The sequence below is a fragment of the Magnolia sinica genome, chromosome 2, assembly GCF_029962835.1.
Source record: "Magnolia sinica isolate HGM2019 chromosome 2, MsV1, whole genome shotgun sequence".
In the NCBI taxonomy this organism is placed as follows: Eukaryota; Viridiplantae; Streptophyta; class Magnoliopsida; order Magnoliales; family Magnoliaceae; genus Magnolia; species Magnolia sinica.
The window spans coordinates 111,019,422-111,163,600 of record NC_080574.1 but is presented as its reverse complement, the minus strand read 5'-3'; the positions used below and the strand labels follow the sequence as shown (position 1 = coordinate 111,163,600).

Sequence of the window (144,179 nt, the reverse complement as noted above, 5' to 3'; positions counted from 1 at the left end):
AAACACGCTCCAATGTTTCTATACACCGAAATATGCTCAATATTGGGCTTGTTTTGCTTGTCTTTAGCCATGGGGGACCATTGGATGGGTTGGATTCACCTAACGTGGGCCTTATATGTGATATACTGTGGAAATCAAAAAAATAAAAAAATAAAAAATAAAGGATGCAGCAGCAGGCGCTGCCTGCGCACTGGCGGACGAGCGAATGGGCAGCAGCCTACAGGCCCAGTCGTGAGCCCCACCATGATGTGTATTGAATATCCACACCGTTCATTGGGTGGGCCACTCCCTAAAGTGGACCCACTCCAAAAATCAGCTAGATTTAGAGCTCATGTGGCCCACACCGTAAGAAACAGTGGGATTGAGTGGCTGCCATTGAAACCCATTTTTGGGTCCACAAAAGTTTTAAATCAATATGAAATTTTTTTTCCTATTCACTAGGGTTCATGGGAACCACCCACGTCCCTGTGGGGCCCTCTTTGGTGCATGTGCGCACCTAGCTCCATAGCTCAACTGGCAGACCGAGTGAAGGATACCTCATTTCATCACGTGAGGTCTTGGCACCATTTTTCTAATGGGGGTGGCTGACAGTGAAGTGTGACCTGACGGTGGGGTCCATGGGACCCATCCTCATCATCCATCCACTAGGGTGGACCACACCATAATTGTCCAAGCCGTCCAAAGGCCTGAACATCACCTGGAGATATAATATAGATATATATTATATATTATACTATATATATTGTATATATTATATATGTGCTTTTGAGAGGGTGGGCCCTATGTGTATAACTACCCATCTCTGCCATTTGATGTGCAGCTAGCTGCCTACACAACAGCTATGTAGCTACTCCTCTTGTCAGTAGCTAGGCCACAGGCCCCACATGATGTACGTGTCTTCTCTACACCATCCACGGTTTGGATGGTGGGGCCCACCATGATGCATGTGTTGCATCCATACCGTCCAACCATTTATGAGATCGTTGTATGGCGTGGGAGAATGGGTGAATCAGATCTAAAGTTCAAGTGGACCCCACCATGTAAATAGTGGACCGTGGCCTCCACCGCTCAACTTCTAAGGGCAACATTAGTTTCCAATTATGTTGATATTTGTTTTCATTTCATATATCTCTATGTTAGCTTGAGAATAGGTCGGATTTCAAAATATATGAGGGTGAGCCCGATTTGATATACCTGAGGCCCATTTGATTCGGCCCATCCGACTCGGCCCATATGATTAAGCCCATCTTGATGTAGTTATGGCCCATTCGTTAAGGCCCACCTTGATATATATGAAGCCCATGTTATGAGGCCCATTTGATGTAATTAAGGCCCATGGGTCAAGGCCCAATTGGATGTGCACAAGTCCATTACAATGTGTGACTCTACCATGGTTTGTGTAAAAATGTTTATGGCGGCCGTGCCTTGGGAGCAATGTTGGTTTGACGTCCACATTACAAGTATAGTGTTGGTTAAATGTCCGAATTATGACTCTCCCTATGGCCCATTGATAGGCCTGTACATGTAATGTGTAGGCCGTCTAGGCCCCTCTTCATTGCGAACAAGATTTATCGCCATATAACATGCTTAGTATAGTCCCATGATTCATGCTCATGCGCATCATATGTATGCTTGATATGAGGAGTGATTGATCATAGCATATGCCTTCGAGCAGATTGTTTATGGACTTCCGGATAAGAGGTACTGGCCTACATGAGCACATGATACGTGCAGGATGTCGCATGATTGGATAGTGTGATTCATGCATTTCGCATTGGGTGATATGGTTACTGTACGCCCTAGTGACATCAGGGTCGTAGCCTTCGTAGGAATATCGTGGTTGGCAGGATTGGATATCGAAAATCTTGTTCTACATGGGGTGCTATAGATATCCCTGGGTGAAAGTCCTTAAACCCTTATGGTACCAGGAGGTTACTCCAACGTCTAGACCGAGTGGGTGTATGAGCGTCGAGTGCCGATTATCAGACGGTCGGGCTTTCCACTATGTCGTGGTCGGTTGGAAGGGGGTATGACCTTACACGCCCGAGAGGGAGAGACAAAGCTAGGCTGAGTTTGACCAGCTCGAGGAATGGGTCCGCTATCAACAAGTCGAGCCCGATATTGGCAGGCAGATAGTGAGGTCTTTTCCACTCACCTTATTGCGTGCGATGGGGCGGCAATCTGGCCTAGAGTGTACTAGACCCCGTTGATATTCCAGAGTTGAACTGTATTAATATGTGGACTTAGGTGAGGATTCGCATGCTTGAGTTGCATTTCGCACCGCATGGCCTTGGTATGGCTGACATCATCCATGCCTCGCATCGCATAGCCTTATTACGGCTCATGGCATTCATGGATTCATCAGCATATTCTACATTACTCTGATACTGCATAACTACTACCTTGCACACACACTTTCACCGCCCTCTAAGCTTTCCATAAGCTTATGCATGAATGTTGGGTGCAGGTGATGTTGGAGCGCAACAGCGCTGAGGCAGGAGCGCTTTGCAGATCATCTTGGAGCTTCTTGTTTATTATCATTGTATTTCCCTTTATGCTCATTATACTTTTAAAGTTTTTGATCATAATGGAAATGTGATGGAGTTTTTGGTTGTTGGTTGTGGGTTATGCCTTTAGTTATGCTTATTACGAATCAAACTGGTGTTGAAAATCCTCCTCATAGCATCTCAGGATCGGGACCTGTCGAATGGGCGCTAGAAGCTGAGAATGGGGTTCTGCGGAGGCTGTCGGCGCCGGATTCGACGATCAAAAATTTTGTGAGCACTGTTTCTAAGTTTGGGGCGTGACAGAAGTTGGTATCAGAGCATAACTCGGGAATAACTAAGAAGAACATTACATGTCTGCTATGAGTTTAGAATGACTAAGTCCCAAAGTTCAGATAGCTTAGCGATCTTCCGTTATAAGCCCCTAACAAGCGTGCCTTCGTGAGTTTTTAAAGTTGATAGGTGCATTTGCTCTTTCCTGTAGGACATGCCGCGTAGAAGAGTGACCTGATGGACTCCCGCACCACCGCCTGATACTCCAGCTCAACCACCTACGACTCCCGCCTTACCACCTACGATCCCCACTCCACCACCAGAGGTTTCTACGGCCCATCCTGAGGATGCTGCTCCTCCACCAGAGACCGGTGTGGATCCAACCGTATCTATGAGTGCCTTCCAGTTATAGCAGATGTTGCAGGCTGTGATGGCCGCACTTCAGGGGTAGAGCAGACACCCTGTTGTTTCACCGGCCCAGGCAGAGCAGGAGCGCACGAGTGCCCTCCTTCGAGAGTTTTGACAGCTCGAACCCCCGTATTTCCAGAGTGAGCTAGACCCGACGGTAGCTGAGAGATGGCACGCCGATGTGGAGAAGATATTCGATACGATGGGATATACGACCGAGCAGCGAGTCCGATTACCCATATTTCTTCTCCATGGTGAGGCTGAGCACTGGTGGACAGCAGTCTCCCAAGCAGCAGGCGCCAATTTTGTATGGACTTGGGAGGATTTTGTAGATCGGTTTGACCGACAGTACTTTCCTGATCACATCCGACGACAGCGGGTGTTGGAGTTTGAGGCCTTGGTGTAGGGTAATATGACGGTGGCTCAGTACGCCGCTCATTATGAGGAGCAGAGAGCCTGCCGTTTCGAGGATGGTTTGCGTTACGGTCTTCGAGGCCGTATCATTGGGCATGAGCTCCCAACTTTTGAGGGAGTGGTATGGAAGGCCTAGATTTTTGAGGCTGAGTGGGCCGGTTCTCAATTTGACTGCAGTCAGAGGAGAGACCGGAAGAGGCAGGCTCCTTCTAGTGATTCTTAGTGGGGTCGACCACAATAGAGGTGCATAGGTCGCCCAGCCTTCTGAATGCCAGCAGCACCTCCAGCAACACCTCCGAGGCAGTTCACCGGCTCTTATTTTAGGTGTGGTGCGATGGGGTACCGTATGTGGGAGTGTCCTCACCCCCAGCAGCAACAGTAGCAGAGAGGTCCACAATAGCCTCCACCACAGCAGCAGCAGAGACCCCTACAGCAGAAGCGACAACAGCCCCCACTACTTCATAATTTTTCTTCCCTTCTTTTGAGTGATTTTTAGGCCTCGACAGCGTCAAGGCTAAAGCCGTATCCCTTGCTTCGCGCTATGTTTGTTGCGGATCAGATGATAATCATCAAGAGGAGTCATTGAACCACCTCTTTGTAAGAGGTATGCTAGCAACTAATTTGTGGACCCACTGCATCGTATTCTTTTATGAACGAGAGTTTTTGCCGATCGACTAGTTTACTGTTGGAGTCTTCTCGTGAGAGCTTGTTAGCATCGACTCCCTTGGAAAAGACTGCAGTGGTGGGCCGACTTTGCTAGTCTTGCTCCGTTCTGGTTGGGGATATCTTTTTGCCTACCGATCTGTTTGCATTGCCGATGTCCGAGTTCGACGTCATCCTGAGCATGGATTAGCTTGCCGAGTACCACGCCATATTGGATTGCTCCGCGAGGACAGTCACGTTTTATATACCCTACTTGCCGCAGTTCCAATTCATTACTGAGCCTAAACAAGAGCTATTGTCTTGCATGATGTCATGTGCCATAGAGGAGCCCATAGTGACAAGCATCGACCAGTTGTCTATGGTTTGCGATTTTCTTGACATGTTACAGGAGATTCTAGGATTACTGCCTCGCCGACTCACCGAGTTTCAGACTGATTTTGTGCCCGGTACTACACCTATTTCGAAGGCCCGGTATCGTATGACACCGTTGGAGTTGCGGGAACTGCAGAAGTAGTTGGATGAGTTGCGTGAGTTGGGCTTTATTCATCCAAGCAGTTCACGGTGGGGAGTGCCGGTACTCTTCGTGAAGAAGAAGGATGGCTCGTTGAGGCTCTGCGTAGACTACCGCGAGCTCAACAAAGTCATGATCTAGAACAAGTATCCGCTCCCAAGGATTGATAATTTGTTCAATCAACTACAGGGTGCACAGTTCTTTTTGAAGATTGACTTGCGTTCCGATTATCATCAGATTCGAGTCAAAGAGGAGGACATTCCGAAGACAGCATTTAGGACGCATTATGGTCATTTCGAGTTTCAGGTCATGTCCCTCGGACTAACCAATTCGCCCGCAGTGTTCATGCAGTTGATGAACGAGGTCTTCCGCCCTTATCTCGATCAGTTTGTTGTAGTCTTCATCGATGACATTCTGATCTATTCGAGGACCCGTGAGGAGAACGAGCAGCATCTGAAGGTTACATTATAGACCCTCCGCACAAACCAGCTATATGCGAAGCTGGAGAAGTGAGAGTTTTGGCGGGAGGAGGTGAAGTTCTTCAGTCACGTGGTGACGAGGGAGGGCGTCGCAGTGGACCCCTTGAAAGTTGAGGCAGTGCGTCAGTGGGGCCAGCCCACGACTGCGTCCGAGATCCACAGTTTCCTTAGTTTAGCAGGCTATTACCAACGTTTCATTGAGGGCTTCTCTCGTATTGCAGCCCCGCTGACCAGGTTGACTCGGAAGGGCGTAGAGTTTATTTGGAGCGATGCTTGTGAGCGAGCATTTATGGAGTTGAAGGACCACCTCAAGTCCGCTCCTATCCTCACTCTTTCCTCTGGGAGTGATGGTTTTATTATATTTACCAATGCCTCGCATATTGGTTTCGGTGCTATCCTGATGTAGCACGGGAGACCAGTGGCCTTCGTGTCTTGTCAGCTCAAGGTCCATGAGTTGAACTACCCCACGCATGATTTAGAGATGGCTGCAGTTGTCTTCGCACTGAAGGTGTGGAGACACTATCTCTATGGGGTTAGGTTCGAGCTCTTTTCTGACCATAAGAGCTTGAAGTACCTCTTCTTGCAGTCCGAGTTGAACATGAGGCAGAGGCACTAGATGGAGCTCCTGAAGGACTATGATTTCGATCTCCAGTACCACCCGGGTAAGGCGAACGTGGTGGCGGATGCCCTCAGTCGTCAGCCACAAGGCCTGGTGGTGTATATGATGATTTAGGAGTGGAGGATGCTCAGGGATATAGTAGAGTACGACTTTGAGTTTGGCTTACAGTATTCTATTGTGCAGTTATCGAGCCTGTCGATTCAACCCTCTCTTGTCACAGGGGTGATCGAGGCTTAGTAGGAAGACGAGTTGTTACATGATTACCGAGTAGAAGCAGCATCTGAGAGTCAGACAGATTGACAGATTGGTTCAGACGGTGGACTTCGCTTTAGAGGCCGATTATGTGTCCCGGATATTCCTGAGTTGCACAGAGATCTTATGACCGAGACACATTAATTGCTATTTTCTATCCATCCTGGCTCGACGAAGAAGTACCGTGACATGAGGTGACAATATTTTTTGGCAGGGATGAAGCGCCAGATCGCCAGTTTTGTGGCCGAGTGTGACACGTGCCAGCGTGTTAAGGCCGTTCATCAGAGACCCCCTGGTCTGTTGCAGCCGTTGAGTGTCCCGATGTGAAAGTGGGAGCACGTGTCGACAGATTTCATTATGGGCTTGCCGAGGACTCAGCGCGGTCATGACGCCATCTAGGTTGTTGTGGATCATCTAACGAAGTCGGCACATTTTATTGCAATTCGTGCCACTTGGCCTTTGAACCGGCTTACGAGATTATTCATCGAGGATATTCTGAGACTGCGTGGTGTTCCACTCTTGATTATTTCTGACCGATACCCGAGGTTCACGACCCAGTTTTAGGGGAGCTTCCAGAGAGCGATGGGGACTGATTTACAGCTCAGCATCGCGTACCATCCGCAGACCGATGGCCAGACCGAGAGGGTCAACCAGATCCTTGAGGATATGCTTCGGGCCTGCGCGATTAATTTCAGGGTAGCTGGGATGAGCATCTATGATTGGCTAAGTTCGCATACAATAATAGCTATCAGGCAACCATTGACATGGCTCCATTTGAGGCACTATACGGCAGACCATGCAGATCACCGAGTTGTTGAACCGAGGTTGGAGAGCACCATCTCCTAGGTCCTGAGCTTGTGTAGAAGACGTCAGAGACTATTGATATCATCAGGCAAAGGATGCGCACAGCTCAGAGCCGGCAGAAGAGTTTTGCTGATCATCGGCGTCGTCCCTTGGAGTTTCATGTGGGGGACCATGTGTATCTTAAGGTCTCACCCATGAAGGGCGTAGTTCGATTTGGAGTGAAGGGTAAGTTTGCCCCGAGATTCATAGGACCTTTTGAGATCACTGGGCGTGTTGGCGCCGTGGCCTATCGACTTGCCTTGCCATCTCAGTTGTTTGGCATCCACAACGTTTTTCATGTCTCTATGTTGAGGAAGTGTGGGTCAGACATCGTTCCTGTTATTGATTGGTAGCCGTTAGAGGTTCGAGAGGATTCTTCCTATATTGAGCAGCCAGTTCGTATCCTTGATCGGAAGGAGCAGGTCCTCCGGACCAAGATCATTCCGTTGGTGAAGGTTCAGTGGGGTCACCATTCTATCGAGGAGGCTTCTTGGGAGCGCGAGGCTGAGATTTGAGAGCGTTATCCCCATCTTTTATGATGATTGATTGTGTTGTATTTTGTATGTTGTCTCTGATTTTATATAATGATGCTACGTTTCTCCTTCCTCATGAGTTATGACTAGTTGCGATGATTATGTAAATTTTGAGGATGAAATTTTTATTTGGGGGGAGAGCTGTAAGACCCGTATTCTAGACCGTACCATTCCGTAGACTTTCGCGGTCTTCCCGATTGAATTTTGGCAACCTTCGACCCTAAACCGGCATTTGCGCACAACCCTGATTCGCACGCCGTCAACTTGAGTCGACTCAACCCAGGACTTGTACCCTAGCGACCGTGCCGTCGCCACAGTTCCGAAGCTGCAACTCACGCACCGATCTGATACTCTGGCCAGGAGATGCGGGCCAGCGCTCGATGCAAGGAAAACGCCGCGCGTGCAAATTCTGAGAGAATCTCTATGACTTGTCACATCAATCAATCAATCAATTAATCCCATCATGTTAAGTACACATCACCTTTCACCCATTCCCAAGAAACCCCAAAGTCAAAAGTTTCTTACACAAGCCCATACTTTCCTTAGACCAAAAACCATAAAAGTCAAAAAGTTCTTACACCCATCACTCACTACATCCATCACTCCATCACCCATCTCCCTTTATAACTCTCTCTAACTTTTTCAAACTCATTTCCAAGCAACCAAAATACCATACGTCCAAGCCTCCCAAGCCACTCCAAGAGAGCCACAAGTGTGACCCACCTTTCCTACCCTTTCATCTCCCATCTCAACCATCCAAACCTCATCTCCTTCATTAAGATCGAAGCTAAGGAGCAAAGGAATCCAAGGGAGTAAGAAGATCGAACGGTGGGTGCTTCTATTAGGCCTAGATTTCCTTTTTTTATGAAGGCCTAAGTGAGACCTACCGATTGATGGTATGGATCTCACTTTGAACCCTAGGTGTGGCCGATGGCCCACCTTGATCCAAAAGATTAGTCCATGATGGGGCCATTCTCCATGGACCCCATCATGATGTTTATTTTCTTTGCATTGATAGAGGTCATCTAGACCTTCCATTATGGTAGAAAAGGGATCTCCACCGTTGATCTTTGATTTGTTGGGCCCACGTGTTATGAGACCCACTTGATGTATGATTGATTGCAACCGAGGGCCCATAGTGTCAAGGTCCCTCCATCACACGCGTGTGCCACTCTCTTTTTCTCTCTCTCTCTCTCTCTCCCTCTCTTTTTCAATTTTCTTTTCTTGTGCTAATATGGCCATGTGGCCCATCAGGAAGGACCCCACCATGAGGCAGGTATTCTATCCAAGCCGTTTATAAGTGGGGCCCATTTTAAATGTGTTGTACCCACACCATCCATCATTTAGTGGCCCACCTACGCAGGGCCCACCTCAATGCATGTGCACGCCAAACCGTCCAGCATCCAGGGACACTAGAAAAAAAAGGGAAAACACAAATATTAGCCTGTTTCCAAGCTTATGGGGTGGCTCACTTATATAGGCCCCACCTTGATATATGTATTCAATATAAACCATCCATTCCATTCTCCAGATTATTTTAGGCGTTGAGCTGAAAAATGGGGCCGATCTGACTTTCATGAGGGCCATAGCATAGCAAACAGCGTATTTATCATTGAAACACCCTCCAATGTTTCTATACACTGAAATATGTTAAATATTGGGCTTGTTTTGCATGTCTTGAGCCAGGGACGGCCATTAGACATGGTGGATTCACCTAACGTGGGCCCCACATGTGAAATACTGCGGAAATAAAAAAATAAAATAAAATAAAAAATAAAGGATGCAACAGCAGGCGCTGCCTGCGCACTGGCAGGCGGGCAGCAGCCCACGGGCCAAGCCGTGGGACCCATCATGATGTGTATTGAATATCCACACCGTTCATTGGGTGGTCCACTCCCTGAAGTGGACCCACTCCAAAAATCAGCCTGATCTAGAGCTCAGGTGGCCCACAACGTAGGAAACAGTGGGATTGAGTGACTGCCATTGAAACCCATTTTTGGGTCCACAGAAGTGTTAAATCAATATGAAATTTGTTTTTCCTATTCACCAAGGTCCATGGGACCCACCCACGTCCCTGTGGGGCCCTCTTTGGTGCATGTGTGTACCCAGTTCCATAGCTCAACTGGCAGACCAAATGAAGGATACCTCATTTCATCACGTGAGATCTTGGCACCATTTTTCTAGTGGGGGTGGCTGACAGCGAAGTGTGACCTGACGGTGGGGTCCATGGGACCCATCCTCACCATCCATCCACTAGGGTGGACCACACCGTAATTGTCCAGGGCGTCCAAAGGCCTGGACGTCACCTGGAGATATAATATAGATATATATATTATATATATTATACTATATATATTGTATATATTATATATGTGCTTTTGAGAGGGTGGGCCCTACATGTATAACTACCCACCTCTACCATTTGGAGTGCAGCTAGCTGCTTACACAGCAGCTATGTAGCTGCTCCTCTTATCAGTAGCCAGCCCACAGGCCCCACATGATGTACGTGTTTATCTACACCATCCACGGTTTGGATGGTGGGGCCCACCATGATGCATGTGTTGCATCCATACCGTCCAACCATTTATGAGATCGTTGTATGGCGTGGGAGAATGGGTGAATCAGATCTAAAGTTCAAGTGGACCCCACCATGTAAATAGTGGACCGTGGCCTCCACCGCTCAAACTTCTAAGGGCAACATTAGTTTCCAATTAACTTGATATTTGTTTTCATTTCATCTATCTCTATGTTAGCTTGTGAATAGGTCGGATTTCAAAATATATGAGGGTGGGCCCGATTTGATATGCCCGAGGCCCATTTGATTCGGCCCATCCGACTCAACCCATATGATTAGGCCCATCTTGATGTAGTTATGGCCCATCCGTTGAGGCCCACCTTGATATATATGAAGCCCATGTTATGAGGCCCATTTGATGTAACTAAGGCCCATGGGTCGAGGCCCAATTGGATGTACACAAGTCCATTACAGTGTGACTCTACCATGGTTTGTGTAATAATGTCTATGACGGCCGTGCCTTGGGAGCAATGTTAGTTTGACGTCCACATTGCAAGTATAGTGTTGGTTAAATGTCCACATTACGACTCTCCTTAGGGCCCATTGATAGGCCTGTACATGTAATATGTAGGCCGTCTAGGCCTATCTTTGTTGCGAACAGTATTTATCGACATATAACATGCTTAGTATAATCCCATGATTCATGCTCATACACATCATATGTATGCTTGATATGAGGAGTGATTGATCATAGCATATGCCTTCAAGCAGATTGTCTATGGACTTCGGGATAGGCGGTACTGGCCTACATGAGCACATGATACGTGCAGGATTGTCGCATGATTGGATAGTGTGATTCATGCATTTCGCATTGGGTGATATGGTTACTGTACACCCTAGTGACATCAGGGTCGTAGTCTCCGCAGAAATATCATGGTTGGCAGGATTGGATACCGAAAATCTTATTCTACATAAGGTGTTATAGATATCCCTGGGTGAAAGTCTCTAAACCCTTATGGTACCAGGAGGTTGCTCCAACGTCTAGACCGAGCGGGTGCAAGAGTGTCGAGTGCCGATTATCAGACGGTCGCGCTTTCCAATGTGTTGTAGTCAGTTGGAAGGGGGTACGGCCTTACCCGCTCGAGAGGAGGGGGCAAACCTAAGCTGAGTTTGACCAGCTCGAGGAATGGGTACGATATCGACGAACCAAGCCCGATATTGGCAGGTGGATAGTGAGGTCTTTTTCACTCACTTTATTACGCACGATAGGGTGGCAATCTGGCTCGGAGTGTACTAGACCCCGGTGATATTTCAGAGTTGAGCTGTATTGATATGTGGACTTAGATAAGGATTCGCATGCTTAAGTTGCATTTTGCACCGTATGGCCTTTGTATGGCCAACATCATCCATGCCTCGCATCGCATAGCCTTGGTACAGCTCATGGCATTCATGGATTCATCAGCATATTCTGCATTACTCTGATACTGCATAACTACTACCTTGGGCACACACTTTCACTACCCTCTAAGCTTTCCATAAGCTTATGCATGACTGTTGCGTGCAGGTGACGTTGGAGCACAGCAGCACTGAGGCAGGAGTGCTTTGCAGATCATCTTGGAGCTTCTTGTTTATTATCATTGTATTTCCCTTTATACTTATTGTACTTTTAAAGTTTTTTTATCACAGTGGAAATGTGATGGAGTTTTTGGTTGTTGTTTGTGGGTTATGCCTTTGGTTATGCTTATTATGATCAAAATGTTGTTGAAAATCCTCCTCGTAGCATCCCAGGATCGGAACCTGGCGAATGGGCGCTGGGAGCCGAGAATGGGGTTCTACGGAGGCTGTTGGTGCCAGATTCGGCGAGCGAGAATTTTGTGAGGCTGGTTTCCGAGTTTGGGGCATTACAATAGGTACCAGGTCTTTGGTCCAAGGGTGATCCACAATAAAAGGTACCATTTACCATGAACTAAAAGGTACCAAGCTTCACGAGAAATACCATTATCCCAAGAAGATACATGTGAACCATGTAGCAAAAATTGTAAGCAAAGATTAAAGAAAACAGTTGCTTACTTGTGCTTCAACCTGCAAGTGCCTACATACAGTTCTCCAATAAAGAGTGACCTCTGCTTCCATTAGTTGAATGCTAGGGACACATCCTGACAGGGATATTCAACAAATGAGTTAAGTAAACAGGATCACAAAATACTGACATTGAAATGGCATCAATCCATTTTTGATAAACCATGTAAATGGGAGGTCTCAGCTCATAGTATGCACACAAAATACATCAAGGGGGCTAGGTCCACTATATCGGATAATATCTAATATCCAAATGGTGCAAACTGGAGTAAGTCCAGTCTATATAGGTATAGAAAGGATGAATAGCAAAGATGTTTTCAAAAGACCATAGGAGAACAGTTCTAACCCTTCGCACATTTTTCCTAACCACCCAAATGTTTATGTTTTCAGTAATTGTCCACTAGAATTATAGAATTTTGCTAATCTACAAGACACTCATCAGACTGTCCCCACCAAGTAGATGCACTGATCCAGAAAAAAAAAAAAAAAAAAGGTTGATCCACCCATTAAGCAGACCGAGGACAACATATGTATGTTATTTACAGACTTTTTCCCTTTTTTTCTTTTAACCATCCCTTTTCTCCAATGATTATATATATATATATATCCCGTACTTCCATACACATGAAGCCACCTGACGAATGGACCCACATATTCTTGGGGCAAGATATTCACTTGGCGGACCCACCCATCTGATGAATAGCTGGGATCTCATGCACATGGAACATGTTACCACCTGTACTTGCATGTGAAGAGGAATGTAGAGAGCCATATGCAGGATTAGCAACCTTTGTATACATGGCTACCAATCTTGTTTCCCTTGGCACAATCCAACTTAGAATTGGCCAAGAGTAAACTGTAAAAGTCAACTTGGCTGTGATTACTTGGTAAGTGGTACAATGGCCAATGAGGATACAACTACCAATGAAAAATGAGTGTGAGGTCTTATGCATGCTTTATACTAAACATAATCTATAACATCTTCTATATTGGCTTAATTATGTGATACTTTAACTGTATAAACAAAGTAGGAAACTGTGAAACCTACTTATTATAGAGAACTACCCTCATGGTTACATTACTAACTAAAGAACTCAAGCTCTTCTAGAACCACATGGTAACACAAATGTCACTAGTGATTAATTGGGCTTAATTTTTTCAATTAATAGAAAGGAAAGACTCAAAAAAAAAAAAAAACAAAAAAAAACCTCACATTCCTAATCAAAGCAGCCTAAATTACAATTAGAATTCACTTAAATCGGCCTGATCATTTGTTTACAACGAGCTGTTTATGTGAATTATTAACAGTCATGGATGATAGCTCATTATATTATTAGCAACCATGGATGATAGCCCATTTGCAATACAATAAATATGGGCCTTTCATATCCATAACCATTATATGGCTAGTCAAGATCTAAAAAAACATGATTATTATTTTATTTTTTTTGTAGTGATTGGCAATGAAGGGTGGGACCATATCACGGATTGTTTAGATCAATGATCAGAATATTTATAGTGTGATAAATATGGGTGTTAATTTCACTAACCATTGAATGGGTGGTGAGGATTCTCCAAATAGAATTTTTTATTAGATGTGCAATCAAGAATGAGAACTAGATGATGGACAGTCTAGACCAATGATCAGAAGTTGATCAATATGGGCCATTCATTTCTCTAGCAATTATGGATAACACATGCAAATTTTGCACACATGAGCAACATCAAATCCTCCACACCAAGATGATTGCATCATATGCAGTTGACATTGAGAGTTGTAGTTGATTAGGTGATGGCATGGGCCTCCAATTTGATATGTTCCTTAAGGCCCTGTTTGGTAGACACCTGAAAACAATCTCTCTTATTTAAGTAGTAATTATGTATTGGAGATCTTGATCTCGAATACATAACTACTAACAATTAAAATGAGATTAACTCAATTTTAGGCGTCTACCAAACAGGGTCTAGGACTCTCCGATTTTTTCAGAGAATCAAAAAGATTGGGTTGTCAGTTCTGGTTGACCAGCATCCACATGGTTTTATTAGGATTGTACTCAAATAATCAACCTTCTTTTTCTGGAAAATATTACTCAGATAATCATCTTTAGCTTTCATTTGAGAATCGAAATTAATCAATCTTTATAAATAAAAATAAAAATAAACAAGTATAACCTAAGATCAAACAGATCATAAGCAAACAATCCACCAGCATATATATATATATATATATATATATATATATATGTATGTATATATAAAATCAAACAGACATGAAATCAACCAACCAAAAAAAAAAAAAACAGATCTAGATCTATCACAAGCAGTATCAAACAGTTTTAATGGAAAAAAAACCACAACCCTAGCAAATTGAAATCTTAACCAACAAATCCAACAGCGGATGTATTAAAATCCAATTGGCGGGAATATCCAAAACTGAATGCTGCTTTACCAAAGCTACTCAAACTCTTCACTGGTTTCAATTATTTTCTGTATTCTAATTTTTTTCATTATCCTCTCATCCTAAATCAACATTGAACATTTCTTCTGAAATTTCACATTAGCATACTATGAAGGAACACCACCTGGTGGTATGTTGGGAATCAGTTTTGGAGATGGGAAATAGTCATGCCAAACCGATTGGATGATAAGCTACCATCCAACAAGTTGATATATTCCCTAATTAGGGATTAATATGTTCCCTAATTAGGGATTCAACATAGTAAATCCCTAATTAGGGTTTCAACATTGTAAATCCCTAATTTGGAATTCACCATTGTAAAATCTTAATTAGGGTTTCAACATTGAATATACTCAATCTCAAGAGAGATTGAGCACGAGATTGACACAGAGAGAGAGAGAGAGAGACCTGAGAGAGGGAGATCGAGAGTGATTGTGCCACGTACAGAGGTTGCTTCGCCGCTCGATTGAGAGAGAGCTCTCGTTCTCCCAAGCAGAACAGAGAGAGAGAGAGGCCCGCGGTGGGTAACTACTGGAGTTGCATAGAGAGAGAGAGAGAGGAGAGAGAGAGTCACGGTTGATAGTTGCTGGAATTGCAGCAGAAGGTGGAGCTGCAGAGACAGAGAGAGAGAGAGTGAGTGAGTGAAATACCCTCTTTGGACGCGCGCTCTGCGTGCCCAAATTTGGGTCGGACGGACGCAAACGGTCGGGGCAGGGGCTTCGTGGGGCCCACCATGATGTATTTGGTTAATCCATTTCAATAAATAATCTTAATAAATAATTTTAATTTATGACACCAAATTTCAGCTATATTGAAGGGCCAAGTGGACCACATCATAAGAAGCAACCGTAATTTAATATCCATGTTTCCTACCGTGTGGTCCACTTGAGCCTTCAATCTAGCTGACTTTTTTTCATCCTCTAATGTAATATTTACAAATATATAGATGGATTAGATATAACATAAATTTTTTTAGGCCTCATAGAGCCCCTTACAACACCATTAATTATTAATGGTGTATCACTTTTTAGCTACGGATTAAAACCGTAGCAATTATAGCTAAGGTTTATATCCATAGTAGAAAACTAACATGGTCTATATACTTTGCCCCTTTTCTGGTAGTGCCTGGGTACCGCATTGATGCGTGAGATGCGGCGTTGGAACCTCGGCGACGGTGCGGTCAGGATGGTACAAGTCTCAGGTCGAGTCGACTCAAATATACGGGATGCGACTTAAGGTCACGTGCAAATGCCGGTTACAAGTCACGGTTTGCAGAAATTCAACAGGGAGGATCGCAGAAGTCTACAGAATGGTAAGATCTAGGATTGGGTCTTATAGATTCCTTAAGGAAAATATTTTTTCTAGATTTGGAACTCCAAAGGTCATCATTAGTGATGGTGGGTCTCACTTTTGCAATAGGACATTTGAAGCTTTGATGAAGAAATATGACACTAAGAATAAAATGAGCACCCCATACCAACCACAAATGAGTGGGCAAGCTGAGATTTCTAATCGAAAAATCAAATACATTTTAGAGAAAACTATAAGGCCAGATAGGAAGGATTGGTCCCTCAGACTATTCGACGCTTTATGGGCTTATAGGACTGCTTATAAGACCCCGATTGGAATGTCCCCATACAAATTGGTGTATAGAAAGGCTTGCCACTTGCCTGTGGAATTAAAACATAGAACCTACTGAGCAAAAAAGAAATTAAACTTTGATATGGACAAAGCAAGTGGACAAAGAAAATTAGAGTTGAATGAATTAGAGGAGTTGAGGAGAGACTCCTATGAAATTTCTAAAATCTATAAAGAGAGTACCCAAGATTTTCATGACAAAAAAATCCTGAGGAAAAGTTTTGAACCTCACTAAAAGGTCTTATTGTACAATTCTCGTATTCAGTTCTTTCCAGGAAAGTTAAGATTAAGATGGACAGGCCCCTTCATTGTGAAGAATGTTTATATTCATGGGGTTGTTGAAATTGAGAATCCATGTAATAGCAATGTGTATAAGGTTAATGGTCAGAGATTGAAGCCTTATGTGGAAAATTTTCATTTGGGAGAGGAGTCCATCCCTCTTCATAAGATAGAATATTCGAATTGATGCTCTTAGTGAAGGAGCATTTGTGCAGGATTTATATAATATTCAATTTATTTTTTTTAGTGTCACCTAGCAGGTGAGTTCTTCATGGCTAGTACTATTCACCCTTTCTTTTATTTTATTGTTCTCTGCATTACATATATCATTACATTAGGGACAATATAGATTTTAGGTTGGGGGTGTGGATAGTCATCCATGTGAGTTGCGTTTTTTTTTTTTTTTTTAGGTTTATGATAAATTTATGGGAAATTTTTTCAAAATTTTTATACAAAAATATGAACATGATATTATGCAAATTTCAAAGGCAAATTTAATATTTATTCTAAGTCCATAGTAGTCAGAATTCTGATAACTAAAAATTATAGACTTGAGTTCGATTATCTAATCACTAGTTTAAAGTGAGTTGTAATTTATTGTCCTGAATTCATAATACACCCTAGCTAACTAAGTGATGAATATGATATGTGAACTAGAATAACAAATTTTGATTCAAACAAAGTTGAATGAACTAGTACCATTGATATATGTTAAAAGAGAGAATATTGAAGAAAAAAAGTGATGGAAAAAGAAAAATATTATAGAGCATGAATGCAATGACTATAACAATCGTGTTAATAATCCGGAGTAAGGATACCTAAGTATCTATTACTGTTACCATTACAAGTATGATACCTTAGGTTATGAAGCAAACTCGGTGGAAATCTTCATCTAAGGGTGGTCTATAATAATAAAGATATGATGATAAAAGAAGAAACAGTATGAAGGAAATGAGATAACTAGAGATTTCATATTCTTAGAATGATTGAAAGGAGTTAGGATAAGGAACATACATATTTCTCAAAGTTAGACTAGTGTCACCGAGCACCTAAGTATATTGGATCATAAGTATTCTAAATTTTGATTAGGTCTCTAAACTCAAGGATGTAATGGATTAGGAAATTGAGATTCTCACTAACTTCAGACTTAGGATAAGTATTGTTTTGTTTTGGAATTCATATGATGAATGGAGGCATAATTGTATAAATTTCTGATTGTTGAACTATTTTTTATATTTTTAATGTTTGTGGGTAACATTTCTAGAAACCCTCACGAGACTATAACTCGTCCACAAGGGGAAACTTAGGGGCTTAAAGGCTTGTTGCATATGTTAAATGTAATTAAGATTACCTACGAAAGTGGTATAGTTATAATTTTTGTTTTCGTTTTAATTTTGTTTATAAAATTAGTTTTTATTCTTATTTTTATTTTTCTTCGCTTATTTTGCTCGGGATTAGCTAAATGCTAGTTGGGGGGTGTGTTGAGACTCAAATATTGCATAATTTCCCTCATTTATATCTTAGTTTTATGAACATGAATCAGCTTAATGTTCTATTTTACTCATGTTTATGTTATAAGGTGAATTTAAGAGCTTAAATTGAAAAGGGTGCTAAAAGTATGTATTTGATGCTCAAGAATCATCAAGGCAAGGGATGGATATTAGGAGACCAAGATTGAAGAATTCACGTGCCAAAGATCCAAGAAAACTAAGTGAGGAATGAAGAGAATCAAATATTTGAAGTGAAGAAAAGGAATCTTGATGTCATCCTGAAAAAGCATATTATAAAACTCTGAAATCTATTTTTAAAAACTGCGTAGAGTGAAGTCTATTTTAGCAAACTACGTAAATTTAAGACTGTTTTAGGAGTTTTCCAACTAGGTACGAAAGTTGGAGTTCCCCACTTATAAATAGGGCTTCCCAGGGTATTCCTAAGCATCATTCAAAGCATTCAAGAGCAAGATTTAAGGTTTTTAAAGAGTTCAATTTTATTTAAGTTTTATAAATTATTTTTTTCTTTTAAATCTTTTCTATTTGCATTTATTTCTTTCTTTTTTCTTTTCTATTTCACAATTTAATTATGTTCTTCTAAGTTCTCTCTAGCCCAAGCTAGAAGGAAAGTGCATTGGTTTAATATTTTCATAGTTATGATGATTGATTGTTTTAATGATGAGAAGAATGGTGAATGCATGTTATTAGTTGTTTAGGTTTAGTTTTTGATCCTCATGTGAGATCCACATGTTTCCATCATATGAGATGCACATTGATGGATAGGCTTACCCTGAATCAATTAGATTTTCGAGATAGGAGAGGTTCTCAACCTATTACATTTATTTGATATTCATTATCTTATAGATATGAATTCTTAAAATCACTAGCACTTGAGAATATATATCAATGGTGCAAATCCATAATTTTTTAATCTGTTATATCATTTATTTAAAATGTTTAAATTATTTTATTTTCTGATTAGGCCGACCATAGTGCTCAGATCCTAGTTGTGTTATCCAAATCATCATAATTTTGGAACATTAACCCATGTGTGGAACTTTGAAGCTTGGATGTTGTTTTAATTCAGTTGAATTACATGCATTCAAAACTCCCAAAATTAAATCATCAATTTAGTTTTTATTACTTAGTTTGCTCTGCATTTGATTTTCTCCTTCTCACAATTCATCTCCCTATGGGATCGACCCTGTATTCTCGGGATATTACTTACGAACCTCTACACTTGGAGACAAGCAATTACCACACAACATGAAATGGTGAGGAGAATGGCAACCATCATTGAAATCACCAAGGGCCCACCATAATTTTTATTTATCATGCAGCCTATTGATGAGGTCACCAAACCTGGTTTAAGAGAGAGAGAGGCGTGACCCTGTTGTCTCAATGTGTTAACGCATGCTATCTGTCCCCATGTTGTTAGGGGCCACCTTGATCTGTGTTATATCTACACCGTCTAACTAGTGGCCCCCACCTATTTGGCATGAGGGCCCCACCCTGATGTATATATTATATATCCATGATGATTCATCCACGCGCCACCCTGATGTATGTGATTTATCCACACTATCCGGCCACCTTATTGGCCCAAACAGTCTAGCAACCCGGATTGTCCAGGGGTCTATTGGACCTTAGGGCCATAAACCCCCGTGATGTATGTAATCTATATCCACGTCATCTAGCCGCTGGAACAACTCATGGCCGAGCATGATCCCAAAAATGAAACAAATCCAAACTCAGATCGACCGCACCACATGAAACATTGGTGTTGTATGCTCACTATTGAAACTTTCTTGGAGCAACCACCATCCACTTTGTGGGGCCCACTGTTGTGTTTTAAATTATTTAAAAATAATTTAGTGTTTCAAAATATCTGTTGGGACGGGCCATGGCTGTTGCCATAGGTGCTCATGTGCCCTACGGATGTGTCTTTTCCCTTAAGTCTGAAAGGTTGTATCTTTTCAATTTTTGTTTTGAAAAGATGTGTCTTTTGAAACCTAAGGGTCACACCAATTGGGTTTAAACCTAATAGTCACAACTTTTTTGAAAGGGTGTCTTCACAAAGTCTATAAATAGAATTCTGCTTTTAAATTTTGGAATGGATTTACAAAGTCAGGTTTTGTTTTAAAAATTGTGTTTAAGTATTTCTAGTTTGGGTTAAGAATACAAATGGTTCGAGCCCATGTACAGTGAGTGCACCACTGGGACCGGGTCATAGTCGTTGTATCCTGGAGGTCGATTGCTCTGGAAACCTGTTGCACTTGGGACGTTGTCCAAGGGGAGCACATTCGATTTCAAGCCGAGTGACTCACGTCACGCCTCGACTGCTACAAATTGATAAGTTTTCTAACTTTCTTATTTTATTTTTATATATTTAAATAATTTTCCAAAAGTTCAAATATCCAACAATCTTGAAATTGAAATTATTTTGGAAAACTATTTAAATATACTTACATTTTGAGTTATATAAAATCAAACCGGCTTAGCTAAATTCAAACCACCCACCAACCTAATTTGTGAAGCCATAGCCCATATAACATGTAGTTCGAATAATGGTCAGGATCGTACGTGTCTCTAGTATACTTGTTCTTTGGACAACTTATGCCAAAAAGTGCATAGTTGCTATAGCCCATAAATGATCTTCATGTCATAGACACGTGCAAACCTGCCATGCATGCAATATGGTACCTGGTGCTTGGATGCATTGACATATAATTTAGAACAAATAAATCAACATGGGCTACAGTGAAAATAAATAAATAAAATGGGCAAATGAAAAGGCTTTATGACAACTTTATCGATCACCCTATTATATCAAAATTTTGAAATCAAATTGGAAAACTATTTGTGGCAAAGTTATTAAATGCTTATTTAGTGGTAATTCAAAAGGAATACTTCTTATATTTCATTAATCATCTTATAAATATGAAACTTGACCAATGTGAAGAAGGTAGATGATAATATGAAAACCCATCATTGATTGCTTCTTCTAGAATGATTATATAACATATTTTTAGTGGATAGGATGTTGGGATGAGAAATGGACATCCACATGACAGAGAGAGCAATGTCCATTTCCATGGATATTAAAATAATAATAATACTAATAATAATAAATAATAATAATAAAATCAAAGGGAGAGAGAAATGATGGTTAGATAGAGGGAATTTCATTCACATTTTCTCTAATTATTTTCATGCAAAAGATTTGTGTTTTTTTATTTTTTTACGGTCAATCATTTTCTCTTACTCTAGTGTTCATTTGGCCTTGGATTTTGATCAAAATGGCTCATGATTCAGTGATTTGAACTATTGTTCAGATGGCTACACAGTGGATGGATAGTACCATGAAAATCTTCCATTTAAAATGATCTTATCCGTAGAATCTTTGGACTTTTCCAAGTTAATTATGGAACGTTGTTGCATTCCTGATGATAATTGCCTAAAAACCAAAACCTTTGTATTCCAGCCCTGACATATAAATTCTCATCTCTTGCAAAACCTAAACGATTACAAATCGTGATTGAAAGAGGAAAACTTTTTCTCTGTCAACCATTCGAAGCCTTGATAATAGGAAATGACTGGTTATGTGATGGTTCCAATGGCAATGACAAGGGGCTTGATATTGTTGTTGTTGTTGTTGTTGTTGTTGTTGTTTGTATGTGTAAATCCCGACCCAGATTCCGAATTTAAAATGTTGTGAGAATGGATGACGGTTGTGGATGTGGGGGGATCTAATGGCTACAAGGCCGTTAGATTAAAGGATTTCCTCATTTCTATTTTCAACTCTAAAGTTCTGTACGGTTAGGATTATTCTAATGTCTATCCTCTGGTTGTGTCTATTGTTGAACTTTCGCATGCACCAAAACTCTCGATGCTTGATATTCATTACATACATAAGGTGTGTCCTTTGATGTTATGGCATGAGGCCAAAATATCGTGTTTGGATCTCTAGTTACTATATAATAAGAAACAGCTCACATTAATCACTAAAAAAAGGTTGAGATTATTCTCTACTGTCCACCCATAAGAGTCCACTAGATGAACCATTTGGATCACTGGGGTGATGCTCCATCTTTACAATGAAATACCATCCCGATCAGGTGTCAATTCTTGTCAGAATCGTATATTAGGCACAAAGTTTATTAATTAGATGGCTAGGATTGTTGGCGCAATTTTGCAAAACTGGCCATTAGATAGTCCAAATCCACTCAATGAATTTTAAAACTTTATCCTATGAATTTCCAAATAAGCAGTCACAATCATCTCTTGGTAGGCAGAAGGAGCGAATCCCTTTAAAAGCAATATCTCCACAATTATTGTTATAAACCGCTACATGGGTAGTGCACATCGTGTTTAATTTAGTATAATTTAAGTTATGTTTATGTTAACATGCATTAGTTGGGTGATGTTACTCATGACTCATCAATTTTCTTTGTGGATTAATTGAGAAATGCAACACTCTCAAATAGGGAGAGATTCTAAAAGTTTTCATGTTAGTATGGTGCATGTGTGAGAGATCCTGACCATTTACCAAGTAGGGTTATAGATAAACAGGCTCTGTCTAAAAGCCAAACATGGATGCTGATAAGAAAGTCTTTCTCTTACAAGTATATATGATAAGTGGATTGGTCAAATGGGATAAGGCATTATCTATAATCCAATGCATGTATTGCTTAGATCAGATCCCTCACACATGTGTTGCAAATCATGTGAAGTGGGCATAACACTTCTCATTGCTGGAATAGTTTTCTGTCACATGATTTCATGCTTTCTGTCACATGATTTCATGCCTACTGCATGCATAGAATCCATGATCCAAAGTATCAATCTTAATCATGTCATTTTTCATATGACACATGTGAGAGTGAAAATATTATTTAGTGTGCTTTGCCTTTAATAGCCTAGATAGAGGGGTATTCATCTCGGACACATAACACATATAGATGATGTATCAAGGCTAGCCATTGATGCAAGTAGCATCATGTGAAGGTAAAAGGTCAAAAGGTGAATAATACAAAAAAAGAAAAAAAAATAAGGGAATTGATTCGAAAGACCCACTAAATGCATAGTCTGGATTCACCGTTAGATGATAATTGGATTGTAGTTATAATTTATTTTAGATGTGGTTCATTATTGGTTTTCCTATAGACTGATGGTTCTCACATGCCTAGATTGGAATGACTTCAATGGATTTGATCAGATCGATAATTGAGTCAATTAAACCATGGGCCAGTTATAACTATTCTTATATAAATGCTCACATTTTCTTCTTGTACGAATAAATCTGCTTGTAATCACATCCATCATCAACATCGTTCTATGGTAGGATCCAATATTTTTTAAGGAAATATTATTTTCATCTGATCATATGCCAATCTAGGACACATGTGTTAGATTTAGTTAATCCATATGATAGTTCCTATGAATTCCTCAACTCAATATTTGGTTAATAGGTTTATCAGGTAGGCCATAGATATATTTATGTAAGCTAAATCTGAAATTGTGGGGGTGCATTTGAATGCATTTAGATAAACCACTTAACCCATGGATTATAAGTTTAGTCAATAAATATTTGATAAATGAGTTAATATGAAAGTTTTGTACCAATAAAGGTATATGATGAATGTTATGGATTAATATGCACATGTGTTACATTGGTGTCATGTAGGTCTTGGAGACAAGATATCTGGAATCAAACTAATTATATGTTTTAATGATCTAATTGGTAGTCATCGAATAAAAGGTTAGAAAGAAAATTGTTGGTGATTTGAATTCAATAGATGATTGTTGGGTCAATGGGATTTTTAGGTTATATTTTATTTTCATTGAAGGCTAGATTTGGACATTTGAGATTAGTATTCATATGAGACTATAAGTTCATATGTTGTTTAACCATCAACAAATGTATTAATGTCCAAATTTATGCACCTATGGAGGCCATTGTTCAATCCGTCAATCAAGATACTTAATAATGAACTTAGACATTTCTTCTCTATATTCAGTTGCCAAATATCCATTGATTGTATTAAATTCTAATCACTAATTGATAATTTGGTCAACCTTTAACATGTGATAACATGATAATGTTGCAATATGATTACATGAAGGTTATACTTTATTTTATTTGTCATATGTCTATGCATGACAGATTACTCTAGCCTCTTAGTATTGCAGATACAATAAGTTCAATTAACATTACTACTAGTTGGTTGAATGGTGGGCTAATGAAGTTGCTTGAATGGTAAGAGTACATTCAAGTTTAAGAAAGTTGGTTGTATTTAAAGCTGGTGATACAACAACTATCATAATAAAAGTGATACTCAGTATCTATTTCATGAAGTTGTAATTATTGACTCTGTGAGGTTAGAAATGAGTTTGATATGCTTTGGTTCGAGATATGAATAGTAAATAGGTTGCAGCTGACTGCCAAAGACTTAACTGAGGAACAAAAGGAGGAATCCGCTTAAACAAAGACTCGTTTCAGAGTAGCTAGTTGATGAGGTAATAGCTTGCCAATATGATGATCCTTAGCTAGTCTAAAAGGATGATTAGCTACATTGGGACTAAGACATGACCAAACTCTTATGGGAGGTAACAATGCTTAATTTTTCATAATAGGCGAAAACCTAATGGATGAATGACGGGTGGGGGTAAAAGGCCTACGGGTCATAAATCCTCTGCCCAAATAACTATCTAAAAGATTAGTCAATGATACATTGAAGGGAATGAGGCTGAGCCTAATATCTAAGTTACCGGTGTTGGCAACCCAACCTATACGAGTAGAGATCATATTAGATAGGTTCAATGGGTAAATAATAAGACACGAGGTAGACAATTGCACTGATATAAAAGAGCCCCTTCTATGGTGTACAGTGCGAGCAGCAATGAAGAAAGATGATTTTTTGAACTCTTAATGAATCCATAGCCATATATTTATTGGTGTACCCAATTACTGCGTACACTTGATGGAATTCACGTATATGGGTTAGAGGTGGAGGCCGCTTCCTATAAGAATCTAGGCAAATTCTCTAGAGCACTCATGAAATCCAGGTAATGGTGCATGGACGAAATGCACCAAACCGTAGAATCACTTGTAGAGGAAAAGTTGTGTGAGTGGCATGTACTTGCGATCTACATAAAAAGGAATTAGGTTCAAGACTATGGTGTCACTTGATTCTTATAGTCATGTCATGCTTATTCTAATGTCGGTTCAAGTCTATGATGACATCGGCACCATTGTACATCTCTTCCATCTTAACCCGAAATGTCAAAAATTTTGAAACATGTGGGGGATTGTTGTATTTTAAATTATTTTAAAATAATTTAGTGTTTTAAAATATCTATTGGGATGGGCATGGCTGTGGCCATAGGTGCTCATGTGCCTTACGGATGTGTCTTTTCACTTAAGTCTGAAAGGTTACATCCTTTTAATTTTTGTTTTAAAAAGTTGTGTCTTTTAAAACCTAAGGGTCGCGCCAATTGGGTTTAAACCCAATAGTCACAACCTTTTTGAAAGGGTTTCTCTACACCCTTAAGGGTGTATTCACAAAGTCTATAAATAGACTTCTGGTTTTAAGTTTTAGAATGGATTTACAAAGTCAGGTTTTGTTTTAAAAATTGTGTTTAAGTATTTCTAGTTCGATTTAAGACTACAAATGGTTCGATCCTGTGTACGGTGAGTACAACACTGGGATCGGGTCATAGTCGTTGTATCTTGGAGGTCGATTGCTCTGGCAACCTGTTGCACTTGGTACGTTGTCCAAGGGGAGCAAATTCGATTTCAAGCCGAGTGACTCACGTCACGGCTCGACTTATACAAATTGATAAGTTTTCTAACTTTCTTATTTTAATTTTATAAATTTAAATAGTTTTTCAAAAGTCCAAATATCTAACACCCACTTCAGGCCCCCTTGATGTTTGTCTTATATATCCACGCTACCCATCCACTTCACCAACTCATTGTAGGGTCGGATCTAATCAGGAAGCAATTAGACTCGGATGGATCACGACAACTGTAACAATGAAAATTGGACGTCTCCCATTGAAACCGTTTCGGAATTGACCAGCAAATGGGACCCTCCTTGTGTATCATGTTGTGCACCTCATGTGGTAATCCATAGGCTAGATTGTATGGGACTAATTTTTGGACTCCACTGATGTGTTCACAGTGACATTAGAGTAGTAGGAGTGCTAATCTTGAAGTGGACTATAGGATTGATGAAGTGGACCACTTAACCCTTATATGCTATTGAATATGTTGGTTGTATGGCCTAGCTTCCAAATAGTTAAAGCTCATTATATGTAGGATTTGATAAATATTATGAGTATATGTATTCTTCCTTGCACGTTTAAATATACGGCTTGTTATGAGTAGAATATATATGATTTTGGCTACATGTTTAGTGTTAAGTGATCACTTAATGTTAGTTATACTATTGTGTGGATTGTATGCACTTGTGATGCGGAGGGTGTAATCACTTGCATAACCTCATTACCATGTGTAGAGAGTGCACATCGAACCACTGTTTTACTTAGTTGGCGTCATGGTTATTTTCGGCTAGTCTCATGATATTATGCATGTTGTATTGGCACGCATGCATACATGCATAGCATCATGGGTGTGAAATGCATGGTGTGCATAGTTTGACCATATGGAGATCATCTGCATGTTATGGATCATGGAAGCATGTTGGTGTGTGATGCATGATGTGGAGTATGTGTGGATGTTATATATATCCAATTTAAAAGATTGCGGGATGAGATTGGAAATGGTTGAAAGAAAAAACCTATAAATATTATGATTGGGTGTGACTATGCCACATATGGTGTGCTTGTGGATCATCACAACATTGCTCATATCATCATTATGTGTAAAATTGAGTTTCACAACAACACGGTGGATTATTTATATGACTATTACAATAGTATCACACATTGTATTATAAACATCAAAAGTATGGATATTTATATTGAGTCTTAGACCCTTGGGTGAAATTTTCTAAACCTTAATTAGTACTGTCGAGCCTCATCGTCAAGACTAGATGGACACCATGGATCACATGGTGCTAAATACCATAGTAGGCCTAACTCGCTCCAGTGCAATCATGTGAGAAGTAATTCAACACGCCTAGATTGAGGATTGTAGGGGTTGAGCGTAACACCCCAAAACCCAGTAGCCAAGTACCGGTGACACAGGTCTCGAATTTGAGGGTGTTAACTTAATAATGAGCGTATGCAGCTATTTACTCACCATTTTTTCCAATATAGGTTTTGTAAATCGCATTTGCATGGCATGCATTAAACCAAAAGAGAGATAAATTGAACTTTCCACTTAGAGTTCCAAGCATTACATAATCAACTCAAATGACCACTTGATTTATCACAAAATTGAAATAATTTATACAAGTGCTACTAAAATGTAAAGATAAACTAATTATAATTTAAGCTCCAAAATTTCTACTATGCCATAGCATCATTTTAGATCCTGGATCACATGTTTGTGTGTTCGAACACTAAATTATGAGTGGCCAACTCACTGAAAAATTCTCCCAAGATTATAGACATAACATATTAGTCAAGTATAGTTTCAAATGGAAACAATAAATACAACATTCAACACATTAACATTAATCTTGTTTAAAAGCATGAATGCATGAAATGCTCTTAGACTTGATGCACATCGAGTTTGCAATATGAGGTATAACCTGCCCCGCTTTGGGCCATGGGTCTAAGGATGAGATTGATCTAAAAATTAGGTGGGCCATACTTCAATAAACACTCGAAAAGAAATCCTACAATTGAAACCTTCTTAGATCCACTATTTGATGGGTGATCTGGATTAGCTAACGGAAGATATAGACCAATCTGGGATGGATCAAAGTTGATTATAGATTCATTAAAGATCTAAGGTCCAATGACTCACCAATTGGATGATTTAGATCATCACCAGATGGTTTTAATTGATTTACATAAAAAAAATTATTTAAGATTAACTATCAGATGGTCCTAAAACTATAAATTGAGTCGTTAGTGAGGCTTCTCGGTGTGTTAAATGCTTAAGTGGGCCACCTGTCATGAATTTTGACTTTAAACTGATGATTTATGACAATCTAAATCGGATTATCTCCAAATTAATTACGAATGGACCTAAGAGTCCATAAAGGTATTTAAGTGAATTTCAGTGGTTGATTCTTAACATTAAATGTTAATTGCTTGGAATTGTATAATCTAGAAATGGATCATCTAGCGGGGTGTTACCCTGAGGGAGACTCACTTTGTCCACTAAGTGGACCATGCATGATCACGTGTGTGGAGGAGAGAAGGGAACAAAGGATGGTTAATGAAGATGGGGCACTTCTCTCTCTCTCTCTCTCTCTCTCTCTCTCTCTCTCTCTCTTCAAGTGATGCCTAAGGGGAGAATGTTTCTAAGCTTTATTGTTATCTGAGATTGGATCTAATATATAAGGAATGTTAGGGTTTCAGGGGTGTATATAGTTATAGTACATCACCACCTATAAAACTTTTTGGTACCCTATTATGAGGGAAGTTCATTAAATTACCTCATCCATGCATATACTTATATGTAGTCCCACTATTTAGGCCAATGAACATAGATCTAGATCTCATACTAATTAAGTAGTGGACCATCAAAGATGGTCTATCAGGCTACTATCAAGTGCAATAAAAATAGATTTAACAGTTAAACCAAAACTTTAATAGTTGAAGAACTTTATAAAAGTAATTAAAACCTCTTGAGTACTAGGCTTGCTAGAAAATCACTTAATTAGTCTGGAACATAATCAACTTAATCATAAACAAGTCCCTAAGTAAACCCAGTTGATCCCAAATTTGTTCAAGCAAGAATCAATGACATTCTGTAAGAACTCTTTAAAGTCGTCCTTGTTGATCAAGGTTCTAGATTATCTTAAGGGTTGGATAATGTGATCAGGTGTACCAGTGGGCTCCACTTATTTGTGATACATCTAGAAATTTGTGTAAGGGTGGGATGCTAGAACTATAACATAAATATAATATTCGAGTGGAACTGGGATTGTAATTCGTGCGAAGCCCTTAGGGAGAGGAGTTTTGATGGGATTCAAACTCCTCTACCCTTAACATGTATAAAACAGTGTTGGGTCCCCAATCCAACACCATCGACAGAAGCTTCAGCCCCATCATAGCTTCTCTAAGGGTGTAAGGAGAGGAAGACTTCAACATCCTATCTGCAACAATGAAGTCCCAAAAGGTAAGCCATCTGGATCTTTAGATCTCCATATCCAATGCACAACAAGGTCTTTTGGAAATTCCGCATACAGTATTCAGTTGGTATCAGAGCCACCTATGTATCAAGTATGAAGATCAATCCAGTAATTAGGGATTCCAAATTCTTAATTTATGAAATCAGGAATTTGAATCCCTAAATACAACAGTTAAGTTTTTTGAATTCCCATATCAAGAGAAATTGGGGATTTCAGATTCAATTTCTAAATACAGAAATTAGGGATTTCGACTCCCAAATCAGAAATTAGGTATTTTGATTACCAAATCGACAATTAGGGATTTTAATTCCCAAATCAACAATTAAGGATTTCAATTCCCAAATTAGCAATAAAGGTTTCAATACCCAAATTCGAGAATTAAGGTTTCGATTCCTAAATCTGGCACCACCACCACCAAATTCAAGAAGATGATACCTGCAACCCAAGCCTCTATTCCTTCTGTTCTTGTCCAGCATGGCTGTAGTGGCGTGGGCTACCATTGACACCACAATTAGGTTCTGACAAATGAAGATGTAGACAATTGGGATCGCACCTCTACTTTCAGCTTTATCAATAGCCGGATTCTATGGCTGTCAGCATGTGGGTGTCTTCCAGTCGCTAATGTTGTGAACGTAGTTACTTCGAAGGAGAGAGAGTCGACATTACCACCTTGTGATCCCATCGAAAACCAGCTTCCAGATATTGGCCAGTGGAGGTGGCGGCGAAAGGGTTAGGGCTTTGTTTACCCTCCCTATTTTCTTATGTGTTTTTCTTTCAGAAAGGGTAAGGTTTTTACCACCTATACCCTCACGACACCCTTTGTCCAACAGGCCCTAGTGTGGGCCTTGTGTTGCTAATGGGCCCATCATGCGGGTTCATCTGGCCAACCTATTGGGTCATTAAAGTCTTAGATATGACCATCCCTCAAGTGGGCCACATTAGTGGGCCATGTGTAGGGGGTCTATGTTGGGGCCTATCCTTTGAGACTAATTAAGTTCACATTCATTTGATATTTCATGGGCATACTCCAACTAATTTTGGACCCAATTAAGGCATGATGATTGATCAGATGTAGTGCCCTATTCAAGGCCCATATCATTTTAACCCAACTTAAGGCATATTGAATACACATTTAGTGTTTAGGCCCTCCCTTTGGGGCCAATTTTGGGACCAGATTCCTAGATCTGAGCCGTCTGTCTAGTTTAAAATGAACATATAATCTAGCTTATTCACTAGATGGACAACAAAGAATATGGACCTTTCATCATGTGGATATTAAGAATTTGATCTGATTTGTCCATCTCATGGACACTAATGTAAGGATCCAACCATCCATTTGAATGGTTCTATGCCAACTGTCTATCATGTGAATGTCAGGGACCAGACTTGTAATGCTCATTGATGATGACCTGATCATACAGAGTCTTAATTCGGCCCAATCGTGAGCCCATTACCCATCCTTTAGGAGTTGCTATAGACTATTAGAATGAGGAAGATGAAACCTACCCATCTGTTTCTCTTTAAGATTCCTCATTTTTTTTCTCAACGATCAATACCAATCGCCATGTGGGCCAAATTAGACTGATTTATATATTTAATCCGTTGAGGATAGGATTAAAATTGCAATCCTAAGTCCGTGTTCATGAGATTGGATATGGTTGTGTTAGCCATCATAGTGACCTCAATCGATGAAAATTTTATGAGTACGGACTTGTGATATTGGGATTAAGATGATTGCATATGCAGTTGCATTCACGTTTCATGCAAACAGTGATGAAAACACAGACGATCACCGTTTGGCAGAGCATGAATAGGGTGGAGTAAATGGTGTTTATGATGTAAAGCTGAAAGATTCATCCTATCTACAAGTGTTGAGTGTATCATATTTACATATTTGGCATCGCTTAGCTTCATGTTCAGGATGGTTACTTGCAAACTATCACTACCTCCCACAGGAGGAGCAATGATGATGTAATCGACTCTTACCAGGATCGGATGTTTGGGCCCATCTTCATCCTGGATAGTTCAGTTGAAGGCCCTAATCAATTGAATTGATAAGTTTTGCCTGATATTATTTATAAGTTGTTTTATGTAAACAATATGCTAATGTGACTACTGAGTCGGAGTTTGACCGTTATGAGGCATGGTCTAGATCTAATAGTATGTGTCTCAAAATCATAAAGTATTCGATTTTTAAGGCAATGAAGGGTGTTATACCTAATGTAGATAAGGTCAAAATTTTCTTAACCGAAATGGAAAACTGATTTAAGAAATCGAATAAAGCTGAAGTAGGTTTTCTGCTGAATAAACTAACACTCATCCTATGACGAAAAAGGAAACATTCGTGAATACATTGTAGAGTATATCAAAGTTATATTTAAGATCCTCTCTTTATGCCTAGAAATTACAGATGACCAACTGGTTCACTTGGTCATGAACAACCTACCTTCTCAATTCTGTACGTTCCTAGTGAATTACAATACTCTAAAGGATAAATGGATGTTAGACGAACTGATTTCTCAGTGTGTCCAAGAGGAGGATATGATCAAGTTGATAGGCAAGGTACAAAATGTTAATTTGGTGACCTCAGGGCATGGGCATGGGCATGGACATGGACATAAAGGGAAAAGAAAAAGGAGACAAGCTTATAATAATGGATTCTCAAGTCCTTCGGGTGGAAACCAAGAAAATTGACTTGGGAATGGATCGAGCCACATGCGGGCTAAAGGTAACAATTGCTTCTTCTACAAGAGGGCCTGGCCATCAAAAGAAAGACTGTGTGAAATATAAGCAATGGCTCGTAAGGAAGGGTAATGATTCTGTTATGATCTATTTTGAGTAAAATCTAACTAATGTGTTAGTGGATTCTTAGTGGATAGATTCAGAACTACTATTCACATATGTACTTACGTGCATGATTTGCTACAGACCAGGCCACCAACTGATGCAGAGCGCTCAATATACATAGGTAATGGTGTAAACGCTGACATAGCCTTAGGTTAGAGTCAGGTGTTGGAAGGACCCCACAAGCACAAGCACATTCAGCATCTCAGTCCAGAGAAAGAAGTCCTACGGGTAGGCCAGTTCATCCATTCCCTCGATTCCATGGAGGAAGACTCCCAAACGCTATTAGCAGTGGACTTGTCTCCATATTTTGTACACGCGCGAAACCCAAGAGGTTGAAGGAGACGAGAACCCTCTAGGGCAGGGGGAAATAGTCATATTGTTAGCTACTGACAATCCAGGCATAAATCAGTGGATGCATAGTTCTCAAATCAGGGCCAACTCCCAGGAGGATATAGAGCATGAGTCCCCATTAGTCCAGGACTATGACACAACAACTCGAAAAGGGGCCAAAGGGAGAAGGCAGAAGATCTAACAAAAAATATCCCCATATCCATTCGATGAAGGAGAATGGTACTGCAGACTAAGAAAGCTTAAGAGGAGGGCCATGAACTCAGGTTGTGTGACTGATGGATAACGCCCTCATTTGGAACGCTCGAGTGGTGGGAAACTCACCTACTATCAAAACCATTAAGAAACTGATAAGACGATATAATCCAAGCATTATGGCAATTCTTGAACCAATGTTAAGTGAAGAAAGGCGTGTCGTTGTAGGGCTCAAGTTGGATTTTCATGCATCCTTTTCAAATGCGGAGGTATGAGGGAAAATCTGGGTATTCTTTCGCAATTACCTTAATGTTTCCTTGTTGCATTCCTCTAACCAGATGTTATCCATTTAGTTGTGTTTATAGCTTATTAATGTCCCAATTGTCCTCTCATTTGTATACGCGTGCTGTAATAAGATGCTCAGACGAACTCTCTGGAGAGAAATGGAAGCCCTTGGCAGTAGCACTCAGGGCCCATGGGCTATCGATGGGGATTTCAATGACGTCTTAATTTCAAATGATAGAAGAGGAGGCCGTGACCTTGATCTTTCCAGTCTGAAAGATTTTTTAGAAGCGGTGCATAATTCTTGCATTTTGGATGTGGATTTTATGGGCAACCAATACACTTGGAGCAACAATAGACAAGGGCAAGCGTGGGTCAGGGCAAGATTGGACAGAGTCTTCATTAATTCTGAATGGGCCACTCTTTTTCCAGCATTTAAGGTGGAGACCTTGCCTAGAGTCAACTCGGATCACGCCCCTCTCATGCTGTCCTGCCCGAATCTTCCTTCTCCCAAAACCAAAGCCTTTTTGTTTCCTCAATATGTGGATTCTTCATGACTCCTTCCAGCAAACCATCAATAAGGCGTGGAATGGACAATGTTCTGATCAGCCTATGCAGAACGTACTCCTCAAGATGAAAAAAATGAATTAATTGCTAAAAATGTGGAATAAGGAAGTCTTCAGCAATGTGTTTCAGAATCTTCGGAAAGCCGAAATTGATCTGGAGGAGATAGAAAGGAAGATGCAGGATCAGCTAGATGGAAACTAGTTACAGGAAAGCTCGTCAGCCAGGAAACGTCTCGCTCAGCTGGAACTCATGAAAGAATCTATCTAGAAACAGAAAGCTAGAATATCCTGGCTTGAAGCAGGTGACTATAACATAAAATTTTTCCACAACTCAGCTAATGAGAAAGTTCATCGCACCTACATCTCGTAGATCAAAGATGATGAGGGGAACATTCTCTCAAACCGGGAAGACATAAAACGCGCAGCAGTGAAGTACTTTGAGGGTCTGTTTGGAACTGAACCTTGTAGTCCCACTAACGATCTGCTCCTGGGCATCCCTCCCTTGTTGTCTCGGGATAATAACAACGTCCTTTCTGCCCTCCTAACAATGGATGAAGTGAGGGCCATAGCTTGGGCCATCCCCAAAGATGGTGTGCTGGGGCCAGATGGGTTCTCGGCCGGTTTCTTCACAGAATGCTCGCAGATTGTGGGGAAAGATGTTCATGCTGCTGCCGTCAATTTATTTGAAGGGGGAGGTCTCCTGAGAGCCTTCTCTTCTTCCCCCATCTATTTGATTCCAAAGTCCCAGTCAGCCTCGTCTTTCAAAGATTTTCGTCTGATCAGCCTATGTAATGTAATCTACAAAATCTTCTCTAAGATTTTGGCCAACAAGCTCAGCCTTTTGCTCCCAAAACTAGTCTCCACAGAGTAAGGTGCATTTGTGAAAGGCAGGTCAATTTCAGAGAATATTACGCTAGCTCATGAGGCGATGAGGGATCTTAATAGAAAATTTTGAGGAGGCAATATGATTCTAAAGCTAGACCTTGAAAAAGCATATGATCAGGTCAGCTGGGATTTCCTCAAGAAAATTCTAAGGAAATTTGGCTTCAACCCCAAAGCGATTAATCTCATGGAGTCCTGCTAGAACAACACTTGGTCCTCGATCCTCATTAATGGGGAAGTGGTAGGCTTCTTTAGGTCTTCTCGTGAGCTCGTCAACCTTACAAGCTCACCCAGGGAAGCCCTATGATATCTCATCTCTTGTTCACAGATGACACGTTATTATTTGTGAATGGTAGCCAAAAATCTCCTCTCAGTCAAGCAGTTCCTTTCAAGCTTCCAATGAGTGTCGGGCTAAAAGATCAATTTGTGAAAGAGCTGCTTCTTATGTGGTTAAAATATGGTTGTAGGCCGAATCAAAGCTGTTGAACGCCTCTTGGGCTTCCTAAAGGTGTGCGCCCCTGTACAGTACCTCGGGGTTCCGCTTGTCAATGGGAGAGTGAAGAAGGCCGATTTCCAGTTCATAATAGATAAGGTGGAGCGTTGAATTAGTGGTTGGAACGCCAGATTTATCTCGCAGGTGGGTATGGCGACCCTCATCAGACATGTTCTTAGGAGCATGCCCATCCACATTTTAGTGGCGGTGCATGTCCCGGGCCTACTCATTTCAAAGCTAGATCAGATGTTTGCTCGATTCTTCTAGGGTGCGTCTGTAGTAAAAGACAAGCTTCACTAGATCTTCTGGAGAAGGATCACGACCCCAATAATGGAGGGTGGGCTGGGTATTCGCAGCATGAAAGAAGTGTCTGTGGGCCTTTCATATGAAGCTGGCCTGGGCGGTGAACTATGGGGACTCAAATGGCCCTTGGGTGTCACTCATGAGGGCTAAACACCAAGTGAAAATTGCTAGCGAAGATGGCCACATACTTTCGGAAAACACATCACCTTTGTGGAAAAAAATCAGGGTGGTCCTGCCAATATTGTCTGAAACTGCCCAATGGGATGTAGGGAATGGAGACATCAATTTGTGGGAATGTAACTGGACTGGACTGGGTCATCTACGCCAGCAAGCGATTTGCTCTATCCCAAAAAATCTGAGATCCTTGAAGGTAAACGAATTCATTGGCCCGGTAGGCCCATACCCGTCCTCGGTAATGCTGAATATGCTCCCTGTAGAGTTCTCAGAGTGAATCTTTACAAGAGGTTTTACCACGTCCGTTGAAAATCCCTCCTGTTTCTGGCCGCTATATCCGTCAGGAAAATTTTCTATCAACTCAGTGTGGACTCTCAGCCATTATAGACTATCATCCAAGAGGTGGTCCAAATGCATTTGGGCGAAAGATCTGTAGCCCAAAATCTCCCTTTTTACATGGAAATTGATACAAAGTGCAGTTCCCGTGGATGTCAGAGTGCAAGACAGAGGAGTTTCGCTGGCGTCTACCTGCAATTGCTGTGAGGAAACATCTCCGGTCAGTCCTAGCTACGAGTCCACCCCACATATTTTTCTTGAGGGGCAACATGCCTCCTTAATATGGCAGTTCTTCGGCGCAATGTTCAGTATCCCCTATATTTGTCAGTAGTCTTTTGAGAAGAGATTACTTCAATGGAGAAGCGTTGAAGCCCCTGGCATGGCCTCTCCCCAATTGCGTTCCATTCCCCCAATGCTAATTGTGTGGGAGATTTAGAAAGCTAGAAAATTTGCAAGGTTTAACTGTATCCCCATGCAATCAGACAAAATCATTCTTCATAGTAACGGTCACTTCCCAAATCATGCCATCAACTAGCCGTTGAGAGACCCTCCTCGCTTGCAGTCCTGGGATGGCTTGGGGCCCATCAGGGCTGATACCCACAGATATGACATTATTGTTTGGAAGAAGCCGGCTTTGGGTTGCGTCAAGCTGAATGTGGATGGCTCGGTGAGAGGGAACCCAGGCATGTCTAGGGGAGGAGGGGTGTGTAGGAATGACAGTGGAAACCTTCTCTTTGCCTTCTCGACGGGGTATGGAGTGAGATCCAATAATCTAGCTGAACTCCACGCGATTTATGATGGACTGGCTCTGTGTCAGGAGAACGGGCTTCTTAAGATTGAAGTGAAATCGAATTCCCAAGTCATAGTCGACCTTCTTCAAAAGAAGTTGAAGATATCCTGGCGCTGGAAACCGTGGGTCTCGAGGATCTGGAAAATGTCTCGCATGGCCTCTGTCTCCTTTAATCTAATCCCCCGAGAAGGAAACGGCCCTGCCGATGGAATGGCCCGCCAAGGAAGTATTGATCAGTCTTTCTCCCTCCTTTCCCAAGTAAAAGATCTACCAATGGAGGTGAGAGGCAAGATATTTCTGGACAAAATCAACTCAGGGAATATTAGATCTGGTTAACCAGCCAGTTTTGGATTCTGGTTGTGGTCCCCATGTGTAGAGTGGGTTGTAGCTTCTTTTTGTGGATAGTTAGCTAGCTGTAGCTTTTGAAGGCATATGTGGGTTCTCCTCCCATTTGTCTAGGATTGGATGAAGGAGTGACACGATAAGAGCAGCCCAAGGTTTTTTTCTAGGGACCCTCCCGAAAAACCATGTACATAAATTTTGGGGATCAATGAAATGCAAGTGGCATGAGTCCACCTTATTAAAGAAAAGGTTAGAGTCTGGTTATTTATTACATTTGGTATATACATTTTGTGTGCCTTCTATAAGGCGTAATTTGATCTCCATTTCTCATTTAGATAGATTGAGATATTCTTTTCAGTTTAATTGAGAATAAAAGATTACATATTTACTTTAATTCGATTATAGTTGGCACCGACTCTATGGTGAACAACCTATACCAGCTAGACTTGAATGCTTCACACACCAATAATGTAAATGACCTGCATGTAAATAAAATAGAATCTAAACAAAAACTAGACTATGAGAATTCCTCAACGTTGTGGCATAAGCGATTGTGCCATATCTCTTATGAGAGATTGGATAGGCTTGTGCGAGAAGAGATTCTTCATTCTCTAGATTTCTTTGACTATAAAGTGTGTATTGACTGCATTAAAGGAAAAAAAAGATCAGAACTAGAAAGAAAGGTGCAACAAGGAGTGTAGGATTCTTAGAGGTGATACATACGAACATTTGTCGACCATTCCCTACAGCATCCTGGAGTGGACAGAAATATTTATAGATGACTACTCTCATTTCGGGTACCTTAATCTTATGAGTGAAATATCAAATACCCTGGATGCTTTAAAAATCTATAAGGCTGAGGTTGAAAATTAATTTAATAAGAATATTAAAGTCGTCAGGTCTGACCGTGGTGGTGAATACTATAGTAGATATGATGAATCAGGTCACAATCCAGGGCTATTCGTTGGATACCTACAAGATTGTGGCATTGTCGCCTACTACACCATGCCTAGGACTCCAGAGAAGAATGGTGTGACTGAAAGGCGTAATCGTACCCTTATGGATATGCTGCGTAACATGATAAGCAATTTGACATTGCTAGAATCGTTGTGGGGTGATGTGATCAAAACTTCAATTCATATCCTTAACAAGGTCCCTAGCAAGGTTGTAAACAAAATCCCTTTTGAGTTGTGGAATGAGTCTCCGATATGTACATGTTTGGAGATAGCCTGCTTGATGCGTACATTAGTGGTGCACTCTTTAAAGTGTACCAGAGGAGGAGGCGTCGCCAACAGAGTAACGGAGTGAAGGAGTTGATGTGGATGGACATTGGGTCCACCCAACCTATTTTCTTACGCGCTATGAGTGCAGAAGCGGCTTGACCGCACCCTGACCATAGATCCATGGGTCGGATTTCATACCCTACCACACACGTGTTTTAGTTTTAAGCATTTTTATTCTTTTTTCTTATTTTAGAGACTTTATTGTACTTTCTTTATTTTTATTTTTATCTTTTTTGTTATTTTTCTTATTTTTAGGAGCTTCAGTGCACTTTTACTTTTTCTATAGCTTATATATACGTTGTGAGAAATCCTATTTCCATTATTATTGAATGAATAGAAATTCATCTCTTTTCTTCCTCTTTATTCAAGAGATTAGGGTTTCAGGATTGGCCTTTGGGTCTTGAGGATTCGACCCCGATTTCAGGTTTCATTCTTTCTAGATCTTCAAGGTGTAGAAAAAGGTAAGAATCATCTTCCTTCTTTTCTTCTGATAATAAAAGGAACTGTACTTTTTCATTTTGAACCCTTTATTCTTCACCCATTTAGTTCCTCTCTAGATATTCCCTTACTAGTTTGAACAAAAAAGAGGGATTGTTAGTCAGTAGAATCATATCCAAACTTGACTGTGGACTGACTTATATATGCTAGATATATAATATCCTTATATCCCTAGTTCCTCCCTTTTTACTGTTGTTAAGGGTCAAATATTGCATATTATCCCCCATTTATATCTTAGTTTTTATGGACATGATAATGGTTAATGTTTTATTTTACCATGTTTGTGTTGCAAGGTGAATTTAAGAGCTTGGATTGAAAAGGGTTCTAAAAGCATGAATTTGATGCTCAAGAATCACCAAGGTAAGGGATGGATCTTAGGAGACCAAGATTGAAAAATTCTCATGCTAAAGATCCAAGAAAATCAAGTGAGGAATGAAGAGAATCAAATATTTAAAGTGAAGAAAAGGAATCCTGAAATTGTCCTGAAAACAAATATATTCATGAAATTGTCCTGAGGAAGTATATTCTGAAACACTGGATCATTCTGTGAAATTGCATAGGTGAAGTCTATTTTGGAAAACTATGTAAATTTGAGGCGGTTTCTAGAGTTTTCTAACTAGGTGCAAAAGTTGGAGTTCCACAACTATAAATAAGACTCTGTAAGATGTTTCTAGGCATCTTATAGGGTTTAAGGAGTGGAGCAAAAGGGTGGAGAAGCCGTCGCCAAGAGTTTTTCTTTTTCTTTCTTAGTTGCTTTCATATTTTTCTTAAGAGACTTTGGTCCAATCATGTCTATAGTTGGTTAAACCTCTTAAATAGGGCTAAGAGGTGAAGCTTGTAGCATGATGGGATGTTTCTATTGCTTTGATTCATGTTTATGTTGAACTCCGTGGATTCTAATTTGATATTTAAGGAATACTTTTAGTTTTTAATGGTTTATTGTGACTCAAATTACAGTAGATCTGCAATAGCTTTGAGTATCTTCTTTTCCTGATTTGAGATTGTGAAATCAGTAAGTCCTGTTGTTCACCATCATCTCTTAGGCAAGGTAAGGTGATAGAATCCTTCCAAATATTCACAATTCTCCTGCTTTGAGATTATGTGATTGGTAAATCCTATTGTTTGCTATTATCTCCTGGGCATGGTTCGAAGATGGAATCCCTGCCAATTATCATAGTTCTCCTTCATTGAGAATTAGGTCAATAGAAGTTCAGATTTGGTTTTATTAATATATTTTTCAATTGGATATGATAGGACTCCAATTTTAATTATGTTACTTAAATTAAGCAAGAGGGCTCCCTGATCACTACAAGTGGATACTTGGAACCCTAGTTCCTATCTTTAAATTCTAAGTTTACTTTATTCACAATTACTCTCTCAAATACTTCAGAATTAGTTTTACATCTTCTTCTAGTTCTACTTCTAGTTAATTTCAGAAACATACAAGTTTCAATCCCTGTGGATTCTACCTCGGTTTTACCAAGATTATTACTACATCGCGACCCTACACTTGGGGTTGTGAACAACTGTTTACGCGATTTTATGCTAAAGGGTATGATCCTAACAAAATGACATTATCTTTGTGTTAAAATTTACCTAATCCCTTTGATTGAAAATGGTTAGTTGATTCATGTATTTATTTGAATATTCTTTAACGTAATTATACATGCAACTAGGACTAAGTCATCACATGTCCCTGCATCACTGCTAAGGCTAAAGTTTATAATCCACATGAAAGCAAGCTTGACCCTAAAATCATAAGTTGTTTCTTTATAGGATATCCAGAAAGGTAAAAAGGGTATTGATTCTACTGTCTTTCCCACTCTATCAAGATTGTTGAGACTGGGAATGCCAGATTCATTGAAGAAACTAAAAATAGGAGCACGAACATTAGGAACTTTGTATTCGAGGAAAAAAGGACTATAACTCTGGTCACAATCATCTTAGATCACATGGATATAAATACTGTAGTCAAGCCTATAATCACTGCAGAACACCATGATGAACCTCATGTACAACCCACTGATGAGGGAAATCAAAATTACACCCAAGAGGGTGAGCCATTGAGAAGATCTGAAAGAGAGAGGAGGACTATAAATCGAGACAATTACATCATATATCTATAGGAGTACGAGTTTGACATAGAGGTGGAAAAGGATTCTGAATCCTTTGCACAAGTCAAATAGAGTAGTGATCCTTCTCGTTGGATTGATGTTATGAAGGATGAGTTAAAATCCATGAGGCATAATAAAGTGTAGGATCTTGTTGAGTTATCCTCAGGAATAAAACTGATTGGTTGTAAATAGATATTTAAAACCAAGCGAGACTCCAAAGGTAATGTCGAAAGATATAAAGTCACACTTGTTGCCAAGTGTTTTAACCAGTGTGAAGCATTGACTTTAAAGAGACTTTCTCACCAGTATCTAAGAAAGACTTGTTCATGATCATAATGGCTCTTGTAGATCATATAAATTTAGAGCTACATCAGATGGATGTAAAGACTACATTTCTCAATGAGGATCTAAATGAGAACGTATATATTTTACAACCTCAAGGTTTTGTAGCCGATGACTCAAAACATCTAGTTTTTAAATTGAAGAAATCGATTTATGGGTTGGAACAGGCATCGCACAATGGTACCTAAAGTTTCATGAAGTGATTTCCTCATATGGTTTTATAGAAAGCATTGCGGATAAATGTATCTACATTAAAATCAGTGAGAGTAAGTTCGTTGTATTGATTTTATATGTTGAAGACATCTTGTTAGCTAGTAGTGACATCAAGATGTTTAGCAACACTAAGAAATTTTTATCTCAAATATTTGAAATGGAGGACCTTAGTGATGCCTTTTATGTTATTGGCATTGAGATTTGCCGTCATATCATGTTGATTGCTTGGCATGTCATAGAGGGCCTATATTAATAGGGTACTCGAAAAGTATGGCATGCAAAATTGTGCTCTTAGACAGTCGCCCATTATAAAGGGTGACAAATTTGGCTAATATCATTATCCTAAGAATGATTTGGAAAAGAATTGAATGAAAGCTTTTCCATACGGGTCAGCAGTAGGGAGCATCATGTATGCTCAAGTCTGCATGCGACTGGATATCGCTTTTGCAGTTAGAATGTTGGGTAGGTATCTATCTAATCCAGTAATGCAGCATTGGATAGCAGCAAAGAAGGTGTTATGGTACCTATAGAGAACAAAGGACTTCGAACTCACAAAAGATCTGATCATCTGGAGTTGGTTAGATACTCAGACGAAGATTATGCTGGCTATGTTGATACAAAGAAGTCCACCTCAGGCTACATCTTCATGATGGTTGGAGGGGATGTGTTTTGGAAAAGCGTAAAATAGTCAACCACATCCTCATCCACCATGGAAGATGAATTCATTGCTTGTCATGAGGCATCTAATCAGGCATTATAGTTATAAAGTTTCTTCTCAGGTTTACGGGTATTGGAGCATATCCTGAAACCATTGAGAATCTTTTACGATAATTTAGCTACGATTTCTTTCTCTAGTAACAACAAGCATTCATCAAAGTCGATGCATATCAACATCAAGTATCTTAAGGTCTATTTGATTTTTCATGTAACAGGTAATTACCTGGTAAATGAGTAATAATTACTTACCTAGGTAATTACCACTTTGGAAATGATGCAGATGTGACTGCTTAACTTTTGGGCACTAGAACCGAGGATGGTTGCCAAATGAATGTAGGGCCCACTTTGATCTACGTGGCTTATCCACACTGTTCATCCTATATGTTAGCCTCATTTAGGGCATGAACCCAAAAATGAGGCAGATACAAAGCTCAAGTGGACTACACTATAGGAAACTGTGATAAGTCATTCACCCACCGTTAAATACTTCTTGAGGCTCCTAGATACTTTAGATGAAGCTGATATTTTTGTTTTCCTCTTATCCATGCCTGTGTGACCTTATGAAGGGTTTAGATGACAAATAAATTCTGATGTGGGCTTGGTGAAAGAAATAACTTTCAATGGTAGACGTTTCATCGACAGTATTTCCTTTGGTGTGGGCGAATTAAGCATTGGATCTGCCCCTATTTTCAGATAATGCCCCCAAAATGTTCATCTAAAATAGATGGATGGCATGGATATGTCAAATATATCACAGTGAAACTCATGAATTTAAGTCAATTTTTTTGTACGATTTTACAAAGCTGAAATACAGCCTGGTTATCAAACACGTTCAATAATAATAATTACTCATTTACTATGCATTTACCATTACAATGGAAAATCAAACAGTCCCTTATTGTAAAGGAAAGAGTTCAGAATCATCAAGTGTATGTGGAGTTCATCGACATTAAGCAGATGATTGTAGATCCGCTCACTAAAGGGCTCCTTATCACGCTATTTCAGGAGCATGTAACATCCATGAGAGTCATTGATCCCATAAATATTTTCAGTTAGTGGGAGTTAAGTGTGTTTTATTTTCATGGAGATTGAAGAGATCTCATTTGATAAAGTTTTAATGATTTTGGTATAAAGTTTATTTCTGCTTCTTTTTAAGTATTTATAATATATTCTTAAGTAAGTAGAATTACAATCGTGTCTCGTTATAGATATCTTTAAAGCTTCAGGACCTCTTATGAATAGACACACATCATCATATTACGTGTGTAATCCTTATACCACACTTCCTAATTCCTAATCTATGTCATTAAAACTAACAGCATTTGTGTTTAGTATCACTTCGTTTAGATTAAATATTGTGATGACTATCACGGTCCGATACTAGCAATCTTGATGGACTAGATTGTCATTGTATTACCCATATTATCCAACAATTGCATTGGTTAACCTTTTGGATGTTTTCTCAAAATTAAAACATATTTTTAAAAGATTAATCACAATGTGGCCCAAGTGGGAGAATGTAAGAACTCTATAAAGTGGGCCTTATTAATCATGGGTCTAGATTATCCTAAGGGTTAGATAATGTGATTGGGTGTACTAGTGGGCCCCACTTAGTTGTGATACGTCCAGAAATTCATGTAGGGCTGGGATGCTAGAACTATAACAAAAATATAACATTCGAGTGGAAGTGGGATTGCAATTCGTGTGGAGCCTTTAAGGAGAGGAGTTTTGATGGGTTTCAAACTCCTCTACCCTCAACATATATAAAACAGTGTTGGGTCCCCAATCCAACACCGATGACAGAAGCTTCATCCCCATCACAACTTCTCTAAAGGTGTAAGGAGAGGAAGACTTCAACATCCTATCTACAGCAATGGCATCCCAACAAGGTAAGCCATCTGTCTCTTTAGATCTCTATATCCAATGCAAACAAGGTCCTTTAGAAATTTTGCATATAGTATTACACATACCTGACATCACCCAATTTTAGTGGCCTCTAGGTAGCCTCATAAAGTGAGATAAAGTCATCTAGTTAAAATCATGATCCGTACATGTCCTCTGGGTCTAAGGATTGATATCTTTCACACAATATCGAGCCCTTAGTTTTATAAATATATATATATATATATATATATATATATATCATAGTCTTGTGATAATAGGTCCCAAATTATTGACCTAAGTTCAATCCTTTAATGTAACATTTAAAGAACCAATATTAAGATCATATATCAATGCCATACACTCCCCTATCGGGTAAGGGCGAAGGCATAACCACCAAGTCGCCTCATAATAGTAGAGATTGTCCATCTAGACCCAAGTCAGTCCCCTCACATAGACGATCATACATCTCATGGAATGATGTTTATAGATGTATTTTTAAGTATCCATGAAGATCATAACACACATGGTATTGAGATACATGGATCACAACTCTTCATTTAATAGCCACTACGTCCAATCTCATATTCCCAAGGATAAAAGAGGATTCATTCCTCAAATAAACTTTGTGAATAAAATAAGTTAAAGGTGACACTATATTTTAGTTAGAGCATATTATACTTGTCTGAAGGAAGTATGATATTTAAGATCAATGGTTAAGATCTTCCCTACCACATCCACATGACCTACAAATTAATGCGTAGATTGTTTTTTTAGTGTAAAACTTCAATAGGTCCATCATGTAAATAATTTGTATTATTATTAAACCATGGGTTGTGCTTTATATAAATTGAGAGAAAAGAAAAACAAAAAAATAAAAAATAAAAAATCTTAAGTAAGCTTAAGCATATTACAAGGTCATGCATTGTACAATACTGCAGAGTACACAACCCTTGTATATTTCATTTTTCTCAGGTTAGTTGGAACTTTATTAAGAAAAGTAATGAAAATATATGTTGGGAGAATGGCGAAATCACACATAAATGAATCTAGGATAGAAATACAAAATCATCAAGCAAAAGGAAGAAGAACATAGCGATTTAACATGGAAAGCCCTTTCGGGAAAAAACCACGGCACAAATATGTCCATCAACTAACAGAGGAAATTTAGAAAATACTCGATGGCATCTAGTTGACTTTGATGACATCAAAGCCTACTCGATGACATTGAACCCGTTATTGACAGATTGATGCTTTAACAGATTTAAGACATCTATCAACAACAATCTTCATCATGTCTTCAATCTTTAAGCGTGTAGCTTCTTGACCTTTTGTCTTATCTCTGCCTCGCATCATAGCTTCATTAATGCTTCTCATGCATACTCCATCTTCTTTTTATGCCATTGCCAAGCCTAGAGAAGTTGCACATAACTTGAACTTCCCTGTAGAAACAACCTTGGTGAGCATGTCTATTAGATTCACACTAGTGTGAATCTTCTCCAGAGTCATGCCTCCTTCTTCAAGAACCTGTCAGATAAAGTGGTGATGAACATCAATGTGTTTAGTATGAGAGTGATAAACAGAATTTTTAGCCAAATTTATAGCATTTTCGCCATCACAATTAAACGACACAACTTCCTGCTGAAACCCTAATTAATTTATCATGCCTCTCAACTAAACACCTTCCTTAAAGGCTTCTGTCACTACCATATACTTTGCTTCGGTCGTAGAAAGGGTCACTACGGACTAAAGCTTTGACTTCCAACTAATTGCTCCACCCACTATTATAAACGATTATCATGAAGTAGACTTTCCAAAATCCACACTGCCAGCGTAGTCTAAATCCACATACCTTATCAACTTTGCCCCTATTTTCCCGAAAGTTAAGACGTAATTTTTTATACCTTGAATGTATCAAAGTAGTCATTTCACTACTTTTCAATGTTACTTGTCGAGGTTTAACATGTATCTGCTCACAACACCGATTGCCTGTGAAATATTTGGTCTCGTACAAACCATGGCATACATTAAACTTCCAAGCTTGAAGTGAGCTGCGTGGGGAACGCTCATCAGCTTTGCCTAGTCTATCCCATACTTGATTTGTAACATCCTGAATTTTCACGGCCAGAGTATATACTTGTGCCCGAGGAAACTGGGTGTTAATAATGTAAAACTGGATTGCTCTGAAATCGCACCCTTTTTTTCATTTGAATCACATCCAGATACATTCATGAAGGCAACATTCACAAGAATAAAATTAACTGTATTGATTATATATCATTAGAGTAAAAGGAATTTTTAAGGCCTTCCCAAAGAAAGCTCATTACATTCGTCGAGTTCGCAGCGGAGGTATAAATCTAATTAAATAATCTAGCTTCAAATTCTTTCAGCGTAGTCTTCTATAGGAAGTAGGCCCTCTAAGTATTTAAACTTGTACGTCACCTGTATAATCTGTACGGTTGGGAGAGGGTCAATGCCCTACTTACAGTGAAGCTTATCCTTTAAGATTAACAATAATTCAAGAGATTCATAATAGAGAAAGTAAGGGTCTGATATGTCCCGTACTCCACTAACACGAGGGTATCAGCATGTGCAAACAACTTACATGAGATGCACGCCTAACAAAGTGTGTGGGGCTGATCATACGTAATGATCATCACAATGTGGAATACAATTTATAGATAACCGGCTCGACCCACACTCTCACTATACGGATATTCGCTGGCATGGCCAAGATTACTGTGGATTTACGAGAAATCCCCAAGGCGCACAACACATGGGCTGGGTGAATTATGAACATGATTTGTTCATGGAGCGACTATTTGTGACATCTAATCCTAGAGTTATGTGACATTGCATTTGTGAATTACACACATCGATTTGTGCACCACTACTGGGAGGCTCAAGGACTTACGTGCCTTAAGAGGGTCTTTACCCAGAGCATATTACACTACGCCAAAATTGCGGATTTGCGACGGACCAAATCCGTCGTATAACCAAATAAACAACGGATTTCATCCGTCGATTGGTCCGTCACTGTTTATTAGGTCATTTTTTTCTGACAGATAATATCCATCGTTTAATCTGGGACGATAAGGTCCATCGCAGATTACCGACGAATAAGATCCGTCGCTAAAATTTGAAAAAACCCACCCGAAATATTCGTCATTAAAAATATTGGCAACGGATAAGGTCTATCACTAATATGAGGAGAGCGACGGACTCAAATCCGTCGTTGATTTTCAATGTTTTCAAAAATTAGCGACGGATTTGGTTCATCGCTAAAATATCTGTGAATAAAAAAATATATCATCAAATTTTTTTATTTTTTTTTTTTGAATCTTACACCTGATGGTCATTCAAAAAATAATTCATACAATTGTTTAATAAGAATTCTATTCACAAAATAAATCCTATCCACATGATAGTTTAATAAGAATTATATTCATCAAACTAAAAAGTTAAAGCATACTAAAAATAAAGACTCCCTGCCAAAGCATTATATGATACCTCATATGAAAAATACATGCACATAAATGGGATCCACTAAATATGATACCTCATATGACAAATACCTCATATAACAACATATAACCATTGACTTGTAAAAGCCTGCAACTCCCTAATGAAATCTAATATATACTTGCATACTTCTAGGAGACGAGAGCTTTTGCTGGGACACTTGTTCCAGCTTGAATCCACAGCTATCTACCATGGGAACATATTCATCAAACTCTGAGAACCCTGCCCTTCTAACTATTTTAGCCTATATAGTGAGGAAAACAAATCATAACAGGTATGAGTATCTCGAATCCTTGATATCTTTCTTCTGATGTTTCCTACTTTATACTTCAAACACTGACAATGTAGATATAAATTTCTATAGATACTTTAAATTTACAATTTTCATGTGATAATAATGGTTTTCACTAAATAATGAATCTGTATGTCAGTGTATCCATCTTTTCTACACTGATGCATTGGAGACCTTATATCTGGTCATTTCTTGATGCAAATAGCTCAGGATGATTAAGAGTCTTGTACCAGGTTGGGAAAGAAGAGTCTAAGATAAACTAAAAAATATTTCACATGATTGTTTAATAAGAATCACATTCACAAAATTTAAAAGATTGTGCTAAATATAAAACTACACTAAATATCAATTTATGTGTTTGGATGCTCAGGAGGCCTTAATAAGAAACTAAACTAAATATATAGTAAATAGCCAAAATTAGGTCAGCTATTGATGAAATAAGTTAACAAAATAGGCAAAAAAAAAATGACCATTACAGCCCATAAAACGGTTCAACGGCGTGGAAAAGAGAACAAGTCACATGCCAATTCTACAACGAACGGTAAGCAAGCCTTAGAGAAATTTACCACTGTATGACCCATTTATGGCCCATTTACACGTTGGATCCCACCTCATTTTACCTTAACAAAATAAGCCCCAACTGTACGGATGCCTTCCCAAAGGTCAAAAATGCCCCTGCTTTTTCCTTCAAGTGGATCGGCTGGTGCTTGAAGACGAACGTTGACACTCCTCAAACTCCAAGTTGTACGAACGGTTTAAAAGAGATCAATGTTACATGGGCCCCACAGTTATGTATTTATTATATCCACAACGTTCATCCATATTTCGAGATCATTTTGAAGCATTATAAAAAAAATAATTCATATCCAAAGATCAACTGGACCACACCACAAAGAGCAGCAAAAAATTAATTTTCACCATTGAAACTTTTGTAGGGCCCACCATAACATTTATTTTCCATCTAATTAATTAATAACGTCACAAAGACTTGGATGAAAAGGATAAACAAATTTCATAATGATCCAAAACTTCTGTGACCCCTAAAAGGGTTTCAATGGTAGATGCTCAAAGCAGAATGGTAATGTCATATGATACGGACAGACCTAAAGCTACGGATTATAACCGTAGCCAAAGATACCATAATCCGTAGCCATAGAGGTATTTCTGGGGTGGGCTCGCCGAACTAGCGCCCCCACGCCCACCTGGCGGCCCCTATGGCTGCGGATTATAACCGTAGCCATGACGAACTACTTTTACAATTTTATTTTATTTTATTGTTTTATTTTATTTTAGTTTTTTTTTTTACATGGAGAACTTTATTCTACCTACAAATTTCTCTAAAACATATTTATATAAATATGTATATATAAGCATATAAAACATTTTTTCTCTCTTTTTTTTTTTCATTTCTTTCTATATTCATTTAACAAGAATGTCTTCTATACCAAAATTAGTTATTTGACGTACCCTATATGATTTTGGGGTAGGAGAAGCTACTCTAGCCAACCAACTTGGTTATTTTCGAAGATTCCATCAGGTCGATGGACGAAAATTCATTTCATTCACTTCGCGGTCAATTTCATTTACTTTGCAATCAATTCCATGCATTTCACAGTCAATCCTGGCGATTCCCCTTCACTTCACGGTCAATTCTATGCATTTCACAATCAATTCCCTTCACTTCATGGTCATTTTCACGCATTTCATGGTCAATTCACTTCACTTCACGGTCATTTCCATGCATTTCACAGTCAATTTTGGCAATTTTGTTTAGACTCACGGTCATTTCCATGCATTTCATGGTCAATTCCCTTAACTTCACGGTCATTTCCATGCATTTCATGGTCAATTCGCTTCACTTCACGATCATTTCCACGCATTTCATGGTCATTTTCGGCGATTCCGTTTTGATTCACGGTCATTTCCATGCATTTCACGGTCAATTTTGGTGATTCTGTTTAGATTCACAGTCATTTATATGCACTTCACGGTCAATTCCCTTCACTTCACAGTCATTTCCATGCATTTCATGGTCAATTTTCTTCACTTCACAGTCATTTCCATGCATTTCATGGTCATTTTTGGCAATTCCGTTTGGATTCACGATCATTTCCATGCACTTCACAGTCATTTCCATGCATTTCACGGTCATTTCGCTTCACTTCACGGTCATTTCCATGCATGGGAATGACTGTGAAGCGTTACCCGAACTCCCAATGGAATGACCGTGAAGTGCATGGAAATGACCATGAAATTAAACGGAATCGCTGGAAATGACCGTGAAATGCATGGAAATGACCGTCAAATGAAGCACATTGAATGTGAAATGCATGGAAATGGTCGTGAAGTGAAGGGAATCGACCGTGAAGTCCATGGAAATTACCGTGAATCTAAACGGAATCGCCGAAATTGATCGTGAAATGCATGGAAATGATAGTGAAGTGACACGAATTGACCGTGAAAAGCATGCAAATGGTCGTGAAGTGAAGGGAATTGACCGTGAAGTGCATCGAAATGACCGTGAATCTAAACGAAATCACCAGAATTGATTGTGAAATGCATGGAAATACCGTGAAGTGAAGCGAATTGACTGTGAAATGCATGGAAATGACCATGAAGTGAATGGAATTGACCGTGAAGTGCATGGAAATGACCATGAATCCAAACAAAATTGCCGGAAATGACCGTAAAATGCATGGACCGTGAAGTGAAGCAAATTGACCGTGAAATGCATGGAAGTGACCGTGAAGTGAAGGGAATTGACCGTGAAGTGCATGGAAATGACCGTGAATCTAAACGAAATCGGCGGAACTGACCGTGAAATGCATGGAAATGACTGTGAATATAAACAGAATCGCCGAAAATGACTATGAAATGCATGAAAATGACCATGATGTGAAGCGAATTGACCACGAAATGCGTAGAAATGACCGGGAAGTGAAGGGAATTGACTGTGAAGTGCATCAAAATGACCATGAATCTAAACAGAATCGCTGGACATGATCGTGAAATGCATGAAAATGACCGTGATGTGAAGCTAATTGACCATGAAATGCATAGAAATGGCCGTGAAGTGAAGGGAATTAACCGTGAAGTGCATGGAAATGACCGTGAATCTAAATGGAATGCGTGGAAATGACCATGAAATGCATGGAAATGACCATGAAATGCATGGAAATGACCTTGAAGTCAAGTGAATTAAGCGTGAAATGCATGGAAATGACCATGAAGTGAAGGGATTTGACTGTGAAGTCAATCATTTTCACGCTTTCACGGTCAATTTGCTTCACTTCACAGTCATTTTCATTCATTTCTGGCGATTCCGTTTAGATTCACGGTCATTTCCATGCACTTCACGGTCATTTCCCTTCACTTCATGGCCATTTCCATGCATTTTATGGTCATTTTGCTTCACATCATGGTCATTTCCAGCATTCCGTTTAGATTCACGGTCATTTCAATTCCCTTCACTTCACGGTCATTTCCATGCATTTTGCGCTCAATTCGCTTCACTTCATGGTCATTTCCATGCATTTCACGGTCATTTCCAGCAATTCCGTTTAGATTCACGGTCATTTCGATGCACTTCATGGTCAATTCCTTGCACTTCACAGTCATTTCCATGCATTTCATGGTCAATTCGCTTCACTTCACGGTCATTTCCATGCAGTTCATGGTCATTTCCACGCATTTCACATTCAATTCACTTCAGTTCACGGCCATTTCCATGCATTTCACGGTCATTTTCGGCGATTCCGTTTTGATTCACAGTCATTTCGATGCACTTCACAGTTAATTCCCTTCACTTCACAGTCATTTCCATGCATTTCACGGTCAATTCACTTCATTTCATGGTCATTTCCATGCATTTCACGGTCAATTCTGGAGATTCTATTTAGATTCATGGTCATTTCCATGCATTTCACGTTCAATTCGCTTCACTTCACAGTCATTTCCATGCATTTCATGGCCAATCCTGAGAATTCCATGTTGATACACTGTCATTTCCATGCATTTCCCGGTCAATTCCCTTCACTTCACGGTCATTTCCACGCATTTCAAGGTCAATTCGCTTCACTTCATGGTCATTTCCATGCATTTCACGGTCATTCCCAGTGATTCCGTGTTGATTCACTATCATTTCTACGCATTTCATGGTCAATTCCCTTAACTTCATGGTCATTTCCTCGCATTTCACGGTCAATTCGCTTCACTTCACTGTCATTTCCATGCATTTCACGATCATTCCCGGCGATTCCGTGTTGATTCATGGTCATTTCCATGCATTTCACGGTCAATTCCCTTCACTTCATGGTCATTTCCATGCATTTCATGGTCAATTCGCTTCACTTCACTGTCATTTCCATGAATTTCACGATCATTCTCGGCGATTCCGTGTTGATTCATGGTCATTTCCATGCATTTCACGGTTAATTCTCTTCACTTCACGGTCATTTCCATGCATTTCATGGTCAATTCGCTTCACTACACGGTCATTTCCATGCTTTTCACGGTCATTCTCGGCGATTCCATGTCGATTCATGGTCATTTCCCTTCACTTCACGGTCATTTCCACGCATTTCACGATCAATTCGCTTCACTCCACGGTCATTTCCATGCATTTCATAGTCATTTCCACGCATTTCACGGTCAATTCCCTTCACTTCATGGTCATTTCTACACATTTCACAGTTATTCCCGGCGATTCCGTGTTGATTCACGATCATTACCATGCTAGGAATGACCGTGAAATATGTGGAAATGACCCTAAAGTGAAGGGAATTGACCGTGAAATGCATGGAAATGACTGTGAATCAACATGGAATCGCCAGGAATGTCCGTGAAATGCATGGAAATGACCGTGAAGTGAAGCAAATTGACTGTGAAATGCATGGAAATGACCGTGAAGAGAAGGGAATTGGCCGTGAAATGCATGGAAATGACCATGAATCAACACGGAATCACTGGGAATGACCATGAAATGCATGGAAATGACTGTGAAGTGAAGCGAATTGACCGTGAATTTTGTGGAAATGACCGTGAAGTGACAGGAATTGACAGTTAAATGCATAGAAATGACTGTGAATCAAAACGGAATCGCCAGGATTGACTGTGAAATGCATGGAAATGACCATGAAGGGAAGGGAAATGACTGTGAAGTGAAGGGAATTGACCGTGAAATGTCTGGAAATGACCATGAATCAACATGGAATCATTGGGAATGACCGTGAAATGCATGGAAATGACCGTGAAGTGTAGCAAAATGACCGTGAAATGCGTGGAAATGACTGTGAAGTGAAGGGAATTGACCATGAAATGCGTGGAAATCACTGTGAATCAACACGGAATTGCCAGGAATGACCATGAAATGCATGGAAATGAACATGAAGTGAAGCAAATTAACCTTGAAATGCGTGGAAATGACCGTAAAGTGAATGGAATTGACCATGAAATGCCTGGAAATGACCGTGAATTAACATGGAATCACTGGGAATGACCATGAAATGCATGGAAATGACCGTGAGGTGAAGCGAATTGACCGTGAAATGCATGGAAATGACCATGAAGTGATGGGAATTGACTAATAAATTCATGGAAATGACCATGAATCAATCAGAATCGCCGGGATTGACCGTGAAATGCATGGAAATGACCGTGGAGTGTAGGGAAATGACCATGAAATGCATGGGAATGACCGTGACATGCAGGGAAATGACCGTGAAATGCATAAAAATGACCATGAAGTGAAGGGAATTGACTGTGAAATGCATGGAATTGATCACCAAGTAAATAAAATGAATGAAATTGACCACTAAGTGAATGAAATGGATTTTCGACCATCGACCTAATGGAATCTTGGAAAATAACTAGGTTGGTTGGTTAAAGTAGCTTCTCCTACCCCAAAATCATATAGGGTATATCAAGTAACTAATTTTAGTTTAGAAGATATTCTTCTTAAATGAATAAAGAAAGAAATGAAAAAAGAAAGAAAAAAATTTAATATGTTTATATATACATATTTATATAAATATGTGTTAGAGAAAATTATAGGTAGAATAAAGTTCTCCATGTAATAAAATAAATAAATAAATTGCAGAGTTTGTTGTCACGGTAGTCCGTTTATGGCTACGGTTAATATCCGTAGGCATAGGAGCCACTGATGGGTGTGGCTCTGCCGGACAGGCAAGCAACTGGCGTGGGGGCCACTAGTTCAGCGAGCCCACCCCGGATAGGCTTCTATGGCTTTGAATTAGGGTATCTATGGCTATGGTTATAATTCTTAGCCATAGGTCTAACCGTAGCAAATGACTTTACCATTCTGCTTTGAACGTCTACCGTTGAAACCCTTTTAGGGGTTACAAAAGTTTTAGATCATTATGAAATTTGTTTTTCCTCTTCATCTAGGTCTTTATGACCTTATGAATAGATTGGATGGAAAATAAATGTTATGGTGGGCCCTACAAAAGTTTCAACGGTGAAAATTAATTTTCTACTGCTCTTTGTGGTGTGGTCCCATTAATCTTTGGATATGAAATTATTTTTTTGATAATGCTTCGAAATGATCCCACGACCCAAACCCAAAAATCGGATTCACAGGAATCCCGATCGTCAGATCCGGTGTCGACAGCCTCCATAGTACACCCATGCTCGGCTCCCAGCGCCCATATGCCAGGTTCCGATCCTGGGATCTTACAAGGAGGATTTTCCAACGTACATTTATCTCGTAAGAAGCATAACCACAAGTTTACCCAAATCACAAAGGCAACATTATCATCACATATCCACTAATATAAACATTTGAATATAATGTTGAAAGGAAAATACATATGCCAAAATCAAAGCTCCAGAAGTCAGCTACATGCTCCAAGCTCCACGCTGTTGCAACCTAACATCACCTGCACGCATCTATCGTGCATAAGCTTATAGAAAGCTTACAGGGTGTGTAAGTGTGTACACAAGGTAAGTGTCAAGTATTCAATATAATACCAAATCATACAATATTGAAAATACTGGTAAGATCATGAATCATACGATATCAGAGTATGTAATACAGATCAACTATACAAGAGAGGAGTCATAAAGAGCCAAATATCAGATATCGAGGATGCAATGGAATATACAATTCCTGATGAGTTCACGAATACCATCAGCCATATCTAAACCATATATATGCAGAAACATAGTAATTCAAAATGTCATATACCGCAAATGTAATGCAATATGCGGTGTGAATGGAATGACCATGCTAGATTGTGAAGTTGGGATGATGGTATGTAGTATCAAAAGCCATGGGGTCCATCACAAGGGACTTCTATTTAAACTAGTCTCATACCTAATTTGGATATTCAGACTCAATGTGGTAAACTCCTGATCTCAGGTTAGTCGCGCGCCCCAACCAAAATCCTGGCCATTACGAAGGTATACGTAATAAATAGTTGTGCACCACTAGCTCGAGTGGCTAGTGAATGAATGAATGAGTATGCAACTCCTACTTGACAAATCAGTACTGAACATCTCTAGGGTCGTCACTGGGGTCTAGTACACTCTACATGTAAATCGCCACCCACTGACCCGCGACCATGTAATTGGAAGAGACCTCACTATCCGCCTAGCCAGTAGTAAGCCAATATCTACCTGACACGTCGATAGAGGACCCATTCACGAGCTGGTCAAACTCAGCCTACCTATGCCCCCTACTCTTGGGCGGGTAAGGCCACACCCCCTCCCAACCGACCATGACACAATGGGAGACGCGGCCTCGTGGTTTTCGGCACTCGAGCGTTCATGTATCCACTCAGTCTCGACATTGGGGCATCTCCTGGCCTCGAAGGTTTAGGGACTTTCACCTACAGACATCCAAAGTGCCCAGATGCTCGAACTAAACATTTTCGGCGTCCCATCTAATCATCCACGACATACCTGTGAAGGTCACAGCCCTAATGTCGCTAGCGTGCGCTCATGTGGGATAACTCCACCTATTAGGTAGTCCCATAAATCATTTATACTATGACGTATGTAATGATCAATCACATCTTACAATAAATATGCAGATGATGTATATGGGCATGTATCATGATGCTATGCTGTCATATACTCATAATCGGTATCAATAATCGGCATTGACAATCGGCTTCGACAATGTGGACATTTAATCAACATTGCCACGAAGGAATGACCCACATAGAGCCTAACATATAGTGGATCCATGGCCTCACACAAGGGCCTAATATACGACACCATGGGCCTCACTTAAGAGTTTAATATACATCATGATGGGCCTCTCACATGGGCCTGATATACAACACAACGGGCTTCATCGCCTGACCCTCAAATGCACCACAATGGGCCTCATCACATATGCCTCACATACATTACATAGGCCTTAAATGCATCAAGCCAAGCTGATCCTCAAATACGGGCCGCATATACATCACAATGGGCCTCGGCAATCGGCCTCGATATCCATCCTTGACAATTGACCTTGACAATCGAAATTGGCCTCGATAATCAGAATCAACCTTCGTAATCAGAATCGGCCTCGATAGTCAGAATCGACCTCGACAATTGAAATCGGCCTCAATAATTGGAATCGGCTTCTATAATCAGATCGGCCTCGATAATCGGCACCAATAATCAACATCGATAATTGGCACCGATGATCGGCCTATAAGCAAGGCAGGGTCCATATATGAACTACCGATCGAACCATAATATAAAGATCGGCCCTCGGTCGTGGTTATATCAAACCCGATAGCGCAAAACCATCCATCTATGGTGAATGGAGGCGCACTGATTAAGTTTAACCCAAGAGAAAATGATGAGGAAGGGCTTTACAAGGCCTAAGGGAAGGTCACAATGTGGACATCCAACCATCAATGCCCATCAATGTGGACCTTTAACTAACATTACTCCCAAGGAATGACACTAATAGGGTCAATCGTATAATGAGTCCATGGTCTCATACAATGGTCTAATACACATCATCATGGGCCTCGCTTATGGGGCATATACGCATCACATTGGGCCTCACTCATGGGCCAATGTATATAACATCGGGTCGTATCAATGGGTCGAATCAAATGGGCCGGTACAAATGAGCTAAATTAATTGGGCTGAGTCAATGGGTTGAATCAAATGGGCCAAAATCAATTGGGTCGATCAAGTGGGCCGATACAAATAGGTCAAGCCAATGGGCTGAATCAAATGGGCCAAGTCAATTAAGTTGATCAAATGGGCCGATACAAATGGGTCGAGTCAATGGGCCGAATCAAGCAGGCCAATTCAAATGGGCTAAGTCAATTGGGTCGATTAAATGGGCCGAGTCGATGGGCCGAAACAAATGGGCCAAATCAATTGGGTTGATCAAACGGGCCGATACAAATGGGCCGATTCAATGGGCCGAATCAAATATGTTGAATCGAATAGGCCGAGTTGAATGGTTGAATCAAATGGGCTGATACCAATGGGCTGAATCAATTGGGCCGATCAAATGGGCCGAGTTAAATGGGCCGGTACAAATGGGTTGAATCAATTGGGCCGAGTCAATGGGCCAAGTATATCACAGTGAATCTCTACCCATGGGCTCCAAATACATCACAAAGGGCCTCTAACCATGGGCCCCAAATACATCATATTGGGCCTCCCAAATACAACGAGTGAGCCAAACTTCATGGGCCACACCATTCATCCATCTATAGAGATCATTTTAGAGCATTATCCACATGATAAATCAGATCAAAAGATCATCCTGACCATACCACGAATAACAGTGGTGATAATGATTTCCACTGTTAAAATTTAGAGGGCCCACCATAGCATTTATTTCCCATCTAGACTGTTCATAAGTTCACCAAAAACCTGAACGGTGAGGGAAAATAAATATCATATTAGTTTAAAACTTCTGTAACCTAAAAGGGAGTTTTAATGGTGGGTGTTCAATCCACTATTTCCTGTGGTGTAGTCCACTTGATAACTAGATCTATCTTATTTTTAATCTCAAGCCCTGAGACGAGGTGGTCTAAAATAGATGGACGGTTTGGATGTAATACAAACATCAGGGGTGGGTCCATGTACGTGGCCCACCAGAGGACTAAATCTGCCTCATTTTCATCTTGAGCCAAAGACGAGCTCGCCAGATGAATGGACGGCGTAGATATAAACATACATCATAGTGGACTCCACCTATCCAGCTTACTGGATGACGTGGATAAAAACATACATCACAGTGGACTCCACCTGTCCAACTAATGAATGGACGGCGTGAATATAAACATACATCACGGTGGACTCCACCCGTCCAGATCGCTGGACGGCATGGATACAAACATACATCAGTGGTGGGTCTCACGCATGTGTCCTACCTTACATATATTATAATACAATATAATATAATATAATATATCATATTATATTATAATATAATATATATAAATTATAAAGAGCCACCATCTAGACCCCTGGATGTTCTGGACGGTGGAGATCTCATACATATTTACATGGTGGGTCCACATGTGTGGCCCACCTCATATCATGATAATATATATTATAATAATTTATATAAATATATAACATATATCATGTATATATAATACATGTCCAGCGTCCAAGAGGTCTGGACGCTCTGGACGGTGTGGATTAATCCACATCAATATGAGGGTGGACCCCGCCATCCTGACCCCTAGATGGTGTGGAGCTAATGCATATGCCATGGTGGTTCCACACGTGTGGCCCACATCAGCCTCAGATCAAACAATACTTGTGTTTTCCTTTAATCAGGCCCGTCCAAATGGATTGCCATGTGGGCCACTCAGTGTATGGCATGGATGAAATACTTACTTCATGATTAGCCACACACACCATTCATACAAGAGAGAGAGAGAGAGAGAAATGGTGAGATAGAGGGACCCCGCCACTATGGGCCCCTCTTTACATTGCATACATCAATGTGGATCCCACAACAAGTTGGCCTAAAACTTGAAATCAACAGTGGATCACCCACCTATATCACACCTTCTTTAGCTCCTTGGACTTGTATACTCATTGCCTTCACTTTTGATGGAGGTTGATGGTGATTGAAAGGTTGAAATGGGAGATGAGAAGGTGGGCCACACTTAGCATTTGGGAGAGAGGAGCTTGGACGTTGGAGCTCTCATGGGATTTGGAAAATTGCTAGAGAATGAGAGAGAGAGAGAGAGGAGTGATGGGATGATATGGGATGGGTGTTGTAAGGAAAGGAGATGGAGAGGTAAGGTTTAGTTTGAAAGTTAGAAAAAGAGGGATGGGTAGGGGAAGAGATAGTTGACTTAGGAAAAAGGAGGGATGGATTGCTTGTACTTGAGGTATGGAGTATACTTGACTTGATTGATTGATTGATTAATGGGACGTGTTGTAGAGATTCCCTCAAAATTCATAACGCGTGGCGTTTTCCTTGAAATGAACGCAGGCCCACAACTCCTATCCTAGGTATTGGATCGGTGTGCGAGTCACGGCATTGGAACCGCGGTGACGACACGGTCGCCAAGATACAAGTTTCAGGTTGAGCCGACTTCGGTATGCAGGTCTCGACTTAGGATCATGCACAAACATTGGATAAAGGTCGAGGGTTACTGGAATTTGACCGGGAGGACCGCGGAAGCCTACGGAACGGTACAATCTAGGATACAAGTGTTACAACTCTCCCCTCCAAATAAAAATTTCATCCTCAAAATTTACAGAATAAGCAAGGGAAGAAAAAACATCATATATAAGTCAAGGCACAACTTGTTTACATAAGGATGGGGATAACGCTCTCTAATCTCTACCTTGTGCTCCCAAGACGCCTTACCAACATTGTGGTGACCCCTATTAAACCTCAGATCCTGGATTAGAAAAATTGAAACTAGGATACCTTGCAACCTCACCATCCCACCAATGACTAATCTACAAGATGGTCCTAATGTGTAGTTACATGAATTGTTGGTGACTCCTGATGACTGAGGGTCCTGCAGAGCAGCATAAAACCTGCCCTAGGTCTGCTAGGGAGGTGTATGTCCCCCTCAAAGAGGTTGTTGCTACTGAAAATGGGGGCACTCATGCTTACGATGCCCCATCTCACCACATCTGAAGCAAACGCCCTTAAACGGTCTCTTTGGCAGTGCTGAAGATGCTCCTGACGCTTGAAAGGATGGACGGTTCCTGTGCCTCTTCGGCCGTCGACGCTGCTGCTACTGGAAACTACCAGAGAAGATCTTCCTCTTCCAATCTCCTCTGTGGTCACAAACCCTTTGTGAATCGTTCTATTCTACCTCATAAATTTGGGCCCTCTGAACTACCTGCTCAAAAGTCGGGAGCATGTGTCCGACGACAAGGCTCCTAAGGCCAAAATGTAAGTCATTCTCAAAATGGCCGGCCTTCTGCCCCCATCACTAACCAAATATGGTGTGAACCTCGATAGTGCCACAAAACGGGCTGCGTACTGTGCCACGGACATGTCCCCCTGCACCAAAGTCTCGAACCCTAATGCTCTCTGACGACGAATGTGGTTGGGGAAGTACTGCTGCTCAAATCGATCAATAAAATCCTCCCATGTCCAGATGAAATCAGGCCCTGCAACACGAGTAATGGAGGTCCACCAGTGCTCGGCCTCACCCTGTAGAAGAAATACGGCCAACCAGACTCGCTGTTGGGTCATATATGTCATCGTATCAAAAATCTTCTCTACCTCAGAGTGCCATCTCTCAACTGTTGTCGAGTCTGGTTCGCCCTGGAAACGGGGCGGATCAAATTGTCAGAACTCTTGAAGAAGGCCACTCGCGCGCTCCTTCTCTTCTTGGGCTGACCAAAAAATAGGGTGTCTGCCTTGCTCATGGAGGGCGGTCTTCACAGCTTGCAATATCTACTGTAAGTAAGAGGTACTCACGGGTACGGTTAGATCCGCACCGATCTCAGGTGGAGGAACAACATCTTCGGTCTGGGGTGTAGGGATCTTTGGAGGTGGAGCGGGGGCCGTAGGTGGTAAAGCTGGAGCCTCATGTGGTGGAGCGGGATTCTCTCGAATCACTCTTCTAGGCAGTATATCCTATAAAGAAGAACAAAGGCGCCTATCAACCTTGAGAACTCTCAAAGGCAAGAACGTTAAGAGTAGATAACAGAAGATCACTAAGTTATTCGAACTCGGGACCTAATTAATCTAAGTTCTTGAAAATATAGAGTGTAGGGTAGCTATCAGCAGATATGTGATGTTATCCTTAGGTATTCCCAAGTTATACTCTGACACCAACTTCTGTCATGCCCCAAACCTGGAAATCGGATTCACAGGAATCCCGATCACTAGATCTGGCATCAATAGCCTCTGTAGTACCCCATTCTCAGCTCCCATTGCCCATATGTCAGGTTTCGATCCTGGGATCTTACAAAGAGGATTTTTCAACGTACATTTATCTCATAAGAAGCATAACCAGAAGTTTCCCCAAATCACATAGGCAACATCATCATCACATATCCACTAATATAAACATTTGAATACAATGCTGAAAGGAAAATACATATATCAAAAGCAAAGCTCTAGAAGTCAGCTACATGCTCCAAGCTCCACGCTGTTGTAACCTAACATCACTTGCATTCATCTATCGTGCATAAGCTTATAGAAAGCTTAGAGGGTAGTGTAAGCATGTGCACAAGGTAAGTGTTAAGTATTTAATACAATGCCATAATCATACAATATCAAAAATACTGATAAGATCATGAATCATACAATATCAGAGTATGTAATACAGTCAGCTATACAAGAGAGGAGTCATAAAGAGCCAAATATCAGATGCCAAGGATGCAATGCACTATACAATTCCTGATGAGTTCACGAATACCGTCAACCATATCTAGACCATATATATGCAGAAACACAGTAACTCAAAATGTCATATACCATGGATGTAATGCAATATGCGGTGAAAAAGGAATGACCATGCTGGAGTGTGAAGTCGGGATGATGGTACGTATATCACAAGTTGTGGGGTCCATCACAAGGGACTTCTATCCAAACCAGTCTCATACCTAATTTGGATAGTCAGACTCAATATAGTAAACTCATGATCTCAGGTTAGTCATGTGCCCCAACCGAAATCCTGGCCATTGTGAAGGTACACGTAATAAATAGTTGCGCACCACTAGCCCGAGTGGATAGTGAATGAATGAATGAGTATGCAACTCCTACTCCACAAATCAGTACTATATATCTTTGGGATCATGACCGGGGTCTAGTACACTCTATATGCAAATCGCCGCCCACTGACTCGTGACCATGCAAGTGGAAGAGATCTCACTATCTGTCTGGCCAGTAGTCAGCCAATATCTACCCGGCACATTGATAGCGGACCCATTCATGAGCTAGTCAAACTCAGCCTAGCTATGCCTCCTACTCTTGGGTGAGTAAGGCCACACCCCCTCCCAACAGACCATGACACAGTGGGAGACGCGGCCTCTTGGTATTTAGCACTCAAGCACTCATGTATCCACTCGGTCTCGACATTGGGGCATCTCCTTGCCTCAGAGGTTTAGGGACTTTCACCCACGGACATCCAAAGTGCCCAGATGCTCGAACCAAACTTTTTCAGTGTCCCATCTAATCATCCACGACATGCCTATGGAGGTCACAGCCCTAATGCGCGTATAGTAATCACTATCACACAATACAAGATGCATGAGTCATGTAGTCCAATCATGTATCAATCCTACGCATATCGTGCGCTCATGTGGGATAGCTCCACCTATCAGGGAGTCCCATAAATCATCTGTACTATGACGTATGTAATGATTAATCACATCTCACAATAAACATGCAGATGATGCATATGGGCATGTGTCATGATGATATGCTGTCACATACTTATAATCGGAATCCATAAATGACATCGAACTCGACCTCGACAATGTGGACATTTAACCAACATTACCTCCAAGGAATGGCCCGCATAGAGCCTAACATATAGTGGACCTATCACCTCACACAAGGGCCTAATATACAATACTATGGGCCTCACTTAAGAGTTTAATATACATCACGATGGGCCTCTCACACAGGCCTGGTATACAACACAACGGGCTTCATCGTCTGGCCCTCAAATGCACCACAATGGGCCTCATCACATAGGCCTCACATACATTACATACGCCTCAAATGCATCAAGCCGAGGCCGAATGCTCATTAGAATGAGCCTCAAATACAGGCCGCATATACATCACAATGGGGCTCGACATTCGGCTTTAATATCCATCCTTAACAAACGACCTCGACAATCAGAGTCGGTCTCGATAATCAGAATTGACCTTAATAATTGGAATCGGGCTCGATAGTCGGAATTGACCTCGACAATCAAAATCGGCCTCAATAATCGGAATTGGCCTCAACAATCGGATCGGCCTCGATAATTAGCATTAATAATCAACATCGATAATCAGCACCAATAATCGGCCTATAAGCAAGGTGGGGTCCATATATGAATAGCTGATCGAACCATAAAATAAAGATTGGCCCTTAGCCGTGGTTATATCAAACCCGATAATGCGAAACCATCCGTCTATGGTGAATAGGGGCCCATTGATTAAGGTTAACCCACGAGAAACTGATGAGGAAGGGCCTAACAAGGCCTAAGGGAAGGTCACAATGTGGGCGTCCAACCATCATTGCCCATCAATGTGGAACTTTAGCCAACATTGCTCCCAAGGAATGACACTCATAGGGTCAATCGTTTAATGAGTCCACAGTCTCATACAATAGTCTAATACACAACATCATGGGCCTTACTTATGAGGCATATATGCATCACATTAGGCCTCACTCATGGGCCAATGTAGATAACATCGGGTCAAATCAAATGGGCCGAATCAAATGGGCCAAAGTCAATTGGGTGGATCAAGTGGGCCGATACAAATGGGCCAAGTCGATGGGCTGAATCAAATGGGCCAAGTCAATTGGGTCGATCAAATGGGCCGATACAAATGGACTGAGTCAATGGGCCAAATCAAATAAGCCGATTCAAATGGGCCGATACAATTGGGTCAATCAAATGGGTCGATACAAATGGGCCGAGTCAATGGGCCTAATCAAATGGGCTAAGTCAATTGGGTCGATTAAATGGGCTAATACAAATGGGCCAAATCAAATGGGCCGAATCGAATAGGCAGAGTTGAATGGCTGAATCAAATGGGACGGTACCAATGGGCTGAATCAATTGGGCCAATCAAATGGGTCGAGTCAATTGGGCTGGTACAAATGGGTCGAATCAATTGGGTCGAGTCGATGGGCCAAGTATATCATAGTGGGCCTCTACCCATGGGCTCCAAATACATCATAGTGGGCCTCTAACCATGGGCCCCAAATACATCATATTGGGCCTCTCAAATACAACATGTGAGCCACACTACTTGGGCCGCATCATTCATCCATCTATAGAGATCATTTTAGAGCATTATCCAAACGATAAATCAGATCAAAAGATCATCTGGACCATACCACGAATAACAGTGGTGATAATGATTTCCACTATTAAAATTTAGAGGGCCCACCATAGCATTTATTTCCCATCCAGACTATTCATAAGTTCACCAAAAACCTGAACAGTGAGGGAAAATAAATATCATATTGGTTCAAAACTTCTGTAACCCAAAAGGGGGTTTAAATGGTGGGTGTTCAATCCATTGTTTCTTGTGGTGTAGTCCACCTGATAACTAGATCTGTCTTATTTTTAGTCTCAAGCTGTGAGACGAGGTGGTCTAAAATGGATGGACGATTTGGATGTAATACAAACATCAGGGGTGGGGTCCACATATGTGGCCTACTAGAGGACTAAATCTGCCTCATTTTCATCTTGAGCCAAAGACGAGCTCGCTAGATGAATGGATGGCATAGATACAAACATACATCACAGTGGACTCCACCTGTCCAGTTTGCTAGACGATGTGGATATAAACATACATCACAATGGACTCCACCTGTCCAACTGATGAATGGACGGTGTGAATATAAATACACATCACGGTGGACTCCACCTGTCCAGATTGTTGGACGGCTGGATATAAACATACATCAGTCACTATAAGAAAATAGGCCTTCACCCACAATTTTTTAGCCTCAGTTGAAAAAATGGAGGCTAAATGTGGTTTTTAGCCTCGGTTGCTAAGGAACTGAGGCTAAAAGTTCATTTTTAGCCTCATTTGCATAGGAACCGAGGTGAAAAATGAACTTTTAGCCTCAACTCTTTAGCAACCGAGGTGAAAAGTCTACTTTTTAGCCTCAGTTGCATAGGAACTAAGGCGAAAAGTCTACTTTTTAGCCTCAGTTGTATAGGAACCGAGGCTAAAAGTCTACCTTTTAGCCTTAGTTGTATAGGAACCGAGGTGAAAAGTCTACCTTTTAGCCTCAGTTGCATAGGAACCGAAGCGAAAAGTCTACCTTTTAGTCTCAGTTGCATAGGAACCAAGGCCTAAAGTCTACTTTTTAGCCTCAGTTGCATAGGAACCGAGGCCAAAAGTCCATCTTTTAGCCTCAGTTGCATAGGAACTGAGGCCAAAAGTCTACCATTTAGCCTTAGTTGCATAAGAACCGAGGTAAAAAGTCTACCTTTTAGTCTCAGTTACATAGGAACCGAGGCCAAAAGTCTATCTTTTAGCCTCAGTTGCATAGGAACCGAGGCCAAAAGTCTATCTTTTAGCCTCAGTTGCATAGGAACCGAGGCAAAAAGTCTACCTTTTAGCCTCAGTTGCATGGGAATCGAGGCCAAAAGTCTACCTTTTAGCCTCAGTTGCATAGGAACTGAAGCGAAAAGTCTACCATTTACCCTCAGTTGCATAGGAATCGAGGAAGTCTACTATTTTACCTCATTTGCGTAGAACTGATGCCAAAAGTCTACTTATCAGGATAGGCAAAGGCCCCACGGGCCACCGAGCGGCCACCATGATGTATGACTTTTACCCACACCATTCATCCATTTTTTTCATATCATTTTAGAATATTGGAAAAAAAATAAGATAGATTCAAGTCTTAAATGGACCACAAAATAGGGATTAAATTCCTACCATTAAAAAATTCTCAGGGCCACAGAAGCTATAAATCAGTATGATATTTATTTTTTCACTTCATCCAGCTATATATAACCATATCAACAGGTTGGATGGAAAATAAATGGCACGGTGGACCCTACGAAGGTTTCAATGGTGGGCGTCCTTAGCACTACTTCTTATGGTGTGGTCAACTTAAGCCTTTCATCTACCTTATTTTTAATCCAGTATTTTAAAATGATATAGAAAAATGGATGGACAGTGTGGATAAAAGTAATACATCACGGTGTCCCCTTAGTGGCCCGTGGGGCCTCCGCCTGTACCGAGCTCAGAACAAGAGGGGGTAGTACCTGATCCGCTCCCTACTTTTTAGCCTCAGTTTCCTAGAACCGAGGCTAAAAGTCTACTCACCATGCCTTGCTAAGAGAGAGTGAGAGACTCGCCATCGGTAGGTTTTTACTCGAACGAAACTAGAAAAATGAAAAGAAGAAAAGAAAAAGGGGAGAGAGAGGGAGGGAGAGATCGTAGCAAGAAAAAGAAAGGAAGATGAAAAAAATGTAAAAACTGAAGATCTGATCTTCAATCGATCTCGACATTGCCAAGTACATACGAATCTCCCTTCGATCTGTGTTATTCACCGTGCAATTTGGCATTTCTTCCCATTTCTTTGATCATTCATCGTTGATTGAAGAAGGGAGTTGCTAGGGTTTCGTGGCTCTTACAGTGTCGGTTCCTCTCAAAATTATGGTGGGAATCGCTAGGGTTTTTTTTAGTAGGAATGGTTGGGTTTTGATGCGTTTGGTGAGAAAAAATTTTAGAAAATTCAATCTTGTGCCTCTTTTTCCCTCCATTTTGGGTGTTTTTGCTGGAATTGCTGAGTTTCTAGAAATCGCTTTTGATTTCGTCGGGGAGAGTTAGGTTTTGGATGCAGTAGATGTGGGAGAAATCCCAAAGGTTTTATTTTTTGTGTATTGTGTATGAGTTGTGGTTTGATTTGTAGGAATTTGCTTTGGAGTTTTTAAGATTGACCCCTTTCGGAGATCTCTCTTTGACTCTTTTATTTGGAAATTAGGGTTTTGGCCTTTTTTTAAGCAATGCTGTATCTGGTGAATTTTTAGAGAAGTGGAAATTGAACAAGCATTTTGTCTAATAAATTAGTTGCTCTAATGTTCTTTTCTGAGATTTTGTCTAATACACCTGATTTAGAAGCATATATGTGTATAGGGGAGATTGGTGATGTTGCCTCACCTCTTCATCAACACATAGAAGGCTGCTCGTCATATGGTTATTAACTGTTGCTAGTTACCAAAAAATCTCAATTTTTGTGAAGAAGTTTCATGTACTCTTATGGCTGATACTCAACTTCTCTGTTAATGTTTCTTGGTTTGGTATGTTCTCGGCATGCCCAGGTGCTCATCGAATGCATGTGATCCTTCAACCAACTACAATCCACGTGAAGCAGGTTCACATGTTGCAATGGAAGGGAGTTGCCAATCTGCAAATAATAGTGGTGATGTTGCTAACCTTTGCAAGGTTAATGATGAGACTGTTTTAATTTTCTCAAATCACATGAGTTTCATTAAGTCATGTCATTGTTATTTACAATCACCTTTCTCTTTCCTAGGCATTCTTTTTGATTGATAAGCTTGGTTATTTAGGGTAGAGGTTTCGAATACCTACCAAAGGGTAGTGCTAATGTGTATTATGGTTGGATTATAGTATGTCCCATGTTTGAGGGGGATCGGAATTGTACAGTGGCATAAGAATCTTGTGTTGCAGTTGTTTCTATCTGTAGTTGTAATTCTTCATTAGGTAGTTGATGGTTTCTGTCTAGGCTTTTGATGCTTATTTTGACCTTAGTTGAATGATCCTTCTACATAGATGCACTTCCGCCTGTGTTAACTTAGTTGCATGTTTGAGGGGGTTCAGAATTGTGCAGTGACATAAGAATCTTGTGTTGCAATTGTTTCTATCTATAGCTTTAATTCTTCATTGGGTTGTTGATGGTTTCTGTCTAGTCTTTTGATGCTTGTTTTGACCTTAGTTGCATGATCCTTCTAACTAGATGCACTTCTGCTTCAAGCTCACACTCCACTCTCACGCTCCACTCTATCTTGTTTTTACTTACTAACAATTAAACATACCCTTTGGTCTTCTCCCATTCCTGCACCTAAATTTGTTGTGTTGATGCTTCTTGCGATTATTGTTGTGCAGAGAGGATTTGAGGACAGTTACTATCCCATTATTCCCACTTTAGCAAGAGCAATGGCTAGATGATTTTGATCCTGTGGGCTTTAGAATGGGTTATTTTAAAACAATTCCAACTTTTAAAATTTATAAAGCATGAAGAAGAGTATTCAAGGAATGCCAACTTATGATATAGTTTGCCTTTAATTTCGTTAATGCTCGTCTGACATTTATCATGTGTAGTTTAAGTTTTTTATTTTTTATTTTAAAATTTTTATTTTCAAATGAGGTCTCGGGTCCAACCAGTTAGACCACATGTTATGGTCCACCCAATGGATAACTTTTGAACTTATTTAAGTGCACAGGACTTCCAACCATATTCAACCCGTTCGATAGATTGGCCCCACAGTTGACCTTCTGATTGCATCATGTATCTCTATGTAAACTTGTGAAATTCCAAAATTAGATTTGGGCTAAAGTTAACTATAAGTGACACATTGTGCAAATGGACTAGAGCAAGATTCCCGCCCCTTAACCAGGAATCCTTGGTTTCCTTGGCTTTGAAGAAGAAGAAATAAATGTTCAAGACAACCACAATAATCTAGTTTCTTTGACAATAAATGGGAATTGTCATGGTTCCAGTAAGGTATCAGTTACTGACAATATTTCAAAAGCTTAGTTGCAGAATCCTTCCTTTCTCCCCTACAAAGCTACCATTGAAGATTCAAAAGTAATTGGATGATGCAATCAATCTAGTTCGTTTTTGGTAGGTTTGATAAAACTAATTCTTTAGAATTGCAAGTGATCCATTACACTCCCCTATAAATTGATGAATCAAATTGTTGATGGGATCTGTTTTCAATAAATGATACCAACCATCCATTTTGTGGGCAATTGATCTGATAGTTAGAATCATCTGATTGGTGTGAATTTTGTGTTCTTATAACACTTCTTGCATTAAGCCTGTAACAATTTTGGTAGATTTTGTGGAGTAATTGAATTCAGCACTTTGGAATTTCTTGTGGAACCAATATGAGGAAAAGTGGAATATTTCCAATGCAGCACTTGGTTTTCCATCAAGAAAAGCTGATATTGGAACTCCAAAAAAGAAAATCTTGATATAACTTCTGACATGTCATTGCCATTTATGTTCTGTACTCGTTGTGGATTGATTGATGAACATGAAGCTAGGATCTTTTGAAATCTATGCCTACAACATATCTCTAGTTGATAATTATCCAATCAGATGTAGAATCAACTATTAAAACCAGTAGAGCAGAAGTATCTTTCAATTTAACTTCTTTGAGGGTACTTGTAACTCTGTTTTAGTGGATAGCCCCGCTGGTTTACTGTTGGATACAAATTTATTCATGCATACATGAATGATGTATGGCTAGCTAGCTTACTTGGTTGGGTAATGAGTAATAACATACATGTAAAGTGGTATTAAAGAGAGATGCTATAGTCTCGCACTATAAGTTATAGTGCTACTAGTGACCTAGACCAATTCTTAAGTTAAGTTAGTGGCACTGAATATTTTCCCTATCTCATTTCTTTCCTAGACCTATAGTTGTAAAACAATCTGCTTGTGCTGTGTAGTTTGTTGAATATGGGAATGAGGGAAGCATTGTACTGCTCCAAGCCTGCTTAGATCAAGTGAAATTTAAGAGCGAAGACTTTCAGTCAAAGCCAGATCTTCTATCATCTATCTTTAGATACTTTTTGGGTAGACCAAATTTCACCACAGTTTTCTGTGAAGCACTGAGAAGTAAAGTGATGAGTGAAGGATTTATAGAAGGTCTCTCCAAGCAATTGCATTTGTCTACACCCAAGAAAATTGTTGTTGGTCTTGCTCTGTCAGATTCAGGAAATACGGATTTCAGAATCAAAGGTAAGTTAAGTTGCTTGGAGGAATGTATCACACACTCCATGAATGACATGGTGTATTTGTATGACATGAGTTGTGTTTTTAGCATTCCTTGAGTTGCTTGATTTGGAGATAAGTTTTGAAACATTTGTTCTAAGATACCTTTGTACAAAGATTCCCATTACATTTGTTTTTTCTCCTATGGTGTTTTGCATTTAAATCTTAGTCATTTTCCAGGGCAAAATTTCTGCATGGCACTGTAACGCCCGGTGCCTTAGAGTACTCGGGTGTTACCGTGTAATGTAACTTAGTATAAATACAAATCTAGCCTAAGCAAAAATCCACCTACATTCCATTATAAATCCAACCATTGAGATTGGTTGAATGAGCAAGGTGTTGAATATTAGTAATTTGACAATCCATGTAGTGTATCACAATCAACGTTTAAAGTTAGTTAGGGACTAGATACATGAGTCATGACAATTGATCCACCGTGAGGACAACTCTACCTAGAAGTAGGCCCGACAAATAATAATCATAAATAACAACAGTTCAATGTCTAATGATATAAAAACATGAAATGGATGGTCCTAAGAATAATGTTAGCATTAGTATATGGCTAGTAAAATATTATAAGAGTCATACGAACGATCCATCAAGACCTTTTAACCATTGGTGCTCAGATTGAAGTTGATCCGACCGTTAAATCAACGTAGTCAACACTTAAAGGACGTAGATGAACCTATATGGCCCACTTAAAGCTTAGATCTTCCTGATTTTCGTGAGAGGCCCTGATTGAGACCTTTGAAGTGAATGGATGGACTGGATTTATCACAAACATCATGGTGGACCCCACCTGCTGGAGTGCGTGTGCACAATTGGTGCACACCTGTAGTGCACCAGATTCCCAAACACGGTCAAACGGGTCTGACCCGCAATTTCCATAAAAAGAGTGATTTCTCTCTCTCTCTCTGCATTTTCGACAGCAGCAGACAAGCGTCCGTTTGCAACGCACTGTGGCCCACCTATAGTCTCCATCTGGGCGATCCAAACTGTCCATCGTGTTGGCAAATGGGGCTGACTAAAACGCAACTGTCACGGTAGATTTTCCTGCACGTGTGGATGCACTATCTTCACTGCAAATTGGCCCTACAAACACAAATTGCTAAAAACAGAAACCTGTCGTTTCTCCATCCTATGCCATGAGGGCGATCCGTGTGAAGAGAAAACCTCTCCTGTTAGCCCTCCGTTCGGACCTACCTTAGCCATCCATTCTAACAACAGTTTAGGGCTCTCGAGCAAAACCAACAACTGGTCTCAGCCCTACCCACGGTATTGAAAAACAGTTTCTACCAGATCGGATCTGGATCGTTAGTTTCAATCCGATGGTCTCTGATAGCTTAAGGTAATGTTATAAAGAAGGAAAGAATCGAATGCAATGGGAGCTCCCTGCCTTCTTGTGGAAAATCTTGAAAAAAAATTGCCAAAACCTTCCAGCCGTGAACCCACTAGCCAGACCTCTCCCAAGCTTCAAAACTTCATGTGTGTAAGCTCTTAGGGGTCCATACAGATCGTCTGAAGGAAGCCGATCGGAGTGGGAAGTCTTCGTTTGAGATCCGCCATTAATGATGAGTCATCTCCTTCGCCGATCAGCGGCACCAGTATGACTCAGATCAACCAAGTCCAAACATCCATTTCTGGACATTCTCAACCGGAAGGGAAAGGAAGAATAGAGAGGAAGAAAGAGAGATAAGAAGAAGATGGGGCGTGCGGCTGCCTCGTTGCTCTACACCGAAACTAGAACCGGGTCGTATCGCACCGAGCTGCCAAGTCTGTTGGTTCGGATTGCACCTAAGGTAAGTCCAATAACCTCTAGACCCTTAAGAAATAAAAAGAAAGAGAGAAGAAGGGAGGGAGAGAGAGTCGAGTAGGGTGCAACCGAGCTGCACACTTAGTGGACCACACCATAGATTTCAGCGGGCCATGCCAAGTAATGTTGTGGGCCACATTTGGACCGCAGTTGGGATAACAACTACTGGGCCGGATTAGTCTAGCCCAGCCCATTTTTGGCTCTCAATGACACTGTTGCTGGGTTCCAGCCATCGAACTACGCTGGAAGATGGGTCGAGTGTAGCCCATAACTTGGGCTGTGGTCTGGACCAAGCACAGCCAGGTTTTGGGCCTGACTTCAACCTTGCCACACCCAGAAAATCAGGTGGGCCACACCGAAAAAGAGAAGTCTCGTAGGCCACACCACACTAAAGGGGTGGGCCGCACTTAAGTACGTATCTCGGTGGGCTGCACGACACAAAAAAGTGGGCCCCACCATGAATTCAGTGGGCCACACCAAATAGTTCGAGCATTGTTGTGGGCCCAGTCTTACTAGTCTCTGGCCCACCATTAGACAGCAATAGCTGGGCCAGGAATGGCCTAGCCCAGGCCCAGTTTTTGGGCCTTGATTTCACAACACAGGCCTGGCCAAACCAGGCCCAGTTCGGGCCTTGTCTATGGGTGGGTTCCATACTCAGATTGGATCATTTGTTGGGATGAAACCAAGTGGGCCTAGTCGTTCTAATGTGGGCCTAGTTGACCTTGTTCATGGGCCTCACAAATCCCCCTCTCAACTTCGATAGTTTAGATAGATTAAGGCCCTGGGAATTTATTGAGATGGATTGGTTAGCCATGAATAGATGGTTTTTACCCAATCTAGTTATTGCAAACAAAATTTTAATAGTAGTATTTCATCCTTAATGTTAGACCATAACTAGGTTCATCAAATGATAACTATTACTTTTATCATTAGGAAATACCATCATTAATAAAGATTTTATTATTACAATTTGTATTATTTGAGAGGCTATTAATCGTTATAAGGATATTAGATGATGTTAGTATATTTAAATATGAACTTGCGAGTCATCATTATTAGTATTGACTGATTTATACTTCTACTATGAATATTGGATAAGAATATCCATTAGTAAATGATCTATACTAATATTAGTTATGGTAGACAAGAATAAAATAAAATAAAATAATATCATTACTAAATACTGGTGTCTTGTTTTGTCACTCTTAAATATTATTATAAATAGTGGAATTATAATGTTAATTATCATCATAATGATTTTTAGTGGTATGTTAGCTAATATTAATACTATCGTTAATGTTGATAATTAGCTTATGGTGCTAGGTTAGCATGGTAAATAAATTTTACATTAATTAGCATTCAAATCCCAAAAATATAAGCCTAGAACTAAACTCTAGGATGAAAATCTTAATTTTTCATCAAAACCCTAAGATAAGTAAATTCAAAACCCTAGGCCATAATCTTAAACCTAGGTACTACATAGAACTTGGATCTAATGGTACAAGTTCATGAATTGTGTTAGGATTCAATTCTAAAAGCGCAAGCACTTCGTGACACTAGTAGGCGATTCCAAGTATAAGGTGATGATTCTTCCCCTTGAGCTTTTTATCTTCTCATTAGCTTAAGTTATAGTTTTTATTTAAATTTATAATTGATATCTCTCTCTTATATTCACATGTGTTAGTTAGTGGAAATTGAATTGCTATATTGCCTGCTTAATGTTCATCGTATATATTTTTCATGAATTATTTGTGGATTGCTTATGGAACTTAAACTGGTACATCGGTGGGAAATCCCCACTTATAAATGTACAACCATACTTGGGATGTAACTCGATTGACGGTGATTGCAATGGACCTTCGACTTGGTGGTTATTGAATGGTGGTTTAAATTGACCATTGATGTGGGCCTCCCATCTAGGGTTGTTGTGTCTAATAGTTTTCAAGGATGGTATTTTATCGCATGGTTTTAATACTCGCCCTATGTGTCCTTGTTCTAGTATTTTCCTTATATGGGTTCGATGTTTTATATTGTGCAACCATATGATGGTAAGCTTCATATATTGTAATATGATTGACCACTTGTAACGCCCTGAAATTCGGGGGTCGAGCATAACTCAGCTCCCGAGTTCCAAAACATCACTTATGCAACATAATTAATGATGGATATATGTTGACTGTATTAGTGCATAAAACATGGAATAGATTAAGCCAAAACACAGATATGATTCAGGGATAAGTGAATAAAGCAAGCGGAAGACTTATAGAAAAGTATGTGTATAAGTGTAAATCCCTGAAGTACATATACAAGCCAGGTCGTATGAAAGTGTTATTTAACAAAATTATAAGTATCAAGTTACATCATTTAAATTTCAAAAGAATAATCCCAGAGATCCCGCGCATCAGACCGAGGCTCGCTAGAACCCGTCTGAAAACTGCATATAAGAGAACGCAGCCTCATCATCATCTAGCTCCCGCTCTGCCTCAGAAGTTGCATCCACATCTACAACATCAGAGCCTAAGACAGAGTCTGGTGGGTGTTTAACACTGCCCTAGAAACGTAGGAGTGAGTGATCAACTCAGTGGAACAATAAGGCACTGGTTAACATGTTATCAGTTCAATCAAACAGTAATGATAAAGCAGAACAATTAAATAAATCCTAAGTACTCTTGTTAATGTAAGGATGTATGCAATATGATGTGTGCCCTCACGCGTACACCCTCAGCGTCTTCATCTTACGTTACGCATGACATCGCCTCAAAGTGCACCACATCTACAGAGCACATGCAAATGCTATGCATGGATATGATTACCAAGTTGTTATTAGTCCATTTCATACAGCAGGATTGGGAAGCTAAGATACCTTCCTCATATCACCATCCAAACAGTAATCCATACTAGGGTCGTCAATCCTAGACATCTCATACGATCATATGTTTGAGGTCGTAGCAAAGGGCTCGTCACCAATCAATGCTCGCCTTTCATACCTTTACTACCACAATTCGGCTCGTCACCTTCTTGCGGTATCCAGGTATGCTCGAGGTCACTACAAAGGGCTCGTCACCAATCAATATAGGCTGACAGCACGAATATAGTGTCCCATACCACCATAATCGGCTCACGAGTTTAGTTACTCACTGGTCACTACGGAGAGGCTTGTCACCCCAACGTAGGCCGACAGCTCGACCACGGTGTCCCATACCACCATGTCCGGCTCATGAGTCTTAGTGGATCGTGGTACCATGGTTATTAGGATTTCACTAGTAAGTTCGGTACCCTAGATTCAAGCAGTAGCGTCCATACATGATGAACATACATCGGACAATCGGGTTACTTGACGAACTCGACTAGCACGAGCGCACGTTGAGTTGAGCAACATAGAGTGCGCAAACACTCCGCGTGGCCAAACCACTGCCGACAACTCTAATACGGCTCGGGTTCATCTAATACGTCCTACGTGGCGAAAGCAACCTCAACCACGAACATAGAGTCAATTACCAATTTCCTGGACTAATGCATAGTCCCACACACCTTACACTACAACAAATATTCATATGGAATGAAAAACAGTAATGGAACAACAACTTAAATCATGGTACATATGCATCTGAAGAATCTCAACTTAACATAAATGTAAGCATAGGTAATGCTTGAATTTAAATAACATGGAATGTAACTTGCATAAAGGAAATCATGCACATCAATAGGAGTGTTGAGAATCACTTCTCAACGCCCGCAATTAGTGTAATAAATTACACTTTAGATCATTCATGCATTTCTACAAACACTTAGCATACATGGAACAACATGCATGACGTATGTTGAAGAACATGCATTTAGACAATTCCTTTTACAAGGAGTTGTCATACATGCATCTAGCATACATACATGACAAATAATCATGGCAAACATAAGTGCATATTTTATACGTATACGGTACTTTATAAATACACATAGAATACACAAATCTCAATATAACGCATGCATATCAGGAAAGCAACGTAAACACAACATTTGGCATGTGAAATCTCATCCATAACAAGAATAAATCACTAACTGGCATTGAAAGCCTTGAAAACCATAACCTATACACTTAAAGTCCGCACCTTAAGCAAGGAAAGAACATCGAACTGATTTAGACGAGTTGTCTTCGTCAACAGCAATAGAATACCCTAAAGTAAGAATAAAAATGAGATACAACAACACCAAGACTATTCTAAGCTCTAACACAGATTAGGGTTAGGTTAACTTACCCCAAAATGAACTCAGAATCGCCAGAAGAACGATTCAAAGTGAAGGTTCAAAGATGAAGAAGAACAAGAAGAATCCAAGATGATTCACCAACTTATCTCTCTCACTTTCTCTCTCTTTCCACTCTCTTTCCAAGCTAGCGTTAGAGAAAATTCATATGGAAAAGAGAGCTAGGGTTTAAGGACTATAAATAGGCCTATATTTTGATGAAAATAACCCCAGGGACAAGGTATACTTAGGTTATAACCAAAGCATGCCTTTCTCGATCCAACGAAGGACTTCTGGTGGGCCTATAACCACGAAAGGTCGGACTTAAGCTCCTTGACCATGGATCTAAGTCAAAATGAGTTTTCATACCGACTGGATCTTCAGATCAGCCGTGGCGGACCACACTCAATTCAACGGTCACGGAATCTCGATCAGGTCCACAAGCACTAGGATATGCCTGGGCCAACTATCCTGATCAGAGGGTGAAATTGGGTCAGAATCCAATGGTCAGATAGCTTAAAATCGTCACGCAAGCGACACGACTCAAATTTCATAAAAACTTATTAAATTCCAACCGTTCTCACACTCTTCACTCTGAGCTCAAACAAATCGACCCAGAACATCACATGGACTTGACTTTCGAGGAGATGGTCAAGCCCAACTCGGTGACCGCAACAGCCTAAGATCATCGCCATCGGACTTCCGACGCGCGGTCCAGGTCCAATCCAGATCTTCCAAAAATTCCCCAGAACAACTGGATTTAGCGATGGATCTCAGATTTCAGAGTAACGTAGCGCTAACTAATCTACAGGTTTAGAGCCATGCAGATATAATTTAAAGTGATTGATGCGAATTTCACAAGCAATCGAGTATAGCGCTAATTACCCCAAAAACAACTACTTAAGGAAAGATTAGCACAAAAATTCCAAGGTCGTTACAATCTACCCCCCTTAAAGAAAATTTCGTTCTCGAAATTCATACCTTCATATAAGCCTCAAGGATCAGAGGGTAGGTCTTCCTGACCTTAGCTTCAGATTCCCAAGTAGCCTCTTGCACACCATGATGCGTCCATAGCACCTTCACAAGAGGGATAACCTTGCTACGCAATACCTGCTCCTTCCTGTCGAGAATACGCGTCGGTCGCAGTACATAAGTGGCATCCTCACTCAACTGCACTTGCTCCCAACTGATAATATGCAAAGGATCAGGAACGTACTTCTTCAGCATAGAAACATGAAATACGTTATGCACGCCCGCAAGAGGTGTGGGTAAAGCAAGGCGGTATGCTACCGCTCCCACTTGATCCAGAACTTGAAATGGACCAATAAATCTCAGCGTCAGCTTTCCCTTCTTACCGAACCGCAGAACTCCCTTCATAGGAGAGACCTTCAAAAACACATGGTCTCCAACCTCAAACTCAAGCGGTCGACGCCTCGTATCAGCATAACTCTTCTATCTGCTCTGCGCTGTCAGAAGTCGACGTCGAATGATGTCAACTTTCTCTGAAGTCACCTGCACCAACTCTGGGCCAAGCAAACTACGCTCACCAATTTCTGCCCAGCAATGTGGTGCTCTGCACGGGCGACCATACAACGCCTCACAGGGAGCCATGCCGATACTCGCCTGAAAACTATTATTATACGCGAACTCTACATACTGAAGACAATCATCCCAACTGTCTTTGAAATCCAAAACACAAGCTCGCAACATATCCTCTAGGACTTGATTCACGCGCTCCGTCTGCCCATCTGTTTGCGGATGAAACGCGGTGCTGAACTTCAGTTTCACACTGATTGCTTCCTAGATACGAGTCCAGAAGATAGATGTAAAACGTGTGTCTCTATCAGACACAATCTCCAGGGGAACTCCATGCAGACGCACTATCTCCTTGATATACAACCTAGCCAACTCGTCTGTAGAGTGAGTGACTCTGATCGGTAAGAAATGCGCCGACTTCGTTAATCGATCGACGATCACCCAAATAGAGTTAAATCCCTTCCTCGTCCTCGGCAACCCCGAAATAAATTCCATAGAGATGAAATCACACTTTCATTCAGCTATGTGCATGGGCTGCAACAACCCAGGAGGTCGGCGATGCTCTGCCTTGACTTGCTGGCACGTGAGACAACGAGAAATAAATTCAGCAATCTAGACCTTCATATTGTCCCACCAATAAGACCTCTTCATATCCTGATATATCTTCGTGCTACCTGGATGCATCGCAAGTTTAGAACTATGGGCTAACTCGAGAACCTCACGTCTCAAGTCAGGGATGTCAGGAACACATAACCAGCCACGAAAACGTAGGCCCCCATCAGAACTAACACTCCAGTCGGAGTTCTCATCTGTACCAACCCGCTGCCTCATCTTCACCAAAAGCTCATCATCTGCCTGAGCTGCAACGATCCTCTCGTCGATAAGGGGCTGTACACAAATGTGTGTGATAACCTCATACGGCTCAACCACCGTAAGCTTCTGCTTAAAATTATGCATAAACTCCAACATATCCCACTCTGCTATCATCAGCGGAGCCGCAAACTCAATAGCCTTCTTACGACTCAACGCATCTGCCGCAAGGTTCGCCTTACCCGGATGGTAAGAAACATCGAACTTGAAGTCCTTCAATGTTTCCATCCATCTGCGCTACCTCATATTCAAATCACGCTGCTTGAAAATATACTTAAGGCTCTTGTGGTGGCAAAAGAGCTCAAACTCCTCACCATAGAGGTAATGTCTCCAAAGCTTTAATGCGAAGATGACAGCTGCTAATTCCAGGTCGTGCATAGGGTAATTCTCTTTGTATTTCCTCAACTGACGCGAACCATAAGCAATCACCCCGTCCTTCTGCATAAGGACACAACCCAGGCCAACGCGAGAGGCGTCAGTATATAGAATATACTTAACCCCTTGCTCTGGCAATACTAGCACAGGGGCGGACGTCAACTTGTCCTTCAGCTCTTGAAAAGCTAACTCCGCCTGCTCATTCTAAGCAAACTTCAAATCTTTCCGTGTCAGCTGCGACAACGGTCTGGCAATCTTCGAGAAGTCCTGAATAAAGTGTCGATAATAGCCTGCAAGACCCAGAAAACTCCTTACTTCAGTAACTGAACCAGGCTGCTTCCAGTCCTGCACTGCAGCTACCTTGGCAAGGTCGATGACTATTCCTTCCTTGGACACCACATGTCCTAGGAATTTGACTTCCTCTTTCCAAAAATCACACTTCTTGAACTGTGCGAAAAGCTGATGCTCCCTAAGAGTATCCAAAACTGCTCTTAAGTGCTCCTCGTGCTCTGCCTGGCTCACCGAATAAACCAAGATGTCATCGATAAAGACAATGACGAATCGGAACAGGAATGGCCGAAACACCCTGTTCATCAGATCCATGAACACGGCCGGTGCGTTCGTCAGACCGAACGACATCACAAGGAACTCATAATGACCGAAGCTAGTCCTAAAAGCGGTCTTCTGCACGTCCCTATCCTTGACGCGCAACTGATGATACCCTGACTGTAGATCAACCTTCGAAAAGTACCGTGCCCCCTTCAACTGATCAAACAGATCATCAATCCTGGGCAAAGGGTACTTATTCTTCACAGTTACCAAATTCAACCTGCGATAATCAATACACAATCGCAAGGAACCATCCTTCTTCTTCACAAACAAAACAGGTGCTCCCCAAGGAGACACACTAGGCCGAATAAAACCCAATTCCAGCAAACCATCTATCTGCTTCCTCAACTCCTCTATTTCACTCGGAGGCATACGATAGGTGGGTAAAGAAATGGGCGCCGCATCAGGCATAAGATCGATAGCAAAATCAATCTCACGCTAAGGAGGTAATCCAGGAATCGACTCAAACACATCTTCAAATTCTCGAACTACCGACGTACTAACCAACGCCAATTTGGCCGAACTCTCCAACAGAGAAGAATAAAAATCAATACGAAGAGGGTAACTGACCTGAACTGGGAAAGTAACAGTCTCGCCCTCAGGTCCATGGATTGTCACTGATCTAGCTTCACAATCAATCTCAGCTCGCATCCTCGTGAGCCAATCCATACCCATAATAACATCGTAGTGATAAAGCAGTGCGACTAACAAATCAACACGGATCGATCCACTTCCCAGATCGACCAAACAATCCATACAACGCTTGCCCAAAGCAGAGGAAATCCCCGTAGCGGTAGTAAGCGTCACTCCTTGCATAGGAACAGATCTCAAACCCAAACGCCTAACTGCCGCATAAGATATAAGAGAAGTAGTGGACCCTGTATCCACTAACATAGAAACGGGAATACCTTCAATGTGCGCTGTCACCTCAAAGGACCTCGGCACTAAGTCAGACATAGGCGCTTCAGCTGAAAGCGCATGAACTCGAGCCTACTGCTGACGATTCGGCGGAGGAACCATGGGCCACTAAGGTGGCCTGAAACCAGGAACTGCAGGTCTGAAGGATAGATGAGCTGGCGCTGATCGAAGAGCAGGAGGAGAAATAACCTGAGGCATCGGACGACTAACCCTCTGCGGTGGAGTAAAATCACCGGCTCGCATACGGGAGAAGCAGAAACGGTCCAAGTGCCCCACCTTTCCACAATAGGAACATCGAAGATCAGCTCTCATCTGCTGAGCGGGCGGCGCTGAACGCTTAGGAGGAGAATCTGCTCGCAGCCTCTTGCCAAGGAAAGGTGCACCCTGAAAGTCCGGTCGCGGCCTAGGAACCATCTGTGCTCACATGCGGGACGCTCTATCTCCGTCCTGCTCTGCTCGCAAGGACATGCTCACCAGCTCCACATAAGAAGAAATGCTAGCACAGCAAATCTTCGATCGGATCTCAGGTCTTAATCCCTCAGAGAAACGCCGCATCCTCATCGGCTGATCACCCAGGATCAAAGGAACATACCGCCCCAACTCAGTAAACCGGTTCTCATACTCCGTAACCGACAACCCTCCCTGGCAGAGGCGAAGGAACTCACTCTCCTTCTCATGTCGGTACGTGACCGGGAAATACTTCTCGTGGAAGCGCGCCTCAAATGCCTGCCACGACCACTCAAAGCCTTCCTCGATAGTGCAAAGAACACTGTCCCACCACAGACTGGCCTCCTTCTCAAACATGAAGGTGGCAAGCTCAACCTGCTCGACCTCAGAGCAGTGCAGCGGTCTCAGCATCTTAGAGATGCGGTCGATCCAATACTCGGCCTCCTCGGGTCTATGAGAACCCGCAAAAGTAGGAGGTCGCAAGCGCTGGAATCGCTCGAAAGTGCCGCTGGCACTGGCGCTCCCAGATGGAGGCATAGGTGAAACAGGTGGAGTCACCCCCACTGACTAAGCAAAGATGCCAGCCATGGAAGAGAGGAACTCCTGCTGCTACTGCTGCTGCTGCTGCTGTTGCTGAATCTGCTGCTGCTGCATCAATAGCATCATCTGCTCAAACCTATCAACAGGCGAAGCAGACGAAGGCGCACGGCTCGGCTCAGGAACCGAGGGTGTGACTGGAGGAGCCATAGGTGTCGACCCAACACCGGCTCGAGATGGACCCGCCTACGGATCTGACTGGCTATCGCTCAAGGGAGGAACCCTAACAAGCGACTCAATCAGAGAGAGACGGGCCGAAGTCTTCGAACCCTTAGGAGGCATCCCTACATTCAACAGAGGATGCAACCTGTCAGATTCTAAGTCACATAATCCATCCACACAACAACACAACACAACTCCAAAGGTAAACAACATGCATTCCATTAATCAAAATCGTCGTAATACAAGTAGTGCAGCAATACATGAATCACGACTAGGAAAGTATGAAAACAACAACATCTAACACTTCAAACAACCACAGCAACTACAACAACCACAAACAACTACCACAACTACAACACTACAACACTCCAACTACAAGCCAACAACGGCTACACACAGAAAGAAAACACCAAACAAAGTAAAGACGACCACGATGACAGCTACTCATCGGAATCAGTAGATGGAGGCGGAGCACCCTTATCCTGCAAGCAACATAGGATAGACTTCAGAGTCCGAGTCACCTTCTTAAACTTATGTTTAATAAGGCCTCGAAGATCAACCATATCTTGATGTAAAACAGCCTGCCCTTCTTCAAGCCGTGTAAGACGGGCATCTCTGGCAGTCTGCTCTGTGCTCCGCTCTGGCGCCACAGGAGGAGAGCTATCACTCGAATCCTGTGCCTCAATCTCTTCCTCGTCTTGCTCTGCTTCTTCCTCAGACTCCACACCACCTTCAGCATAACTCTCTTCATCACTGCTCTCAGACTCAGCCTCACCCTCTGAGGCAAGCCGACCAGAACCAACCTCCATCAGCTTAAGAGTCCTCAGAATGATATGACGAACAGGAACCGGCTTCTCAGCTCCAAGCCTATAGCCAAACTCATGTGCAATCTTGCAAATGAGGCGGCCAAATGGAAGTGACTCGGTCCTTCTACTCGAACGAGTGATGAGAATAATCTGGCGCAGGACGTACGTCGGCACACACAACTTTACTTCCTGCCCTACCTAATATAGGAAATCCACCATCAGGCGCGTACACTCGCTGCGATTGCTCCACCTTGGATATACATTGAACGTAAAGATGTGGTGAAGCAAACGGAAGTCATCCGTCATGAAGGAAGCCAGAAGACTCCTATTCGGCTGCCATTCGACCAGACGACCACACAAAGATCGGGTGCGACGATCCCTCTCGCGCACACTGTCCACATTCTTCTCGCTGGCATGCACTTCACCAGTGGCACCTTCAGGAGTCGGGATATCAAAGCAACATTGACAATACCCACTCAACCGCTACCACAAGGAATCTTGAACTATAGAGGCTCCAGCGAAGGCTCCAGAATATTGGCATAAAAGGCCCGAACAGTGCTAACATTCACGCGATACTCGCCTTCGAACAAGGGACCCCAACCAGCCCCTTCTAGGCGCTCCAACAAGAAAAACTCACCAAAGAGCCGCGGATCAACATGAGCCTCAAAAAGGACTCTACGGCCTTCATAGACTCCATGCGACAACTCCGCCAACAAAGTCCTACTAACGGGAGCTCGAGGATCGAGGACCCGCTTCGTCTGGAATTCACGCGTGGCGGACATGCTCGCGACGGCTCCTCTCGGCCTCCGTGTACGGGTTGGGCGGCTCGGCCCGGCTTCATCCACGGGGGCTCTCTTCTTCCCTATCAAGGAAAGAAGGGAAGAAATGGAAAAGATGGTCGTCACAATCTCAAAGAGGGCCATGAGAAATGAGAGAAAGAGAGAAATAGGAAGATGGTGAAGCTTCCACACAACCAATATCTAAAAAGGAGAATGCAAGGGCTCAAATGAGAAGGAAAGAAAGAGAAATCAGTAATGGAAGGGAAGATTTGAAGATGGGGTGATGAGTTTGCATGAAAAATGGAAGAAGAAGAAGATTTAGGAGAGATTTGAGAGGATTTGGAGAGGGTTTTGAAGAAAGGAAGAGCTTGGGAGAGGGATTTGTGAAGGAAATAGGTAAAAGAAAGAGGTTTAAAGGAAAAACCATGGAGAGGTGGGCCACATTAGGCCTAAGAGTGATCGGCCCGCGTCGGCCCGGCCCGCTGACCGGCGATCCCTCGCCGAACTGGCAATGGCATCGCCGGTCTCTGGACATCCCGGCGATGCCTCACCATTTTGGCGAGGCCCTCTTGGTCCCCCATACTCATAAAAGTGTGGGTCCCCCCTGGGCCCCACTGGAAATGCCCCGATCGGCCCCTTATATGATTTGACGCCTATTGGGCCATTCTGGCAGAAATCTAATTCAAATAGAGATTTCTTGAAGGCTTAAAGGTGAAAAAGGGAGGATAGACCATCTAAACTCATTAATAGAGGGTCTAGGAAAGGTTTTGTGTCGCTGTGTGTGATCAGGTAAGAGTACAGACTCGATCTCGGCGAAGGTTTTCAGGAAACTTTCGCCGATAGAAGCTACGGAGCACAAACACAAAATCTATGATAGACCCACACCCAAATACACTAAAGTGGCAACAACGTGCGGTGTGTGACCATAACCCAGGTCTGGTTTAATCCAGATCATGCTCTGATACCAACTTGTAACGCCGTGAAATTCGAGGGTCGAGCATAACTCAGCTCCCGAGTTCCAAAACATCACTTATGTAACATAATTAATGATGGATGTATGTTGACTGTATTAGTGCATGAAACATGGAATAGATTAAGCCAAAACATAGATATGATTCAGGGATAAGTGAATAAAGCAAGCGGAAGACTTATAGAAAAGTATGTGTACAAGTGTAAATCCCTGAAGTACATATACAAGCCAGGTCGTATGAAAGTGTTATTTAACAAAATTATAAGTATCAAGTTACATCATTTAAATTTCAAAAGAATAATCCCAGAGATCCCGCGCATCAGACCGAGGCTCGCTATAACCCATCTGAAAACTGCATATAAGAGAACGCAGCCTCATCATCATCCAGCTCCCGCTCTGTCTCAGAAGTCGCATCCACATCTGCAACATCAGAACCTAAGACAGAGTCTGGTGGGTGTTTAACACCGCCCCAAAAACGTGGGAGTGAGTGATCAACTCAGTGGAACAATAAGGCACTGGTTAACATGTTATCAGTTCAATCAAACAGTAATGATAAAGCAGAACAATTAAATAAATCCTAAGTACTCTTGTTAATGCAAGGATGTATACAATATGATGCCTGCCCTCACGCGTACACCCTCAGTGTCTTCATCTTACGTTACGCATGACATCGCCTCAAAGTGCACCACATCTACAAAGCACATGCAAATGCGGTGCATGGATATGATTACCAAGTTGTTATTAGTCCATTTCATATAGCAGGATTGGGAAGCTAAGATACCTTCCTCATATCACCATCCAAACAGTAATCCATACTAGGGTCGTCAATCCTAAACATCTCATACGATCATATGTTTGAGGTCGTAGCAAAGGGCTCGTCACCAATCAATACTCGCCTTTCATACCTTTACTACCACAATTCGGCTCGTCACCTTCTTGCGGTATCCAGGTATGCTCGAGGTCACTACAAAGGGCTCGTCACCAATCAATGTAGGCCGACAACACGAATATAGTGTCCCATACCACCATAATCCGCTCACGAGTTTAGTTGCTCACTGGTCACTACGGGGAGGCTCGTCACCCCAGCGTAGGCCGACAGCTCGACCACGGTGTCCCATACCACCATGTCCGGCTCATGAGTCTTAGCGGATCGTGGTACCATGGTTATTAGAATCTCACTGGTAAGTTCGGTACCCTAGATTCAAGCAGTAGAGTACATACATGGTGAATATACATCGAACAATCGGGTTACTTGACGAACTCGACTAGCACGAGCGCACGTTGAGTTGAGCGACATAGAGTGCGCAAACACTCCGCGTGGCCAAACCACTGCCGACAACTCTAATACGGCTCGGGTTCATCTAATACGTCCTACGTGGCGAAAGCAACCTCAACCACGAACATAGAGTCAATTACCAATTTCCTGGACTAATGCATAGTCCCACACACCTTACACTACAACAAATATTCATATGGAATGAAAAACAGTAATGGAACAACAACTTAAATCATGGTACATATGCATCTGAAGAATCTCAACTTAACATAAATGTAAGCATAGGTAATGCTTGAATTTAAATAACATGGAATGTAACTTGCATAAAGGAAATCATGCACATCAATAGGAGTGTTGAGAATCACTTCTCAACGCCCGCAATTAGTGTAATAAATTACACTTTAGATCATTCATGCATTTCTACAAACACTTAGCATACATGGAACAACATGCATGACGTATGTTGAAGAACATGCATTTAGACAATTCCTTTTACAAGGAGTTGTCATACATGCATCTAGCATACATACATGACAAATAATCATGGCAAACATAAGTGCATATTTTATACGTATACGGTACTTTATAAATACACATAGAATACACAAATCTCAATATAACACATGCATATCAGGAAAGTAACGTAAACACAACATTTGGCATGTGAAATCTCATCCATAACAAGAATAAATCACTAACTGGCATTGAAAGCCTTGAAAACCATAACCTATACACTTAAAGTCCGCACCTTAAGCAAGGAAAGAACATCGAACTGATTTAGACGAGTTGTCTTCGTCAACGGCGATAGAATACCCTAAAGCAAGAATAAAAATGAGATACAACAACACCAAGACTATTCTAAGGTCTAACACAGATTAGGGTTAGGTTAACTTACCCCAAAATGAACTCAGAATCGCCAGAAGAACGATTCAAAGTGAAGGTTCAAAGATGAAGAAGAACAAGAAGAATCCAAGATGATTCACCAACTTATCTCTCTCACTTTCTCTCTCTTTTCCACTCTCTTTCCAAGATAGGGTTAGAGAAAATTCGTATTTAAAAGAGAGCTAGGGTTTAAGGACTACAAATAGGCCTATATTTGATGAAAATAACCTCAGGGACAAGGTATACTTAGGTTATAACCAAAGCATGCCTTTCTCGATCCAACGAAGCACTTCTGGTGGACCTATAACCACGAAAGGTCGGACTTAACCTCCTTGACCATGGATCTAGGTCAAGCTGAGTTTTCATACCGACCGGCTCTTCAAATCAGCCGTGGCAGACCACATTCAATTCAACAGTCACAGAATCTCGATCAGGTCCACAAGCACTAGGATATGCCTGGGCCAACTATCCTGATCAGAGGGTGAAATTGGGTCAGAATCCAACGGTCAGATAGCTTAAAATTATCGCGCAAGCGACACGACTCAGATTTCATAAAAACTTATTAAATTCCAACCGTTCTCACACTCTTCACTCCGAGCTCAAACAAATCGACCCAAAACATCACATGGACTTGACTTTCGAGGAGATAGTCAAGCCCAACTCGGTGACCGCAACAGCCTAAGATCATCGCCATCGGACTTTCGACGCGCGGTCCAGGTCCGATCCAGATCTTCCAAAAATTCCCCAGAACAACTGGATTTAGCGATGGATCTCATATTTCAGAGTAACGTAGCGCTAACTAATCTACAGGTTTAGAGCCATGCAGATATAATTTAAAGTGATTGATGCGAATTTCACAAGTAATCGAGTATAGCGCTAATTATCCCAAAAACAACTACTTAAGGAAAGATTAGCACAAAAATTCCAAGGTCGTTACACCACTATTCGACAAGTTTTCATAAACATCCTAAGATGGTAGTCTCATGAGCCGGAGATGGTGGTATGGGACCTATGCCCGAGCTGTTGGCCTACATTAGGCCATGTGCTCTCGGTAGTGACCATGAGCTTATTTAAATTGGCTGGTTGTAATTGGATTAATAATAGATTGGCTAATCGTGCATACATGGCATAGACCCAGTATCTATTACTATCGTACGTGATGTACGTATTGTTCCGACTGGATGATGTTTTCCAGGTTCGATGATTTTGACTAGATGATGTTTCCCAAGTTCGATGATTACAGGAGTGATGGCCCACTGTTCGCACGGATGAGCATCCTTGGGGCGATAATTGCATTCATGCATCCACGCATCTAATAAGACATGCATCATGTATTATTTTGTATGCTTTGCTTTATAACTATGCTTACCTAATATGGTGGTGTGTAATCTTGAGGAGAATTCACACTGAGTTGGCCACTCATCCGTCAAATATATAACCGTACAGGAAGCACAGGTGGCTTAAGTGATTTTTAGGTTTGGGCTGATGAGGAGCTAGGTGCAAGTGTCAGGGTTGCATGATTGTATCTACCTTGAGAAGCTGAGGGGTCTTATGGCTCAAATTTAATTACATTCTACTATTTCTCATGCATTAGATCATGTAATTTTTGTATTTGTTAATTTTGGAGACATTGGTTTGTATAAGTCATTATGGGCAGCTTCTTGTATATTTGAATGATAATGAGATTTTCTTTTATGTTGATTTATCCATACTACGCTTATTTGCTTACTCTGATAACTGAAAAAAAAATGTACACTCAAATTTGACCATCTTTTAAGGTTAACACTCGGGTTTTTGGGACACGGGCCATATACTCGGGTCCTGAAAAGTTGGGGCATTACAGTCACATATTGAGGAACTATGTACAAAGCCTGCTTCTGTTTCTCATGAGCAAATTTAGAACATTGTTTTATTTCTCTCTCAGTTCGAAGGCTTGGCAAAGCATGTGGATTCTTTTAAAAAGATGTTGTCCTTGTTATAACTTAAAGAGAGGACTTATTTTGTACTAGCCCTAGTACTAGTGGATGATTCATCTGATGTCAACTAATTGAGGTACTTTTAAAGGACCACCTTTCAGTTGATTAAATATTCATGTTATTGGTCATTATATTCTCCAGTTAGAAAGTCATATTTTTTTACTTCTATTTTGGTCAATTTTTTCTACAGGTATTTGGAATCATTCTTTAAGTGCATTGAGAATGATTTTGATGCTGTTCTAACTGAGATAGAGAAGGAAATTAGCATGGTAAATATTGATGTTTCTGTCTTATTGCAAGACGTTCTGCGAATGATTGTGCCAGTCATTGATGCTTGAATTGGAAGCAACGAACATGTTTTGGTCTCGTGTGGGTAATCGAGTCTTATGTGATGCTAGGAGTGAATTTTGGTAGTAAGAAGTTCTTATTGGTTTCTTGTTGCAGAATTGAGGGAGCAAAGATCAATAAGAGCCTTCTGGTAGTAAAGGAATGTATCCGTGCTCTTGACAATGATCAGATTCATATCCCATTTCGTGGGAGCAAATTCATAGAGGTGGTTCGTGATTCTTTTGTGGGCAACTCGAGGACTCATGATTTCTTGCATTTCCCCAAATGCAGGCTCCTGCGAATATACAGTTAATACCTTGAGATATGCTGATAGGTATGATCATTCCAATTTTGAACCAAAACTAATTTAATATATTTTTGCAGTGATGATGTAGAAGTCAAGTTTTAATAAATGACAACATTTGTGCAAATAGGGTTAAAAGCCTCTCCAAGAGTGGTAATGCTGAAAAGGATCCAGTCCCAGGTCCCACTGCTGGCAAGGAATCTTCATCAGCATCGTTGTTACCTGTTTCTGGGGGGGGGGGGGGGGTGGTTAGAGGATCCTTTTGACCAAAACCAAGAGGATAAAGTGGTTGATCCGAGTCGGAGAGTTGTAGAAATTTTTTTGTACAATTATACTACCGACTTTGATAGACACTCTTCCAGCTTCCCAACAAATTACCCCTTTAACGGAAGGGAGGAAAGCAGGGAAACTTCTAGTTCTCTAGATAGGGAGATGGTCGATGTGAAAAATGGCTTTGGAGGTTCGATTAGTAATAAACCATTTTCATCTGCTCAAAACTCATATGATATAGCAGAGGATGAGAAAGTGCAGAAGGTGTCCCTTCGCAGAAAAGTTTCAAGAGAAGAAAAATATGAAAAGTAGAGCAATTGGACTAAGAAAGATGGTGTATCTAATCCACCCACCGTCAGTTACAAGCAATAGCCTGTGTATGATTCTAGCTCGAACAATGTTGCACCAAAACAATATGAGCACGAACCTCATACAAGTCACGATGGAGAAATCAATGCAATACTTGATGAGGTAGGCTTATTTGCACTCCAAACTTCTTTTTTGTCATTTCTTAATTTTTCTGTAGCAAGTTATCATAAGGCATTTTCTGTATGCAATGTTTTCACTTTTTCTTTTTTTTTTTTTTTTTAAAGTTTGGAACTGTGTTCTTGCTTCACTTGTGTAGGAAGAAGAGGTTCTCATTTCAGCTCATAGAAAAGAAATTGAAGAGACGATGGAGATTGGGCGTGAAGTCTGTCCTACATCAGCTCTCTGCTACCCTTTTATTTCAATATCACTGAAGGTTTCTTTCTCTTTTGCTCTCATATGTTTTTGCTCAGATATCCATATGCTTGTACATGTGTCAAACAAGTCTATTTTAGACTTCATATGGTAACTAAGTTTTTTTGACATTTAAATGCTGAGAAAGAAACCTCTAGAGCTGTTAAAAGTAAAATTAGGAGCCAGGGACATGCCAGTGGAGCAATCTGAACTGTCGATATGGACTCCACTATAAATTATTGCTAATGGCGAGTTCTTCTTCTTTGCAGATGCTTTCAGACAACCGAGCAAGCTGTGGTTGTTCATCAGCCAAGCAAAAGTCATACCCAAATCTTGCGTTGTGACTTTTTATTATTTGTGGAACCTAATGTTGTGTAATAGTTTGACTGAGTTTGTTTTGAAAACTTTAAATAGTAAACAAGTGAGATTGATTGTTTGATTAAGTTGTTAACTATTTTATTAGTATTATGGCTTTCATGATTGATTGTTTCATGAGTGGATTGAATGAATGGATCAGTAGTTTAAATAAATATTTAAAAAAATTAAACATTTTTAGCCTCAATTTGTAACTGAGGCTTGGATTTAGCCTCATTTGTTGAGAACCAACGCTGAAATTCCCGTGGCTAAAGGCTTTAGCCTCGGTTGTTGAGAACCGAGGTTAAAAATAGATTTAGCTTCAATTGGAGGCAACCAAGGCTAAATTTTGGATTTAGTCTCAGTTGGAAACAATGGAGGCTAAAATTTTGATTTAGCCTCATTTCGAGAAAACTGAAGCTAAAAGGTCTTTTAGCCTCACTTGAAGAACCAAGGCTAAAGCCCCCTTTTCTTGTAGTGAGTGGTGGGTCCCACGCATGTGGCCCACCTTACATATAATATAATATAATATATCATATTATAATATAATATAATATATATAAATTATAAAGAGCCACTGTCCAAACCCCTGGATGTTCTGGACGGTGGAGATCTCATACATATTTACATGGTGGGTCCACATGTGTGGCCCACCTCATATTATGATAATATATATTATAATAATATATATAAATATATAACATATATCATGTATATATAATACATGTCTAGCGTCCAAGAGGTCTGGATGCTCTGGACAGCGAGGATTAATCCACATCAATATGAGGGTGGGCCTCACCATCCTAACCCCTGGACGGTGTGGAGCTAATGCATATGCCATGGTGGTTCCACACGTGTGTCCCACATCGGCCTTGGATCAAACTGATACTTATGTTTTCCTTCAATCAGGCCCGTCCAAATAGATTGCCATGTGGGCCACTCAGTGGATGGCATGGATGAAATACTTACTTCATGATAGGCTACACACACCATTCATACAAGGGAGAGAGAGAGAAAGAGAAACGATGAGATAGAGGGACCCTACCACTATGGGCCCCTCTTTACATTGCATACATCAATGTGGATCCCACAACAAGTGGGCCCAAAACTTGAAATCAACGGTGGATCACCCACCTATATCACTCCTTCAGCTCCTTGGACTTGTATACTCCTTGCCTTCACTTTTGATGGAGGTTGATGGTGATTGGAAGGTTGAGATGAGAGATGAGAAGGTGGGCCACACTTAGCATTTGGGAGAGAGGAACTTGGACATTAGAGCTCTCATGGGATTTGGAAAATTGCTAGAGAATGAGAGAGAGAGAGAGAGAGAGAGAGAGAGAGGAGTGATGGGATGACATGGGATGAGTGTTGTAAGGAAAGGAGATGGATAGGTTAGGTTTAGTTTGAAAGTTGGAAAAGAGGGATGGGTAGGGGAAGAGAGAGTTGACTTGGGAAAAAGGAGGGATGGATTGCTTATATTTGAGGTATGGAATGTACTTGACTTGATTGATTGATTGATTGATTGATGGGACATGCTGTAAAGATTTCCTCAAAATTAGCAACACACGGCATTTTCCTCAAAATGAATGCGAGCCCACAACTCCTAGCCTAGGTATCGGATCGGTGCGCGAGTCACGGCGACGGCACGGTCGCTAAGATACAAGTTTCGAGTCGAGTAGACTTCGGTATGCAGGTCTCGACTTAGGATCGCGCGCAAACGTCGGATACAGGTCGAGGGTTGTCAGAATTTGACCGGGAGGACCGCGGAAGCCTGTGGAACGGTACGGTCTAGGATACGAGTCTTACAGTACATGTACCCTAGTTTTTTGGTGATTGAAATGTTCATATGATTAGCCCATGTAATGGTATTCCCCAAAAAATCTTCCAGGCTGGATGATCCTAACTATCCAACTTGACTCTGTTAAATTTAGACAATTTGTTGTAGTTGTCCATTTTCATCAGTTTCTAAGATCATTTGGTGGGGATTAGATTGGAGCATGACCCATCTCCTATGAGGTCAACCAGATCAACAATTTAGAATAACTAAGTCGGGCCTCGTGCAGATTGTTGCTGGTTGAACACAAATTTCTTTCTATAAAACATCACATAATACATTTCTTCTGATATTCAAGTTAGAATGTAGAGTAGAAAAAGAAAGAGCAGAAGAGAGATCTCCTGCTATTACCAGTGAAACAACATCAGAAGGAGAGACCAGTAATCCAATGAACAGGATCTAAATCACCTATGCCAGTTATTGTGCCCATGTACCTAGGCATAATGGAATGACATTATTACTGAGTGTGAAGTGTATATACAAGCATAAAAGGCCAATACAATGAAAAACAAAACATGTGGATGGAAGTTTGCATGGCTTAAACATCAAATAGTTTAAAGGCATATCATATCTGCCATAGATAAATGTGAAATTCCAAAAAACAACATAAAAAAGTTCAAATGGGAGGAATAACAAAAGAGAGACATTTTGAGCATGAAACTTACCGATGCACACTCGACTCTTCTGTCTCAAATAGCATCGAAAAGCGCATGCCAGCTAAAACACGGGTGTGGTAGACTCCTTTAGCATATTTGGCTAGAGGTATGACAAATTCAGATGGGCTTGCCCTAAAAACAATGTAAAACAAAATAATACATAACTATTTATATTTGTTATGATATGTACAACATTCAAGTTTTATGAGTTGCATTAATTCTACCTTGGGTTATAAAAAATAGTTAAACGACTATTTGTGGCAGCCGCATGAGCTGCTGCAGCAAGGAGCCCTATGTGCATGCTATCACTTGATAAAACTGACATGACTGTTTGTGGCCGATTAGCACACCGAATTCCCAAGAGTAACTGATTCTTTTCGTTCCTGATGACAAAAGCAATATATTTCAGAGTCAGATACAAACTATATGACATGATAGATTGAAATGCTACGTGCATCACATAAGTGGCATGAGGATTCTGAATCAGCGTACCAGATGAAAAGGACCGAATCACCTGCAACAAGCCTCTTTGCACTTACAAACACACTCCATCCAGTTGTAAGAAGATGTCACTTAGGCTGACTTGCATTAGAAATGGAATTAACAAATGACAAGCTAGTTACAGAAGAGCTTCTAGGGATAGCCAAATTCCTGTAACCCATATCAAATTTCAGGATCTTCGACAAACAGTGTAACTAGCAAGGAAATATTCAATGTTCAAATGAGCAATTTTTGTTGCCAACAAACTGTACTTGTGGGCGCACCCTTTTTATATACAAAGTACATACCTCTTAAAAATTTCATCTTATACCTCATGCATGAGAATTCAGCTATGGGGAAAAGGCTAATGATTGCTATTTCTAATCTCACTACTTCCTTTACCATATGAGCTTCCTTGCGGGATATACAACATATGATTTGATGCTTCAATAGCCAATTCTCACTGTATATTGGTTGTTCAAGTCATGAAGCATGAATGGACTGATCCCCTTCTAAAGGACCTGATCAAATGGGAGAGAATTTCTGTTGAAACCAAGCCCGAGGAATTTTATTTGCAATACTTGTGTTCAGCAAATGCAGACAGAATGCCTTCAGAGCTATGTGCTCTTGGAGATCATGTTACAAAGCACAAAGGACTGCATGAAGGCATTCATGATTCGTTAGCTAATTGGTAGATCTGGGAACACTTCTTGCTAAAGCCTACAAGCACCACCTTGCTTGGGTAACTTCATTTGGTAGATCTAGAAACACTTCTTCTCTCTCTTGATCCAATGCTTCTGAGGTACTAGGCTCAACTTCCACTGCAAACTGCTCAAACAATGTCTTTAAGCTTAGAGACATTGTTCTAATTGAAGATTCTTCTACTTTCTCCTTCCACTCTAAGCCCTACATGGATGTAAAATCAATTCAATTACAATAGTATGAAATAATAAATAAATAAAACTGTATTCCACTCAAGCATAAAACTCGCAAGAATTTATGGATGTTTTTTCTTAACAATATCAACAAAAGACTTAAGCATGCCAGATTGAAAAGGATAGTAGACAATCCCAATTTCAATGGATTAGAATATTAACCAATCATTTCCCTCAATATTGAGCCTACATATTGCACTGCGCTTCTCAAATAAACAAGAAAAAACAGGCACACCATCCACTCACTGAGACTTGGAGATTGACATGTTACACCATGATTTGCAAAGATTAGGAGTTGTGCCTTTCAATGCATAATACGGAGAGCTAATATACCTTTCAAAAAGAGGATCCAAAGGTTTTTGCTGACTCAAAATAATGTTGGCCATGAGATGGTTGAGGATTTAGTTACTTACATATTGCCAAGGAGAATTGAAAATAAAGCCAAGCAACATGTGGAAATGAGTCATAAAACGATTTTTACTCTTACCGTCCATCTTGTATGCCCTTAATTGTTTGGTTGTGATTACCCTTTCATGGATACTTTTGGCACATGTTCCAAATCTACCAAGCATTCCTCCCATCAAATTGTCATTGTTGATCATAGGTGGGCCCTATTGGCTCCTACAAGAGCAAAATCTGCCTGAACATATGTAAGGCTTTCAAACAAATCCATGAAACTCCCAGTGATGGTGAAATGAAATCCAATATCTATGTAGTGGACCTCCACCTGTCGATTGTTGTTCATTTCAAACTATTTTGTTATGTCCCAAGAACCATATAAAGAGAGTTGAATAGGGAAATACTATTTACAGAAATCCTGAATATGAAAAGTATATCACCTGATACATCCCATTGAATCTAGAACAGATCTCACATATTTTGGACATAGTATACAGTTGCTCGAGGAATTGTCTGTAAAATGCAATGGAAAACAACAATAAGAAGCAATTAGCCTCTCTACCAACATAAATACATATAGGTGGGCCTCACTGTAAGGATCACAACATCTCGGGTGAGGCTTGGGCAATACCTAATCCCCTCCTGTAGGGATTATGATCATAATTATTTAAATAAAAAAACAAAAAAACACCAAAAACTCCATTTAATGTCCAATCAAGTCAGGTTGACTCGAAGACAACTCCAGTCAATATTTATAATTAAATTGAAGAGTACTTGAAAGTAGTATTAGATATTTAAAATGGTGTATGCAACTATAATGGCTAAGTAGATAGCAAAAACAGAGTTAAAGGTCTTTGTCTCTCCCAAGATGACTCAGCGAGTTTCTGAGCGAAGTCATTGAATTTCAGAACTGTGGTAGTTACTCAAACAGAGTTTCAGAACTATGGTGGTTACTGCAACTTTGAGCTGTAAGGAAGCGTTTTCATATAAAATGGACTGATGGCTTCACCAAACATTCCCTTAAATGCCTAATTTTTGTTCTTAGAAAACTGAGACCAATGTATGGTTCCTTTCTTTATATAAAGGTCGACTGGAACCTGATAATACACTCTGAGGCCTAGAAACGTGCCAACAATTGCAGCAGCAGCCCCCTTGTAAATTGGCCTTTGAGAGAATCTACACTTTTTACCCGAACATTGTATTCTTTAGCAGCCATTGGAATGATCTCTGATCCAAAATCCATAAAATGTAGAATCTACACTATTATTTAGATGAATACTTGGGCACTCCAATGTTTGACATCCAATCACCACATCAGATGAGCATTCCGATGTTAAGGCCATAAGGCCAAAACTTGGCTTGATCCATAACTCAGGTGGGCCACACACCCACACACACACAAACACACACACACGCTAAACCACTTACAGCATCGTAGATCTCATCCTTTTTTCTCGAACTCGCCACTTTTCCTCGGGAGTATATGGATGTGAACATAAGATATTGTCTGTCCTGCTTGTGGCCCATCCTAAGGGATGAAAAGAAAAAAGAAAGTACTTCAAATCTTTGATACTTGGGAGAATCTCAATGATGAAAAGGGTCAAGATCCCTGCATTTTGGTTAACTATTAATAACACAGTTCAAAAACTCAAAAACTCGACTTAGTGTCCATCATTTTTTTTATCAGATGCAGATGAAATTTATACCTATTAGGACAAAATTCATCAGCGTATCTCATGGTTTCTAAACTTGTACAAGGCTTCAGTAGATGAGGAAAAACAATAGAACTTTTAGGACATAATTATTGGATTCTAAGCAAGGTTTACAAAAAATGTCAGAAAACTCATTATAACAGTTGTTTTAATGGAAACAGTCACTATCCGATAAAGCACTCATTATAACAGTTGTTTTAATGGAAACAGTCACTATCCGATAAAGCTGAAGGTTATTTAAAGGCATCAATACACGGAATGGCTTTACATTAGACCTATGAATATATAAAGTTGAAGGTAATTTAAAGGCATCTAAGGACGTCTTTTAGGGACATACCTAGCACTTGGTTGACACATGCTGCCAGATCCACCCTTTCCATGAGGCAAGTCACCAGGTTTTTGCCATGAGTCCTCAAAAATCATTCCAATCCAAAACTTAGGCCACAACACAAGGAATGCAAAAATTAAGCCTTTAAAAAATCATGCTGATTTGAATACAGATCCAAACTAGACTAGATTCTATATGAATCATGCTTGACAGACCCTAAGATCTGGCTCAGATTGGTATGATGTTTACATGGCAACCCCATGAAATGTGCCTTGGACCTAATGAACAGTCTAGATCAATGGATTGGGGACTTATAAATGTCAATAAAGAAAGAGAAATAAATAAATAAAACATAGGAAATAAATAAATAAAACACAGAAGGTGAAATCCCCAATTCCAAAAATCCTTAGATCCCTTAAATCCTAAAATCCCCAAATCCCTAATTTGTAAACTCAGAAAAACCCCAATTTGGGGTCCACATTCAAATATGTAAGCCCTAAAATCCACAAATCCCTAAATCTGGGTCCACATCAAATGAAAAATCTATAAATTACTAAATCCCCAAATTCCTAAATCGGCATTGAGAGAGAGAGAGAGAGAGAGAGAGAAATACCTCACGTTCGACAAATAGTCTTCAACTGAGCTTCCGAGAGAGAGAACGAGGGCGTGTGTGGGCAGGGCGTTCATGGATCAAAGACACAAAAGAAAGGTTAGGGAGACCGAGAGAGAGAGAGAGAGAGAGAGAGAGAGAGAGAGAGAGCGGGAAGAGAGAGAGAGAGGAAGTTCCTGCACAAGGATGTTGGGTGGGCCCACAGATATGTTTGTGTGAAATCTACTCCATCCATCCTTTTTGAGGAGGAGAGGCGTAGAGAGAGAGGGAGAGGCGCAGAGAGAGAGAGAGAGAGGAGCGATGGAGGGAGAAGGAGAGGGAGAGGAGAGAAATAGAGAGAGAGAGAGAGACACAGATGAGAGAGGGGTTGGTTAGGGTCGGCGCCCTAACCAGCCCTCGTTAGTGGATGCAGATTTCCTGCGAAAGCCTTTCACATGAAGTTCATGCACAAGTAGGCTAGGTGGGGCCCACCACCTTGTTTTTAGGAAATATACTTCGTTCATCCATTTTTAAGCTAATTTTATGACATGCTACAAAAAATTAGGTGGATCCAAGACTCGAGTGGGCCACACGAGAGGAAACAATAAGGATTCAGTGATAACCGTTGAAACATTTTTATGACCATAAAAGCTTTTTTCCATGATAAACTTTTTGTATTTTCACTTCATCCCTGTGTTAATGACCTTATAAACGGTTTAGATGGCATATAAACATCAAGGTGGAGCCCAGGAAGGTTTCAACGGTAGGTATTTCTTTCCCTAATTTTCCCTCTCATGTGGCCCACTTTAGTTTTGGATCCACCTTGTTTTTGGTCGATTTTCCTAAAATGAGGTCGACAAACAGATGAACGAAGTATATTTCCAAGAAACATGGTGGTGGGCCCCACCCAGCATCCTTGCGTAGGGACTTCCTGCAAAGGCTTTAGCAGGAAATTGGCATCCCTCATTCGAAGTTTTTAACAGTGGTGTCACTCTTCCCACTGTTTTCTCTGGTGGGGTCTTTGTGACCTTATGAACAAATTGGATGGAAAATAAACATTATGGTGGGCCCTACAAAATTTGTAACGGTGAAAATCATCACCTCTGCTGGTATTTGTGGTGTGGTCCATTTAATCATTGGATATGATTCATTTTTTGGATAATTCTCTAAAATGATCTTGAAAAATGGATGAACGGTACGGCTTGATCCCAAATTTTTGGTAAATCCAAAGCTCAAGTGGACCATGCAACACAAAACAACGTGGAATAATGATTTATACAGTTGATACCTTCCTTGGGCCCACAGTAATGTTTATTTGCCATCCAACCTATCCAACATGTTCATCATATCAAAAAGATGTGAATGAAGAGAAAACAGAAACATATGCTTGACCAAAAACTTCTATGGCCTCCAAGAATTTTTCAATGGTAGAAGTTCAATCACACTATTTCCTATGGTGTGGTCCACTTGAGCTTTGGATATGCTTCCTTTTTGTTCTTTAGACCTCAAATTATCTGTTAACATGGATGAATGAAGTGGATAAAATAAATAAATAATGGTGGACCCCACAGAGTTTACTCAGTATGCTAAGGGTAATTAGTAACCCACCTAAATGGAGTGGAGAGGGGTTTCCTTAAAACATTCATAATCATATATTGTGCTTGCCTAAATGTGATTCACATATCCAACACACTCATTATGTGTGTCCCACTTCGATGAGGGGTCAGACCAAGTTTCAGCTGCATTCAAAACTCATGTGGGCCCCACCAAGTGCTTTTACATTTTTTAGGATGTCTTCACATGGTTTTAGATGGTATGGCCAACCTGAGTTTCGTATATGGATGATTTTTGAGATATCTCCTAACCTAAAGGGGACACATCAAAGCACGGTATTGATGTTTAACACACATCATGATGGGGCCCACAAAACTTACTAACATCAATTCTTAGGTTCTCACGAGGTCAATAAGTTGGGTCACAATTTTGATCAGAATATTTGACCCATTTTATGTTTGGTCAATTCACTCTATTTTACTGATCAATACCCTCAATTTGATTTGTTACTCGCCCTAATTAGGCTACATTTTTTTTTTTCACAAATAAATTTCAATTTCCATTTAAAAATAACATTCTTTTTCCAAAATATATATTTCTTTTGCTTAATTTTTCTTGTAAAACTTTGAACAAAATATCAGTTTTATTATAAAATATCTCAAAAAAATAAATTTAAAATACATATTTTGAATTTTTATTTTCAAAATCTCAAAAAATTCCCCAAAATTTAATTTTTTTCCTCAAAAATTCTAAAATGCCAATTTTTTTCATCTTCAAAAGCATCATTTTGTTTTCAACTTTTCACTTTATTTTATTTTTTAAAATACAAAATCTCATTTTCTTTTTCAAAATATTTTGTTTTTTCAACATTGTCAAAATTTTCACATTTTTTTTATATCTTTTTAATTTTCTTTTTCAGGATATTAATTTTTTTTTTCTCGAAATCAAATTCTTTTTTAAAAATTATCAACTTTATTCAATATTCTTCTTTTTTTCCCACCAAATAGATTTTTATTAAATCACGATTTTTATTTTTTCAAAATCTCATTTTTTCTCAAACATTGTTAAATTTTGTTAAATTTGCAATATTCTTTTTCATGTCATATTACAATTCATTTAAATATTATATAGTTTTAAATTTTAAAAAACAATAATTTCCACTCATTTGATATAAAAACAAAATAAATTTTTTTCTGAAATTCTATTAAAAAACAATTCTTATACTAGAAGAAAATAATTTTCCACCATATTTTTAAAAAATGAAAAAAAAATGTGAAGGCAAAAGTCCTTTTACAATGGACCATAATCCGTCACAAAAGCAACTAAAAAATGTCGTAAATTGCTACTTTTTGCAAGAATTTGTAACTGATCATATTCCATCGCAAAATCAAAATTTGCGATGGATTTAGTCCGTCTCTATGTTACGACGGACCACAATCCATCGTAAATTAGGTTTTAGCGACGGATTTAGGTCCGTCGCAAAATTCCATGAGTTTGGACTACGAATTTTCGGGAAAGACAGGATTGGCGACGGACTTTTTCCGTTAGTGACAGATTAAATCCGTCATTAAACCAAGTGATTTTTGCGATGGACGAAGTAAAAATCCATCGCAAATTCACAATTTTGGCGTAGTGTTACGTCTATGATAGAATATTTGAATCACTAGTTGTGATACATCTTACATATCATTTACACTTATAGAGAATATAAACTAAATCATAATGAAGATAACTGAATCTGAATCATAAAGAATATCAACTGAATCATAATGAAGATAGCAAAATCTGAATCATAAAGAATATCAATTGAATCATAATGAAGATAGCTAAATCTAAATCATAAAGAATATCAACTGAATTATGGAGGTTCTAGAATGGCAAGACACATGCCCAAGCCATAAAGATAGACGGCACGAGGTCAAAATAATAAAGAGAAGAGTGACAAGGGTCAACTCAACACAAGTGGTAATGGCCAATCATAATAAGAGAAGAGTGACATTGGTCAACTCTATAATACGGAGAGTGACAATGGCCAACTCAAATAAATAGACGAGTGGCAGGGCCAACTCAATAAGTTGATAAGAAAGGGGCAGGCTTGTATCCATGGTCTCACATAAATTCAGAGAAATTACTTATAATTGACATGATATCATAATCCTAATAGGGCCAAAATTATAATGATAATAACTGAATCAATTGATAGGATAATTCCTAGAAAAATATAAACATGGGAGGCAGGATGATTCACATCATTAAAGGTATGAAAAGGCAAGATAATTCACTTCATTAAAGGTATGAAAGGGTAAGATAATTCACATCTTTAACAGCATGAAATGGCAGGATAAATATAATAATTTAAATTAGTGTAAGCTTAAAGGATAAAACCCTCACCTTGACTTGACTCAAACCTGGCCCAGAATCAGTCTAGGGATCTAGCGAGTCAGCTCGACACACAATTTCTCTACCTCTCTTTCTTTCTTTCCTTTCCTTCTTTCTCTCTCCTTCTCTTCCTTCATTTCTTTCCCTTCCTTCCCTTTTTTTCTTTTCTTTGTTTCTCTTTTCTTTCTTTCTTTCTTTTCTTTTCTTTCCTTTCTCTTTTCTTTTCTTCTCTTTTTTATTTTCCTTTCCTTTCTTTCTTTTTTCTCTTTCTCTTTCTTTTCTTTCTCTTTTCTTTTCTTCTCTTTTTCTTTCTTTCTCTCCTCTTCCCTCCAGCAGCTGGCTATGGCTCTTTGCTGGACGGACAACAGTTAGCGACCGATCTCTCTCTCTTCCCATTTTTCTCTCTCACGTTTTTCTTGTTGTTCTCTCTCCAATTTGCTAGGATGGAATGCCTATGGAGACACGTTTATATAAGGTTATGAGATAGGGTTCTCGCATCGGAGGGAGTTTTCGATTCTAGTTGCAACTGTGGTGCGAACGGGTTGTGCAGTTGCGCGGGTCGACAACGCCTCATTGCCGCGTCATCTTTGCAACAGGTTCCCTTCTTGGTCGGGTTTGCAGAAGAAGCCCATGGGTCTAGTCATTTTTCTCATCCCGTCCCGATGGACGGTCCAGATCTCTTATAACGGTTGAGATGGATCGTCATCCCAGCCATCCGACGGATGGCTGTTCAAACCACATAATTCATGCCAAATCTAATTTCGGTAGAGAAAATGTGGGTCCACTTCACCATCCTTTTAAGGCCATTAATTCCCTCCTTTAGGTTCCCCTATTAGCGTCCGATCGTGGGCCCAAGTTTGAAATAAATCTGGCCTTTAGATGGGCTGCACCATCAACCGACGTAGCATTGTGTTCCTCGTTAAGGCGAGTTCAGTTGTGATCATGGAGACATAAACCCAACAAGATCTTGGTAGAAATTCTCTCTCGAATGCATTGGATGGTTCGATCATCCATTTCAATGGCCGTGGTGGGCCACAAGACGTCCAGTGGACATCGTTTGCAACGGACGCGAGAGAGAGGAGAGAGAGTCACTCTCGAACTTGTTTTCCTTTGGGTCTACATGTTTTGACCAGAGGCTTTAATCCAGTGTAATGCAGTTGCATGTGCACGTTGTACACACGCATCATAGGTGGGGCCCACAGAGACATCTACACTGTCCAGTCACTTCTCCATCTATCTTAAGGGCTTGAGCCCAAGTTTAGAACATATCTAAGGATCAGGTGGCACCTAAAATTAACAGTCAATGGCTGATCTGACCATTGAGTCACTTCTTCCATGATATAAGGGTTGAAATTCGTCTCGTATGGTTAATTTGTGATACTTAGGCTTCATATAAGGTTTCGTACAAAAGGGATCGTGGTAATCAGGTGATCTTGAATACAGGGGTTTAATGTAATGGCATTTTTCTTAATTATCGTTGATCTGTGAGTTTTGGGGAACCCAATGGCTCCACATGGTTCTAGGCGCGTTTCTAAGAAATTCTTGTAAAAGAATGTACATCTAAATCATTACGGATAGGGGGTTATTTGTCGTGTCATTTACGTCAAATCACATGCTGAATGGTTTTGCCTTAAAATTAATGGTTAGATGGTTAGATTTATTGAATAGATATAATTCTCAATGGTTAGATTTATGACAGGATGAGGATGTAATTTAATTGGTAACATTGAATCTCATGGTAACGTTTGAGAACTTTTGATGCCCGAGTATCGAAAAGTTTGGAGCGTTACATGATCAGCACATTTTCAAGGTATTCTGCTTATGATAGCCAAAACCTGCTCATCTTCCTATCTCTATAAATATATATGCTGAGAACCCTCTTTGCAGCCCTCAGATCTTTCATGTCGAATGTCCCTGATAATCGAGTCTTAAGTACATTGATTTCAGACATATCACGATTGGTGATCAACATATCATCAACATACAATACTAGGATGATGAAACTTCCATCGCTCAGTGTCTTGTAATAGACACAATGATTGTATTCACTTCGAGTAAATTTCTAACTCAACATGGAATAATAAAAAATTTTATACCACTGCTTAGGCGACTGTTTTAGGCCGTATAACGATCTCATTAACCTGCAAACCTTGTCCTCTTCTCCTTTAACTTCGTAGCCCTCTGGTTGCTTCATGTAAATTTGCTCTTCTAGCACCCCCTGCAGGAATGCAATCTTGACATCCATCTGTTCCAGATCGAGATCATATTAGGCAACCAGCGCCAACACGAATCTGATAAACACATGTTTAACCACTGATGCGAATATCTCTATGAAGTTAATTCCTTCTCTTTAAGCATAACACTTCGTCAACAGCCTTGATTTATATCTATCCTATTTCCTTTTGAATAACTACTTGCATCTGAGCACTTTTTGGCCCACCCGAAGCTCCACTAGCTCCCATATGTAGTTCTTATATAAAGAGTCCATCTCATCGTTCATAGTCGCCTTCCACTTTTTTGCATCAAGCTCATCAAGAGCCTCTTGAATAATAGATACGTCTCCCTCATTTGTAATGAGGGCATATGTAATATTAGAGTCATCCCTGTATCTTGCTTAACCTGTGATTACGCGGTGAGTTTCTTTTCACAGGTGTATCTTCCACCTGCTCATGTACCTTTGTATACACATATATCTCTGCCTGAGTATCTTCTATGTCAATGTCGACGTTTACGACTAACCTTTCTAGGTCCTCTTGCTCATCTTGGTCATTCTTGTGTAATAGAAAGCTTTCATCGAATCTGACATCATGACTAATAATGACATTGCATGTGACCTTGTCGAATAACCTGTAACCTTTCACAACAATACCATAGCCAACAAAGATGTACTTTTTGATTTTATGGTCTATCTTATCTCTCTCAACTAAAGGTAATGAGAGTAAGCTTCACAACTAAATATGCATAAATTTGAGTAGTCTATCTTATGCCCACTCTATACTTCCTTTAGGATTTTACATTCAATTGTCATAGAAGGAGACCGATTCACCAAATAGAAAGCCGTGTTAATGGCCTCTGTCCATAGGTCCTTGCCCAACACAGCATTACTTAACATGCATTGAGCCCTCTCCAAGCGAGTCCGCTTCATCTGCTCAGCCACACCATTTTGTTCGGGCGTGTGGCGTACTGTGTTGTGCCTAATAATCCCTTCATCCTTACAATATTCATTAAACTCAGTGGAAGTAAATTCTCCACCATTGCCAGTCCTTAAAACTTTTATTTTTCACCTTGACTGCTTTTCCACCATTGCCTTCCATTATTTGAATATGGTGAAAACTTCAGATTTACGTTTCATGAAGTAAATCCAAACTTTCTGGGAGTAGTCGTCAATGAACGAAACAAACTATGACGACCCCCCAACGGAAACCTCTAACGATGGCCCCCATATGTCAGAGTGCACATAATCAAGCACTCCCTTACATCCATATTTTTCAGTTTTAAAAGATAATTTAGATTGTTTACCATATATACAATGCTCTTATATATCTAAATTATAATTCTTAGAAGCTGGAATCAAACAACGATCAGATAATACCTTTATGCCCCGCTCGCTCATGTGGCTCAGACGAGCGTGCTACATACGTACAGACGTGAAATCTGCAACAGCTGTTGTCGCTTCACCAGCTGAAATACTCCCAATCAACTTGTAAAGGTCTTTATACCTTTGCGCTCTTATAACCACGAGTGCCCCTTTTGAAACTTTAAGGACACTATTAAGACCAGTGAACTTGTACCCTATAACCTCGAGTGCACTGAGAGAAATTAAACCCTTCTTTATATCAGGAATGTGCTTGACATTAGTCAAGGTACGCTACATCCCATCAAACATCTTGATGCTCACCGTACCAATAGCCACAACATTACATGCATTGTCATTTCCCATAAAGACATGTCCACCATCGCATTCTCTGTAAATGGTAAACCAACTTCGATGAGGAGTCATGTGGTATGACGCTCCTGTGTTAAAGATCCACTCATCTTTATGATTGTTGTGCAAGTGTCTGATCATAGACATAAACAAAACATCATATCCACTTGTCTCTTCATCGGATGTGACAATATTGGCCTCCCTGGAAGAAGTTTATGAGTTTTCTTTCTTTACTTTAGGATTTATACAATTATTCTTCATGTGTCCAGTCATCCTATGATTATAGCACTTTAATTTTCCTTTGCCCTTGCCCTTAGATTTGGATATATGTCTTGAACATCTTGTACCTCAATCAGTATTCCTGCGTCTCGTTAACAGTACATCAGAAGATGTTCGTACGCCATCATTTATCTTTCTTATGGCCTTCCCTTAAAGGGTTGAGATAAAGGTGTCCACACTCAAGGATTTATTTGTGGTGCACAATGAGTTCCTAAATGATTCATATGATGCTGGAAGAGAATTCAACAACATGCATGCTGATCTTTATCTTTGACCACTTCCTCCATATCTAGTAACTTACAAATCAATTTATTAAAGTAACGTGGGCCTTCACATCTCCCTCTGCCATCTTTAAGGTGAACAACTGTAGCTTCAAGTGTAGGTTATTCTCAGTAGATTTTTTCGCATAAATATCCTCTACCTTCGCCCATAAACTAGCTGCAGTTTTCTCCTTCAAAACATTATATAGAATCTCATTCATGAGACACAAACGAACTGAGGATAATGTCTTCTTATCAAGAGTATTCCAATCATCATCACTCATAGTCGGCTTTCACTCCTTAAGAGCACCATTTTCACCTTACTTTGTTAAGGATCTAATCATCTTGATCTTCTATAACTCAAAGTTATTTTTACCTGAGTACTTCTTAATATCATACCTAGTATTTCACATTAATGTTAATCCTTCAGATTCAAGCCTGCGCCCCAATGATAGCTCAGATACAACTTGTTAGTAGAACGACAAAATCATATAGAGATGAATCTAGGATATCAATCCAAAATCACCAAGCAAAAGGAAGAAGAACACAATGATTTAACGTGGAAAACCGTTTCAGGAAAAAAGCACGGCACAAATATGTCCAGCAACTAACAAAGGAAATCCGGAAAATACTTGATGGCATCAAGCTAACTTCAATGACATCGAAGCCTGCTTGATGACACGGAACCTATCATCAACAGATTGATGATTTAATAGATTTAAGACATCTATCTGCAACAATATATTGCTGCCCAAGGCATTGCCCATATACGAGGCCGAACAATGACATGAAAGGAGTAGTGTAGCTCTAATTTCAATAAACCCCTTGCATGGTACAGGACAAGACTTATTCCACTAATAGGCTAAAACAGGATAAACCAAACTACATTTATAAGCACACTCCATAATACACAATGACACAAGCAGGTATGTTAGTCACATTTTTTTCAGGACCTTGATGTCCTTCCAACGAGACTCCATGTAGTGGGAACGGTTACCCTGTGCATAAACCCCACATTTGAAGTAATGAGAGGCCCCTCCACGATCGTCCACTTCTAATTTTAGAACCCCATCGATGAAAATGCTAACTCTTTTGGCACCAACGTCATGGATGACATTGAGGCGGAACCACCGATCGTAGATATTAGGGACAACGACCTGGTACCTGTAGTAAGTTAGAGAACCATTATACACCCTCATCATCACAGTTGTGGCGTGGCCAATTGCACCAAAGAGCTGCATGATGCATACACCTGGTGTCCCATTCGGCACATATCCATACCCATGAAATTGCCAGACCCCCGAAGAATAATCGTATCCCTGAGAGACGAATTGATAAAATGAGTGCAATAGTATGGTGGAATGAAAAGAAAAAGATAATTAATGGTCGCTTGTGTCGTAAAATAACTACGGTAATAATTTTTAGAGAATACTAACGTGATGGCTTGCCTATGTCATATTAAAATTAGTTGTAATTTTTTTGAAGTTGTGAGAAGCTTGTTAATGCCTCATGTTAGTAGTGGTGCTGACAATAAGACACTGTTGATGTGACCTATCCTAACTAGATTGTGCAATGAAACTTTTCTGAGAGTTGCTGATCCTTGCTTTTGGAGATTTTGAGATAGGGCAGATTCATCAATTCTGAGATTAGCCTTTTTTTTTTTTTTTTTGTAAGAATGTGCAATCTTTTATTTTCTTTTTTTTTTTTTTTTTTTTTTTTTTTTTTTTTTTTTGTGAAGAATGTTGTTAAATCTTCAAGATTAACAAATTCTGAGATTAGCCTGTTAAATCTTAGAGACTATATTTTGAAGAACGTTGTTGCATCTAATTCCATTGAGAATGAAAAAATTATATAGAAGAAGAGTTATGTTGGAGATCTTAATAGATATACATGTATATATCCCTAAAAAATATATCTAGTGGTACATGTATAAGTGTACATAAATATTAATTATGTACTCTAATATAGCCAATCCCTGGAGCTTCAATCATTCTTGAACTCAAGATTAACAAATTCAAGGATCTGAATCCTAAGGGACAACTCATCTGGTCACTGTAGTTTTTGTTTCCTTCTTGAATACCACAAAATTGAGAAATTGGCTACAGTGATAACAACATGATCAAATGCATTGAAAAGGTATAATGAACGACTAATGGAGAGAGACTGAGATTTTGGAATTCTTTACACGAATACGAATCTCAGTACGAGGACTTGTATTGTTGGTTGTGTTAGACATAGGCTTGTCGGTAGATAAGACCCATAGCCTGTGAACTCCATCTACAAAGCTGTAACGCTCGCTTACAGGCAGGTTGTAGGGTTTTTGGATGTCGAAGTTCGAGTCATTGAGTGGAACTGGGACAAACCCATAAGTTGGGTCGTTAGAAGCCCAACCAAATGCACCATGGATCCAAAGAAGTGTGATGCTCGCAACGGCTAAGGGAAAGATAGAACTCGTGTCCTTCCCTAACATATTCTTATAGAGATCAAGTGGCAGCAGCAGAAGATGAAGATGGAGCCAAACGGTTCGCCTCAGAGAAACTTGGGCATGGATGCTATGAATATCTGGGTTTATATGTAATATGGAGAGAGAGAGAGAGAGAGAGAGAGAGAGAGAGAGAGAAAGAGAGCAGATGGGCAAGATCGAGAGAGAGTAGTTCATTTGGATGTCCGATGGGCAAGATCAATCCTATTACTGCCCTCCCAATTGTCTTAAATGACCTTGTGTCAAATTGGGCCTTTTTGGTCAAGTGAGAAAAGGGAGCTTACGTTTAGGAACTGGATTGGCTGGTGTACCACACATCAGCTATCTAGCTGGTGTATTGACGTCAGCAAGTTCTGTCGGTTCCATCATGATGTATGTGTTATATCCAAACCGTCCATCCATTTGGCATTCTCGTCCTAATGTTTGAACCGAAAAATAAGATAGATATAAAGATCAACTGTACCACACCGAAAAGATCAGTGGGGGATTGAACGTCTACCATTGAAACCCTTTTGAGGGTTGCATAAGTTTCTGATCAATATGATAGTTCGTTTTTCCTCTTCATCCAGGTACTTGTGACCTTATGAACAGATTGGATGGAAAATAAACGTTATGGTGGGTCCTACGAATGTTTTAATGGTAGAAATCATTCTCGCCGCTGCTATCTGTGGTGTGGTCCAGTTGAGCTTTGGATATGATTCGTTTTTTGTCCCATGCTCTAAAATGATCGCGAAAAATGGATGAACGGTGTGGATATAATAAATACATCATTTTAGGGCTATGTAACTTTGATCTCCTTTGAGCCGTTCGTACAACTCGGGAGTGTCAGCGCTCATCTTCGCACGACACGTACCCACACCAGCTATATCGCTGGTGCACGTGTGGTACATCAGCCAATCCGCTTCCTGACGTTTAGATCATTAATAAAATAAGTTGCGAAATATTGATTCGTTAGGGTAGATATTCAATATTCAGTTTATATACTATTCATGTATATTTGATCAATATCAATGACGTTGATGGTTGGGGCTACCACCTCGTTGGGGAGGTCCTAGACCTCCCGTGTTGATGGTCTGCCTCAATCTGTCTAATTGTAGAGTTCTATCACGACTGCTAGTAGGATTTCAGATCCTACTCTGTCCAGATATGTCAATGTGGCATGTTCATTTAAAGTCCAGGTGGACCATTGATACATTGCGCCTTGCTGCATATTCGTCATGACTTCAAATTCAGGTCGGCTGTGTCATCACTTGAAGAACGTATTGGTGATGCATAGATCAGATGTATTTTTTCTATGCTTTTTTCATAAACAACTTACCGTCAGATGGCATGAATTGCATTAGTTCACATACATGTTAACACGGATGTAGTATGCCAATGATGACTGTCTGTGTCATTGAGGTGGTACACATGAGTTTCTGATGATAATAGGTACTGTAATTTATATAGCCGCTCAGCAAAAGATCTTGTTGATCTAGCTGGATTTTAGTACCGAGTGACTGAACAACGGAAAACCAAAAAATTGGAAAATGGATTTTCCAAATAACCAAGCAAGAGAATCACAATTTCCCAATAACAATAGAGTGTGCATAATTAAAATAACCTAAAAAATCAGCAACTGACTTTCCACGCAGGGAATAAGCAAAAACCTATTTCAACAAATGCGTACACTAAACCTTAATCATATTGTAGACCCTTCAATTCACTTCATAATTTCTAATCCTAACTATTTCTTTTAATAAAAAAATATTGAAAATAATAAAAATACCCCTTAATCCGTTACAACCATAGACATGCTCTAAGAATTTTCTGTAAGTTGCTCACACAGTAGAGAATTGAATGATCTTGGGCTTGCTGAGAGTGAATAAAATTTCAAGCACCATAAGAAAACTGTCTTTTACCGGCGGTCAAAACCGCCGCAAAAGCTCTATAAAACCGCCGGTACATACTTTGCCCGAGGTCGGCTAACAGCTTGTAAAAGGTTTTACCGGCGGTCAGGATCTTTACTGACGATTTTTTTGGATGCCGCTAAATTGCCAGTTTTTGCTACACTACCAGAAAATCAGTCTAAAGCTACTGATAGAAGCCGTAGCTAAATATGGCTACCTGCAGTACGACCGTAGCCATTGTTTCCATAGCTCTTTAAACATTGCTACGGATTAAATCCGTAGCTAGATAGATCATGGCCACCGAAAATCCATAACCACACTGAAAAGTAAAATGAAAAAAAAGAAAAGGAAAAGAAAAGGTGACTCACATGTCTCCTAGTTTCTTTTTTTTCTTTTTTCTTTTTTTACTTACACCAGTCTAAGCAGCTAACATACCTTGGTTATTGTCAATGATCTCCCTGTTGCCAATGATTGCCATTGCTTTTAAGGGACTGGTTTCTTCTATCGATCTTTGGTGGGCTGTGTAAGCAGTAAAAGGCATCAACATCAGTATTTTGGAGTCCTTTAGCAGGTTCAGGCCTTCAATGATATCGAGGTTCACCACCTGTTAAAATGATCAGCTCGACGATCCAATCTTGTTCCATTTGGCTGAGAGGATTATCATTGCTGCAACCAAATAATGCAAATTATTCATGGAAACTGAGCATAAATAGCACACGGAATTAGAATCGCATTTGAACCGACATGTTAACGTTCTTCTTTTATTTCCCATAGAGAGAAGATTTTGTGTGATATAAAATATTCATTGCAGTGTATATGGATTTTAACTTGAAACTAGCAAAAGTAGGGTAAAAGTTGTTCAAGGGAAAATAAAATATTAGACAATGGCAAAAAGACGTTGTTACCTTTTTCTGGTGATGATGATAAATTTTAGAAACACATTGCATATGAATTTCAAAAACTCGCCTTTTCAAGGCTGCATCTAAGTCTGGCTCCTCTTTGTAATTGAAAGCTTTTAATATACTGTTGTGCATAAAACTTTTAATTACATAGTCATGATAAGCATTGGGCACATGTTCCCACTAGTCACTACCACAAGAGATATCTATACATTTAGATCAATCTGACAAAATAATAATAATAATAATAATCAAAATAAGTACAATAGTTAGAAAAGTGATACCTTTGACGGATTAAGAGCATTTTGTCCAGTAACTCCAAAGTAGGGGTGTCGACACTATTGAGAAAAGAGAATACAAATTAAGCCCCGCAACAAGAGGACTAATGAGGGAAACAGATAACTTTAATACCAGAACTTATCGTTTGAACAGAGTCTACTAATCTAGAACTACTTACTCTTTAAAAACCTCCTTAATATGTCTCTCCAATGGACTTTGTGGCTCGTAGTCATCATACTTGGGCAATCTGGAAACCCCAGGCCAGTTGTCTTCATCAGCAGATCCACACAACAAATAAATTTTATGCAATTGATCTGCCTGCAGCAAGCAAAAACAGGAGAACAAGCATCAACCTTCTCTAGTAGGATCATCATTTCTAGCTAGCAAGTCTAACACCTAAATCTATTGAGGAAACAAAGGAACAGAAAACTACAACTATTTCCAGCTTAAAAAGAAATTGGTCCGCTGATTCATACTATGCATCAATCCTATACAAAAATCGGCCAAGTTTTGCATTGACTTGGCCAATCCACTGAGCCATGAAAACTCAACCGAGTCAATATTTGTCATATAAAAATATTTACACCAAAATTTGACTGCCCATTCAATATAATGCCTTATATAAGTAACATGTACATCATTAGTACTTTGCAAAATCTCTGTAATGTACAAGATTACCGTAAATTTAGTCAAGTCCATGACTTAGGCCCATGAGGATGAATTTCCTGTGACAACTTGGCGCCCATGAGAATGAACTTCCTGTGACAACATGGCACCATGTCAAAAGAATGGCAGCACAGTAAAGCCCTCATCCTATAATTTGAAAACAAAATCCAAATTGGAAGTGAGAAGAGAAACCCCATAAAGGAAATGGACTCCCATGCCACCATCTGCACATCCATCTCCCATTTACAAAATGGCATTTTCATATAGAAAACACAAATAACAGCTTGATCCAAAACTTTTGTGGCCCTCAAAAAATTTTAATGATGGCAATTCAATCCCTATTGTGCTGACCACTTGGAAATGATCAAATGCTTTTTTTTTTTTTTTTCTTTTTTGAAACACATCGACCCACTACATTCACATTGAGTAAAAAAAAAATCAATGTAGTGCAAACATAATTTGTTCAGTATGGGATGAAGTATTACATAATTCTTGGTTTATGGCTTAGTGATTTATAGTATCTAAGATTAACCCATCAACAGAGTAGATCACGCTCCCAACTTAAACTAATTGTGAAGATTTTATAGTATAAAAAGGGTACAAATTTAAATGATTAGCAAGATGTGAACCTTTGAACATAATGAAATTGCTGTGAATTGTGATAATGTTTTCTTGGAAAATGGTTCTCCTAATACCTTTTGACAAAGAGGATCTGAAAAAATGGGTATGATTTGAGGAAACAAATAGAAAACTACTAGAGTTTTACAGCAAAGATGTTCCTGACAGTTTAAGAGGGAGTAGAAAAATATATACTTCCTTATTTTGTCTCCAGAAAAGAATAATGTGAAGGAAAAAACCTGGGTTGGATTGCTTCTCTAGGCTTTGTAGAAAAAAATCCCAATATCAACTTCCACTGCTTTTGCATTTCAAGGCATGTTATTAGTTCAAGAAAGACATGGACATTAACATTTGCGACAACAAGATAAACATGGCTGAAACCACAAGGATAATCATATGGATATTTCTTACAAACCTTTAGGATTCATGCGTCGTACTATTGTCTCAGCTGTAACGAATAGTGCATAAATTAATTCTTTGAAACTTTGTTGGGTTACTGCATCAGCACTGCAACAATTGAGACTCTAACTTCAGATATAAATATATAGTTATATGTTGTTGATGAGAACTTCGTGCAACTACCTGCATCTGGGGTCCACTGTAGGTGTATATAAAGCCTGTCCAATAGAGTTGCCCAACTATGAAAATGAGACACCCCAAAAATAGGTTGATCCAATCATCTTGTGCACCACACCACACAAAACAATAGAAGAGTCACCCAAAAATCTCCAAATTCAAGTAGCAGCCTGCATAAGAGTTGGATCAGCCTATTACTGTGGCCTCCAATTTTTATGGTAGGGTGACCCTCCTGGATGGGTCAGATGCAATACACACACCGGGGTGGGCCCCACATGCAGCTAGTTACATGATTTTATCATCTACAACTATGTGCAAGTACAAAGTAGCACAAGATTTGTCTAACATGATGGAAATTGTAAATGGAAGACTTTTCACACAGGTGCTCATCTTTCTGAATAAGAAAATATTAGAACTTTGAGTTTCATGGACAGACCAACTACCTCTGAAATATTTCATATTGATACTTTACACAGAGTTCCATTGTAACAAAAGCAAAATTATCCATTTGAAAATAATTTTCAGGGTAGGCCTGCACAATCTGTTCAAAAGAGAAGAAATTAGGCTATGATACCATCTCTGTAGATCTAAAAATTACAACGTGAAACAAGGATCTAATACGGCATTAAATACCATGGAAGAGAGAACTTAATCCCTTAATACATTTCGCTCCTCATGAGGTTCTAAAGTTGAATTGATATGCTATATTTTACTAATGGATTTGAAAATAAAATTTATAATTTTAAAAAGTGATAGTAGATCCTAATAGCTGTTTTCTTCCTTAGTTTTTGTGTCCTGCTTGCTTCTTTCTCTTAATATAATTTCTACTGACAAAAAGAAAATAAAAGAAAGACAAATTTCTTGAATCCCAAGCGTGATGCTTCTCTCAGACATTTTACCAAATAGCCTCAAGGCATCATCAATGCTACCACAGTTGGCATCATTATTGTAAATACAAGAATAAAAAATCATGCAAATCACAATCAATTTGTCCCATGTCAGTGTGGGCCATTGATCTAACAGATGAGCAAGATCATGATCGGGAAGGCATTAGGACAAGCCTTGAGATTGGATCTAACAGAATTTCAAGCACATAGATTTGTAAGTTTCATTGTAAATATTTCTCAAAAATACAAGTACAAAAGGTTTCCTCTAGAGCTGTTGTTGATGAAAATCATCCACAACCAGTTGCATCTGGGGCCCATTGTTGTGTGTTCATGGGCATCCAATCTTGTCCAGAAGGGCTGTACCACCATGAAATTGGGAGACACCAATAATCAGGCTGATCCAATTGGAGGGCTTCGGGTGGCTATCCATTGTTTTTCTATGATGTGGTCCACCTGATGATTGGGTCAGCCTGACTTTTTATGCACCCCACTTTCATGGTGGGCTGTCCCTACTAGACAGGTTGGATGCCATACACACCATGGCGGGGCCATAAACACAAGACAAGCTGTAGATTATTCTCATATACAAAAGAAGCATTGGTACTGGGGAAAAAAAGTGCATGCCAACCCTAATAAGGGTTTCGACGATGCAAATCCCTAAAAAGGGATTCGACAATACAAATCCCTAATTAGACATTCGACCATGCATATTCCTAATTAGATATTCTAAATTGTAAAAATCAACAGCAAGAAGGGAAAAGCCTTAGATCATACCTAAGAATCGTTGCCCCAATCAGTTGCCGATATGCGAAATAGAACCTCTTCACTACCCCTTCAATCGCCTGGAACGCCTGCAACAGATGGATCTTTGTTACATCGCCCTTGCTATGGAAAAGTGTCATTGTTGCTTCTTAGATCTGGGGCCTACCCTTCGTGTCCACCTCCATGCCCAAGATATCCGGCACTCTCTACTTTAGATCCTTCGATGACCATGTCAGTTCGATTAGAGCCATTGATCTGAAGCAGAAGGCTTCAGATTCGTTCGTCACTTTGATCGAGAGTTGGTTTTTGAGGCAGAGGAAGTCGTCTAGGTCCATCAGGAGGTGTAGATCTTCGATCTCTGTTAGAAGCTTCCAAATCCGCTTGAGCAACCAACAATTGCTTGCAGCCTTCTCGTATTCCTTTTCTTCCACCCAATCCCCAATCCGTTGTAGCAGCTCTCGCACGGCAAAGATCCAGGACTCTAGGGTTTGGTGGATGGTGAAGAGGATCCCGTTTTCGAAATTTTCGAGGCTTTTGAGGGGCTTTTTCAGGGCGTGGAGATCGGACGGCTTATTGACGAGATCGTTCTCAAGGTTCAGTTTCCCAGTGAAGTTTGGCTCGCCCAACCTGAGCGTGAACGGCGATCCCTGCATCTCGCACTCGTTGCGAATGCGATCTTCCTCGCTATGTCCGCCGATTCACGAGAGGGAGAGGGAAGGAGAGCGAGAGGGAGTGGAGAGGGAGAGGCAGAGAGAGAGCAAGAGATGACGCATTAGGTTAGGGCTTTTTTTAAAAAAATTTATAGGACCCTTTGCCTGCAGCCGTTAAAACTGGCTGCGGGCAAAGGGTTACCCCATCGGTCGGCCAAGCTCTATTTTGTTGTAGTGAAACCAGACTAAGTATCCCGTTATTTAAGCATTGTTTGGTTTCCCATGAGTGGGCTGTAAGAAAAGTGTCAGAACAGTAACTATACTTTTAACTCTAATTAAATGACTACAAAGTAAGAAAATATTTCTAAAAGAAGCTTCACTCAAGCAAAGAACTCCTTTTTGTGGAGCCCATGACGGTGCCCCACTCTTCACACGATCATGATCATGGTCCTCTAGAGTAAAAAATGACCATTTGCCCATAATTCCTTAAAAATCTTCTCCATTGAAAACTTCAATTGTGGTTGTCTAGAGATTGATGTTAGAGATTAACTTGACCAAGATGCTCCCTGAATGAGTAGGCATGATACGTTTATACTTGTGAGGAGATCTGGCCCACACACATGATCTAAATCTTAATCTCATTTGTAACGTCCCTGAATTTTTGACCACATAAAACCTTGGATTAATTAGAAAAAAAATCATTTTTTGCAATTAATAATAAAACAAATACTCAGCACGTTGATAGAGACACTCTCGATTGACAGAGGTTGATTTTTGACCGTGTAGGACTGCCAGTCTAGATTAGTTCAAATCATGAGTTTCTTAAGACCAAAACATTAGGCTCTGAATTAACGGATCATCCATAGCAATCTATGTTTAGCATCAAGGATAAATCAGGCCGTAGGATGATTGTAAATCTCAACATTCCTTTAGTTTTTCCAAACTTGGTGATGGGAAATAAAAAATAAAAAAAATCACTAGATGGTTTAAACCTAGCCTATGGATATGATCAATCCAGGAAAATTAAGTGAATATAGAAAATCCCTAAAAATTTTAGAAATCGGATCATGTAGCAGAATTTATTCGACTTCGATTGATCAATTGATGCTACGCATTGACTGATTGCACATGTCAATTTTTGTCCAACAATTAAAAAGTTAAAATTCAAAATTTACTTGATTGATTGATGATTGGTTTCGATCAACTGAAGGAATTGATCGAACATAGTGAAAATAGTCCAACAACCAAATTGAATTAATTATAATTTACCTCGATCGATCAATGATGGGTTTCGATCAATCAAAAAAGACAAAAAGTGTCCAGAGAATTAATATGCAAATTTCAGATTTCCTCGATCTACGTTCGATCAATCGGAGGGATTGATTGAAGGTCTTGGATCTAGCTTGAACGATTGACAATCTTTAAAACTAATTTTCATATTTTTGAACTGTGGTATAAGGCTATGATATATGTAAATTTATTGACTTAGTAATTAATGAATGGAGGTAGGTCATCTTGACTTAATTAAGAGTGGGCCCGTTAGATGGAATGTTTGGATAAAGTTCATGATTTATTCAAATTATTTTAATAGTAATCCTATATTCCAACTTGTTTGATTGTTCGAAGGATTTATCTCTATCAAAAATATGTGAGTGAATCCCAACATATCTTATATATGTACGGTTAAGATAGATTGTTATGATTTCCATGCCTCAATGGGTTGGATCCCTAGGTTTTTTTTTTTTTTTTTTAATTAAAAAAAGATTGTTGTGATTTTCATGAATGATACATTGTTGTGCTACCATGCTAAACTGATTGTTTGATGTATAATAATAAACAACTATTTGCTTTGAATTGTATATACGAAGATGTATGTCAGTACATTCATGAATTCATTGTTTTCTCTTAAATAGAGAGGCATGCATTGAGCATGCATTACATAACTCTCCTACGTTGATTTCTAAAGGCCTACTCTAGATGAATGCATGCACTCATTGTGCCTGTGTTCCTGGTGTCATGTCCCCAATTTGGGAACCGGGCTCACTAAATTTCTGACTTCCCAATTTGGTGTCGATAGCCTCCGTAGTACTCCATTCTTGGGTTCTAGCTCCCATACACTAGGTTTTGATCCTGAGATCCAACAAGGAGGATTTTTAGGATGATTTATTTTTGTAAAGGAGCATATCTATAAGTATACCAAAGACACAAAAATATATCACATATCCATTGTATAATCTTTGAGTATAGTGTCGGAAATGATAAATGCAAAATATAACCAAAAGCCTAAAAGATCATGATCATGCTCCAGGTTCAATGCTGTTGATAAGCCCTAACATCAGCTACACCATAAACAAATACACATAAGACTCATACGAAGTTTAATAGAGTGGGTGTGTGCATGTGCAATGCATATGATAAGAATATAAATATAAGAGTAAGTGGAAAATGATGGAGGGCTAAGTTGGCAAGTCAATGAATATTGTTAGTCGTAACAAGGTTATGCAATACAAACCTATGTGGTTGAGTGTCATATGCTAGAGATGCAACGCAAATATGTCAATCCTTAATCAGCCTGCATATCAAAACAGTTCATAATTGGAAACATCACCGAGGCCTAGTACACTCTGACACTGGCTGCTGCCCATCGCAGGTATGACCAAGTGAGCGGAAAAGACCTCACTATCTGCCTCATCAGTGGTATATCAATGCCCACTTAGCTCGTGGATAGTAGATCAATTTCACGAGCTAGTTAGACTCGACCTAGATTATAGTCTCCTACACCTCAACGGATAAGATCACACACCCCTTCCCAACCGACCTTGATACAGTGGGAGACGCGACCTAGTGGTATTTGGCACTCAGGCACTCATGTTATCAACTCAGTCTTGATATTGGAGCATCCTATTGGTACTATAAGATTATGGGACTTTCCCCCAAGGACATCCATAGTGCCCAAGTGCTAGAACATATTTTCGATATTGAATCCTCGCAGCCACGGTAAGTCTATGGTGGCCAGAACCCCAATGTCACTAGGGTCATGAAGTCCATCATGATATGTAGAATGTTAAATGCATAAGTTACACTATCCAAGTCATGCACCATACCTGTGCATACTATGCACGCGATCATGTGAGCCGACCCTATCTTGTATGGGGTCCCCTAAGTATCTACAGCCAAAAGGCATATGCTATGAACAATCGTCATCCACAACAGGCATATAAATGATGCATATGGGCATATATATGGGCATGATATCCATTACACTAAGCATGTTATAAGTGTGTTCTATCACACTAAGTACACTAGCATTTTATTCTACATATCATGTGATAATTGGCCTTAATTGGCATAACATATACAGAAAATAGAACACGAATGACAGGCCCACTAGAAATATAAAGGTCCATGTGGTGTGGCTCACGTTAGCCTCGCGTTAGCTTAACATTAGTTCTATACTAGCACATGCACACACAAGATGGGCTAATGAAATAGATGTACTGCATGGATAAAACAAATATATTAAGGTGGGATCATGTCGGGCTACCAAATGGTACATCAAAGGGGGGCCCATACGCTGGGCAGCGAGAATATATCAAATACATTGGGCGGGTCCTCACTTAATTTGGACAACCTGGATAGAACATAAACACCAAGGCGGGAGTCCACGATGGGCCCCATAGTCCCTGATTTAGATGACAATTGAATTTAAGGTGGGCCAAGCCCACTTAGTATATTTCGCCAAAAATACCGGGTTACTCAGTTTTTCTTCAGCCCACCAAGGCCCATTGGCCTTTCTGATGGTCAAAATGGTGTGCTGCTTAAGGGCGATCACATACATCATGGTGGAACATCATAGTGGCCCCAAGGCCCCTAGCTGGCTGGAAAAAAAACATTACAGTGGCCCAAATAAGGCTTTAATGGCAGGGCCAATGACCATTGTTTCCTTCACTACGACCCATCTGAAAATTATATATGCCTGATTCTTAGATTCATGAGCTAAAATAATGTGGCAAGATAGATGAATGGTGTGGATTAAATAAATACGCCATGGTTGGACACCTCAGTGGTGCCACCTACTAGTCAACGTGCCAGGCACTACAAGAAATCCCATCTTTAGTGACGAAAATTTTCGTCGTTAAAAGCCAAATTTTCATAGCTAAAATGTTTTAGTGACGAAAATTTCTGTCGCCAAAAGACCATGGCAACAGGTTTTTATCGACGAAAAATTTCAATCGTCAGCAAAGGCAAGCTTTTTAGCAACGAAAATTTTCATAACTAAAATTAATTACAAAACTTTTACAAAACTTTTAGCGAAATTAATTACAAAACTTTTAGCAACGATAGTTTTCATAACTAAAATTAATTACATAACTTTTAGCGACGAATATTTTCGTCGCTAAAAAATACGTAAAAAACTTTTACCGACGAAAATTTTTGTAGCTAAAATTTTTGTAGCTAAAAATATTTACAAAAATTTTACTTATGAAAATTTTCGTAGGTAAAAGTGTCTTTAAAAAAAAAAAAAATAATCCAGCACAAAATTCCTCACAAAATTCTTGATAAACACCTGTTACACTATATTTCATCATATTCATCCTGATATGCACTTGTTATATAATATATTTCATCATATTCACATTCACATCCATCTAAACCCAAACTAGTAAATCTATCCAAACATAAATTACATTCATCCAAACACAAACAATCTTATCCACATCACATTTATTCACACATAAATACATATAAGCTTAACATTATAAACAAAAATACCCTAAACCTAAACCTTAACCTAAACCTAAAACCTATAACCTATGAGTTTAGGTTTAGGAAATTGGGTTCGGGTTTGGGTTTTCAAGTTTAGGTTTAGATTTAGGTTTGGGAGTTGAGATTAGGATTAGGTGTAGGTTTAGATTTATGGATTTGAGATTACGATAAGGTTTAGGTTTATGATATTTAGTTTGGGTTATAGGTTTAGGTTTAGGTTTAGGTTAGGTTTTAGGTTAAGGTTTAGGAAATTGAGTTTAGGTTATAAGTTAAGGTTATAGGTTAAGGTTTAGGTTATAGGTTAAGTTTTAGGTTTAGGTTAAGGTTATATAGGTTTAGGTTTAGGTTATAGGTTTTGAGATTTGAGAATAGGTTTAGGTTAAGGTTATATCAGTTTAGGTTTAGGAAATCGGGTTCGGGTTCGGGATCAAGTTTAGGTTTGGGTTTTCAAGTTTAGGTTTAGGTTTAGGTTAGGGAGTTGAGATTAGGATTAGGTGTAGGTTTAGGTTTAGGGATTTGAGAATACATTAAAGTTTAGGTTTAGGAAATCGAGTTCGGGTTATAGGTTTAGGTTTAGGTTAGGTTATAGGTTAAGGTTTAGGAAATTGAGTTTAGGTTATAGGTTTAGGTTATAAGTTAAGGTTATAGGTTAAGGTTTAGGTTATAGGTTAAATTTTAGGTTTAGGTTAAGGTTATAGGTCTAAGTTGATGTTATAGGTTTTGGCATTTGAGAATAGGTTTAGGTTAAGGTTATAAGTTTAGGTTTAGGAAATCGGGTTCGGGATCGGGTTTAGGTTTGGGTTTTCAAGTTTAGGTTTCGGTTTAAGTTAGGGTATTGAGATTAGGATTAGGAGTAGGTTTAGGTTTAGGGATTTGAGAATACATTAAGGTTTAGGTTTAAGAAATCGGGTTCGGGTTCGAGATCGGGTTTACGTTTGGGTTTTAGGTTTAGATTTAGGCTATAGGTTTAGGTTATAGGTTATAAGTGTAGGTTTAGGTTTAGGTTTTAGGTTATAAATGTTAGGTTATCGCTTTAGGTTATATGTTAAGGTTTAGGTTATAAGTGTAGGTTATAGGTTTAGGTTTATGTTAGGTTTATAGGTTACGGTTTAGGGAATTGAGTTTAGGTTATAGGTCTAGGTTTAGGTTTAGGTTAAGGTTTAGGTTTAGGTTTAGGTTTAGGTTATAGGTTTTGGGATTTGAGAATAGGTGTAGGTTAAGGTTATAAGTTTAGGTTTAGGAAATCGGGTTCGGATTCGGGATCCGGTTTAGGTTTGGGTTTTCAAGTTTAGGTTTAGGTTTAGGTTAGGGAGTTGAGATTAGGATTACGTGTAGGTTTAGGTTTAGGGATTTGAGAATACGTTGAGGTTTAGGTTTAAGAAATCGGGTTCGGGTTATATGTTCGGGTTTAGGTTAGGTTATAGGTTAAGGTTTAGGAAATTGAGTTTAGGTTATAGGTTTAGGTTATAAGTTAAGGTTATAGGTTAAGGTTTAGGTTATGGGTTAAGTTTTAAGTTTAGGTTAAGGTTATAGGTTTAGGTTTAGGTTATATATTTTGGGATTTGAGAATAGGTTTAGGTTAAGGTTAAAGTTTAGGTTTAAGAAATCGGGTTTGGGTTCGGGATTGGGTTTAGGTTTGGGTTTTCAAGTTTAGGTTTAGGTTTACGTTAGGGAGTTGAGATTAGGATTACGTGTAGGTTTAGGTTTAGGGATTTGAGAATACGTTAAGGTTTAGGTTTAGGAAATCAGGTTCGGGTTATAGGTTTATGTTTAGTTTAGGTTATAGGTTAAGGTTTTGGAAATTGAGTTTAGGTTATAGGTTTAGGCTATAAGTTAAGTTATAGGTTATGGTTTAGGTTATAAGTTAAGTTTTAGGTTTAGGTTAAGGTTATATAGGTTTAGGTTTAGGTTATAGGTTTTGAGATTTGAGAATAGGTTTAGGTTAAGGTTCTATAAGTTTAGGTTTAGGAAATTGGGTTCGGGTTTGGGATCGGGTTTGGGTTTGGGTTTTCAAGTTTAGGTTTAGGTTTAGGTTAGGGAGTTGAGATTAGGATTACGTGTAGGTTTAGGTTTAGGGATTTGAGAATACGTTAAGGTTTAGGTTTAGGAAATTGGGTTCGGGTTATAGGTTTAAGGTTTAGGAAATTGAGTTTAGGTTATAGGTTAAGGTTTAGGTTATAGGTTAAGTTTTAGGTTTAGGTTAAGGTTATAGGTTTAGGTTGACACTACCAAAAAAAAGGGGCAAAGGCTACGGCTAAAAACCGTAGCGAAAGGGATTTTGCTATGGATATAGTCCGCAGCATGTCCGTAACTATTGGTGGGGTAGCTAAAGGTCAAAAAACCAATAGCTATGGATTATATCCGTAGCAATAAGGATCAGTAGCTATGCACAAAAGCCGTAGCTATAATTTCTGTAACCAAATGTACCTATGCCTACAGATTAAATCCGTAGCAATCAATATCAATAGATACGGATAAAGGCTGTAGCTATAATTTCTGTAACGAAATATACCTATGGCTATAGATAACATCCGTAGCAATAAATATCATCAACTACGGAAAGAAGCCGTAGCTAGAATTTTTGTAGTGAAATGTACCTATGGCTACAGATAATATCAGTAGCTAAAAGTGGGTTGAAATCCGTAGCAATATGCTATTTTAGCACTTGCTACGGTTTTTGGAAAAAGTGTTACAGCTAAAATCCATAGCTAATGTAAAAAATTAAAAACAAAATTATGATATTGGCGCTAGTTTCCATTGCAAGAACCTGCTTAATGCTGATATGAATAGTACATAAAATACAATTAGGAAAAAAGAATGCATTTATTACAAATAGCAATCAAATCATACAATGCATCCCACATTCACATTCTTTGGGAAAATTATAGAAAAATAGCAATCAAAGTAGTTTGAAATTGATTGTCTGCCATTACTTACTCCTGCAACCTCAAAAACATAGCTTCCATCAAATGTACAGAGTTAAAATCTGTGATGCATTAAATTATCAACACATGCACAAGTGCACGCACAAACATAGAGATGGGGTGAAAACCTCGTGTCCATGTGTATGAAGCCATTCACAGGCAGCTAAGATAGAAGCAACAACTCCTGACTATCCAATCTCTAGAAGTTCCTTTATTTTTTGACCAAGTTCCTCCCAAATCAAGTCCATCTACAAAATAGATTGAAAAATTTGTGAGGAAATCTCCAATCATTTCTCACAAAAATAAATTATTCTTTAGTTTCCACTCATGTGCACCTGAAAGATAGTCATAAAATATCAACAGGCAAAAAACATTGTAGCTGTGTGCAAAAATATTACTAATGCAGAAGGTATTGTTTCTATTTATGAGAAACAGAAGGGACGAGGATTGCCACTACCCCGCCCGGCTCTAGCCACAAATGCCCAGTTATGTGGGTGAGCCCGCCATAATATATTTATTTATCCATGCCGTTCATCCCTTTTCTCATGTCATTTTGAAATATGAGGGCAGAAATGAAGTAAATCTAACGATATATCACATCACAGATGACTTTTGAGTTTAATACTTTGTGCATCTAATACAATCCAAGCTTATTATTTGGTGTGGTACATTTGAGTGTTGGATCTGCTTATGTTTGTGTATATGACTTTTAATGATACAAGAGAAGGGGATGGACGGCGTGGATAAACAGATACATCACGGTGGGCCCGCCCGTAGAACTGCCCATTGGTGGCTAGAGAGATGGGCGTAGAGGCAGGGTAGTACGCAATGCGCGTCTAAATAGACGACGAAAAATTGCTGACGATTACACTGAAGTTAGGCTTTGCTTTTAATCTCAACAGTGAGTTTTTTAATTAATAGGATCTGAAGAGTAAAAAAGCAAGGATTCTGGATATGGGTTTTCTACTTTTTCACTCAGCTTAATCAGCTTTTTTTAAAAAAAAAAAAATCTCAGGGGTTAAACTATAAAAAGGTAGAAATCTAGAGGTGGTTTCAATCCTTTCTAACAAAAAAAACTATATACTGTGAAAAATACCTTACAGACAGTCTCATGACTCAAAACAACTTGAGGTTTTTGCATGGTAGTTTCATCTTCACTACTCGAGCCTTCACTATCCTCGGCTTCTTCCATCCGCTCGTAACCAAGTAGGAGAGATATAACAGCAACCATAATCCTGAAGATTTTAGATATTAATATTTTGTTGAGCTAATCAAGGTTGATGACTACATGTCAGGGATCTAGTTAGATAGAAAGTGGGCATGTAAACCTGGAAGACGTATGAAAGCACGCTATGCAAATCGCATTAGTTGTCCTATCATCAAACCAAACCCTTCGGCGGTGAAGATCACACAGTATAATAAAAGACCTTTTCGCTCTCAATTCATCCTCTTCCTAAAGCAGCATGCATTACAGGGATTAATGATAAAGTAGCATGACCAAATAATTTTATTTGAAGGACAAAGCAACAGTAAGACTAAAAAGATGAGCACAAAAAGATACATATATGTATGGCAACATGTCAAGTTAAGACATAAAAGGAGAAGTGAATCAAACAAGCCAACCTGCAGCATTGCAAATAAGATATTCTGAAGAGCGTGATTTTTTAGCTTCATTTCTATTCTCTAGTTCATACGCTGAATACTGTGCACAACATGTGAAAAGGCCAGCTTCCTTAAGGCTTTGTCCCCTAGGATTTGAAGTTCCATAAACAGTGCAGGAGTTTCTCCGACATCAACAATCTGTGAAAGAAAGATATGGGTCATAGATGGTGATCAAGAAACCTAAAAACCTATAATAATAAAAAAATCTTGAAACAAAAAAAAGTACAACTCTTGCAAATGATGCATCGTAACCATATCATGAATGTATAATCTCCATCATTATTTTGCAAGCCCAGGAGTTTACTCTTTCCAACTGATATTAACTTGATGTGTAGTAACCAATACATGAATGGAAATGAGTTTGGTTAAGGTCCAAAACAATCCCCCAAAATTGAAATTAGGATTGATTCCAGTTCCAATTGAAAAACATGCAGTTTGGTTTTAGGGTTTAAAATATCAGCCTATAAGAAATGTATGGTGTATTGGTCTTCACTGATGTGAAAAATCGATATGTGAACACAACGTTAAAAAAAATAATAATAAATAAATAAATAAAATGTATATTTTGTTGCTTACTAAATCCTTAACAAAGGATTGTTTTGTTTTGTTGCTGCATTGTCATATACCGAAATCACCATTATCAAACAGTCATTAAAAAAAAAAAAAAAAAAGCCCTTATGTTCCTAGAACATGGAAACTGGACAAAAACACAGTGAATGTTAGAAGCTTCAACCTCATCCCATAGCATTGTAGCCGTGTGCAAACATACCAACTTTATAAATGGCAAGACAGACTATATGGCAAAGTGGAAGATTATATCCATCCACGGCCTTTTGGGCTTACCCCTAGCACTTTTATACTCCTTGACCGGTGTGGTTCTTGATCCTGATACTATGTGCTAAAAATCATTTTCCAACCATGATTGAGACCCAATATGAAGTACCCATGTGAATATTATTTGATTACGTGCCTTTGGGTCCTTTGCTGTTGGTTTCATACACCAATAGGAATTGGAATGGGTTTTGGAGGGGTCTAGAATATCAGGTTACAGGCTCATGTTTGAGTCTACAACTAGATTTAGGTCAGTAAAAGCATGGTTTTTCAATATATAATAAACATAATTGAAAAATGTTGTGACTCAATTATGATGTTTGTATGCCATCTCAATCTTGCAATGAAAATGACTTGCCTCAAAAATCAAAGTTGATGCGACCCAATATGAATATATATGGAAGTTTTTAGGTGGTTCTTTATTATTTTTCATAGTATGATGACCTACCTAGTTGTCAGATCGACCAGATTTTGGAACATCCCATTTTCATGGGTGGGACTAGCTTACTAGGCAGGTTAGATGTTATACAAAAACCACGATGGGCCTTGTACACAACTAGGTGGATTAACAAAAACCATGGTTCCAAATAAAGATAAATGCCTTTCATATAATATATGTTAGAACTTGTCTTTGATGATTTTAGACGTGTGCAGATGCACAAAGACAGATCGAGTGCGTGCGCGCACATTAGTAATAAAGCCAAGTCAGTCATCATCATCACTTTAGATAAATTCAGCAGAAATCAGGATTTTGGACTGAATACCTCATAGATGTCATCCTTCAGACGTTTACAATTCAAATTCACTACTCCCAAAATGACAACATGAGGCTAGTGGTCTGTCATAAACTTCAATAGACGTTGTTGGTCATTTTTCTTGCACTGCTGCTCATTAGCACTTGGAGAGCGAAGACTGAGGGACCCCATATACAACACATCTAGCATTTTTCTAGATGAATCCAACATCACAAAAGTAGTTGCTGGCTTTCCAGGGCCCCAAAAACAGGCCATGAACCTTGGTGCAGCATCATCTTTAGAGCCAGCATCAGTGTCTTTCCGCTGATATGGCACAACAGATACTCTATTCCACAACTGTTTCCCATATTCCATAAGCAGACAGTTCTTGGCTCTTGCAGTCAAGAGGGATCGGGCTTCCTTTTCCAATGAAGGAAGAAGAAAACTAAAGAAAGCATCCTTCAATATCAACTTCCGGTGCTCATTCTAAAGCTGAGCAGACTTACTAACTCCATCACTGATGTAATAATCATTTGAATCACTTATAAACTTAGTTTGAATATTTTCAGGCAATTTTATGGTAACCTGAAGGAGTTTCTCTTCTAACGCTTTTTGGATAAGAAGCCACTATGCATCTTTGAATTGATAGAATGACTTCTCATCCAACCACTTGACAGTTGCAAACTGATGAAAATAATCTATTGCAGTTTTCCCACCAGGTGTAGGACTAGTTGAGACCACTGCTTTCTCCATGAATATATTACAAACATGTTTCCTGACAGATGGCTCACAGCTGATCTCTACTGCCGCCTGGAGCATGCAAAGAAAAGATGAAAATGCTAAAAATGCCAAGCACAATTTGCTGTAAATTCCACGCGGATATTGAAAGTTAAAATTCAGGGCAACAATAAAGTAGAATTCATACCATGTGCCTGGCACCTTTTAAAATTCAGGGCAACAATAAAGTAAAATTCATACCATGTGCCTGATACCTTTGAGCACATCTTAAGGAGTCTTAAACATTGTGCAAGTAAAGTTCGCAGCTATTTCATCAGGAGTTTCCTTGGCATCTTCCAATTCATCCACCCGCTGGAATCAAGTGAAGTGGGGCATGGTTACACTTTATGTTCAAAGCCAATGCAAGGTTATGATAAGAATATACATTACCATCTTTTCTAGGTTTTGGAGCAACCCAAATTGTTCTGAACTAAACCCGAACTTATTTGATACCTCCCATAGACCAGCCTTACTGCAAATACTATACAGAGATTTTCGTTTTGGCCTCTTAAACTGCCCTTCTTCCACTTCCACTTCACCTGGAGGGAAATGCAAATTAAATTTTGCATCAACATCATCAACCTCTCTTTCAGATTCAACAACCTTAAGAGACTCAAGAATAGAGTCGAAAAGCTGCTGATTCAATGCAAGCCTCATCTCATCGTCAATCCTTCGAGCTTCTTCCTAAAAGCGCTTATTGTAGTACAACTGAAGAGCATTCTTCCACTTTTGAAGCAACAACCACTTTTTATCAAGGTTCTGGACAGCCCAAAGTTTTTGGAAAAGGAAAGAAGTAGCAGTTATCTCTTCAGCACTCCATGAGCTCATAATGCAATAGTCACACTCTATGCATGACCAAGAGAATTACCTTGTGCCACTTCAGCTTAGGCGTTCTCTCAGCTCTATCTTCACCATCTGCCAAATCTTGCTCAGGGTCTCTCAGTGGGCGAAGGCAGAGCTCCTTCCGATAAGCAGCAATAAAAGGAATCTACAATATTGGATTCGAAATTGTCAATAGCACTCTCAAACCATATGTTAATGTCAAGAATCTTCCGAAATGTAAAACAATGAAGCCTTACATCAAACTTCTGGACATGTAGCATCCCTAATACATTTCCAATGTCTTCCTTATTAATTTCATTAACAAGAAGCATGTTGCCAAAAAATGGGGAACTATCAGAGACAGTAAGCTGGTTATATATCCAGGTGCTCTCTTCTTCTATGCTTGAGAGAGAGGGGCAATCAAGGATGGACCCATTTGATGGATTGCCCATATTGAGGGTTGGGACCAACCAAACATTGTAAGGATAATTCTCAGCAACTTGCAATGCATGGTTATTGAAATGCCTAAATTATCTGTATGTCCCCAATCCAAATGACCTCCTAATGTTATTTGGATGTCAATGTTTCCAAAAAAAAATAAGAAGAATTTTATAAAATGTCAATATGGTATATTGCAACTATCAGTGGTCCATCTTTTCAACCCTACAAACAATATACCATGTCTTAAAATATTCCTATTAGAATTAGACTTTGATTGGAGGCTAGGATCTTCCAAACCCAAATATATTTGGTCATGGCCCATTCACTTTCTTGTGTTTCACTTATGGATTTCAATACAAAGAAACTGATTTTTAAAAAAATAAAAATAAAAAATCAGGCCAAACACAAACTCAGGTGAGCCACAACACAGGGAACAATGAGGGAGGATGCCCCACCTCAAAAACATATATAGTGTCATTTATTACCAACACTGATGATTAGGATGTCTAACCACATCTTTATGCTGCAATTATTTTTCGTTCTTGTAAAATTTATCAAACTTCTGGTTACAGTCAACTCTCAATGGATCAACTTCAAATCTTCTAGACTCCACAGGCCGACCTTATGCAACGTCATTTTCTGCTCAATCTGCAACAACACCTGTTTTTCATCATTCAGGTGGATAGATTGTGCTGGAATTTTCCACTTTATTTTACTCATTGGTATATGGGAGTATCATGGGTGAATGTAATGATTGTTGTTAGGAACTACTTCATAACATTCATGGAAGCTTCAATGTCTCAAACATGCCTGGCTCGCTCACATCACGAAACTCAGCAATGGGTGGTGTCCCTTCAAGTGGGATACAACAACCCACAGGAAGCCTTTCTAGTGGACGATTTGCGTCAAACAATCTTCCTGTGGCTCTTTCTCTGGTGCCTCTATAATTTTGCGTGTTATATACAGCATATGATAAATTCATCTATAGTGGCAACTCAATTTGTCATTTTTCAGCTTCTTTTCTCTGTTGGGTTTTATAATCTGTGAATGCTTGATTTATGCACATCTTCCTTTTGACATGCATATCTCTCATGGAAGTTCTCACATACATTCAGGGGTCCCAAACAGAGGTGATATAAGTGTTGTAGGAAGCCCTGCATATAGTAGTAGCATGAACGGAATTGGCGGTTCTATTCCTGGGATTCCCCCAACCTCATCTGCTGTTGGTAACTGGAGTGTTGTTCCTGGATTGGGAGTATCTCCAATTTTTGGGAAATGCAGGTCCTCGAATTACAAGCTCCATGGGGAACATGGTTGGTGGGGGCAACATTGGAAGGAGCATAGGCTCTGTTGGAGAATTAACTGTGCCTAGTCTTGCATCACATGTAAATTTAACTGCTAATAGTGGATCGGGAGGTCTCGGTGTACAAGGACCCAGCAGACTGATGAGTGGTGTGCTTCAACAAGGTAGTGGCTTTAATTTCATGAGAGAATCATCTCATTAGGTGTTTACAAAATAAAAATACAATTGCAGTTATTTTTGTCAAATTGCATTCTTAGTGGCTCTCTTTGGTCTTTGCAATATGGATATCTTCTGAAAGAGAGCAATTAGCAATTCATCTTGTACATTTCTTAGCTAACTCAGCACATCCAAGTTAGTTCTAGTTGTCTTAGAAGGGGACAAATGCTGCATTTTCATTTATCATGAAGCATTTATAGGGAAGAGTTCATGCGCTTTATTGACATGGCTTTTAGGACCTTGTTGAAACCCAATTTTCTTTTCTATGTAAAAGTGTCAGCATTCTAGGGGCAGTCAAAGGATCTATCTCTAGTATCTTATTTGATCAATGTAATAAATTTTCTGTTTTATGTCTCATGACATGGAAAACTTGTAAGAGCAGCTATGCATGTAACCATAATTTTCCAGAGACCTCTAAAGCTAGAGAAGAAGCCCGAGGAAAATGCGTTAGCCTTGATAGAGAAGGATGCATGGATATGCATTCCTTGATCCCGTCTTTCACATCAAATAAAGAAATAAGTCCCAGTCAACGTATTTCTCTACATCCACTTTACACAACAACCCTGCTCATTGATTTTCCCACTAGAATATATCTAAAATTACAGAAGATTAAAAAAAAATCTCATCCAGCTATTTCAACAAACAGATAGCATGCCATTTCATCAAACAGTTAGCACATATTATATCTGAAAGACAGGAAAAGAGATATAAATAGAAGAAGATATCAAACCTATGGAGAGGAGCATCACGACGTGTGTTTCTTCGGGTAGGAGATTTACGGCTGCTGCAATGGAGACAGAGAGAGAGAGAGGAGGGCGTTCACGACTTGTGTTCTTCACGGCTGATGCATTGGAAGAGAGGGAGGAGAATGAGAGAGATGGAGCAAAGATCGGGAGGGAGAGAGAGGATTAAGGAAAGGAGCTTTGAGAACGCTCTGATTAGGGAAGAGAGAGAGAGAGAGAGAGAGAGAGAGAGAGCGAGAGAGAGAGAGAGAGAGAGAGAGATACCCGTCGTTGGCGTGGCTCTGTTTTGAGCTCGCTCCCAAATTTTGGGCGTCTTCTCACGGACGGTCCGGATAAGGGCTCCGTGGTGCCCACCATGATGTACTTGGTCTATCCATTCCGATGAATAATTTTAATAAATTAGTATAACTTATGATACTAAATTTCAGGTATATTGAAGGCCCAAATAGACCACACCATAAGAAGCGAATGTAATTTAATATCCATGTTTCCAACCGTGTAGTCTACCTGAGCCTTTGATCTAGCTGATTTTTTTTTTCATCCTCTAACGTAATATTTTCAAATATATAGATGGCTTAGATAGAACATATAGTTTTTTCTAGGCCTCATAGAACCCCTTACAACACCATTAATTATTAATGGTGTATCAACTTTTTAGCTACAGATTAAAAGCGTGGCAACTATAGCTAAGGTTTATACTCGTAGCTGAAAACTAACGTGGTCTGTATCCTTTGCCCATTTTTTTGGTAGTGTGAGGTTATAGGTTTTGGCATTTGAGAATAGGTTTAAGTTAAGGTTATAAGTTTAGGTTTAGGAAATCGGGTACAGGTTCAGGTTTGGGATTGGGTTTAGGTTTGGGTTTTCAAGTTTAGGTTTAGGTTTAGGTTAGGGAGTTGAGATTAGGATTAGGTGTAGGTTTAGGTTTAGGGATTTGAGAATACATTAAGGTTTAGGTTTAAGAAATCGGGTTTGGGTTCAAGATCGGTTTTATGTTTGGGTTTTAGGTTTAGATTTAGGCTATAGGTTTAGGTTATAGGTTATAAGTGTAGGTTTAGGTTTAGGTTTTAGGTTATAAGTATTAGGTTATAGGTTTAGGTTATATGTTAAGTGTCACGCCCCAGACTCGACAACCGGACTCACAAAGAACCCGATGGCCGGTTCTGACCGCAACAGCCTCCGTAGTACCCCATTCTCGGCTCTTGAGACAGGTTCTGATCCTGCGATCTTATAAGGAGAATTTTCATAACAGTATAATCATTCCAATATGAGCATACCAAAGATCACAGCAAGTACATCTGAGAATAATAAAGGGCACACATCACAAAATCCACTAAGAATTTGAACTTTTACAAGTTTACGTAAGGTCGAAAAGGACATACATAAGGTAATAAGGAAAGAGAAAGAAATCAGCAACACCGGAGTCCTCACTGCTCAACTCTACTCCATGCTCTGCTACTAAGATGCCTACCTAGAGTTCCTGCATGCATCAATCGTGGATAAGCTTATAGAAGCTTAGTGAGTAGTGTAAGTGTGTGTAAATGGTGCACAAAAGAATAGTAGGAGATGCAAGAAGGGAAACATGCTCAATGAGGATATCTCCAGCCTTACCAAGGCTTATCATGAATATGATGCAATGAGTACTGGACGCTATACAAAGGCAATGCATGAAGGGGCTTACACAACCAATGCTAATGTGATATAAGTAATGTCAGTGCTCATATCCAAACCATATATCAAGTACAATTTCAATCATAAGGAAATCACCGGGTTCCATTACACTGCCGAATGACTATCGCCCTACAGACCCCCCACATTCAAACGAGTATAAGAGACCTCACTACCCGCCTGTGGACAACCAATCACCAACAAGACCTGAAGGTAGCAAACCCATTTACGAGCTGGTCAGACTCAGCCTAGCAATGCCTCCTCACACCAGGTAGGTAAGGCCACACCCCTATCTAATCGACTACACGACAGTAGGAGTCGCGGCCTAATGGTATAAGGCCCTCGTGCGCTCATAGTTTTCACTCGGTCATGGCGTTGGAGTAGATCTTTGGTACCATGGAAGTTTTGAGAATTTCACCCATGGGCATCCTATGCACCCGGTATGCTCAACTAGTATTTTCAGTGTCCACACATGCGGCCATCCACAAATGTCCCTATGGTGGCAAGGCCCTGATAAAGTAGGGGCGGTATCATCATAAAATGCGATGCTAATGCATGAGTCGTACACACAGATCATGCACAAGTTTCAGGCACTCAATGTGCATAAGGGGAGAAACTCCATCCCTCAATGACCATAATACAATGCAATCAATTCATACAAATGATGCATATGGGTCGCAACGATGTAAGTGTGCTACCTGTGGTATATGAAATCCTCCGTTCCAGGGAGGGTTAAGATCTAGGCACATAGACAGGTATTCTAAGAAGAAGAGAAGTCCTCTAGTGGGAGCCCAGTACTTTGGGATGACTCACAAATTAAGAGAGTCAAAATCCTAAGGAGGAATGGTCCTAGCCAGGCCCAAGGTGGGCCTTCAACCACCTATAAGGGCCTCTATGGGCCTACCTTAGGGCCACCAAGGAGGACATCTATCCTCAACTGGGTCCCAAAAGGTAGCTTGCTACGTATGTAAAGAAAGGTCCAAGGCACAATCAATCCATGGACTAGTGGGCCATACACTAAGCCCAAAACAAAGGCAACCTGGTGGGCCCTTAAGCAAGGTTACTGCCCAACCATAAGGGTCATGAGTTCACTCATTGTGGTGGGTATAATGGCAGCCCATTATCCCAACATATGGGAAATCCTTATATTTTTAACACAAGTAAGTTGGGCCTCACATCTCGGCCCTGATACTAGAGAAGGTCTATTTGAAGTAGATCGACATTTAATAACTGGTCTCATGGAAATCCCTGTTAATGATGAGGGTATTCTCATTCATACATTATCTAAAAAACCCTCTGAATCAGAAAACAGATGCTCACTAGAGATTTGTGTAATATGAAAGTGCAATGGACCCATAAAGGAAATGCGCTCCCCTCAAGGTATTTGTTACCCAGATACAGGGTTCTTCATAAAATCTTTATCTCAAATCTGTATCCGCGGTCTGGCAACAAAACAGAACTAACTTCCTTTATGGTTCGTGTTTTGCATTGTGTCATTACTAGTGTAAAGATCTGTTTACCTTCTTTAATTTGTCATTCCATCATTCAGTTTCGAATCCATCCTGGTCATAGTGATCTTCCATTTGCCTATCTTATGACTGTTTTAGCTACTCACATGCTCGTGGTTATGTCTGTTGGAGAGGCCCCTATTCATCATCTTATTTTTAATAATTTAAATATTAACAAGATGAAATTGGGATTGGCTCCTAGCCAAGTGGATGTTGGTGGTAGTGGTACTAAAGCTGGGAATGAAGCAGAAGATGTTGGCAATCTTCCTGATGATGTTGATATGAATGATATTTTCGATGAACTTGATTCAGATTCTGAAAATGATCTTGACTATGAGCCATCTGAGTTTGATGCTCGTCTTCGTGCTCTAGAGGAGTAGGTAGAGAATATGAATGTTGCCCATGACCTTCAGTTTAAATATATGCGCAAGTATCTTAGGCGCTTCAACAAGGGGATGCATAAACTTGATCCTACCATTCCTGCTCCATCTTCAGGATCTAATTGAATGATTTTAATTCTTGGTCTGTATTAACTTTCATACTTATGTTGGATTATGCACTTTAGTTAGTTTGCTGACTTTTTTAGTTAAACTGGTAAATGGATTGTGAACTTTTACTTACTTATATATTGTCGATTAAATCCATTTATTACTCCATCTTTTAATCCTTTACATTGTTTCTTCCTTTGTCATTTTGTGACAAAAAGGGGGAGAAGGCTTTTGGAAGATCTTTTGGAAGCTTTTGGATTGATTGCTTATGGATATGAGTAGTACTATAATATGTGTAGCAATCATTATATTTTTCATATGTGTGCTGCTACTCAGGGGGAGTAAGTATAGATGAATGTTGTGTGCTTGCTAGTTTATGACAACTGGTGCATAATTCTTTATTATGCATGTGGTGCTTCTCTTATTTTTACATGAGTGTGTTTTGTTACAAATTTGACTAAGGGGGAGATTGTAAGTTCTATGGTCTCATGCTCCTTTGATTGTCAAATTTTGTTGTGCCAAAACCTCTATCTGTGTCTTGTGTTTGTATGTTGATATATATATGATCAAGACACTGCATCATAATGGTTCAAGACATGTACGGTGCTCTGCTTCAAGAAATGTAAAGTCATGTACTTTAAGCATCAATGTTTAGAGCTATATCGATAAGAAGAGTAAATTTCAAGACTCAAGTACAACTCAAATTTGTGGAATGTATGTGTGGATGTGAATGCTGTAAAATTTACATTTCAAGCACAATGGGAATGTTGTAATAATTTAGATTTAAATTCCTGCAATTTATTTCAATTCCTTGCTATTTATTTATTCCTCTCTGGTTTGAGTTTTTGATACAAAGGACGTTCTAGAAATAAGGTTGTCCTGCCATAAACCCTTGGTTTTTATGGTGTAAGGTTGTCCTTAGAACTGAATTCGTATCAACATCTCAATTCTTGTTCATTGAGGTTGTTTTTATTTTAGCATTGTGAATTAATTTATTTTATTTGGTTATCATATTCGTTTATTCCGCTATTAAAGTTATATTTTGGCATCGTCCTATTCACACCCCCCCCCCCCCCCAGGACATATAGCTAGGCCATTTCACTTCACTGATTTGCTTTTTTTTTTTGTGCATTTGGAATGAACCCACAAAGACATTTCCTCCAATTACCAAAACCATCGAATTCAATGCATTATGAGAAGGGAATCCCTATTGAAATCTTATGTGGCTAAATAAGATAGATTTCTGACAGAAAACCACAAAATTGCTCATTAAGAGCATGAAAGGAAATGTCTTGGTAGTACCCTTATTTCTTGTAGTGCCTTGCCTAATGCTACCTTAGTTAGACAAGCCACCTTGCTTTCCTTGAAACGCAACGCTATAGTTTCTCATCAATGGAGTGAACATCTATTAAGTACTTGTGCTTGCATACAAACATGTGGGCCAGGCTCAGGTCACCAAGGTGAGATTGTTGGCAAAATGAAATTAAAAGCCAAGCATTTATACAGTTGCCAACAACATAACAAGGTTCTGTAATACTCGGCTTGTGGGGCAGGGTGTGCTCCATTGTACCCACTCGCCCACCCAGGACATGTATATGCTAACCCCCAGAAATACCATGAAATTTTATAACCATTGACATTGAAGGAAATACATTTGGTCAAAGATAGATTTTTATTTTTTTTATATTGATAAAATCTCTAATCAGGCTATTCATAGAAATTGTGAGAAGTGCTGCATTTTTCTTTTTTGATATGTATAACATGATTTTTACATGGTATTATACAATACTTTGGCTGAAAGTTTGTAAGGTACCATTGGGTTTTCAGTTTGTACAACTGGGTGATTACTATTCATTAATACAAACTGTTGATATTACGGGCCCCATTATTGATGGAGTTGGATACCCAAGCCAAGTAATCTACAATCCACAACATTACAGGCAATACATCCATATGCATCAATGCATACCAAAATACCACATTCCTGGATCTGCCCAATACATGCCCTGTGCTGAAATTGCAATGTAAAGGAGACATGCATTTTGATCCACTGTACAATTACTAGATATTTACTAAACTTTAGAAAATAAAATTTACGGTTGTCTACATTGGATTTATTTCTTCTTTGTTAAGTAAAAAAGGGAATTCCTAAACACAAGCCATACCTGTCGTCCTCGGTTTGACATGAAACCGGTGGTGGATAGTTCTTTCATGTTTGCATCTATAAGAGGGTACCTACAAATTAGCAAGGTGAAAATATATGAAAAGAAAGCTACGATGTAGACAAGTTATTAAGTCACTTAAAGAGAGATCAAAAAGAAGAAATGATCTAAGATAAAATAAACTATATACCCAGTATGACCATCTCTCCAAGATTCAAATAGTGTTTGATCCTGGCTCCACTTAAAGTCCTTAATTTTTCTTGGGCCACCTGAAATATTATACATAAAGATAATTAAAATGGAATCTCCCTCATTGCTCTCTTGATGCGTTCAATTGAAGTGCATAACAATAAAATTGATTGATAGATGGAAATGACCAAAGTGGTTGACTTGTGTATGTGTTTTATCAAAAGGGTGGACTATTTTTCAAACTCAAAAGCTACTTTGAAAATTAAATAAATATATTGGTGTAGATTTTTCACAAGAACTGCTATCTTAGATTGTGTTTTGTACTGAATTATGAAATTTAAGTTGAGGAATATCTTATGCTGGTGTGTTTGGGGTGTGTATTCTTTAGTTTTGCAAGTCTAGAAGCATTGTTCTTGTGGTCAAGAGGTTAGGCTTGATTTATCCTAGAAGCAGATTTGTCGTAGCCCTCTTGTGAACTGATTTGATTATTAGATGGGGGTGAATATCACTTCGAAGAGAATGTTAATAACATGACTCACGCCTATCTTTTTATCTTAATTCAACCTTTTTTCTATCATTATTTCAATTCAAAATGATGACCCACAATTCCATAAGAGGAAATGACCAAAGTAGGAGTAGCCCCAAAAAGGATTCCCCATTACAAATGCATGGGGGTTAGCCCCACATCAATCATTTCCTCTTCATTCAAGTGAATGATTGTGAAAGGGGTCCCTCGTGTGAGGGGAGCAGAACATGTATCAGAGATCTAGGTGAACAACACTTGTCAAAGATCCAGGTCGTTCATCAAGAAGGGTGCATTGTAAAATAAAATATAGAAGCATACACTATGAATTCCAAAAAGAATATGTCAATGAAAAACCATTCGATCAACATACTGTAATGGAAGAAAACTCCAGCATACCCAACTCATCAAAAAATTAAAAAGAAAAAGAAAAACAATAAAAGTAACTTCCAAAAATTGGAAAAATATGACAAGAAAGTTCCAAAAAAATTAGAAAATGAAAATGGGGGAAAATAAAAGAAGCTTTCTAATAACAAAACAAAAAATCTCAAAGAATTTTTTTTTAAAAAAAAAGTACTGACAGTTGGATTTCTCTGTGTTCAATGTCACCAGAAAATGAGAAGCATTCTCTCATCTCCCTCTCTCCTGCTAGATCTGAAATCCGCCCAACACAGCGATTGAAGGTTGGGATTTGTGAGAGATGGAGAGGGAGAGGGAGAGCGCACAAGAGAGAGAGAGAGAGGAGAGAGAGGGTGAGAGGGAACGCAATCAGCGAGAGAGAGAGAGAGAGAGAGAGAGAGAGAGAGAGAGAGAGAGAGCTTTTAGGGCTTTGGGCGGAGAGGCGCGATCTAGGGGACCCATTGTCACACCCCGAACTCGGAAACCGGGCTCACAAAATTCCCGATCGCCGAATCCGGCGCCGACAGCCTCCGTAGAACCCCATTTTCGGATCCCGGCACCCATTCACCAGGTTCCGATCCTGGGATGCTACAAGGAGGATTTCAAATCATCAGTCTGATTCATAATGAGCATAACAAAAGCATAACCCACAACTAATAATCACAAGAACACCACCACAAAATCCACTATGATCAAAAACTTTTTAGTACAATGCGATAGAAAAGGAAAATACAATGTGATAAAAGAAACAAAACTCCAGAAGCTCGTCTGCACGGTCCAACTACGGCGAGACTAAGGCTGCGACTACGTCCTGGCGTCACCTGCACGCATCAATCGTGCATAAGCTTATGGAAAGCTTAGAGGGTGGTGTAAGTGTGTGCGCAATATAAACGTACTCAAAATGCAAGGTCAGAGTGATGTGGAAACATGGTAATGAGCACATGAATGCAATCAGCCGTACCAAGGCTATGCGGTGCAAGATATGAATGCCATCGGCCAAAACACGGCCATGCGATATGAAATGCAATTCAAGCATGCCAATCCTCAACATGTATCAGTACAGTTCTCATTCTGGATAATCACCGGGGTTCAATACACTCCAAATGGCACTGTCGCTCTCCTAGCCGCACAGTCCAAATGAGCGTAAGAAACCTCACTATCCGCCTGACCAATAGTCTGCCAATACCTATCCGGCACGTCGATAGCGGACCCATTCGCGAGCTGGTCAAACTCAGCCTAGTATTGCCCCCTACCCTCGGGCGAGTAAGGCCACACTCCTTTCCAACCGACCACGACACAGTGGGAGACGCGGCCTCCTGGTATTCGGCCCTCGTGCGCTCATATATCCACCCAGTCTCGACATTGGAGTCATCCTCTGGTACCATCGGGTTTAGGGATTTTCACCCAGGGACATCTATGGCGTCCGTATGCTAGAACCTAACATTTTCGGTATCCAATCCTGCCATCCACGATGTATCTGTGGAGGCTATGGCCCTGATGTCGCTAGGGCATATAGTAACTATAATCACACAAATGCAAGTGCATGAGTCACATTATCAGTCATGCAACAGTCTGTATGTACCATGCACTTATATGGGGCAACTCCGCCTATCAGGGAGCCCATAAACAGTCTGCCCAAAGGCATATGCTATGATCGGTCACTCCTCACGTCAGGCATACATATGATGCGAATGATCATGAACCATGGATCTATACTAAACATGCATATAGGGATGGGCTCTGCGTATCACAGAAATGGGCCTAGACGGCCTGCAGAGTATAAGTATGAACCTATCAGTGGCCTTAAGGAGTGTGACAATGCGGACATTTAACCAACATTGTCCTTACAATGTGGACGTCAAACCAACATTGTTCCCAAGGCTTAGCCCGCCATAAAGCACCATTACACATACCATAGGAAATCACACATTGCAATGGACTAATATACATCTCATTGGGCCTCGACCCATAGTGTTCAGTTACATCAAATGGGCCATCTCATATGGGCCTTATATAAGTCAAGTGGGCCGCATTAGTGGGCCTTATGTACATTGCAATGGGTCATACTCCATGAGCCTTTGAAAACATCACAATGGGTCTCGTAACATGGCCCTTATAGATATCAGAGTGGGCCTCGACATCGGGCCACCAATCCGTTGAATGGGCCTAACCTCATGGGCCTTATATATATATATATCAAGGTGGGCCTCCCCAATCGGCTAGAAATATATCAATATGGCTCCACCACATGGGCCTAGGGCCCACCATAATATTTATTTGAAATCCAACCTATTCATAAGGTCACTTGGACCTTGGGTAAGGCCCACTAAAATGTTCATTTGAAATCCAACTTATTCATAAGGTCACACGGGCCAGGGAGGAGGGGAACAACAATTTTCAGCTTGATCTGAAACTTCTGTGGACCCAGAAAGGGTTTCAATGGTAGAGTTCAATTCACACTGTTTCTTGTGATGTGGGCCGCCCGAGCGCTGGATTGACCTGATTTTTGAGGGGGGGTCCATGTCAACTAGTGGCCCACCAAATGGACGGTGTGGATACAAAATATACATCATGGTGGGGCCCACGGATGGAGCCGTGGGTCCCTGCCTCTTGGCCGCCGTTTAAATATTTTTTTTGTTTTTTTTTTTGTTTTGGGGCCCACCGAGATGTGATTCACAATCCAGCCCATCCATTGTGTGGGTCCCATCTAAATGACCGTACAGACCAAGTTTCAGATTCAACCAAATTTCAGGTAGGCCCCACCAAGTGTTTTTATATGTTTAGGAATGTCTTCACATGATTTTTGATGGTATGGCCCGAGCTTTGTTTATGGCTGATTTTTGGAGTGCCCTGAGGGGGGGGCCTATCAAATGGACGGTGTTGATGGTTGAAAGCACCAAGGTGGGGCCCACATGGGCCGTGAGGCCCCCGGCCGCCCGCCGTCCGTCGTGGCAGCGGCGCCGACTGCGTCGTTGTCGATGTGGCGCGCTGCTGCTTTCTTTTTTTTTTGAAAATACGGTTTTTCTATGGTTTTTCCTAGGTGGGGCCCGCTTTAGTAAGATCCACACCGGCCATTAGTCCCTGTGGCTCGTACAAATCCATAGGGTCTAATATTGGGCTGTTTCAACAAGAGCATCTAGGAGTAAATCAAAGGTAGGAACTCGTTTGCTATGCTATGGCCCACCATAAGTTCAGATTGAGTCATTTTTCGGCTCAACGCCTAAAATGATCTGAAAAATAGGGTGGTCGGCTTGGATTGCGTAAAAGCATCAAGGTGGGGCCTGCATGAGTGGCCCACCTCTCCCTACTCTCTTTTTTTTTTTTTTTTTTTTTTCGTCCAGCGTCCAGTGACGCTGGACGGCGTGGATAAACACATGTCTTGTGGTGGGTCCCACATGGACGTGTCCCACCAAATATATATATATATATATATACATATAATATATATATCATATTGTATATATAATACATATTAAGTTATATATATTATATATATTATATAAAATATAACATATAAGTATATATATATACAAAAAAGGTGCATTGGGCCCATCCAAACAGTGGATGGTGTGGATCATCACCTGTGATAGAGTGGGCCACGCCGTCTGGTGTAGATGGACGGGGGTAGATGTAGCACATATTGGTGGGATCCACACCATTACAAAGAGAGAGAAAGAGAGAGATAAAGGGAGATATACGGTGAGATAGAGGAGCCCCGCCACTATGGGCCCTCTTGATTAGATCACATACATCCAAATGGGTCCCACCAACAAGTGGGCCCTGAAATTCAAAATAATGATAAAGCACCCACCTTATCTTCCTTCTTCTTGGTCTCTTAGACTCCAATGCCCCTCAGCTTCAACTTTGATGGAGGATGATGGGCTCTTGATGGTGAGGATGAGAGATGGGAGGGTGTAGATGGATGATGGAAGGTGGGCCACACTTGAGAGGGAGAGAAAGCTTGGACGTTTGGGGCTTGGGGTTGCTTGGAGAGATATGAGAAAATGAGAGAGAAAATGAGAGGATGGGAGTGATATGAGGTGATGGAGTGATGGGTGTAATTAATGGGGCATGGGTTTGTTTGAAAAGTGAGTAAAGGAGGGATGGGTGAAGAGAGAGAGAGTTGACTTTGTGAAGAAAGAGGTATGGGTTGTTGTACTTGAGATAAGGTTGCATTTAATGATGATTGATGGGACTTATTGTGTAGAGATTCCCTCGAAATCCGCAACGCGCGGTGTTTGTTCGGAATAAACGCTGATCGGCATCTTCTTACCTGGATATCGGTTCGGTGCGCAAGTCACGGCGTTGGAACCGCGGCGACGACGCGATCGTCAAGACATAAGTTTTAGATCGAGCCGACGTCGGTGCGCGGGACCTGGCTTAGGATCGTGCGCAAACACCGAATTCAGTGCGAAGGTTGCCGAAATTTGACCGGAAGGACCGCGGAAGCTAACAGAATGATACGGATTAGGACACGGGTCTTACGGCTCTCCCCACCAAATAAAAATTTCGTCCTCGAAATTTAAACAATCAACACAAGAAAACATAAATCATAATAGAAGAGGAAGCAAGACATCGCCATATAAATATCAGAGACAGCATACAACATACAATCAATCATCAAAAAGATGAGGATAGCGCTCTCGAATCTCAGCCTCGCGCTCCCAAGATGCCTCATCCACAGAATGGTGACCCCACTGAACCTTCACCAAGGGGATGACCTTGGTTCGGAGGACCTGCTCCTTCCGATCAAGGATACGAACTGGCTGCTCGATGTAAGAAGCGTCCTCACAAACCTCCAACGGCTGCCAATCGATAACAGGAACTATGTCTGACCCACACTTCCTCAACATAGAGACGTGAAAAACGTTATGGACGCCAGACAACTGAGATGGTAAGGCAAGCCGATAGGCCACAGCGCCAATGCGCTCAGTGATCTCGAAAGGTCCTATGAATCTCGGGGCAAGCTTGCCCTTCGCTCCAAATCTAACTACGCCCTTCATGGGCGAGACCTTGAGATACACATGGTCCCCTACATCAAACTCTAAGGGACGACGCCGGCGATCAGCAACACTCTTCTGCCGGCTCTGAGCTGTGTTCATCCTCTGCCTGATAATATCAATAACCTCTGATGTCTCCTGCACAAGCTCAGGACCTAGGAGACGCCGCTCCCCAACCTCGGTCCAACAACTCGGAGATCTGCACGGTCTGCCATATAATGCCTCAAAAGGAGCCATGCCAATGGTCGCCTGATAGCTGTTATTGTATGCGAACTCAGCCAATCGCAGATGCTCATCCCAGCTACCACCGAAGTCAATCACGCAGGCCCGAAGCATATCCTCAAGGATCTGGTTGACCCTTTCGGTCTGGCCATCGGTCTGCGGATGATACGCGGTACTGAGCTGCAAATCAGTGCCCATAGCTCTCTGAAAGCTCCTCCAGAACTGAGACGTGAATCTCGGATCTCGGTCAGAAACGATCGAGACTGGTACGCCGTGCAGTCTCACAATCTCCTCAAGGAATAACCTCGCAAGCCGGTCTAAGGGCCAAGTGCACGAATTGCAAGAAAATGTGCCGACTTCGTCAGACGGTCCACGACAACCCAGATAGCGTCATGACCGCGCTGAGTCCTCGGCAAACCCATAATAAAATCTGTAGATACGTGCTCCCACTTCCACATCGGGACGCTCAACGGCTGCAATAGACCAGGGGGTCTCTGATGATCGGCCTTGACACGCTGGCATGTGTCACACTCGGCCACAAAACTAGCAATCTGGCGCTTCATCCCTGCCCAGTAATACTGTCGCCTCATATCACGGTACATCTTCGTTGAGCCAGGGTGGATAGAAAATCGCGATCGATGTGCCTCGGTCATAAGATCTCTGCGCAACTCAGGAATATCCGGGACACACAATCGGCCTCTAAAGCGAAGTCCACCATCAGCACCCATCTGCCAATCTGTCTGACTCTCAGATGCCGCATCTGCTCGGTAATCCTGTAACGACTCATCTGTCTGCTGAGCTTCGATCACCCTTGCGACAAGAGAGGGTTGAATCGACAGGCTCGATAACTGAACGATAGAAGACTGCAGACCAAAATCAAAGTCGTACTCTGCTATATCCTCGAGCATCTTCCATTCTTGAATCATCATATGCGCCACCAGGCCTCGTGGCTGACGGCTGAGGGCATCCGCCACCACGTTTGCCTTGCCTGGGTGGTACTGGAGGTCAAAATCATAATCCTTTAGGAGCTCCATCCAGCGTCTCTGTCTCATGTTCAGTTCGGACTGAGAGAATAGATACTTCAAGCTCTTGTGGTCGGAGAAGAGATCGAACCTAACCCCATAGAGATAGTGTCTTCACACCTTCAGTGCGAAGACGACTGCTGCCAGCTCCAAATCGTGCGTGGGGTAGTTCAGCTCATGAACCTTGAGCTGACGAGACGCAAATGCTACAGGTCTACCGTGCTGCATCAGGACAGCACCCAATCCAATACGCGAAGCATCGGTAAATACCACGAATCCATCACTCCCAGAGGGAAGAGTGAGGACAGGAGCGGACGTCAGACGGTCCTTCAGCTCCATAAATGCTCGCTCACAGGCGTCACTCCAAATAAACTCTGCGCCCTTCCGAGTCAACCTGGTCAACGGGGCTGCAATACGGGAGAAGCCCTCAATGAAACGCCGATAATATCCCGCTAAACCAAGGAAACTGCGGATCTCGGACGCAGTCGTGGGCTGACCCCACTGACGCACTGCCTCAACCTTCGAGGGGTCCACTGCGACACCCTCCCTCGTCACCACGTGACCGAGGAATCTCACCTCCTCCTGCCAGAACTCACACTTCTCCAGCTTCGCATATAGCTGGTGGGCACGGAGGGTCTGCAAGGCGATCTCTAGATGCTGCATATGGTCCTCACGGGTCCTCGAATATATCAGAATGTCGTCGATGAAGACCACA

General features: G+C 40.3%; 4 protein-coding genes, 1 long non-coding RNA gene, 1 other non-coding gene and 1 pseudogene across 11 annotated transcripts; all 7 read right to left on the bottom strand.

The window, feature by feature from the left end:
• Positions 1–47,262: 47,262 nt before the first annotated feature.
• LOC131237381 (auxin response factor 12-like) lies at positions 47,263–97,149 on the bottom strand. 6 transcript variants are annotated; one of them, XR_009167208.1, is made up of 8 exons: positions 96,986–97,149; positions 94,773–94,845; positions 94,421–94,660; positions 93,732–93,904; positions 93,011–93,519; positions 92,743–92,901; positions 92,528–92,650; positions 47,263–47,606 (listed from the first exon to the last, which is right to left on the bottom strand). XR_009167208.1 is itself a non-coding variant. In XM_058235099.1 (6 exons), exons 1-6 carry the CDS (start codon positions 97,057–97,059, stop codon positions 93,477–93,479), a joined length of 537 nt encoding a protein of 178 aa, XP_058091082.1. In that variant the 5' UTR covers positions 97,060–97,149; the 3' UTR covers positions 93,010–93,476. The 6 variants fall into 6 exon arrangements, 5 of the variants coding, with proteins under 5 accessions (XP_058091088.1, XP_058091082.1, XP_058091084.1 ...); XM_058235099.1 differs by lacking the exons at positions 47,263–47,606; positions 92,528–92,650; positions 92,743–92,901; positions 94,421–94,660 and adding exons at positions 95,761–95,860; positions 96,382–96,455 and having other exon boundaries at positions 93,010–93,519; XM_058235104.1 differs by lacking the exons at positions 47,263–47,606; positions 92,528–92,650; positions 92,743–92,901; positions 93,011–93,519; positions 93,732–93,904 and adding exons at positions 95,761–95,860; positions 96,382–96,455 and having other exon boundaries at positions 93,959–94,554.
• Positions 97,150–106,168: 9,019 nt separating this feature from the next.
• On the bottom strand, positions 106,169–110,207 carry LOC131226849 (citrate-binding protein-like). Its single transcript, XM_058222570.1, has 3 exons — positions 110,165–110,207; positions 107,544–107,821; positions 106,169–106,677 (listed from the first exon to the last, which is right to left on the bottom strand). The coding sequence occupies exons 1-3, from the start codon at positions 110,205–110,207 to the stop codon at positions 106,294–106,296; spliced, it is 705 nt and encodes a 234-aa protein (XP_058078553.1). The 3' UTR covers positions 106,169–106,293.
• A 4,415-nt stretch (positions 110,208–114,622) lies between these two features.
• Positions 114,623–115,069, bottom strand: LOC131226839 (nematode resistance protein-like HSPRO1). Its single transcript, XM_058222562.1, has one exon. The coding sequence runs from the start codon at positions 115,067–115,069 to the stop codon at positions 114,623–114,625; it is 447 nt and encodes a 148-aa protein (XP_058078545.1).
• A 7,693-nt stretch (positions 115,070–122,762) lies between these two features.
• Positions 122,763–124,416, bottom strand: LOC131230137 (uncharacterized). The gene is made up of 4 exons (XM_058226007.1): positions 124,381–124,416; positions 124,086–124,210; positions 123,854–123,992; positions 122,763–123,005 (listed from the first exon to the last, which is right to left on the bottom strand). The coding sequence occupies exons 1-4, from the start codon at positions 124,387–124,389 to the stop codon at positions 122,946–122,948; spliced, it is 333 nt and encodes a 110-aa protein (XP_058081990.1). The 5' UTR covers positions 124,390–124,416; the 3' UTR covers positions 122,763–122,945.
• A 1,432-nt stretch (positions 124,417–125,848) lies between these two features.
• Positions 125,849–128,035, bottom strand: LOC131226831 (transcription elongation factor SPT6 homolog; annotated as a pseudogene).
• A 589-nt stretch (positions 128,036–128,624) lies between these two features.
• LOC131238449 (small nucleolar RNA snoR35) lies at positions 128,625–128,702 on the bottom strand. The gene has a single exon (XR_009167857.1). It is a non-coding gene; the product is annotated as a small nucleolar RNA snoR35 (small nucleolar RNA).
• Positions 128,703–135,327: 6,625 nt separating this feature from the next.
• LOC131230126 (uncharacterized) lies at positions 135,328–137,533 on the bottom strand. Its single transcript, XR_009163855.1, has 3 exons — positions 137,403–137,533; positions 136,300–136,378; positions 135,328–136,182 (listed from the first exon to the last, which is right to left on the bottom strand). It is a non-coding gene; the product is annotated as an uncharacterized LOC131230126 (long non-coding RNA).
• Positions 137,534–144,179: the final 6,646 nt, after the last annotated feature.

What these genes read in the sequence shown, in the direction of transcription:
- LOC131226849 (XM_058222570.1), bottom strand. Translation starts at nt 110,207, where the DNA reads ATGGCAATCATTGGCAACAGGGAGATCATTGACAATAACCAAG. An exon ending in GATCATTGACAATAACCAAG is followed by an intron (nt 107,822 to 110,164) that starts GTATGTTAGCTG and finishes AGAATATGTTAG; the next exon opens with GGAAGGACACGAGTTCTATC. An exon ending in GTACTGAGATTCGTATTCGT is followed by an intron (nt 106,678 to 107,543) that starts GTAAAGAATTCC and finishes TTCGTCTCTCAG; the next exon opens with GGATACGATTATTCTTCGGG.
- LOC131226839 (XM_058222562.1), bottom strand. Translation starts at nt 115,069, where the DNA reads ATGCAGGGATCGCCGTTCACGCTCAGGTTGGGCGAGCCAAACTTCACT.
- LOC131230137 (XM_058226007.1), bottom strand. An exon ending in TGCTTTCATACGTCTTCCAG is followed by an intron (nt 123,993 to 124,085) that starts GTTTACATGCCC and finishes TAAAATCTTCAG; the next exon opens with GATTATGGTTGCTGTTATAT. An exon ending in GTCATGAGACTGTCTGTAAG is followed by an intron (nt 123,006 to 123,853) that starts GTATTTTTCACA and finishes TCTATTTTGTAG; the next exon opens with ATGGACTTGATTTGGGAGGA.
- LOC131237381 (XM_058235099.1), bottom strand. Translation starts at nt 97,059, where the DNA reads ATGAACGCCCTGCCCACACACGCCCTCGTTCTCTCTCTCGGAAGCTCA. An exon ending in ATGTGTCAACCAAGTGCTAG is followed by an intron (nt 95,861 to 96,381) that starts GTATGTCCCTAA and finishes TTCATCCCTTAG; the next exon opens with GATGGGCCACAAGCAGGACA. An exon ending in AATGAAGTTACCCAAGCAAG is followed by an intron (nt 93,520 to 93,731) that starts GTGGTGCTTGTA and finishes CCATTTGATCAG; the next exon opens with GTCCTTTAGAAGGGGATCAG.